The 124007-nt window shown below is 43.5% G+C and overlaps 8 protein-coding genes and 2 pseudogenes across 8 annotated transcripts; 6 read left to right on the forward strand and 4 right to left on the reverse strand.

Annotated features, from left to right (window-relative positions):
* Positions 1–20293: 20293 nt before the first annotated feature.
* On the reverse strand, positions 20294–21438 carry ACTL9 (actin like 9). Its single transcript, XM_087816013.1, has one exon. The coding sequence runs from the start codon at positions 21425–21427 to the stop codon at positions 20294–20296; it is 1134 nt and encodes a 377-aa protein (XP_087672139.1). The 5' UTR covers positions 21428–21438.
* A 10163-nt stretch (positions 21439–31601) lies between these two features.
* NFILZ (NFIL3 like basic leucine zipper) lies at positions 31602–64729 on the reverse strand. The gene is made up of 3 exons (XM_087816014.1): positions 64678–64729; positions 32781–32878; positions 31602–32485 (listed from the first exon to the last, which is right to left on the reverse strand). Exon 3 carries the CDS (start codon positions 32469–32471, stop codon positions 31602–31604), a length of 870 nt encoding a protein of 289 aa, XP_087672140.1. The 5' UTR covers positions 32472–32485; positions 32781–32878; positions 64678–64729.
* On the reverse strand, positions 52814–53758 carry OR1M1 (olfactory receptor family 1 subfamily M member 1). Its single transcript, XM_016197993.2, has one exon. It carries the CDS (start codon positions 53756–53758, stop codon positions 52814–52816), a length of 945 nt encoding a protein of 314 aa, XP_016053479.2.
* LOC148093332 (olfactory receptor 7G1-like) lies at positions 62912–70899 on the forward strand. The gene is made up of 2 exons (XM_087816161.1): positions 62912–62925; positions 69909–70899. The coding sequence occupies exons 1-2, from the start codon at positions 62912–62914 to the stop codon at positions 70897–70899; spliced, it is 1005 nt and encodes a 334-aa protein (XP_087672287.1).
* On the forward strand, positions 63597–64332 carry LOC107525723 (large ribosomal subunit protein uL18 pseudogene; annotated as a pseudogene).
* A 5751-nt stretch (positions 70900–76650) lies between the features above and the next one.
* LOC107525724 (olfactory receptor 7G1-like) lies at positions 76651–77652 on the forward strand. The gene has a single exon (XM_016197959.2). The coding sequence runs from the start codon at positions 76651–76653 to the stop codon at positions 77650–77652; it is 1002 nt and encodes a 333-aa protein (XP_016053445.2).
* Positions 77653–89289: 11637 nt separating this feature from the next.
* LOC107525725 (olfactory receptor 7G2-like) lies at positions 89290–90228 on the forward strand. The gene has a single exon (XM_016197960.2). It carries the CDS (start codon positions 89290–89292, stop codon positions 90226–90228), a length of 939 nt encoding a protein of 312 aa, XP_016053446.2.
* A 5345-nt stretch (positions 90229–95573) lies between these two features.
* LOC107525755 (olfactory receptor 7G3-like) lies at positions 95574–96566 on the reverse strand. The gene has a single exon (XM_016197994.2). The coding sequence runs from the start codon at positions 96561–96563 to the stop codon at positions 95625–95627; it is 939 nt and encodes a 312-aa protein (XP_016053480.2). The 5' UTR covers positions 96564–96566; the 3' UTR covers positions 95574–95624.
* A 5843-nt stretch (positions 96567–102409) lies between these two features.
* Positions 102410–107714, forward strand: LOC148093333 (small ribosomal subunit protein uS5-like; annotated as a pseudogene).
* A 3164-nt stretch (positions 107715–110878) lies between these two features.
* On the forward strand, positions 110879–111820 carry LOC107525727 (olfactory receptor 7G3-like). Its single transcript, XM_016197961.2, has one exon. It carries the CDS (start codon positions 110882–110884, stop codon positions 111818–111820), a length of 939 nt encoding a protein of 312 aa, XP_016053447.2. The 5' UTR covers positions 110879–110881.
* Positions 111821–124007: the final 12187 nt, after the last annotated feature.

The raw sequence follows: 124007 nt of genomic DNA on the forward strand, positions 1-124007 counted from the left end.
TGAACTTTTGTGAGGGGAGATCATGGATCCCTGTGAGAACTAGAAAAATGGTCTGTTTCCCTGACAAAATGTCATACACATGGTGTTACACACAATTCAGAGGACTTAAGTTTCCTTTCATATTTTTTCCACCCACAACCCTTTGCCATATGGTTTTTCCAACCACAGAAAGTTGTTTCTATTTTCTCAAGTGTCACGGGATTTCTTAGGCACGATGGGCCATACCTCCCTCAAAAGTTTTATATCACGGCCTCTTCATAACCTAAGGAAACTTTCACCACTCTCTCCTCACCTAGTCTCCTGAAATTGGGGCTGGTCTTGTTACCTCAGTGAGGGCAGTGATGAGAACAATTACAATGCCATTACCATCATCAACAGCAGTTTTAATGAGCACATACTATGTGACGGCCCCCGTTCTGATCACTTCTACACATAGTAACACAGTTAATCCTCAAAGAACCCCTCAAGATTTCTCTTAGTGAATGCTCAGGAGAAGAAACATTGTCAGCAACAGTTTCTCACCCACCAGTTGGTGGGTATTATCTTCCCAGGATAACAAACAGATTAAGCAGTTCCCTGGTGCAGCCAGGCCAGGAATGAGGCATTGAAGTGCAACCTTTAGCCAGCTGTATGGGCTCCTCTGAGCCTCAGTTTCCTTATTTGTAAAATGGAAATGACAGTGATAAAACCTCCGCAAAGGTTTTTATAAGGACTCCCTGACAAAGACTATGGGAGATGGTTCCAGCAAATAGCAGCTTTTTAGAGGCCTCCCTGAATGAGGCCCCAAGTCCTCTGGCTGTTGCTCAATGTCTGGCTGGCCCCCACTCACCCTTCTAGCTTTATTTTTCACCCCTCCCTTCTGCACCCCACCCTTCCACTCCAGCAAAACTGGCCAATGCATCACAGGTCACATACACCTGGCGATGTCTGCCCCCAAACCTTTCAAGACAGCTCATGGTAGAGTGGACAGGCATGGGCATCACCCTTTTTTCTTTAAGAGTGAGAAAGAGAGAGAAAAAAAAAAAAAAGAGTGAGAAAGAGAGAGGAAAGGAGAGGAAGCACTATGGGCCCACCTGTGGGAAGATCCTAGCTTTGGACATGTGCACATTGATGTCACTTGGCCTTTTCAACCTCTCTGTCAAGATAATGGGCTCCCAGGTCTTTAGCTATTGACACAGACATGCTTTGTACTATGTGGCCTATGTTGGAATGCAGGGGGTATCTTCCTCTAAGGTCAGTGATTGAATGGGCTGGCTATAAGAAAAGCATTTTTGGTATAACAAATGCAGAGGTATAACCTTGACTGCCACAAAGGAATACTTCTTCCTGTGTTCTTAGAAATATGATGCTCCCATTTCCCACTTGACTTGGAGATGCTAACTCTAGGTGAATATTTCATATTCCTCTAAACTTTATTTTAAGAAGAAACAGCAAAAATGAAGAGGAGGGGGAGGAGGGGAAACTGCAGCACAGCTGTGAAAAGGAGGGGAATTGGATACTCTGATTCAGCATCCAGGAGGCAATAGGGAGTGGTGGGGACTGTGGCAAATTGAATAACTTTTCTGGCTCCCTCCAATGGGACAGCTGCTGCTCTGTTTCTGCTGGGAGGTACACCTAAGAAATTGGAAACCTGGAAACTTTATGAACTACAAGTTTTAAATATTTACAAAAGATGCAAATATTTTAAGACACTGTGTAGCAAAACAAACACATCCTAGCCATTATTTGAAAACTTTTGATTTAAACCAATGGCTCTCAATCCTGGTTGTGCATTAAAATCTCCTGCAGAAGCTTTTTTTTTTTTTTTTAAAGAAAACAATCAGTTTCGGGTGGAACACGGGCATAGGATTGTTTTCAAAGCCAGCAGGGCATTCAGATATGCAGCCAGACTTGAGAGCCAAGGATGTAAATACCTTGGGCCCTCATCCAATTGTTGCTTGTTGACTGGACTAAGGGAAATTAAACTTTGAAAACCCGAGGGTGTAATTCCATGGGAATAAAGCATTCTGCTATATCACATCCTCCCGTGTGAGGCTCAGAAAATTCCTTTTCTTAAGATATCGCAAGAAAAGGACTCTACCCCCAGCAGCAACCGAGGGAGACAAGCCCCTCTCCTCTCCTGTAACATGTTCACGTGCCATATTTTGTGACAGGGACAAAGTGGGCACTTGATAAATGGGATAGAAATGCAGGCAGACCAGCACGTCACTTCACCCCCCCCTTCCTCTCCTTTCATCTCCCCACCCCTTTTCTCTTTCTCTCTCTGCCTCCTGTCTCCCCTCTTTCCCTCTCCCTCTTTCTGTCTCTTCTCTGTCTCTCTGTCTCCTTTCCCTCTGTCTGTCTCTCTCTCCTTTTAAATCTTTCACTCCTCACCCCTGCCACCCACAGAGTGGGGAGGCGAGAGAAGAAAAAACAAGCCGAGCGGTAATCTCCCCCCACCTCCTCTCTCCGTTTCGCTGAATCGGAGCCCGGGCGCCCAGGGCCGCGCGTGGGTGACTCAGGCGGGTGGCCCGTGAAGGCCCGGGCTGAGCAGCCGGGCACCCTGCAGCCCTAACACAGGACGGTCCGAGGCTCCCAGCCGTGACTCCCCGCTGCAGGGGCTCAAGGGCAGCCCCGAGGAAGCGAGACAGCTGCGGACAGGGGTGGGAGTGGGAAGGAGCTGCCCTGCAGAAAGCATTATTTTTTCCTTAAAAAATGAAGGGGAGCAAAAAAGGTGGGTTGGAACAAATAGACGTTTAAGATGGTCATTTACTGGCTTTGTGCCAAGGGCTGTGCTCTCCTGGGGCTGCTGGGAGCGGAGTCCGGGGCGGCGCCTTTAAAATGAAACTCGGTTTTCAAGATTCCGACTCCTCAAAGGCAGACAAGGCTGCATTTACTTACATCATTTCTCTCCTGTTTGTTTTATCTGACATCTGAATGGGGAGCCCGGAGGCTGAGAGTATAAACCGGGAAGCCCTGGGCAGAACAGTCCCCTGGCCCCTGGCTCCAGCCAGGCCCTCTGGTTTTGATACGAGCCATGTCCAGAGCTCAGAACCCTGTGATGAAATATACCTACCGTAAAACTGACCCTCTTAACCATTTTTTAAGCGTAGACAGCTCGGTGGCATTAAGTACACTCACGCTGTTGTGCAGCCAACACCACCACCCATTTCTAGAACTTTCTCACCCTCCCAGACTGAAACTCTGCCCCCATTAAACACTCACTCCCTTGCCCCCTCCCCAGCCCCCGGCTCTCACCATCTACTTTCTGTCTCTATGGCTCTGACTCCTCTAGGGACCTCCTGTGAGTAGAATCACAGAGTATTTGTCCTTCTGCATCTGGCTTTTTTCACTCAGTATAAGGTCCTCAAGGCTCGTCCATGTTGCAGCAGGTGCCATCGTTCCCTTTCACTTTAAGGCTGAATAATATTCCGTTCCATATATATGTACATTTTACATACACCTGTTTCTCTCATCTGCTGATGGATTTGGGGTGGTTTCACCTTTTGGCTGTTATGAATAGTGCCGCTGCGAACGAATATCTGCCCGGGACCCCGCTTTTCATTCTTTTTGGCATATACCCAGAAGTGGGGTTGCAGGATCCTAGGGTAACCTGTTATAAGTGCAGATTCCTGGGCCCCACTCCAGACTTACTGTCCCAGACACTGTTTTCGCAAGTCCTGCAGGGGATGCTAAAGTGCCCTCAAGTCTGAGAACCCCTGGAGCAAAGGTTCCCTTGTTCTCTCACCGCACATCCCTCTGCAAATGTGGTGGGAGAGCCAATGCCAACCTCACTCGGGTGTCCCTGGACTTACACACCCTCACCCCTGCCTCAAGCCCAGCCAGTGCGAGACCCTCTCTGACAGTAGGTCCTCCTTCAGGGCTCACCTGTGACCCCACCTTCTTGGAGAAGGTTGCTCTGACCCCATACCCCAATTGTCTTTACTTTCCCAACACCTCCATTATGAGCTGAATTGTCTCCCCACCCAACTTCATACGCTGAAGTCCTAACCCCCTCCCACAACTCGGAAAGCAACCTTATTTAGAAATAGAGTTGATGCAGATATAATTAGTGAAGTTAGGAGGTCTTACGGGAGTAGGTTGTGCCTCTAGTCCAATACGACGGGCTCTTATAAACAAGAGAAATTCGTACACAGACATGCACACGCATCACAATGTGGAGATGAGGCAGAGCCTGGAGTGAGGCTGCCAGAAGCCGGGGAACACCAAGGATGGCCAGCAAACCGCCAGAAGCTGGGCGAGGGGCCTGAGACAGATTCCACCAAGGCCTCAGAAGGAACCAGCCCTGCCCACACCTGGATCTTAGACTCCTGGCTTCCGGGACCGCAAGATGATGAATTTCTGTTGCTCAAGCCCCACAGTCTATGGTACTTGGTGATGCAGCCCAGGGAAACTCATGCAACGTCCAAAGCTTCCATCCCTCCCCCTGTGCTTCTGCTTCTCATCTGCACTCCCTGGAGCATCACAGGCTCGCTGTGTCCTCAAAGCCAGCGGGGTGCAAGGCAAGACTCAACAAAGAAATGCCCCAGAGACTGAGGGAGCCTCTCGGGGAGGTGGAAAGAGTGTAGGACTGAGTTAGAGAGAGGAGCCTTGGACCTGGCCGCATCTCTCTGGCCGTGTGGTCCTGGTAAACCCTGACCCTCCCTGAACCTCAGTTTGCTCCTCAGAAAAATGCAGCCACCAGATAAGCTGATACCTCTAAGCCCCCTGAGTTTTCATGAATTTACATGCTGCCTCCTTCTCAGCCTGCATGGAAACTGTGGTTTCTTGCAACCACCACACACAGAGAGAAGGCCCCATCCGTGCCCTCACCCCACAGTATGTGCCCTTTCCATTTCCTAAGAGCAGTGGTCACTGCTTACTGGCCCTTCATGCCAGGCATTATCTCCATGACGCCCTGCAACCTGAGTGCTGTTATTATCATCACGTCCATTTTGCAGATGGGAAAAACTGAGGCTTAGAAAGGCCAAGTCAAGCGGCCTCAGGAGTCATAGCCAGTGAGGGTTGACCAGGGGGATTAACCCCCAAATTTCAGCCTTCAGCTACTGTACTTCCTAACCCCAGCCAGATTAGACCAAGGTTACAAGGAAAAAATTTACAGAGGCCCTACTGTGTGCCAGGCATTGTTTCAGGCACTGGGGCCACATTAGCAAATGAAACAGTGTCGTTGCTTCATAAGGCTCACAGGCTAAGGGGGAGACAGACAAACAACTAAATAAATAACAGTAGAATGTAATGTGAGGTGGAGAGAAAGAGAGTAGGGGGAGAAGGGGAGGGAGGTGGTCTCTTTCCATGACATGTTTGGAAACATGGAAGAGGAGACCAAGCTAGAAAGAGAGACCCTGTGCAATTAACACCCTAGGTCATCCTAGAATGAGCCCTGGCCCTTGAGCACCTGCGTCCCCTCCTCCACAGTAAACCAGGACCAGCAGAAAGCCCTTACCTGTGGGCAGCAGGTATCTCAGTGCCAGCAGCACCAGGAGCCACTGGCGGCCTCCAGAGGTGCCCTGCCACAGGCCGGCCATTCAAGGCATCAGGGAGATGTGAGGGCCACTCCTTCTCCTCGGTGAAGTCCCCCAGCTGAGCCCACAGTCATGTCCAGCACCCTCTCCCCGGGGCCAGGCAGCCAGGTGGCTGAGATCTGGCTGATATCAAATGTGCCCAGGTGGCCTAATCCCTCTGAGGCCCGGGGGGGCGGGGAAGGGCCCCCTGCTTGTTCCCAGGCCCTGATTGGTTCCCTGGGCCTTGGTTCCCAGGAAGACAGGGACCCACGGGCATGGGCTATAACCCGCCAGGTTCAGCCACAGCTGTCAGGGGAAGCTCCGCCAGGCGGTATTGCCCCAGGGTGTTCCCAGAGCCAGGCCCGTGTCACCACCTTTGTGGGCCACGGGGACTGCACTGTCTAGCCCTAGAGAACAAGTCCGCTCTCCCAGCCTCTGAGCCCTGAGAAATGCTTCCTCAGAGGCAAAAATGAGGGTGAGACACCTTCCAGATAACCACGGCCTCCTGTTAGTGACTCAGGATGTACATGAAAAGCTGGAATTCCCTCTGACAGCCATCAGCTTGTCGTCAGTACCTATGAGTTTGTTTGTATTGTTTTGTTTTATGAGATTCCACATATAACTAAGATCATATGATATTTGTTTTTCTCTGTCTGACTTATCTCACTTAGCATAATGCCCTCCAGGTCCATCTAAGCTGTTGCAAATGGCAAGATTTCATTCTTTTTTATGGCTGAGTCATATTTCATTGTATATATGTACCACATCTTCTGGTGGATGGGTGAAAAGAGTAAAAAGAAATAAGAGGTACAGACCTCCACTTATTTTTTTTTAAAAAAAAAGTAAGTTATGTGGATGTAATGTACAGCATAGGGAAAATAGTCAATATAATGACAATACCTTTTTATGGTGACAGATGGGTTACTAGCCTAATTGTGGTGATCACATCATAATGAATATAAATTTCAAATCACTATGTTGTACACCTGAAACTAATGTACTATTGTATGTCAACTCTACTTTAATAAAAAAAAATCACAAATCAACGAACCTGTAAAATCCAGCACTTCCCAAACCTGTATGACGGAGGACCTGTTGTAAGAGCAGAGAGGTTAAGTAAGTTGCCAGAGTCACACAGCCAGTTTGAACGCAGGCCGGTTGGGTGCTGCGGGACATGCCCTTCATCACTGTCCTGCGCCACTACCTTCCCACAGGAACAGAAGGGAGTGGGGTCCTGTGTGATCCCAGGCAGCTCAAGCTTTTTAAACCTCAGTTTCCTCACCAAAAAAATGGAGATAATAATATTTACCTCCTAGAGCTGCAATGAGGCTCTTTCTAAAACTTTTAGAATAATTCATGCTTCTAATAGCAAGCACTGTGGAGAATTAGTTGTTAAACAATGAGATGAATAGTTCAGAAATATGTGTTGAGAAATGTGGTACAGTGGGCTCTTGAACAATGTGGGGTTTAGGGGTGCCAACCTCCTACAGTAAAAAAATTCATGTATAACTTTTGATTCTCCCAAACGTAACTACTAAGAGCTTACTGTGGACTGAAACTTACCAAAAACATGAACAGTCAATTAACACATCTTTTGTATGTTAAATGTATTATATAGTGCATTCTTACAGTCAAGTCAGCTAGAGAAAATAAAATGTTAATAAGAAAGTCATAAGGAAGAGAAAATACATTTACAGTACTGTACGTAGTCATTGAAAAAAACCCACGGACGAGTGGACCCACGCACTTCAAACCATGTTGCTCGGGGGTGGGCTGCAGGCCCATGTTATGAAAGAGGAAGGAGAAGCCCTGAGTGAGGTGCTACAGTAACAGGCGGCCCCATTTTACTGCACTTCACAGGCGTTGCTGTTTTTTTACAATCTGAAGGCAAGACCTGCACCAGCAAAAGGATCACAGCTTGCTTTATTGTGACACTCGCCTTATCTCGGTGGCCTGCAGTGCAGCCTGCAATGCCTCTGAGGCCTGCCTGCACTCCCTGAGTGCGGGCTGTGTGCCAGGCTCAAGGCGAAGTCCCTCATGCGATGCTCCTCCTTCCTCCCTGGCCAGGCCACGTGGTGTAGACCGGTGCTTCTCAAACTTTATGTGCTCAGGAGTCACCAAAACTCAGAATCTGCATTTTTTTAAAAAATATGTTTTTATTGATTTCAGAGAGAGGAAGGAAGAGGGAGAGAGAAATAGAAAGATCAATGATGAGAGAGTCATTGATGGGCTGCCTCCTGCAGGCCCCCCCACTGGGGATTGAGCCTGAAACCTGGGCATGTGCCTGACCTGGAATTGAACAGGGATCCCCTGGATCGTACGTCAATGCTCAACCTTCGAGCCACGCCAGCACAGCAGAATCTGCATTTCTGACGTGCTCCTGGCTGATGTTGCTGGTCCAGGACTACACTTGCAGTAGCCAGAAGTATCCCCATTTCTCAGAAGAGGCAAACTGAGGCCCATCTCACACAGCCAGTGAGGGTCAGGGCTGGAATGGGCCCCAGCGTCTGACTGCAGAGTTTTGGCAGTTGGGCTTTGTAGAATCCCACCTGGAGTCAGATCAGGAAGGGCCCTTTCACCAGGCAGAACTACATCTTGTTCTGAAGGCCCTGGACAGGCCCTGAGATGTTTTAAATGGAGCGGTAGCAGTGTGAGGTTGGGATGCTAAAGCTGCCTCTGGACTTGAGACTCCGTAAATGTTTATGGTAGTTGGTTTTTGAAATCATGATTGTAGCTTCTCCCCTCTCTCCTCTGTCCCCTGCCACCTCTGTCTCTCCTCATCTCTGAGACAACCACAGCCCTGTGGAACTTCCTCACCTGGACCCCAGATCCCCCAGGCCTGGTGGGGTGAAAATAAGGGGCAGAGATGCAGTGGGATGGATGGGAAATTTGGAGCACCCGAGGCCACGTGCCTAATATGCCCCAACTAGGGAAGCCCTTGGGGAGCTGTGGGTTTGTGACTCCTTTGTGGTGAAGGGGCTGAGGGGGGTGGGGTAAGGAACCAGGGTCCACAGAAGGGCCTGGCCGGTATAGAGAGGTTCCCCTAAACTTCCAAGCTTTTGTGGGAGGAGACACCCCGGCTGCGTGTTCCTGCTGCCCCCATGTGTCTCAATTCAGAACTGCGTGAGTTCAGCTCGCCCAGGCCAGCATCAGTGCCAGCTCTGAGGTCGCCTGGACCTCCCGTGACACCCGGGTCCCTCTGCCTGAAAAGGTGGCAGCTAAGAGGATGCTGGTGTGTCAGGCAGCCTCTAAGATTCCCCAAAGATTCCTGCCCGCCAGTATTCACTCCTGAGCATTGCTGTCTCCTCCAGTGTGTGACTTGTTTCCAACAAATGGAACACAACAAAAATGCTAAGAGTCATTCTGATGTTTGGTTATAAAGACTATGACTTGACCTTGTTTGCACCCGCCTCCATCTCATTTTCACTCGTCCCTTCTTCCTTCCTTCCTCTCTCTTTCGCTCCCTACTCTGTCTCTTTGTTTCTCCCTCTCCCCCACCCCATGGAGAAGCCCAGATGTCCAGGAACTGTTGTCTTCGATCAGCTCGGTGAGGTTGGAAACAGATCCCCTAGCCCCTGTCAAGTCTTGGGATGATCACAGTCCCTGCTGATGTCCTGATTTCAGCCCTGTGAGAGACCCTGAGCCAGTCACCCAGCTAAGCCACTCCCAGTTTCCTGACCTGCAGACACCGAGATAATGACTGCTGGTGGTTTTAAGCCAAGTTATATGTTGTGTTCATAACGCTCACAGAATTTCCATCCAAGATTGAGAAGAGACTAAATCCAAACATTAAAAAAAAAAAAAAATCACAAGCAACTCCTTAAAACCTGTTGGAATACTAAATTGTTCCTGACTTAGCCTGTGCAAGTCCCTTCCTGTGGCACACTGTTCCCACCTCCCTCACAGGCATGTACTTCCTTCTTGGCGTGAGTCAGGTCTCAGCTCAGAAGTCACCTTAACAGGGGCTGATTGCCCTCAGAAATCCCCAGATTAAAATCCCTCCCCTCTGTCTGTCACATCACCCTTCATTATGTCTTTGAAGTCCTTCTCACGGTTAGTAATTACCTGGCATCTGGCTGATTTATTTATTTCTTGTTTATTGTTGCTTTCCCTGCTGGACTGGGAATGGTTGCTTTGTTGTCTATTGTTTCATTTTACTGTTTAAACAAATATCAGTGAAATTAACCTTTATCCGGGTGTACGGCACCCTGGAACTTTATCCCAAGTAGAGGTTTGTGGAATGTGGGGAGGTAGAGCACTATTTACATCTTTAGCTCCTTCGAAGTCATCACTCTGATATCAGGATACAGGACAGTTCCACCTCCCAAACTCCCTCCTACCAAACCCTTGTAGTCACAGAGAACGACTCTTCTTCTCTTGCCTTTTTGCTCCACTGCCAGTGCTTAGAACAATGGCTGGCACAGAGTGGGCACTTGGTAAATATTTGTTGAAAGAAGGATGGATGGGTGGGTGGATGGGTGGATGGATGGACAGAAGGAAGGAAGATCCCAACAAATACTGGAGGTTGATAATGTAAAGGCTACCAGGACAGACCTCTTCTAGAGTCGTGGCCTTAACTTCTGAACACAAAACCAGACAGAGATCGTTTGGCTGGCAGAATCTTAAGAGATTTTTACTGGCACTAGGCATCTCTCATTGCACAGGGGAGGAAAGGAGCTAAGTGAGGGCTTCAGCTCAACCCAGATACAGAGAGAAGAGGCATCCACAGAATTCTGTGAGCCCCAAGTTCTAACACTCTTCCATGTCCCTGGCCATGCCAACCCTCTCCCGTCAGCACAGTAACCAGTTAGGCACATGGTGGGAGAGTAGGGAACTTACCAGGAGAGAGCTACGGTTCAGCTTTCACCTGATTTTTGCTTATTCCAGAAAAGCCATGACCACGGCAAAGTCCAAACTTTTTAACTTCTGGCTGTTATTTCACCAGAATGTTCATCAGAACTATCCACCAGAAAGCATAACCTACAACAGGGCCAGGTCTGAGGTCTGCTTATTCAACTGAGAAAACCTAATTTAATTCTCCTGGAGGGAAAGTAACATCAGCAAATCAGATGTATGATCGTTTCAAGTCTTTCTGCTTAATGTGATGCCTGCCACCTCCTTAGCACCATTTGAAAACTTCTGACCCTGTTTAAAGTCACCACACATTCCATTTTAGTTGTAACTCTCCTTATGAGTATGAGGACCGCTTCACCATAGACATAAATCTAATTTATTGCCTTCATGGGGACTTCAGAATGAGGAAATGACACTGCAAAGCGACGTAATATGGTTTGTGGCACAACATGTGCTCATAATGAATAGCTCTCATTTTGGTCATAAGCAGCGTTACTACTTAAATGCACCCACGGGCACATGTGGTGACGGAGACATGCCTCAGCTTCCTTCTGACTTGAGAGTCCTGACTCAGTTGATTGGTATCACCCTCGTATCCTTTGGCTGTGAAGATTTGTGCCATCACATGATGGTTCCTCCCTTCCCTAGAGCATGGTCTGAACCTCTTTCTCCCTGGGCCTTCCGCGACTTCTCCCTGGGCCACTCCATCTCACCTCCCCAGGGGACAGGACGGGGGGGGGGGGGGGGGGGGCGCATGTCATTCACACCCGCCCTGACTTTGGTCTCTGGAAGTCAAAGTAACAGGAAAGGCTAAAGCCTTGGGTTGATCCTAAAGCTCTTCTTGACCTAGCATTTCCCAAATCATTCATCACCACTGGATTTTCCCCTTCCCGAGTGCTTTCTCTCTCTGTCTCTGGCTCTCTCACATTCCACATACTGTTCCTTTGTCCGAGACACTCCTAGTGTTCTAATTGCCTTCGAAACACCAGCTTATCCTTTGGGGTAAGACCTCTACCTGCAGACTCTGCCAGGGATTCCTGCTATATCCTATCTTTTCCCTCATGTTCATATTTCATCTTATTTTAATTACATGCCCAGTGTCTTCTCCTGCACTCAACTACAGGGATCTTCCAAACTCTGGGTATCACATTTCCCCTGCTCGCCACACCATGGCCAGCACCTCACAAACCCAGAGGAGGGACTCACTACAGGCATACCTTGCTTTGTTGTGCTTGGCTTTATTGCACTTTGCAGATATTGTTTTAATTTGTTGTTGTTTTCAAATTGCAGGTTTGTGGCAACTACTAGCAAAAAGTTTATGATTTGCTGAAAGTTCAAATTATGATTAGCTTTTTTTGGCAATAAAGTGATTTTAATTAATGCATACTTTTTTTTTTTTAGACATAATGTTATTGCACACTTAATAGAACACAGGATAGTGTAAACATAACTTTTATATGCACTGAGGAACCAAAAATTTCACGTGGTTCTCTTTACTGTAATATTCGCTTTAGTGCAGTGGTCTTAAACTCAACCCACCCTGTCTCTGAGATGTGCCTGTAAATATTTGTTGAGTCCTAAGTGGATTCTGAACCAGGGTAAATCCAATCTGGTCGGACTAGACGGATCCTTCTGGGAATACAGCATGAGACATACCAAAAAGAACTCTTAGTGGTGCTAGTAATTGAGAAAATAGCGACAGGTTTTCTTTTTAAATTTCTGCCATTCAAATGTCAAAGTTGTTACTCTCTCAACCCATGAAATTCCAGATTTTTGCCCAATGTGACCCCAATAAATTTAATTTTTAAAAATTACAGCTAAGTTATAGAATGACCACCATTGAAAACCTCCTGAAGACTAGCTAAACAGAATTCCTATATCTAAGAATATAAAGCATGAACCACATCAAGACTGGTAGGTAGGGGGGGTTGATATGTGGAAAGGGCAAGTCCCACAACCACAGTGTAGCAATTAAGAATCAGGAGGATGTTTCAGCTTCAAAGATTCCCCCTGAGGAACGAGGGGTCCCAGTCCAGCACTTTCCAGCTCAGGACACTGGTGCAAGGAAGAGGAGTCCCCATAACATCTGGCTCAGAAAACCAGCAGGGATTGTGTCCAAATGAGACAAAGGGCTGCTGGAGACCAAGACCCTCCTCTTGAGGGGCTCCTCATGAACTCACCGCCCACACAGCCCAGCCAGCACAGGTGGGTGCCAATGGAAAGCTGTGCTCTCCATTAACCTGGTCAACACTGTTCACACTGCCTTGGGGTTTCCCTGAGACCCCACCTCATTCAACTCATGTGCCTGGCTGGGGCTTTTTCTAGTGGCCCCCCCACATGCTGCAGATTTTCCAAAAACCTCTGAAAGGTCCACGAACCCCAAACAAGCAAAGGCTGGCCTTGGCATGCACTGTACCTCTTGCTAAGTGGCCCCAAGCCTGGCACAAGTGGTGGTGAGTCTTGGCTTGGAACGTAACTTTAAGGGGCCACAAGTTTGGAACAAGTGGCATCTGGCCTCAGCTCATACTGTGACGCCCACCAAAGGGTCCTGAGCTTGGCACTAGCGGCAGAGGGCCTCGGTTTGAAACATAAACTGTCTCAAGTGCCTCTAAGCCCAGTACAACCATAGATCACTTTGTAGCTCCTACTAGGTGGCCTGAAGCTGCGCACAGTGACTGCTGAATTTAGCCTCCCCAGAGACCCTCCGAAGAGGCTCCAGAACCAACACACAGGCGGCCAGCTTCAGCCCACAGCAGAGCGCCACCCAGCCAGCTCCATGTGACACAACCAAAGGGCAGACGCAACCGGCACCAGAGCCCAGCGAAGGCGGTTGCCGCTCCTTGGGGTTAGCCTCCGCACAACAGCTTTCTGCTGTAGCTGCGGCCAACCCTCGGCCAACCCTCGGCCAACCCTCGCAGTCGGCCAGCCCGAGGGCCAGCCCACCACAGGCGCGCCAAAGGCAGCCAGGCGCAGCTACAACGCGAGGGCGCCGCAAGGGGCGGCCCAGAGCACCCAGCTCACAACGTTCCTTGAGACAAATGAAAATGAGTACACAGCACCCCAAATCTAGGAGAGACAGCAAAAGCCGTCCCAGCAGGGACATTTATAATGACAGAAGCCTACCTCGAGAAAGAAAAAAATCACAACTAGACCATCGAAACTCACCTAAAGGGACTACAAAAGGAAAACAAACAAGTCACAAAATGATAGAAGGGAAAAAATAATAAAAGATCAGATATGCCTAATGCATAGAAACAGACACAGAGAAGAAGCTGATATGGAAAGGAAAAGAAACGTCGCAAGTGAAACAAGAGAAATCTTGAGAAAAAGAGCTAAATGAAATGGAGGCAACGAACAAAAGAGGTTCTCACTGGCTAGGATGGTGCTGGAGCAGGGATATTGGCTTTTGAGGCCAGAATAGAGAGACGCCCGGAGCAGTGGTTCAGGTGGGAGGAAGTGACACCTTCATTCCTGGAGCAGGTTATGAGTCCAACTTTATTTCATATTGCCTACTTGCCTTTCCAGGAAGCAAGTTCCACCCCCACCTTCTAGGTACACAAGTGCCCAGCTCACCACATCCTTGCTAGCATTGGGTTTTATCATTTTTCAAATCTTTGCCAATTTCAGTAGGAAAAAAACAACTGGCACATAATTGTGTAAATAAAAACTAATGAATATTTTTCTGGTAAAGGATAGGGGTGAACAATTTTCTCAGATATGCATTGGGCACACAAATGCCACCTCTTGCCCCTAAATGTTAGTAAATATTTCATCTAATGGGGAGCTTGTGGTCATTTCTAGTTCCTCTCTTAGCATGAAACAAATGGAAACTCGTGGCTGCCCTCTGACCACACGGGTGGGGAATTTGTTGGGCACCATACCCACTCTCTCTCTTTCTTTCTTTCTTTCTTTCTTTCTTTCTTTCTTTCTTTCTTTCTTTCTTTCTTTCTTTCTTTCTTTCTTTCTTTCTTTCTTTCTTTCTTTTTCTTTCTCTCCCTTTCTCTCTCCCTCTCTCTCTCTCTCTCTCTCTTTCTCTCTCTCTCTCCCTCCCTCTCTCTCCCCCTCTCCCCATCACTTCAACAATCTGGTCCTGCCTCCAGCCCTTTACCCTTGCAGTTCCTCTGCCAGGAATGCTTTTCCTCACTTCTCAGGTCCTCCCTGATCACCTGTCTCATTGTCTTGTTTAATTTTTTTCAGGACACTTTTATCATCTGAAATTCTTATTTCTTTTTGTGATTATTGCCTGTTTCTTCCACTGGGCGGCAAGCTTGGAAATCACCAAGTAAGTGTTGATGAGGGCCTAGCACATGCTGATATCTCCCGGAACTCACAGTCAGCTTGGGGAGGCACGTGCAGGTATAATTTCTGATCTGGGTAAATGTTAGGCTGTACTGAAGCCTGGTGCCTGGTGGGCCTGACTGCCTGGGCAGTAACACGCATGACCAGAGGTGTGGTCTGAAGTGGGGCCAGCATTACAAGAGAAAGGGAGAAGGAAAGAAAGGGTTCCGGGTAAAGGGAATGTCTCATGCAAAGGCCCTGAGGTGAGAGGGAAAGTGCTGAGTTCCAGGGAAAGAACGAGGCATGTGGGAATGGTTCGCAGACTGCAATGGGAGCCATGAGGGTTAGCAGGCTTTGGGCCAGTGGTCAGTGGGGTTCTGAGAAAATCATTTAGCTCCAGGCATGGGGACCGTCAAAGGATATTGAGCAGGAGAAGGGCGTGATCAGATTTGCTTCTTGCAGTTGTCAGTAGGGTTCTGGGAAAATCAATTAGTCCCCTATTTTCAAACCTGTCACGGGGCCCAGCCCACCCTCCCTTTTCTTCCCCATATCCGGTAGCCACATCTGTCCCTGCAGAGTTTCGGGAGGCCCAGGTGACAGCTGGGGTGGGGGGATAGGGTGTTGTGTATGTGTGTGTGTGTGTGTGTGTGTGTGTGTGTGTACAATCCTGCTCAAACCAGAATTCCCTGTCTGTCAGAACTGCACTCGTCGCCCCCTGGGTTGGGTTGAATCTGCTGCGCTGGGGTGAGACGTTGGCCAGGTCCCTTTGCTCCTGGGGCAGAGGCCCGAGTGGGGTGAGTCTAGCAGCTGCAGTTGTCCCGCCCGGTTGGGGGCAGTGGTGTCAGTGATATCCTGGTTTCTGTGGGAAGCAGGCCCTCTGGCTTCGCCTCCTGAGGGGCCCCTGGACCATGGTCTCCAGGAGCCTAATCTCCAGGCCTCTCCCCTCTGGGCCAGCCTCCTGCAAACAGGCCCAGCTCCTCGAGCCTCCAGGTGTCTGTGTCCGTGGGGCCGGGATTCTGGCCGGGCAAGTGAGGCATTCCCCTGAGCAAGATGTAAGGGCATGCCCCCAATTCCAGTAATAAAAGTAAATAACATTTCCATTTTCTTCCTTTTTTAATTGAAATATATTTGAACTATAACCATGTTTAAATTTAAGGTGTACAATGTAATTTGCTACCTTTGTATGTTTTAATAGGATTGTCATATTAGGGATAATTAGCACCTCCAGCACATTCCATAGTTAGCTTTTCTTCTGAGTGACGGAAGTGAGTAAGCTCTAGTCTCTTAGCAACTTTGGTGACTGTAATGCAATACTATTGTTTTCATGCACCATACTGTGCATTAGATCTCAGGGCTTATAAAGTAAATAATATTTCAGCACGATGATTTGGATCAAGATTGACTCCATACCATTCAATTCTCCCTTTGAAAGTTTAGGATTCAGTGACAGGACATCAGCAAGGTTGTGCCACCATCAGCTCTGTCTAAATCAAGAAGAGCTTCATCGTCCCTGAAAGAAACCCAGTTCCCATCGGCTGTCTCTCCCATTCACCCCTCCCCAGCCCCTGGCATCAGTACAATATTTTAAAAATCAAAATTAATGCAAAAAATGTCACGATGAGCAAGCTCTCAAGTTTTAAAATGAAGGCAAGCTCTGACACTGCACTTCTGGGCCCGTGTCACTCAGCAAACCCTAATCCTCACCCGGTCTGTGATTGGCCAGTTGGAATGACTCGCCTATTCCAAATATTTCCTCTCCTGTGTCCCCCCAAGAACAGGTCTGGAGATGGGGGTGAAGTCAAGGTGGTGACTTGGTGGGTCCTCTCTCTGCTCAAAACCTTGGGAGAGGATCTCAGTGGCAGCAACTGGCTGGATGACTTGAGGTCCCTCTTTTGAAAGTTCTAGTTGAAACAGCAAACTTATCACCATTTATTTGGCACTTACTGTATACTGAGCACATTAAGTCTATTTTATTCATTACTCAAAATGGTTTTAAGAAATTATTTCTATGGAGGCACTCACATTGTGAAACATTCAAATAATACATTAATATACTGAGTAGATGTGAAATCCCTCCCTCCTCCCACCACAGTCCCAAAGCCAAGGGCAGTTTGAGATGTGTCCTCCCATGCTTCCTGGAGGGCCTGTGTGATCTTACTCAATCCTTATACAGCGCCCCCTAAAGTGAGCACTTACATCACCGCCACTTTACAAGTGTGTTAAGCAAGCTCAGAGAGGTCAGGTCACTCATCCAAGGTCACACAGCATGTGAAGGAGTGTGACTCAAATCCAGCCTTATCTGGCTCCAATGTCAAGAAGAAGAGAAGGAGAGGGGTCCCTATTGGGAGGATTCCTCTCAGCTCAGCCAATGTTGCGGCTCATTCATTCAGTCACTCAGCCAACATTTATTGGGCATGAGTGTGTGCCAGGTGAATGATACACATGGGGGCCCTGCCCTCCCAAACTCATGGTGGAGACAGGTGACACCACCCATTGACAAAGAATCAAACAGAAGTCAGGTGAGCACAGCTAGGGAGAGAAAAGAAAACAGAGCTGCCTGGCTGGGTGACAAAGGAACTTAAACATCTTTATTTTTAAAAATGCATTAACAAAATTCTAATAGCTCAAAGGGCAGGCAGTAAGAATCTCCTTCCCACCTCGATGACCAGGCCCCTGGTGACCCCTTAATAGCATCAGTCCTCAATGGAAGTGATACCACACACCCAAAGGGGTGAAAATTGGTTCTGGGGGTAGGCAAAAAAAAAGCCTGTTTTTATGTATAAAGTGCAGATATACATAGAACATATAAACAGGTATACAGTAGATCTGTGGTATTAAATGTTCATGGGGGCCGATTAATAGAAATGTCTAAAAATCATTACCCCTTAGGGTATCATAATGAAATCAGACTTGGGAAATTATTCTAGAAGCAACCAGTATTCAGGTTTCTTGTGAGCCCTTCCAGAGATATTCTAGGCATTTTCAAGAAAATATCTACATATGTATTTATTCCTATTTTTACATAAATGATAACACACTATCTGGAACTTCATTTTTTAACTTGAAATGTGTCTTGGAGATCACTCCATGTCAGGGAACACAGCTCGCTGTTGTTTTTTATGGCTGCGTAGTGTTCCTCGATGTCTGTATACAATTTACTTAACCCTTTCTCGTGGATCGGCGCAGAATGCTGGGAACGCAGAACGCTATTGTGTGCGCTGCAGTGCACACTGGAAAACGTCGCTTAGGGCACTTCGCATGGGAGTGACGGTATCTGAAGGAGAAATTCCTGGAGGTGTGATAGCTGGGTCCAAAGGTATGTGCATTTGTCACTTAAGTAGATATTGCAACTTGTCCTGCATAGGATTTCTACCAATTTCCTTCTTCATCATCAAGGTACGAGTGTGCCACGGCCTCACCAATGTGATATTATCAAACCTTTTGATTATATTTGCCTAATGAGGTTGAGAATCTTCTCCTGTGACTAAGAACCATTTGTTTTTCTCTGAGAGTTCAAGATTTGTATCCTTTGCTACCTTTTCCATGGACTGTTGTATTTTTCTTAGTTTCCAAGAGCTCTTTATATATTATGGACATTATGCCTTTATGTTATGAGTTATAGTTTACTCTGTCATTTGTCTTGACTTTGTTCAGGGTGACTTTTTTTTAACCTTGTAGATTTTCTTTTGATGTTTATATGAAGTGACCTGTTTTAGTCATTTCTTTTATGGCATCTGAGCTTTGTGTCATAGTGAGAAGATGGCTACCTTTGAAAAGATGGGAGGTGGGAAGGAGCATTCTGATAAGACAGAATATCAGGTGCAATGATCCTGAGGTCGGAGGGGAACTTGGCATGTATGTTACTCAGGGTTCTCCAGAGAAACAGAAACAATAAGATGCATATGTGAAGAAAGATTTACTTTTTTAAAAATTGGCCACATGATTGTGGAGGTTGACAAGTTCAAAATCTTCAGAATAGGCTGGCAGGCTGGAGGCCAGGAAGAATTGCTATTGGAGTCCAAAGGCCATCTGCTGGCAGAAGTCCTCCTTCCTTGAGTGAGGTCAGTCTTCGTTCTATTAGAGTCTTCAACTGATCAGATGAGGCTCACCCACAATGTGGGGGATAATTCATTTTACTCAAAGTCTACTGATTTAAATGTTAATCTCATCTAAAAAATACCTTCTCAGCAACATCTAGACTGGCATTTTATCAGACATATGAACACCTAGCCTAGCCAAGTAGACAAATAAAATTAACCATCACAAGTCCACCCTTTGTCAACTTGGCACACACACATCTCCTTAAATCATACTTTTACAGTACACGATATGGGGCCCATGCTTCTCTCACTGCTCCCACAGGACCCAGCAGGACAGAAAGGTGCATAGCAAGGCCAAGATGATGTCCTCCACAAATAAATTATTTATTTATTTAATAAATCACTTCACTACAATGCTGCTGTCACTTGTTGGAATTTTTTCTCATGAGACTGACGAGAACCAACGAGGGACAATACTGCCTATTGTTGTCTCAACTAATGGGATGGGGCCCAAGGGCTGGTCCTGGGGGTGGGTTCTAGTGAATTTGAAACCCCAGGATAGGATATACTGGATGTTTATCATGGGGCATCCCTGGGAGAGGGTCTCCAAGGGTCAGAACACAGGGGATGGCCTAGGGCATTAGTGGGGTCACCACAGGATGATCCTGGAAGCTGGAGCCTTCGGGGGGGCTGAGAAATTGAGTCAGGAGGTACACTGTGAGGTAGGCCATGCAAGTGTATTTCTGGAGCAGACTTAGGGCAAGGGGTGTGGCTGAGAGCAGTAGGGGCTAAACTGAGGCTTTGGGGGTCTCAGAACATGGTGTTCTTCAAGGTGCAGATGTAGAGAATGGGCTCTGGATGGAAGGAAGAATTCTGGGGAACAAATCAAGCTCGGGGGTAGGGTTTTGGGGGAGGGTGAAACTTTGGAAATGGGCTGTGGATACTGGAGGTCTTTCCGGGGGCCATTATAGGGAACACCCTTGAGGAGCAGAACATGAATCTTTGGGGTGGATGTGGGAGTTTGGTACTGTGAGGAGGAGGACTTTGGGGGTACTCAGAACATCAGGGTGTTGGATAACTGGGTAATCAGAAAGGAGAAACCAGCCAGGAGGTGGATTTGGGATGCTCACAACCAGGGATGTCTTGGGAAGTGGGTTCTGGAGGCTCGTATGTTTACAGGCATTAGAAACGGGATAGATTATGAGGGTAGACCTAGCGGCTGGAACACTCATGGAAAGGTTCTGGGAGAGGGTTGGAGGATTCTGGTGCAAGTTCCTTGGAGAGGTACAGGTTATGGAAGTGGATTTGGGGGTCCCTGATGAACATATCAATGGGGTGAATTGGGGGGCTTAAAGCCCAGGGGAATCTCAGAGGCTATATCAAAAGCAGCAGATCACAGGCTGAGGGATTAAGGAGTCCAAGTCTGGGAATATCTTGGAGGTGCATTTGGGTGGGTCCTAAACTGAGAGTGCGGGGGGGGGGGGGGCATCATGGGAGATGGGTTTGACGGGGTTAGTGGGCCTGTGTCTGGGTAGGTCCAGGAGTGGACCCTGGGGAAAGGCCGGGCAGAGCTGGCCGCGCAGCAGAGGCTTTTCTGCTCCCCTCAAGCCCGCGCCCCGCTCAGTAGCATTTGCGGTACACGATGTGCGGCCCTTGCTCCTCGTATTGCTCCCTCAGGACCCAGCAGGACTGGAAGGCGCGCAGGGAGGCGAGGATGGAGCCGCCGATCCACACGGAGAAGTCCCGGGTGGGCTGGGCCGCCACCACCACGGGCGCCTCGCGGGGCAGGCGGCGCCGCAGCTCCCCGCGGAAGCGGCGCTCCAGGCCCTGGAACAGCGAGGAGCCGCCGCACAGCAGCACGTTCCGGGCCACGTCGGGCCGCGCCTCCAGCGGCACCTTGTAAAGGCTCTGCTTGGCCATGGCGGGCACGCCCACGGGCGACAGCCCGGGCATCTCGGGCGGGCTGAAGAGCAGCTCGGGGCACTGGAACAGCTCCTTGCCCAGCGTGACGGTGCGGCCGTCGGGCAGCGTGAGGCGCCGGGGGCGCTCGGGCTCGGGGCGCGCCTGCGCCTCCTGGAAGTCGGGGGCCACGTAGCAGCAGCGGTGCTTGACGCGCTCCACCAGGTCCAGTTCCTGCGGCCCGAGCGGCGAGCCGGCGCCCAGCAGCGTGTCCGCCAGGAAGGAGGTCAGGTGGGTGCCGGCCAGGTCCAGGCGCTCGGTGGCGTGCGGCAGGTGGTAGCCCTGGAAGACGGGCACGGTGGAGGTGACGCCGTGGCCCATGTCCACCACCAGCCCGCTGACCCGCCCGTGCGCGTAGACGGACAGCACTGACTGCGAAGCCACGTACATGGCGGGCGAGCGTATGGACTCGAAGGCCACCTCCACCAGCTTCTCGCGGTTGGTGGACGGGCTGAAGGGCTGGTCGGAGAACAGCAGCGGGTGGTCCTGGGGCGCAACGCACAGGTCGTGCTCCAGCAGGTGGCGCCAGATGAACTCGGCCGCGAGCCAGTCCACCACGATGCCGCTCAGCACGGGCTTCACCAGCATCAGCTCCGGGCGCGCGCGCGCGGCCTGGCCGATGAAAGTCTCCAGCACCAGCTGCCTCTCGGTGGCCGGCTTCCTGGGCTGGCAGCCCACGATGGTGGCCACGGTGTAGGTGGGCCGGGCCTGCCCCGCGAAGCCCACCTTACAGGTGCCCGTGCCCATGTCGATGACCACCGCGCAGGCCTTTGGTGGCAGCCTGTCGCCCACCATGCTGGGGCGTCCTGCTGTGGGGCCTTGTTCACCAGGATTGAGTGGGGAGTCCTGCCGGGTCTGGGAGCCCCTGGGGCTCAGAGAGGTGGAGGTGATTTGCACCCATGGCTGCAGGGGCGTGGGTGGGCCAGTGGGCAAGGCTGGCCACTTTCCTCTGGGGTGAGGGCTGTGGGGAGAAAAGGTGGAGGTTGGGCCGGGGGCGGGCACAGGCGGAGACAGGGCGAGGGGGCTGGTCTATGACATCAGCCCGTCTGCTGTTCCCTTCGGAAGACCTCACAATGCAGGGCTAGGGGTGGGGTCCTTCCGTGGGGGAGGGGCCCCTCCCTGGCCCGGAAAGCTCCCTGGGCCTTGGTCCTTAAGTGGTAGAGGCTGATAGGTTTCCGAGGCTCTGGAAACATCAGTATGATGGTCAGGCGATCAGATCAGCCTAATGAGTTCAAATTAATGCGGCGTCACCTGTTCCCTGCCTAATTCAGCAGAGATTTAATAACAATGATATTCGTGTTCTATCATCTCCTTTTCATTTGTTGTAATTATTACAGTAATTATTCTGTACACAACTTGTATATTGTTACACAGTGAAGAAGAAGTGAGTTTTAACACAACCCTCCTTGAAAAGGTCTTCCTGATGTATTGAAGTAATAACGGAAGACATCAATGGGAAATTCACAGAAAAACCTTGACTTTTAGTTTTTTATTTTGGATCTTCCTAAAGATAATTGGTAAATTTTTTTAAAGATTTTATTTATTTATTTATTTGAGAGAGAGAGGAAGGGAGAGACACATCATCAATCCACTGCCTCCTGCATGCCCCCTACTGGGTCTGCAACCCCGGGCATGTACCTGACCGGGAATCAAACCAGCAACCTTTTGGTGCACAGGACAACGCCCAACCAACCAAGACACACTAGCCAAGGTGGTAAATTATCTTGACTTCTGACTTCTCTTTTGAGATTAGTTCATTGGGGACTATGTAGGTGTGCAACCTCATGGCATTTGAAAAGTAATGGTGGGACTCTGCGAAAATGTTTGTTTCATTTTACGTGTGTGTGTGTGTGAGAGAGAGAGAGAGAGAGAGAGAGAGAGTTTTCTGCATCTTGTGGTAGGAGTTTCAGGGTGGGCCCCTTAGGCTGGGAAAAATTTCCTGACCACTTTTTGTGGCCTTTATTTTCATTCATGACTTGACCAGAATGTCCAAGAGTAGCATTAAGCACTCCACTTCATAGATTAAAAAAAAAAAAAATTTGCCTGGCCGGTGTACCTCAGTTGGCTGAGCACAGTCCCATGCGCCAAGAGGTTGCCAGTTTAATTCCCGGGCAGGGCCCATGCCCCGGCTGTGGGCTCCATCCCCAGTAGGGGGCGTGTAGGAGGCACCCAGTCGATGATGTTTCTCTCTCTCTTCCTCTCCCTTCCTCTCTCTCTAAAATCAATAAAAACATATACTATTTATCTTTCATTTGGTTTATGTGGTGTATCATGTTAATCGATTTGTGAATATTGAACCAACCTTATATCCCAGGAATAAATCCCACCTGATCATGGTGTGTGATGTTTTTAATGTATTGCTGAATTCATTTTGCTGATATGTCGTCTGTGTTCATTAGGGATACTGGCCTATAATTTTCAGTTTTTGTAATGTCCTTGTCTGGTTTTGGCATCAGGATAATAATGCTGGTCTCATAAAATGAGCTTGGGAGCCTTCCTTCTTCTTCAGTTTTTAGGAATAGCTTGAGAAAGATCGGGGTCTATTCTTCTTGAATATCTGGTAAAGTTCACCTGTGAAGCCATCTAGTCCAAGACTTCTGTTTGTTGGGAGCTTATTATTATTATTATTATTATTATTATTACTGATTTTATTTCATTAGCAATTATGCTCTGTTCATATTTTCTGTTTTTTCTTCATTCAGGCTTGGAAAACTTTTGTTTTTTTTAATAATCCTTTGTATTTCTGTGGTGTTGATTGTCACATCTCCTCTTTTATTTCTGATTTTATTTGAGTCCTTTCTCTTTTTTCTTATTAAGTCCGATTAAAGGTTTATCTATTTTGTTTATTTTTTTTTAAAGAAGTAGCTCTTGGTTTCATTGATCTCTTGTATTTTTAGACTTTCTTTTGTTTATTTCCTCTCTGACCTTTGTTATTTCCTTCGTTCTACTCACTTTGGGCTTTGTTTTTATTATTCTAGTTACTTTAGATGTAAGATTAGATTGTTATTTGGTACTTATGGTTTGTTTCTTTTTGAGGTTGGCCTATATTGCTATGTGTCTCTCTCTTAGAACTGCTTTCCCTGTGTCTCATAAATTTGGGGTCATGTGTTTTCATTATCATTCATCCCAAGGTATCTGCTGACTTTTCTCTTGACCTCATTGCTAACCCATTCACCGTGCAGTAACGTATTATTTAGCCTCCATGTGTTTGTGTGTTTTTCGGTTTTCTTCTTGTAGATTATTAGTTTCATACCATTGCGATCAGAGAAGATGCTTGTATGACTTGAATTGCTTTAAATTTATTGAGACTTATCTTGTGATCTAACATGTGGTCCATGCTGAAAAATGCCCCATGTGCACCTGTGGAGAATGTATATTCTACTGCTTTGGGATGAAATGTTCTACCTCTGAGCCTGGAAGGAGCTTCTCAACTCAGCGCACCACTTAGCTAGACCTTCTCAATTGGATTTGACATTTGTCATGAATTCTGATTTCCAAGTACTTTCCCAAATACTAAAACAGTACTCGGAACAGTGGTGACAGTCTGCATGGAGATAAGGAGTTGCACTGCTCTAAGCCCTTCGGTTCACCCCCTTGATATGACCATGAAGGACCCCAAACCCATCCATAGCCTCTCTAAGGAACATGCACCAGGTTCTTCAACCCATCCCCCAGAATCTTTCTACACGTGTTCCAACCATTAGGTCCACTCTCATCATTTGCTCCCTATTTCTAATGCCCCAAAACATAACCACAAAATCCACTTGCCAAGACATCCCTGGTTCTGAACAAAAGTCCACCCCCTTGTTGGTTTCCCCCATCTGATTATCCAAAGTTCTCTGACACCCTGAAGTTCTTGAGCCCACCCTGAATCCCCCAATAAGAGCCGAAGCCTCACATCCACCACAAAGGTTCATGTTCTGCGCCGCAAGGGTCTCCCCTACAATGGCTCCCTAAAGGATCCTCCAGTGTCCATAGCCCATCCTCCAAGTCCTATCCTCCCGCAAAACTCTGTCCTTCTGGCATGATTTGTTTCCCAGGCTTCCTCTTTCCACCCAGGTCTCCCAGAACCCATCTCTGACCTGTACGCCCAACACCATGTTCTGAGACCCAAAACCTTCAGGGTAGTCCCCATTGCTCTCAGCCCTAGCCTAACGTCTGCTCCAGAAATACTTCTACATGGCCGGTCTTACCTCCTGACCCTGTTCCTCAGCCTCTCAAATCCTCCTGAAGGCTCTGACCTCCTGGACCCTACTAATGATGACCCTACTAATACCCTAGGCCACTCCCTGTGTTCTGACCCTCAAAGGTCCTCTCTCAGGGTCACCCATGACAAAGATCCAGGACAGCCCACCCCCAGTTTCAGACTCCCCAGAACCCACCCCCAGGACCCCATTCCAGTCCCTGGGCCCCATTCCATTAGCTGAGACACCAACAGGCAGTGACATTCTGGAGGGCTCACTGTGACCTGGGGCAGATACCCCAGGTAGGGCTCCACCTGAACACTGGCTCCCTCCCCAAACCCTCACACAGCTCTCCAGGGGCCAACTGTTCTGGGCTGTCCCTTCCTACCTCTCTCTGTTCCATTAGTTCATTCCAAGTTCACTCCATCTCCTCACGCCTCGCTCAGCCTGTTCCTGCAACACTAAAGTCCCTGCTTTAATGACACCCTACAAGGCCTCTCTTGCCCCACACTGTCCCTAGAGTGGGAGTCCAGTTTCTAAGGATGGGGCGGCTGGGCATTCTCCCCCAGTGCCCTGGGTCCCTGCTCCTTCCTGCACCCTTGTTCTCAGCCACACTGGGCCCCTGGAGGCAGAATGCTCTGCCGTTATGTCATCCAGCCACCTAATCTCAGGACCCCTGGCCAGCAGCCTGGACACATCCTCCCAGTTTCTCAAAAATAAGAACGAGCTGCCGGAGCTTATTTATATTCATGTTGGGTCCTCTCCTCACCAGTCCAAAGAATTATTCATTCCTTCATTCATTTAACCAGTCAATATTTATTGAGCACTTCTCACAGGCTCTCTTTTCTTCAGTTTTTCTCTCACTCACCTTCCAGCACTTTCTTGCACAGACATTTTCTGGAAGGCACCTCATTTATTGTGGAGCACTGAGGTCACCCCACCCATCCCCCACATCTGTGAGAAAATGTGGGTGGGTGAGGGCCCTAGTTATCCCCATGCACCGTGCCCTACTGTGTCCTGGGGACCCGACAGAGGCTCCAGTTCCGTTTCTTGCCCGCAGATAGTCCTCAGCTCTGGGGATGACCCCACAATCAGGCCCAAATCTGCAGATCACAAACATGCCAGGTTGGAACCCCCTCCCCCCAGCATCCTCAATCTGCAAAATCAGCAAGAACCCTCAGGAGGTTACAAGATAGTGAGGGGAACATCTCACTCCTTCCACAAGGGGGCAGCACGTCCAAGTCCAGACCCTTAGAACCACGATGCTGCCAAGGAGCGCATCCCAGACTTGAAGTAAGACCTACCCCACTCCACCGCGTCAGGGCCTGTGAGCCACACGCACGTAGAAGGGGTGTGGGACAGGCTCTTAAATGCTACAGGAAGTGAGGAGAACGCAGGACCCCCGCCACCTGTAGGCTGCCGGTTGGACTCTCATTTAGAACAGACTAAGGTTCCCCCAGCTCCAAACCTCACCTGGGGCAGAATTTCCTCTTTAACCTTCAGGACATAAGCCATCATATCTGCACATTCCCAGGGATGTGGAGCTCATTGCCTCAAGTATGTTGTTAGAAGTCACTCCTCCTCCGCACCCTCTGCCTGTCAAACCAGAGACCCTCATCTCCCTCCCTCGTGCTCACACACATCCCTCAAGCCTGCTGTCTTTGTGGGGTTATGGGGCCCAGCCTGGCCTCGCTGTGTGCCTTCCTGTCCTGCTGGGTCATGCAAGAGCAGTGGGAAAAGCATGGTCCCCATATTGTGTGTCCCAAAAGCATGGTTTAAGGGGATGTGTGTTTGTCAAGGTGATAAGAAGTAGACCTGTGATGGTTAATCTTATGTGTCTACTTGGCTAGGTGAGGTGCCCACATGTTAGATAAAATGCCAGTCTAGATGTTGCTGTGAAGGTTTTTTGGGGACTTTTAGCTGAATTAACATTTAAATCAGTAGACTTTGAGTAAAACAAATTGTCCCCCCCACCTTGTGGGTGAGCCTCATCTGATCAGTTGAAGGCCCTAATAGAACAAAGACTGACCTCACCCAAGGAAGGAGGGCTTCTGCCAGCAGATGGCCTTTGGACTCCAACTGCAGGAAGGGGGGAAAATAGCAGAATCAGGCCCTTCCTACCTGCCAGACGCCGCTCTAACTACCTGGCAGGAACTATTATCTCCATTCTACAGGAGGGGAAACTGAGGTCAAGAGACGTGATGCAAAGGCCTCACAGGCAGTGCAGAGCCCTCTGCCTGTGTCTGGGGACTCAGGCTGGGAGGGGGGTAGGTCTTAGCCTTTGTCCCCTTCACACCCCCCTCCCAGGACCCAAGACAGGAAGACAGTGGCCAGGAGAGCCCAGCCAGAGAGCGGAGGAGGGGCCAGGTCAAACCACAGATAGGATTTCTCAGAATTTACAGTATGATGGGGGAGGGGAGGCCGGGGCTGCCCCCAGCACCTGCACAGCAGCGGGGGGGGGGGGGGGGGCAGGCAATGAGGGACCCTGGCTCAGACCTTGGCCTTCACACCTGTAGGCTTATGAGAGAGGGCTCCCCTCTTTCCCATTCCCCAACTTCTTTGAGCCTACAGCCCCCAGGACAGGGCTTGGGGGGCCATATATGGGGAGATATGAGGGGGCCCCTTGCACACTCAGGCTCTATCATATGTGTGTGCTTTATGTTTCCATTCAGGCCCCAAGCACATGTGTACATGCATGTGTCATTTCACATGTGCACAGGTGTGTAGGAGTGTGTGTGTGTGTGGTCCCCACCCAGGCAGGCCCAGGCACTTCACCTCCAGTCACCCCCATCCCCTGAGGGTCCTGTGTTCAGGCTGGGACCTGACAGGGGCCCATCTCCTTCTGTATCCCCTCCGCACGCTGCGCCCAGTTCCCTGTCCTCTCTCTTCCTTTCTCTCTCTCAGGCAGCCATCTGTCCTCCGTGCATGGCAGGCACAGTGGCATATTTTTAAATCGGCATGACATTTACATAGCACAAAATTTACATTTTAAAGTGAACAGTTCAGTGGCATTTAGTTCTTTCACAAGGTTGTTCACCCACCCATAGCTGGTTCCAAAGCACTTCACCCCAGAAGGAAACCCGGGAGCATCCAGCAATCATGCCCCCCCCGGCCCCCACAACCACCAGGCCGCTTTCTGTCTCTATGGATTTGTCTTCTGAATATTTCAAAGAAGTGGAATCAGACGACACGTGGCCTTTTGATACTGGCTTCTTTTCACTCACGCTTTCCAGGTCTTGGCTCAAACGTCACCTCCTCTGAGGGACCTTCCCTGACCTCCCCTGTCCCTGAATGCCCCAGCCTCCTGCTCATAAGCTCGTGTCTCTCAGCAGCATGTGACGTAATCCTGACCTATTTGTCCCCTCGATGCTCATCCATCTCCTTCTCAAAGCATAGACTCAGAGGGCAAGGAATTGGTTTCATTTTCTCAGAAAGTTGTGAATAAAGGAAGGGATGAATGAGGGATGAATGAAGGACCCATGTGACACCCTCCCGTGTTCATCTTCCTCTGTCCCATCATGTGGCTCCCTGTCCTTTGTCGAACCTCAGATACAATTCGACAATATTTATCACACACCTACTGTGTGACAGGTCCTGTCCCAAACACCAGGACTCCTGCAGTGGATGGACAGGGTCCGTGTCCCTGTGACATCCCCACCCTCGAGGTAGGGACAGACTACCAATCCTGGGGACACAGGATTTAACTGCTGTCAAAGTTGTTACAAAGAAGATTAACTGTTCATATCCACTTATTTATTCATTCAACGAATATTCATTGAACAACAATCATGTGTAGGATCAGCATAAATAACCAGAAGTATTTTAGAGTGGAGGTTCAGGGAAAGCCTTTCCTTAGGAAGTGGCATTTGCTTTTTAAAAATTTATCTTTATGGAAAAGGAGAGTCATATAAAGGCTGAGGATGTTTGCCTGGTGACAGAGGGTTACCAGAATTAGTGGGGTGATCACACTGTAAGGTATGAAAGTGTCTCATCACTAACTGTACACCAGAAACTAATGTAACTTATAGGACATGGTATACCAACTATACTTAAATAAAAAATAAATTAAAAAATAAAATAAAATAAAAAATAAAGGCTGAGGGGAAAACATTGTAGTAGAGGGAAGAGCAAGCATGGAGACCTGAGGCAGGAAAGTCGTTCAAGGAAGAGAAAGTTGGCCATGATGCCAGGGCAGTGATGCGGGATGTGGCTCCTTTGCTGCTGGCTCTGTGATATTAGGCAAGGCATTGAACTGCTCAGAGCCTCAGCTTACCCATCGATTAATGAGGATAATTGTAACGAAGCCTTTTGCAGAGGGTGAAACAAAACCCAAGGCACAAGCACTGGCTCAGACCAGGTGGCTGGGAAATGAGCCCACTCGGTCTAGGTGACAGACCCTTGGTGATCACGGTCATTGTTTGGCAGGTGTAATTCTCTCACCAGGGCTGTCCTCCCCACTGTCACCAGCTGGAGTCACCTTATCTCCAGCTTATCTCCAGCTTAGCTGAGTGGACCCTCCCACTGTTTAGGCAGAAAAGAGAAACATCTGCCTTTCCCCCCATGATTCCGCTTCATGGAGCAGTTTCCCCTGCCCCTCCCTCATGTCTCAGACAGAGTCAGAAACAGGGCCTGGGTGAGCCTTTTGTTCAGAATGCAGGGGCAAGTGGGCCCCTGTGGGGAGGTGAATTATAACAACACTGTGGTCAGTCCCCCTTCCTCACATGATGAGCCAGCTGTCCTGTGCTTGTGGGGTGGGTTTACCTATTTTTCACTCAGTCCCACAGACCACAGGATGGAGTGGGGTGGGGGAGAGACAGTTACAGGAGAAATATGCTCAGAAACTCCCCAGCACCCCCATCTCACTCAGAGAGGAAGACAGAGTCCTCACCTCGACCCATAGGCCCTGCATAACCTGCCCCGATCACCTCCCTATCTTCATCTCCTCCCTCTCTCCCCAGCCAGAGGGGTCTCCTCCATTTCTCCAACCCTCCAGGCACTTTACATGGACTGTTCTCTCTGCCTAGGGATTCCTGTCCCCCCAGCACATACTTTGCTCCCTAAAATCTCTGCTCAAATGTCACCTTCTCAGCAAGGCCCTTCCTGATCTCTTTATTTCTTATAACCCACCCACCATTACCTCTCCCTTGTCCCCTACTTCTTTATTCTCCATGACACTCACCGCCACTGATCCTACTATACAGTTTTCTACCTGTCTCTCCCACCAGGCTGTAAGCACCATAGAGGCAGGAACCACATCTGTTTTGTTCACTGCTCTTTCCTCAGTGCCTGGGACACAATAGATGATCAATAAATATTTGCTAAGTGAACAAAGAAATGTTTAGAATAAATGAATAAATCGTTATTATGGTTGACCCAGAAATTTAGCCCTGAGCCCCCTGGTGGCAGAAGCAAAAAGGGAAATAGGATTAGTTACATTCTCCATGAGGATAAAGCAACCCAGTTCGAAGGGAAAGGCCTTGTGCCAAGCCACTTATGTCCTTCTTCTCATTTAACCTTCAGAAGAAACTTCTCAAGGGAGACTGTGATGTGTGCAAGACCACCTAGCCAGGTGGGATGCTGGTCCTGCTCAGCACCTAGACCATCTGCTAACCACCAAGCCAACTTTTCCCAAACTGGCCTGATTATGAAAATCTCCTGGTTGCTGGTAAAAAGTGCATATTCCAAACCCCGTCTCCTAGAAAGTCTGAATTCAGGAGATCTATAGTTAAACAAGGATCTCTAGGTGATTATTTTGATCAAGGAAGTTTAAACAATGGCACTTCATGCAATAGAATAAAAGAGAGACAGAAAGAGGATGGGCTAAATACCTAAATATGAAAAGCAAAATTTGAAAACATTTATAGAAACATTTAGGAGGTTATCTTTATGACTTTGAGACATGGAAGGATTCTTGAACAAGACAAAAATATACAAATCATAAAAGATTGATAAATTTAGCTATATCTGATTTTCCAACTTTTGTACAACAAAACACAACAGGAAGGAATAAAATGAAAAGACAAGAAAGAAAAAATGATGTCCATCTGTGACAAAGGATGTATATATAGAATATATAAAGAGCTCTGAGAAATCAATAAGAAAAAGGTAAATATCCCAGTAGAACAGGCAATTATAGATGAGGAAATCCAAGTGGCCAACAGATTTTGGCAAAGATGTTCAACAGAGGAATTCAGGTTTAAATCATTTTATATACTGGGTTGTCAAAAATAAAAAAGTCCATCAAAACCAACTGTTGGCAGAACATAAACTTCCTTTACATGCAAGGAACTATAAACTGGAAATACCACGGTGCCGGGACACTTTGGCAATATCAAGGTTGAAAACAGGCATCCCTTAGGATCTGCAATTCTGCTCCTGTGTACACACCATCATCTGACTTTGGCCCACAGGCCAAATCTGGCCCCATCTGTTTTGGGAAATACAATTTTATTGAAAGACAGCTCTGCCCACTGGTTTCCATATTGTCTATGGCTTTCAAGCTACAATGACAGAGTGAAGTAGATGCAACAGTGGACACCCAAAGCACATGTCTTAAGCAGGGCAGGAGCCATGCTATGATCCAAGATGGAACCCATACCCTCCTTCTGGAGGCCTGGCCACTGAGAAGTAGTCTCCCCCAGTCAGCCCCCGTACCCCCTGCTGCTTCTCACAGGCCTTGCCCAGGACTGGGAGCTGGGTCAAGGCCAAGCCACTCATGCTCCCAGATAAACCCATGCTCAGCCCCAACCACCCCTTGCAGTCCTAGCCCTGCCCAGGGAAAGCCCTCAGAGGGATCCCTGTCCACCCTTGAGGCCTCCCATTGCTCTGCCGGAGGCCCCAGTTTTGATGCGCAGTTTATGGGGCAGGGAGGGCTGAGCCAGGCCCTCGGGGTGCTTCCCTGGGACAGGGCAGGCCACCCTGGGAGGCAACACCATGGGATCAACAGTGGATGGCAGTAACACATCTGAGGGCCCTGAGGCTTGGCAGCCAGTGGACACAGGAGACCAGAGCCCCCAGCAGGGCCTGAGCTCAGGTCTGGGCCTCCCATGCCCACCCAGGATGTGACAGCTGAAGAAGGTGGCTGGGAGGGCAGCTTGCAAGGCCACATCCATTCTCTTGGGGTCAGTGGGGACAGGGTCCTGGGGGAACCTGGAAGAAGTGGTCAGGCCGGTCCATCCATGAGCCACTTGGCAGGCCTGGCATCCTGGAACCCCTGCTCCCAGGCAACACGGCCCCAAGACGCAGCCATGGGAGCCAGGCAGAGATGGGAGCGGTCCAGGCCCAGGGAGGGGGTCTTCAGTCCAGGGGGATGTCCACAGCAGAGCCTGCAAGGGCAGACTCCGGGTGCTCCCAGCAGGGGACAGGAGGCCAAAGTGACCCTTGAGCGCCCTCAGCTCAGCCCTGAGCAGCGCGTTCTCCTGGAGCGCCGCGGCCAGCCTGCCCTCCAGGGCCTGGTCGTTGAGACGCCGCTTCTCCCGGGACCTCTTGGCTGCTTCGTTGTTCTTCCTCCGCTTCTCCCAGTAAACCGTGTCCTTCTTCTCTTCTGGCAGGAACTCCCGCTGCCGACGCAAGGCCGGGCCCCTGCCGCGCGCTCCCTTCAGGATCTTGCTGTGACCCTGGAGCTCGCCTGGCAGGCCCAAGAGACCCAGATCCATGGCTGCTGGGGGACCTGAGGGACAGGAAGAAGGTCTTGGACTGGCAGCAGGGGGCTGGCCGGGCTGACCCCTCCCTCCACCTTCCCCGATGGGGGACGGGTGCAGATGGAGTGGAAATTTGGCTGGAGACCAGGGTGGGGACAGAGAGGGGTGCATTTGAGAGAATGGGGAGCTCCTGGGATGGTTTGATGCCTGATGGAGGTCGCCAGAGAGAAGCCGCGTGGCTGGGAAAGGCAACCAGCCATCACGGGGCGGGCGGTTGGGCGCTGTGTCCCGCAGAGGGTGCAGGATCGCCCCCAGCATTCTTACCGCTGAGAAGGCCAGCAGACAAGACACAGGCTCAGTTCAGTCTGAGCTCCAGGGTGAGATTCTTGGAGGCTCGGAAGGGAATACAAGAAAGCCTGAACCTGGGAAGAGAGAATATGTGTCCGCAGAGGTCATCTGAGTCAAGTTGGGGGCAGAAGATAATTCACAACTCATCTGAACGTTGCCCACGTTGTACACCAAAATCTCCGTCTGTGACCAGTGTTCCAGCTGCCCCTCCATTCAGAAGGTCACCTATTTACTCATCCACTCACTCAACTGTACATTTGTCTATCCCTCTACCAACCTCCCCAACTCACTCCCAACCCATCCATTTATCCATTTATGCATCGTCTTATTTATCTGTCTATACACTCACTCAAACACTCGTCTTTCCCCGTCCAATTGTACAATCATTTATTCATTACCACCCACCCAGCCAGCCAGCCATCCATCCAGCCATCTAACTTGCCATTCATTCATTGATAGATTCATTTTTATAAAGAAATAATATTGTGCCTACAGGTAACAAGAAAAATAGACAAATTCAACATCATAAAAAATTTTTAATTTTGTACATCAAAGGTTCTATTCACAAAGTAAAAAAGCAGCCCACCAAATAGGAGAAAATATTTGCAAATCACATATCTGATGAGGGATTAACATCCAGAATAGACTTTAAAAACTCCTAAAATTCAAAAACAACAACAAAAATCCAATTCAAAAGTGGGCATAGGACTTGATGAGACATTTCACCAAGGAAGATAAACACATGGCCGGTAAGCACAATGCAAAATGTTCAACACCACTAATCGTTAGGGAAATGCAATTTGAAACTACGAGATACCACCTCACACCAAATGTGATGGTTACTATCAAAAAAATCAGAAGACAGCAACTGTTGGCCAAGATGTGGAGAAATGAGAACACTTGTGAACTGTCGGTCGGAATGAAACATGGTGTTGCCATGTGGGAGACAGTACCCATGCCTGGACCCCCCGAAAACTCCTAGTCATGGGAGGGAGCCCAGTGCCCATGGCCAGGACACTCCTCCCCGCCCACACACACATACCTCGACCCAAGAATTCGGGCATATGCTTATAAAAGTGTGAATATCTTAGATTCCTAAAAGGAGTGCTCCGTTCACACCCATCTTCCCCCAGGGGATGGAAGTAAACAATTGAGGAAGACACTACATGAATATTTTTTTGGACAAACCAGTGAGTGATGCATGAATGTTTTTTGAATGAACCAATGAATGCATGAGTATCTGAATAAAAATGTCGCCCCAATAAATTTTTTATCCCAATAAATTTAATTAAAAAAAGAATGAGTGAAATATGAGTGAATGAACAAATGAGCAGGTGAAGTAATGCTCAAGGGGCAGGGCCCTGACAGTGGGCACAATAAGCCTGAATGGGCCTCTCTCCCTTAGAGGACTGGGCCCAGGTCTTCCACCACCCAGGCAGCTCATCTGAGCCCCAGCCAAGGTAAAGCCCCAGACCAGTTCTCACTCAGGGTCCCTTGTCCCAGTAGCCACAGCATCCTCTTGCCACCCACCTGGCCATATCCTGGGGGCCCTCAGACAGGGTACTGACCACCGTTCCAACTTCAAGGATGCCGACCAGAGCCCAGGAGCTGATGTGCACCAGCGTGGAGGTCAAAGACACATGCCAGGGCCATGGGGTCAATGTACCGAAGGCACCAGCCTGGCTCTGGGAGACATAGTGGGGGTGGCAGGCAAGCCCAGAGATGACTGGACCAGGGGCCAGCTAGGATGGAAAGGGAAGAAGACACAGAACAGGATCCTGTAAGGCCAATTCAAAACAAGCAGTTGCCCGAGGAAGAAGTCCGTGCATGGGCTGACAGTCAGATAGAAGAGGGACAGGCTCAATCTGTCTGCCCGAGTCCCTCCTCTCTGCGGCTTGGCCTGAGGTCCTCCTAACCACCGCCTCCCACACCTCCAGGGAGATGGTGAAGTAGATAGCTCAGCTGCCCGAGTTTATTTCGAGAAGATGCAGTGAGGGCTGGGCTGGGCCTTCCTGTGGTCACAGAGGAAGTGCTCGTGGGGGCGGTGAGACAGGGAACGCTCCTTGCGAAACAGCGGGTGGGGGATGAGGGAACAGATAGAGCTCTCCCCAGAGATGGCAGAGTCAGACTCAGCCCAATCAGCCTCTGCAGCCTCCCGGCCAGCGGCAATCAAAGCTCCACTTGGTTCCTTTGCATGGCAGGAAGCTCATTCATTCTAAAGTCAGTCCCTGCGAGGCTGGGTGAGCTGTCAAGGTCAAGGAAGCCTTCCTGGAAGGGCGCTAATATCCACCTTCACAGAACCTTTCTGTGTTGGAATTCATTCTCTCTTTGTGTCCATGAGAAACTTCTCCTCCCTCTGGCCCTGAAAACACTTTTGGGGTTTGATGCATCAACGCTCATGTTCCCCCATCACTACTCTAGTCTACTTTCTGTCAAGGAACGCTTACGGAGCACCTACTATGTATCAGGCACAAGCAATGTCACCCTTTGCACTCGCCACAAACTGAGGCTCTGAGAGGTCAAGTGACTTGAGAGAGAGAGAGAGAGAGAGAGAGAGGGAGAGAAACATCAATCGACTACCTCCTGTACCCGCAACCTAGGTATGTGCCCTGATCGGGAATGGAACCCTCAAGACTTTTCATGTCTTAAACGATGCTCCAACCAACTGAACCACCTGGCTGGGGCTGGTGATACAGTTTTGAGTTTGTTTAGAGCCTCTGAGGGGTAGAGGTCAGTATCCACAGAGGAAAAGAGGGTCCAGAAACTACACTGCTAACAATAGATCAGGGCTGAGATGGGCACCCAAGCTGCTGGGACGATGCAACGGGTGAACAGAGGTAAGAGCTTAATCCTGCTTCAAATGGGTTCAAATTCTCCTTCCTAGCTGAGTGTGCTTGGGCAAGTCAGGTCACCTCTATGAGCTTCCAGTGTCTCATCTGTAAGACAAGGATAATAGTAGCACGTACTCCATTGGTTATATAAAGAATAAGTAAGATCGGATGTGGTACATAATAATAATAAATGGCCCACACAGCTATTTTTATATTTGGTGGTGGTATTAGAACCTTCTCTCACTAGACATCTGTGACCAGACCCCTGTGGTTATCTGTGTTGAGAATATCAGTGAGAACCCTCAGAGAGACCACCCAACACAATAGTGTCAGATGATAAAACTGGATTTCCTTTGAAGGTGGTGGACCAAGTACACATTGAAACTGCCCCCTCCTCTCCAAGTACTTAGAAAAGACAGGAAAATGATAAATTGAACCAGAAACCAAAGCAGAGGTGCCCAGTGGCAAGGGTGCCCCACTCAAGGAAGCACAGTGCCACCTAATATGTGAGGTCAAGAGCACACACTATCAGAAGACTCTCAAAGAGATGAAAAATTCACAACTACTTCATGAAGCTCCCACAAACTCCCCAGCCTGAAGAATTTATATCAGAGGAAAAAGAGAATATCATATAATATTAAAATCTAGTACAAAAATAGATCAAGTTACTCAAATATATAAAGGATGGACTAATAGCCATAAAACAAGAATAGGAGGTTATAAAACAAAGACAAGTAGATATAAATAAGAACCAGTTAGAACTAAGATATGAAAAATATAGTTGCTACAAAACTCAAGAGGTAGGTTGACTAGTAGAAGGGGAAACCAAGATCCAAATCTGCAAAAGGACTTACCAAGGCCACATGGAATTTTAGTGGCAGAGATGGACCCAGAACCTGGAGCCCAGGTTATAAAAGCCAAGAACTGATTTCTAACTCAGGAGATTAGGCTGGAGGCCATTTGTGGCTCTCCAACTGTGTTCTGTGGTTTCCACTTCTCTCTTTCCTGTTTTTCTTTTCTTTCCTTGTGTTACAAGGTTGCTGCTGAGCTGGACTTCAGAGATCTTCCCTAATGAGGAACAGAGTTTCCATTTCCTGAGTAGCCAGGTTGGAACAATGGATGTGGGAAAATGGTCAGCCTTTAAATTCCCAAATTAGAATTTAATTAAACAGAATATTAATATCAGAAGAGCTGATTGAGTGAAATGGCCAATATTGGCCATGGGATGCTGAATGGGTGACAACATCCCTAAGTATCAGATTTCTCATCTGTAAAATAGGCTCAAATTTCCCCATGACATGCAGATGTTTTGAGATTTAAATATTAAGTTGTGTGTACAAGAAACCAGGCATATCCAGGTGGTTTCAAATGCAACACTTTGCTGGAGCCCAGCAAACCCTCTTCTTTGAGCCCAAAGAATCCCAGGTGAGAACAAAACTACAGTCAGTTGGCAACGAAGCCACAAATGGAGGAGAGAGAAAAAATCAAAAACTTTTTAAGGACAGAAAAAATGGTGAGAAAAAAATAAATCAAAAAAGTGTGGGTAAAACAATATGAACCCAAAGAGGCCCACACCAAGACACATAGTAATTAAAATGCCAAAGGTTAAAGACAAAGAGATAATCTTTTTTCTTTTTCTTTTTTTAATTAATCTTCACCTGGAGATATTTTTTCCATTGATTTTTAGAAAGAGTGGAAGGGATGGAGCAAGGAGGGGAGAGAAAGAGAGAGAGAGAGAGAAATCGATGTGAGAGAGACACATCAATTGGTTGCCTCCCACATGTGCCCCGACCAGGGCCAGATATCAAACCTGCAACCCAGTTACATGCCCCTGACCAGGAATCAAGTCCACCACCCTTCGATGCACAGGCCAATGCTCTAACCACTGAGCAGCACTGGCCAGGGCAAAGAGAGAATCTTAAAAGCAGCAAGAGAAAGGCAGTTAGTTACCTAGAAGGGAAATGCCATAAGACTATCAACTGATTTCTCAACGGAAACTTTGCAGGCCAGAAAGGATTGGCACAAAATATTCAAAGTGATGAAAAGCAAGGCCCCACAACCAAGTCTACTCTACCCATAAAGTCTATCATTTAAAATTGAAGGAGAAATAGTTTCCCAGACACTAAAAAGCTAAAGGATTTCATCACCACCAAACCAATATTATAAGAAATGTTAAAGGAACTTCTTTGAAAAGAAAAAGGGGGAGAAATAACAAATACAAATGATAAAATGGCACTGACTACGTACTTATCAATAATCACTTTAAATATAAATGAATTAAATGCTCCAATAGAAAGACATAGATGCCCTGGCTGGAGTGGCTCAGTTGGTTGGGCGTCATCCCATGCACTGAAACGTTGCTGGCGCGGCTCCTGGTCAGGGCACATGCCCAGGTTGCGGGCTCAGTCTCTGGTAGGGCGCCTACAGGAGGCAGCCAATAGATGTTTCACTCTCACATAGATGTTTCCCCCTCTCCCTCTCCCTCTCCCTCTCCCTCTCCCTCTCCCTCTCCCTCTCCCTCTCCCTCTCCCTCTCCCTCTCCCTCTCCCTCTCCCTCTCCCTCTCCCTCTCCCTCTCCCTCTCCCTCTCCCTCTCCCTCTCCCTCTCCCTCTCCCTCTCCCTCTCCCTCTCCCTCTCCCTTTCCCTCTCCCTCTCTTTCTGTCTAAAAATCAATAAAAATATTTTAAAAAAGAGACATAAGGTGGCTGAATGAATATAAAAAACAACACCCATATATATGCTGTCTACAACAGACTCACTTCATATCAAAAGACACACAGACAAAAAGTAAAGGGATGAAAAAAGATATTTCATACTAATGAAAATGGCAATATTTAGATTTAAAAACAAAGGCTATAAAATGGGACAAAGAAAGACATTTCATAATGATAAAGGAATCAGTCCAACAAGACGATATAACTCTTGTAAACATTTATGCACCCAACGTAAGAATACCTAAATATGTAAACCAAATACTGATGGACATAAAGTGAGGGAGCAATAGTAATACAGTCATAGTAGGGGACTTTAACACCCCGTTGACATCAATGGATAGAACTTCCAGACAGAAAATCAACAAGAATATAGCAGCCTTAAATGTCACATCAGACCAGATGCATTTGATTGGTATTTTAAAAGCATTTCACCCCCAAGCAGTAGAATATACATTCTTTTCAAGTGCATATGGAACATTTTACAGAACAGATCACATCTTTGGCCACAAAAAAGTTTCAATAAATTTAAGAAGATTGAAATCATATCAAGCATTTTCTCCAACCGCATAGTATGAAACTAGAAATCAACGAGAAGGAAAAGAACGGGAAAAACACACAAGCACATGGAGGCTAAATAACATGCTACTAAACAACGAGTGGGTTAACAATGAGATCAAGGAAGAAATCAAAAGATACCTTGAGACAAATGAAAATGAAAACACAATGACCTACATAAAACACAGAGAAAGCAGTCATAAGAGGGTAAACCATAGCAATACAGGCTCCCTCAAAAAACAAAACAAAACAATCTCAAATAAACATACAATCTTACAACGGAAGGAACTAAAAAAAGAACAACAAACAAATCCCACAATGAGTAGAAGGAAGGAAACAATAAAGATAAGAGTGGAAATAAGCAAAATAGAGTCTAAAATAATACAAAGGATCAATGAAACCAAGAGCTGATTCTTTGAAAAGATAAAAAAGATTGATAAAGCCTTAGGCAGACTCATCAAAGAAAAAAGAGAGAGGACCCAAATAAATAAAATATGAAATGAAAGAGGAGAACAACTAACAGCAGAGAAATACAAAGGATCGTAAGAAAATATTACAAGCAATCATATGCCAACAAATTGAACAATCTGGAAAAAAAAACAACAGAGAAATACACAATCTTCCAAAACTGAATCAAGAAGAAACAGAAAATCTGAACCGACTGATTACACCCAACAAAGTCAAAGCAGTAATTTAAAAAAACTTCTAATAAACCAAAGTCCTGGACTGAATGTCTTTCTTCACAGGTGAATTTTACCATGCATTCAAAGGAGAACTAATAACCACCCTTTTCAAACTATTCCAAAAATTTCAAGAGGAGGGAAGACTCCCCAGGCTTATGTTATGAGGCCAGTATTATGCTAATTCCAAAACCAGATAAAAACACTACAAAGAAAGAAAATTATAGGCCAATATCTCTGATGAACATAGATGCAAAAATCCTCAACAAAATATCAGCAAAGCAAATTCAGCAATACATTAAAATTATTATACACCATGATCAAGTGTGATTTATTCCTGGGATACATGGTTGGTTCAATAGCCACAAATCAAGTAACATAATACACCACATAAAGAAAAATCATATGATCATATCAATAGATGCAGAAAAAGCTTTTGACAAAATCCAACATCAATTTATGATTAAAAAAAACACTCAGAAAATTGGAATACAGAGAACATACCTGAACATAATAAAGGCCATATGTGACAAATGCACAGCTAACATCATACTCAACAGGGAAAAGCTAAAAGCGTTTTCCTTAAGATCAGGAGCAGTATAAGAATATCCATTTTCACCACTTTCATTGAACATAGTATTGGAAGTTCTAGTCACAGCAATCAGACAACAAAAAGAAATAAAAGGCATTTAAATTACAAAGGAAAAAGTATAACTGTCATTATTTGTGGATGACATAATTCTATGTAGAGAGATCCCTAAAGATTATACACACACACACACACACACACAACCATTAGAACTGATCAATGAATTCAGTAAAGCAGCAGGGTACAAAATTGATATTCAGAATTAGGCTGCGTTTTTATACACCAATAACAAACTGTCAAAAAAGAAAGTAAGAAAACAATCCTGGATGGCCAATAGACATATGACAAGATGCTCAATGTCACTAATCATCAGAAAAATCGTAGGAAAAATGCAAATTAAAACCACAATGAGATGTTACCTCACTCCTATCAGAATGGCTACCATCAACAAACCAACAAACAAGAGATGTTGGTGAACGTGTGGAGAAGAGGGAACCCTCAGCACTGTTGGTGGGATTGCAAATTGGTGTAGCCACTATGGAGAACAGTACAGAGTTTCCACAGAAAATTAGAAATAGAATTACCCTATGACCCAACAATTCCACTTCTGGGTATTTATCTGAAGAAACTCAAAACACTGATTAGAAAAGACGTAAGTGTCCTTATGTCCCTGGCAGCATTATTTACAATAGCTCAGATACAGCAGAAACCTAAATGTACACCAATAGATGACTGAATGAAGAAGATGTGGTCCATATATACAATAGACTACTCGGCCATAAAAAAAGAATGAAACCTCACCACTTGTGACAACGTGGATGGACCTAGAAGGTATTACACTAAGTAAAATAAGTCAGAGACAGAAAGACAAACATCATGTAATTTCACTTATATGTGGAATCTAAAAAACAAAATAAACAAAACAGAAACAAACTCATAGATACACAGAAAAAACTGACAGTTACCAGGTGGGAGCGGGGATGAGGGACTGGATGAAAAAGGTGAAGGGATTAAGAAATACAAATTATAGTTACAAAATAGTCATGGGGATGTAAAGTAAAGTATAGGGAATATAGTCAATAATATTATAGTAACTATTCATGGCAGCCAGGTGGGACTAGACTTATTGAGGGGATCACTTCGTAAGTTACATAAATGTCTAACCACTATATTGGACCCCTGAAATTAATATAATATTGAATGTCAACTGTAATAAAATTAAATTAAATTAAATTAAATTAAATTAAAAAAAAGAGACAGTGGGTAGGCTGCCTGACAAATTCCCCACCCACATGGCCAAAGGGCAGCTTACAAGTTTCCATTTGTTTCATGCTAAGAGGGGAACTAAAATGACCACAAACCCTCCACTGGGTGTAAGACTTGTTAACATTCATTGTGTGCCCAATGAACATCTAAAAAAATTGTTCCCCCCATCCCTTATCAGAGAAAGATTCATTTGTTTTCATAAGATACCAGTTTTCTTCCAGCTGAAACTGGCAAAGATTTAAAAAATTATAAAACTCAACTCTAACAAGGATGTGGTGAGCTGGGCACTTGTGTACCTAGAAGGTGGGGGTGTAAATTGCTTCCTGGAAAGGCAAGTAGGCAATATGAAATAAAGTTGGACTCATAACCTGCTCCAGGAATGAAGGTGTCTCTTCCCTCCCACCGGAATCACTGTATTCTGGCCTCAAATGCCAATATCTCTCACCCAACATACCACTCTAGCCAGTTAGAACCTCTTTTGTTTGTTAAAAAGATGTTTTCTCACCCGCACATGCTGTTCCTTTGGCCTCAAACATTCTTCTCTTTCCTCATCTCTTTCCTGGCTGAGTCTTTCCCATCCTTCAGGACTTAGCATAGATGTTACCTCCTACAGGAAGCTCACCAGAATGACTCCTCTCAGCTAGGCCAGGAGCCTCTTCTGGCCTCCCAGTGCTCTGTGCGTTTTCACCTGCACCACAGTGATCACTCTACGTTTGAGTCCCCATGTCCACGCATTTCCAGAACAGGCACTTGATAACTACAGGAGGAATGAAATATTAGGAGAAGGCGCTGTGGTCTGTGTGGTTCCAGAAGGCTGAGCCAGGACCACGGAAAAGGGGATGGAGATGCAGTGTGGGGTCAGATCTGTAAGAATTTTCTAAGAATTCCAGCTTACAACCCAGCAAGGCAGCCTTGAGAGGTAATGAGCTGCCCATCATAGGGGTTGTGCAAGGGGGGTCAGAAACTACTTCCTTAGATCCCTCTCTGACTTCCCCACCCCTCCCTGCCCAGACTCAAGGGGTCCAGGATGAAGAAGGTGCCCTTCTCCCCAAGCTGTTCCAAGTGGCTCTTAGTTGTTCCTAGTGAGGACAGAGACCTGCAGGGTCTGTTCCCAGGGCCCTAGGCAGCCCTTCCTTGGAAATGCCGCAGAGTCTCAAGAGGCTGCACTCTCACGGGGTTCAGGGAGCCCGATGCAGCCTCAGGGCCCTGCACTCTCATTCTGAGTAAAAGCCCCCGCTTCATAAAAGCACAGGTGAAACCAGTCTCTAAAACTGAGAGCCCTCTGAGAGTACTCAGGTTTCAAGGGGAAAATGCAAGATGCTCTGGGACTGCGGTGGCCCTTTCTCTCCCTCACTTCCTCCTGGGGCCCATGGAGAGGCCGGAAGCCACTGGTACCTCTGAGCCCAGACCACAAGGCCAGCTGTAGTCCCAGGAACAGGCTGATATTGTTGGGGGGGGCGGGGCGGAGAGGGCTAGACACAGAGTTTTTGGAGCCAGCAATCCCTGCTGTTTCATTGACATACTCTGTGACCTTTGACAAATGCCTCAGTCTTTTCAACTGTCAAATGGGTACAAGGTTGGTGCCCGTTAGTAAGTAACCCAGGTACATTCTTAGTCCCAACGCATAGTAAGTGGTCTGTTCTGAACTGCATGACTTGAGGGACGTCCCCGGGGCTCACAGGGTCTGATCTGATAGAGTGTCGGCTAAATGGAAATCCACCTCCTGACCCTTCATGTGGAACAAAATTAATCTTGGGGACCTTAAGCCGTTGGCCCCTGGAAAGAGGTGTTCCTAGGGTTCTACCTCTCCCTTTCTCTAGCCCAAACCAGAACAATGCCCCCGCTATAAGAGGAGCCTCAGATCCTGGGTGGTCAGGCAGGTTGGGGTCCAGCTGCCTGGCAGAAACTCGAGGCCCCCTACCCCGCCCAGAGGTGGTGTCACTAGGAAGGGATTTGGGCACCTGGCCCCAGTCACTTACAGATTTAGGGAAGGAAGCTCAGAGGTCCCCTGTGTCCAGAAAAGGCCAGGATCCCACCAGTTTGTGCTGCTGCTCAGGCCCTGACTCAAGGGACTCTCCTCCAGGCACCTAAGTCCCCAAACACACCTACAGGTAGCCAGACTAACCCACTGGCCCTACATGCACATCTAAGTCCTATATCCAGCCTCATGGCTGCCTCCTCTCACTCACTCTGTTCCAGCCACATGGGCCTCCTCGCTGTTTCTGCAACAAACCAGGCAGTGCTGCCTCAGGACCTTTGCATGGGCTATTTCCTCTGGCGGGAATACTGTTCCTCCAGATATTCACATGACCCAGCCTCTTTTCAGGCCTCAGGTCCTCAGCAAGCCCTGCACTGACCCCTAGGCTAATCACCCCACCGCCCCATTCATTCTCTGTCATTTCCTGTTTTGTGTTCATTTCAGGCGCTTATCGCTCCCTTACCTTTTAGTTACTGACTGACTAAGCTTAGGTCTGTCTCTGCCACTACAACACCAGCCCCTGAGGGAAGGGATGGTGTCCATCCGCGTTCCTACTGCCTAGAACAGCACCTGGCACACAGTAGGTGCTTAATACCTATTTGTTGAGTGAACGAATGAATGTGAAGGATGTTGTTTAATTCTCACATTCTCCTGAGAGACAGATTCTCCCCCTTTTGCCACAGAGCCTCAGAGAGGTACAGTGTCTGGCCCAGGGTCACACAGCTGGTCATGGGTGGGCATGCAACCTGGGCAGTGGAACCCAGAGCCCATCCTCTCAAGCCCTGAGATATGGCTAGAAATGTGACAGGTCTGAAAGGCACCTTGAGGCCAGGATGCAGCTGCTGGCTCAGGAGTTGGTGCCACGGAGCCCCAGGGCCTTAGTCTCCCTTCTATGAAATGGAACCAGGAGTGCGCTGAGAGAAGCAGCTTCTGGCCCTGGGAGCCCTGCCCCCCCGCCCAATGGCTGTCCTCCCCCTTCTCCAAAACTGCACTCAAAGCAGGTACATCCCACTCTCCCAGCCCCACCTCAAGCTCCAGCTGTACCATGGTTCCCGGAGATACCATGAAGCAGAAACTGGACCCTATGAGTTATCTGGGTCCCTGAAACACTCACTGTGTCATAAGAGCTATTTCTGGGTACCCAGCCCTGCCTATGCTAAGCTCTTTATCTACACTATCTGCCAAGGGGATCTTTTCACCACAGATAATAAACTTTCCAGCTTAAAACCTTCAACAGATGAAGACCATGCTCCCTTGCCCCACCCATGAGGCCCTGCAGCCTAGGTGGAGCTGGTCCCCTCCATGCCCAACCGCTCCGCTGCCTGCGCCGCTCTTCCTCGCTTCCCCGGCTTCCCTCATTCTCACCCTTTGATTGCAGTTTCTCCAACAGGCCCTCCCTGCCTCCCAGGAGAGACCAGGTGCCCTACTCTGCACTGGCTGAGCTCCAGGTGTTTTGCTTCTCAGCATTTATGATCCCTGTAATTTTACATTCAGTCCTGCATGAGCTGACTAACGTCTCTCTCCTATGAGGCCAGGCCTATGTTTCTTCTCCCCAGTATATCCCCACCCCAGAGCCTGACACATAGGAAGCACTTGTTAAATTTTGTAGAATGAATGAATGAGGGCACAGGCCTGTCATCACCTCCAGGTCCCCATTCTACAGGTGAGAAGACGGAGGCTTGCTCACCTGAGGCAGCATCCAGGCTCCTGGATCCCCCTCTGCAGAGCCTGACCCCCAAAACCTCCAGATTTAGGGCAGTGGTTCTATCATCTGTCAATACCTGAAGGCATATTTGGTTGTCATGATGAGGGCAGGCCAGGGATGCTGCTCAACATTCTCTGCTGCGCTGTACAAAGGAGAATCCAGCCCCAAATGCCAACAGCGTGTGGCGGAGGCACCTGCTTTAGGGGAAGTGCCCACATCCCAGGGGATTTATAAAGGCCTGCCCCTCAGTGGGTCAGGTCCTGGTAGCCACTTGAACAGAAATGGTGGCGGGTGTTAACTCTGATTCCCCAGCATAGATCTCACCTTGACCCAGCTGCCACTGTTTCAGCTGTAAAAAGGGTGGGCCATCAAAAGACACTATCCACAGAGCGAAAAGGCAACCCACAGAATGGGAGAAAATATATGTAAATCTTATATCTGATAAAGAATTAACATCCAGAATGTATATAGAACTAAAACTCAACAACAAAAATAAACAATGTGATTTAAAAATGGGCAAAGGCCAGGCCAGTGTGGCTCAGTGGTTGAGCTTTGGCCCATGAATCTGGAGATCATGGTCAAATCCCGGTTAGGGCACAAACCCAGATTCTGGGCTTGGTCCCCGGTAAGGGGTGTGTGGGAGGAGGCCAATTAATGATTCTCTCTCATCATTGATGTTTCTCTCTCCCCCTCTCTCTTCCTTTCTCTGAAATCAATAAAAACATATTAAATAAAAATAGAAATGAGCAAAGAATTTGAAATGTCTATTTGTGCAAAGAGGATATATGAATGGCCAGTAATGACATGTAGAGACGCTCAACATCACTAATCATTAGGGAAATGCAAATCTAAAATATAGAGAAATACCATCTTACACTCATGAGATTGACTACTATTAAAAAAAAAAACCAAAAAACAAACAAACAAACAAAAAACCTAGAAAATAACCAGTGCTCCTGAGGATGTGGAGAAATCAGAACCCTCAAGAATTGCTGGTGGGCATGTAAAATGGTGCGGTCACTGTAGAAAACAGTTTGGAGTATCCCCAAAATTAAAAATACAGCTACCATATGATCCCACTTCTGGGTATACACCCAAAAGAAATGAAAGCAGGGTTTTATACACCTATTTGTACACCTGTGTTCACAGGAGCATGATTCATAGTAGCTAAAATGCAGATGCAACACAAGTGTGTATTGACAAGTGATGGATAAACGCAATGTGGTCCATCCCTGCAGTGGAATATTATTCAGCCTTAAAAAGGGAGAAACCCTGACACCTGCTGCGACATGGCTGACCCTTGAGGGCATTATGCTGAATGAAATAAGACAGACACAAAGGGACAAATACTGTGCGATTCCACTCACAGGAGGTCCCTGGAGAAAGCAGATTCATAGAAATAGAAAGTCGAATGGTGAGAGCCAGGGGCCGGGCAATGGGGATGGGGAGTGAGTGTTTAATGGGGACAGCATTTCAGCTGGAGAAGATAAAAGCAGTTCTGGAGATGGAAGGTGGTGATGGCTGCACCATGGGATGTGCTGAATGCCACTGAGTTGTGCACTTAAACATGGTCATGATGGCAAATTTTACCACAATTTAAAAATTAAATAAAAAGAAGAGGGGGCATGGTGCTGGTAGCCACATCTGGGTCATGGGCTGGCTTGTCTAGCAAGCCTCACAAATGTCCAGCCCCAGTGGCCACCTCCCTCAAGGTAAAAGCCCAAGTGCTCCCTGAGGTCCACCTGCCTCATCTGCTCCCTGCCCCCACCTCCTGCCTCTCTTTCCTTCACTTACTCAGCTCAGCCATATAAGCCTCTTTGATGTTTTCCCGACACATCAGGCCCAATTGTGCCCCAGGACCTTTGCACAGGCTGTTCTCTCTGCCTAATATGTGCTCCCATTTCAATATCTGCGTGGCTGGTCCCCTCTCTCGACGCCCTTAACCCTCTCTGCTCCTGGAGGAGAGGGTCCATGCAGCTACCCAAGCTCCTCAGCCTCACGTCTGACTTGTACTTTGGGGAACAAGGCCTTCCCAGGTTGGGGGTTGGTCTCTGAGGCACGAACATTCAGCCTGTTTGCTTCACATAAACCAGTGATTCCCGACCTTGGGGCCCACCTTAGGTGGGGCTGTCCTATCTCCTCTTCCCGTCTGAGCAGGGCCCAGAGCCCCCAGGTACCTGCTGCAGCCAGATGGTGGGCACAAAGTAATTGCTCAGGTAACATGGGATGAAAGTGCAATAGGGAAGCACAAAGAGAGGTAGAGATGGGGGGAGACAGAGAGGAGAGCAGATGGACAGAGGAAAAACAGAGAAAGCAGGAGGAGCAAAGAGGGAAGGAGAGAGGGAGGAGGAAAGAGAGAGAGAGAGGGAGGCGATGGCCACTAACCCAGGAACTACAACCCTACACACGACAGGCTCCAGCAACAGCAGTGGGGTTTGTCACACTAATTTTCTGCAACACCCACTCACTCTTATCACCATGGCCACCTAAACCTCGCAGCAGTTATGCTGGACCCCAAACACCCCCAAATCTTCACAAGAACTGGATCCCCACAATAGTCAGACCCCCTCACAACGGATGGACCTCAGGTCTGCACAGCAGCTGGACCCACCTCCCCACAAAGTCCCAGAGCGCAGCTGGGCTCCTCAGTGACAAACCTGAGAGCCAGACCTAGAAGATCACACAATAGCCAGACCCTCCCTGGTCCCTAAGCACCATCTTCTGAGACCACGACCCCCGTCACAGTACCTACCCCCTCCACACACCCACTATCAGGTGTAGTCACCCATAAGGACCGACGTAATTAGGTCTTTTTCCGAATTCATAAAGCCCTGGGTTTTCATGCCATTAATGTTGCCAAGGCACAGCTGGCTGGCACCGTGTGACGAACAGGGCCCCTGTGTGGGGACAACACCACAGAAGATGCAGGGACATGAGAGGGGGTTGAGGGGAGGCCTGGTGGGGGGGCAAGGAGAGACGAGAAAAGGTGGGCCGCTGGGGAAGGTGAACTGTGAGAAGGGGGGGAGAGGAGGTGGATGCCGGGGCCCCCACCGTGGGAGTCAGCACTGGGGCCTGAAACCTGCTGCCCCACAGGTGAGTCCATGGAGCCCTCACCCAGGCCCTCTCCTCCCCTCCAGCCCTCCCGCCCCTTCCCCAGGGCAGCAGCCTCCTCTTCTCCCTCTCTGGGCAAAGGGCTCAGAGGAGGCAGAACCTAAGGGGACAGAGGACATGGGGGAGGGAATCAAGGGGAGAAGCCTGTACCCCACCCCAATGCCCAGAGAGTGGAGGTTGGATGGGACAACAGGGACAGAGGCAGACAGAGACAGAGAGACACATAGGAAAGGAGACACACAGAGAGAAACCCAAAGAGAGCCAGAGACCCTCAGAGCCAAAGACCCTGAGAGGGAAAGAGCTAAAACAGGGAGAGAGACCTAGAGACACAGGGACAGGGTGGGAAGCTTTGAGACTGGAAAAGACTCAGGACAGCATGGGAGAGGAAAGGGACGTTGTCCAGAAAAACAGAGAGAGGGGCTGAGACGGGCAGGGGAGGTTGTCTGGGTGCGGGGTTCCCGAGGGTCCCCCAGCCCACTGAACCTTGGCCAGCTCAGCTGGGCCTCTACCTGCATACGGGGCTCCCCTCCCAATGCTGTTTCCCCAGCGAGCCCCGTGGGAGCCACATCAGCCTCTGGGTCGGTCTCCAACTCCTCTGTGGCAGAGGGAGGTACCACACTTTCATAAAGGTGACACACTGGCCCCCAGTTGGTTGCTCGTGGCTTTTCCTGCCAGGCTGTCCTCTCGCACTGGCGTCTGCCCAGGGAGCAGGTGCTGTGGGTTGGCCCATCTCAGGGGGGCTCACCAGGGAGTGGTCGAGCCACTGGGAGCCCAAGGAGGGGGTCCGTGCTGGCCAAAGCTATAGCTTCTCATTCAAACCCCTTATGACCTTTCTAGAAAGATTGGGTTGGGGGAGGGGGGTAAAGAATTGGTTCCTTTCTCTGCGTACACATGAGGACACTCTACTGCTCACCACCCTCTGGCTCAGCACTGCCTCTCAGGCTTTCTCATGCCTTGCCCTGGCTCACCCCCTCTGTCCAGCCTGCCCATCAGAGGAATCTGGGGCACAGAGGAATTAAGTAACATGCCCCCAGGGGAAGAAAACTCAACTACAGTATGAGTTTTCTGAGTGGACATCAGTAAACAGAGAGGAAAGACATTCTACGCAGAGGGAATAGCACATGCAAAGGCCCGAGGTAAGGATCAGCGTGGGTATGTTGGGAAAACCCTGGAAGGAGGTGGAGGGACGTTTTCAGAGCTTGTAGGAAAGATCCTGCACACAGTGCCGGGGTGAAGAGGCAGCAGGGTTAGGATAGGGTCTGGAGGTGGGGAAGAGCCTGAGCCATGCCGCACGCCCTGGGGAGGGGGGGGCGGGGGCAGGCCTGCCCTATTTGAGGGAGTCACCTGCAGCGGAGTTGTGCCCTTGGTTTGAGGACAGCGGCCTCTAGTGGCCCCTTTTAGACCTGCACCCCTTTTCATGTTTTTTTCCCCAAAAGATATTGCCATCCCATCTACCTTCCCAGTGAATTAAAGTATTTTTAAAATTTTATATTCATCTCCAGGAACAATTATAAAATAAAACAAATAATATTAATGACCATATAAGAAATTAAGATGGTGAAATTTTAATTAATGTCTGATATAATAATTTTTTATGCAAATAATTGTTCAGTAGCTACATGAATTTTAATAAAACTGAAATCTCTATAAATAGTACAATTGGGGAAACCACTAAGTCATACCACTGATGGGACATCTTATTTTTTTTATTCATTCTTTAATGGTAAAACAAGGGATAATTTTAAAAGAATAAGTTTTGCATACTTTAAATATCTTACAATTTTATTTCTCAATTATAGATCAATAAAGCCACTAGTACTTACTCCTGTGTATTGCTGTCTCCTCTAATGTGTGCTGGACATGTGACCTGTTTCCAACAAATAGAACACAACAAAAATGATAAGAAGTCACTCTGATGTTTGGTTATAAAGATTGTGACTTCTATCTTGTGGCACCCTCCTCCTCATCTTCCCCACCCCTCTCTCCCTCCCTGCCCTCCCCTCTTTCCCTTCCTACCTGCTTCTCTCTCCCTCTCTGTCTCTCTCCCCACCCACCCACCCCCATGGAGAGGCTCATATCCAGGAACTGCTGTCTTTGATCCGCAGACAGCTGAGATCTGCTCAGAGTGAGGTTGGAAACAGATCCCCTAGGCCCTGTCAAGATGGGATGATCACAGTCCCTGCTGATGTCCTGATTTCAACCCTATGAGAGACCCTGAGCCAGTCACCCAGCTAAGCCACTCCCAGTTTCCTGACCTACAGACACTATGTGATAATGACTTCTGGGGTTTTAAAATTATATCTATTGGGGAACATTGTTTAATAACATTATGTAAGTTTCAGGTGCACATTTTCATAATACATCACTTGTATATGGCACTGGGTGCTCATTACCCAAAGCCCAGTCTCCTCTGTCACAATATATTTGACCCCTTTACACTTTCATCCTTCCCACGTGCCTTTCCCCTCTGGTGACCACTGTGTCTGTGGTGTGAGCTTATTTATACTCATGTCTGTTTTGTTTGTTCATTTGTTGCTTCCTGTTTTATATCCCCCACAGGAGCAAAATCATAAGGTTCTTGTCCTTTCCTGCCTGACTTATTTTGCTTAACAAGATACTCCCAAGATCCACCCCTATTGTCGCAAATGGCAACATTTCATCATCTTTTATGGCTGATTAGTACTCCAGTGCATATATGTGCCATATCATCTTTATTCAGCCACCTGTCGAAGGAAACTTAGACTGTACCCATGTCTCGGCCCTTGTGAACATAGGGATACATATATTTTTACAAATAAATGTTATCAATTTTTTTTTTGGTAGGTATGCAGAAGGATTACTAGTAATATAATATAGCTCTATTTTTTTCTTCAATTACAGTTTACATTCAATATTATCGTATATTAGTTTCAGGTGTACAGCATTGTGGTTAGACAATCATATACTTTATAAAGTGATCCCCCTGATATTTCGTACTCACCTGGCCCCATACATAGTTATTAGAATATTATTGACTCTATTCCCTATGTTGTAATTCACGTCTCCATGGCTATTCTGTAACTGCCAATTTGTACTTCTTAATCCCTCACCTTTTCCACCCAGCCCCAAGCCCCCTCCTCTCTGTCAACTGTCAGTCTGTTGTCTGTATCTATGAGTCTGTTTCTGTTTTGTTTATTTTGTCCTTTAGTATTTGTTTTTCTCTGTCTGACTTATTTCACTTAGCATAATACCCTCTAGGTTCATCCATGTTGTCACAAAAGGTAAGATTTCATTCTTTTTTATGTCTGAGGGGTATTTCATTTTACATATGTACCACAGCCTTTTTATCTACTTGTCTATTGTATGATTATTCAAAGTCTTTCTGCTTAATGTGATGCCTGCCACCTCCTTAGCACCATTTGAAAACTTCTGACCCCGTTTAAAGTCACTGCACATTCCATTTTAGTTGTAATTCTCCTTATGAGTATGAGGACCGCTTCACCATAGACATAAATCTAATTTATTGCCTTCATGGGGACTTCAGAATGAGGAAATGACACTGCAAAGCGACGTAATATGGTTTGTGGCACAACATGTGCTCATAATGAATAGCTCTCATTTTGGTCATAAGCAGCGTTACTACTTAAATGCACCCACGGGCACATGTGGTGACGGAGACATGCCTCAGCTTCCTTCTGACTTGAGAGTCCTGACTCAGTTGATTGGTATCACCCTCGTATCCTTTGGCTGTGAAGATTTGTGCCATCACATGATGGTTCCTCGCTTCCCTAGAGCATGGTCTGAACCTCTTTCTCCCTGGGCCACTCCATCTCACCTCCCCAGGGGACAGGACAGGAGGGGGGGGCATGTCATTCATGCCTGCCCTGACTTTGGTCTCTGGAACTCAAAGTAACAGGAAAGGCTAAAGCCTCGGGTTGATCCTAAAGCTCTTCTTGACCTAGAATTTCCCAAATCATTCATCACCACTGGATTTTCCCCTTCCCGAGTGCTTTCTCTCTCTGTCTCTGGCTCTCTCACATTCCACATACTGTTTCTTTGTCTGAGACACTCTTTCTCTTATTTGTCTCAACCACACCAGCTTCCCCTTTGGGGTAAGACTTTACCCTCCAAATTCTGACAAGTGTTCCTGCTGTATTCCATCTTTCCCCTCATGTGCATATTCAATTGTATTACAATGACACGTCTAGTGTCTTCTTCCACACTCAATCATAGGGATCTTCCAAGCGGTAGGTATTGTGTCTGTCCTGCTCACCACGCTGTGGCCAGCACCTACATCAAGCTCGTAACAGGTACTCAACAGAATTTGCTGAGCGCTAAGTGGATTCTGAACCGTGGTAAATCCAATCTGGTAGAACTAGACTGATTCTTCTAGGAATACGGCATAAGACATACACGAAAGGATTCTTAGTGGTCCCAGTAATTAGGAAAACAGTGGCAGGGTCATCTCCAGGTTTCCTTTTACACTTCTACAATTAAAAATTCAAAGTTGTTACTGTTCCAGCACATGCATTTCCAGATTTTTGACCAAGAACCCAGACGTTTGCATCTTATACCCCGGAAATTCCCAGATGTCCTGGTGGTTAGGAAGATGAGGTGATTTTTCTATTGATGAGCTTCCTCAGGGCCCCATTTATGTCTCTGTTTCTCAGGCTGTAGATAAAGGGGTTCAGCATGGGGGTGACTGTAGTGTACATTACAGCAGAGGCTTTCTCCTTCACAGCTGTGTGGACTGATGAAGGACACAGATAGACCCCAATGGTGGTCCCATAAAAGAGGGCAACCACAGAGAGGTGGGAGCTGCAGGTGGAAAAGGCTTTCTTCCTACCACCGGCAGAGGGGACCTGCAGGATGGCCGCAATGATGCGAGCATAGGAAGCCAGGATGCAGATGAAAGGTGTGGCTATCACCATCGCGGCCACAACGAGCACAAAGGTCTTGTTCACAGAAGTGTCAGTGCAAGAAATTCTGAGAAGGGGATTAAGGTCACAGAAGTAGTGAGGAATCTTGTTCCCACAGAAAACCAGGCGCACCATCAAGAGGATGTGTGTGAGGGAGATAAAGTAGGAAAACACCCATGGGCCACCAGCCAGCAGGCCACAACGGCTTGGGTTCATGATGGTGGTATAGTGTAATGGGTGACAAATAGCCACAAATCTGTCATAAGCCATCACGGCAATTAAGACACTGTCCACAATGCCAAAAAAATGGAAAAAGTACATTTGGGTCAGGCAGCAAGGATAGGAGATAAGCCTGCTCTTAGTTTGAATATTCACCAGCATCTTGGGGACAGTGTTGGTGGCCAGACCAAAGTCAACCAAGGACAGGTTGGCTAAGAAGAAGTACATGGGCGTGTGAAGGCGGGAGTCTGAGCTGATGGCCAGGATGATCAACAGGTTCCCCACTACCGTGACCACGTACATGCAGAGGAACAGAGCAAAGAGGAGGGTCTCCATTTCCGTTTTTTCTGAAAGCCCTAGAAGAATGAATTCAGATATACTGGTTTGGTTCCTTGGTTCCATGGGCATAATTCCTCTGGAAGTATTGAAAGGAGGAAGTTACGTAAATGTTATGAGATGATTTCAGAAGACTAGATGAGATCACACCCAATTGTCCATCTGGACTAATTATGATACCAACTTATATATTTGTTGCATCTTGGACTATTGATGAAGTGTTTAAAGCAATTCATATGTCAAATATTGGTTCCAAGATGCTTCCCTGGATAGTCCTGTTTCAGGCAAAGATTGAGTTTATGCATGAACCCTTGCTGAAAAAAAACTACTAAAGATTTACTTCAGGATAAAACCAATTAAATCCAGAAAGAAGTAATATCCAAGAAGCAATGGTCAGTCAGGAAACTGGTACATATGTAAAAAAATATAAGCAAAACACTGAGTTTCAAAATTGTTAATAATTGTACTGAGAATGTGCATGTAAACACAATGGATAAAATATAAGGCAGGAATTATACTAAGACAAAAAGGGGAATTAGAATAAAAGTTGTAAGTTTCTTGTATTGAGTTGCAAAAGAATAGAAATATTGAGTATTTTGCACTTTCTACATAAAACATATATGACTAAAGTTTAGGTGTAACCACTAAAAATAGTGAGTATAATGCATATAACTTCTAAATTGTAGTAGGGGCAAAACAGAAATAAAGAGATTTTAATCAAACCACTTTCAGGAAAGGAGGTATAAAGAAGCAAAGAAAAATCACAAACTATAGGAGTAGCTACAACAATTGTCTAAATGTCTTAAGTCATTAAAAACAGAGGCTCTCAGATTGGACAAAGAAACAAAAAAATCCTAATATCTCACATGTACAAGAGATACAACTAAACTATAATGCATAAAAAGGTTGAACATAAAAGAATAGTAAAGATATACCAAGAAACACTAACCAAAGGGAAGGTGGAAAGCTTATTAATGTCAGTTAAAACATACTTAAGGCAACAGACATTACAAAGGAAAAGGAAAGTCATTATGTAATAACAAAGGACAAAATTCATTCAAAAGGGGGAAAAAGAGCTGCTGGTGTGCATTTTACATAGGCTTACGCTATAAAAAGAAAAACAAACTGACAGAAGTACAGGTAAAAATTATAAACCACATCACAGGAGGAGATTTTATCATATCTTTTTTAGTAATTGATAGATCAAGAAGACAGAATTTTTGTAAGGATATTGAAAATTTGATTAATATAATTACCAGCTCGATTTGAGCACTACAACTGAATTATTAGTGAATTCACACTTTTTTTCAAGGACATATAGAATTCCTGTAAATTTTAGGCCACAAAGCAAATCTTAATACTAAAAAATACATATCAAACCAAGCATATTCTCAGATAAAAATGTAATAAAATTAGAAATCAATAATAAAAAAGATAATTAGCCTATTCCTACATGTTTGGTAACATTAAAAGTACACTTAAAAGTCAGGCATGTGAAAGTGACAGTGGCACGGTGGTGTGAGAAGACCTCCAGGCCTCTCCCCTTGACGTTACAAGATGGGCAGCTATAATTCAACAAAGGATTCCCGAATCAACACACAAACACATCTGAGACACTGTGCCTTGAGACATCTGAAGGTAGGCATATCTGAGCAAACACCAGAGATGAGACTGGGAGGGGGAAGAAGAGAGACAGAAGCTGGGGCAGGCCCACACTCCATGGCCTCAGTGGCAGTGACGGCGGTAAAGGGTTGGGGTGCAATCTTCACTGTCAAACTGGAGAGGCAGAGACAGAAATCAGATCTGGGCACACACTGAATGTGGGTCCAGGGGCAGGGGCAGAGAAGCAATGCAAAAAAAAAAAAAAAAAATCCCAGCACTCCACAGCCCTCTAGAATTAGACAAAGGATTCCACAGATGTAGAAACTTACCTACCCCATCCCCCTATGTCCCACACAGCAGTAAACTCTTCACTCAGCAGAAGGGTTGCAAAGGGTTGAAAAAAACTTTCAAGTGTAAGTGATCTGTACCCATTGTTACTAAATCCACGAGGAAGAGCAGAACTGTGGATGCACGAACCCACTTTCCCTCCTCTTGCACATTCCTCCCTTACCCATCGCAGTGCAGCCTGACAGACAGCTGGGTCAACCCAGACAGAGGAGCTATGCTGGTGGCTATGGAAAGGGGACACCGGGAACACACTGGAGACACATAGCCCACCACTTCCAATTCATGGGAGTGGTGCTCCTATACGGATGTGACTGGGTCATAAAGGGGACATCATTTCCTCAGGGAATATGAAGCATTTTCCACAGCTGGGGCAACACTGCCCCCACAGAGTTCCCGGAAGCCCCAGCAGTGCAGCTAAGAGAAAATAAAAACTTGAGCACCATCTACTGGGGGGAAAAAAGATAGACCTCTACTTATTAACCTGCTAAACAGTGACGTGTCAGATACTTTCAAAAAAGCGTATTTCATTCCCAGAAATGCCCAGGCAGAGAAGTAATCCATCAAGCACAATGAATAACCAAACTAAACAGGGAATTCAGAAAGAAAATGAAAAATCTCCAGAAAATAAACTTAAAGACATGGAGGAATGTAATCTAAATAACAGAGAATTCAAAAGTACCGTTCTGAAAAAACTCAAGAGATACAAGAAAACTCAGAAAAGCAATTCAATGAAATCAGAAATAAAATCAGTGAACAAAAAGAGTACTTCACCAAAGAAACTGAAATTACAAAAAACAACACAGAAATTCTGGAGCTGACGAACTTAATAAATGAGATGAAGAATGAGCTAGCAAGCTTAGGATACAGAGAGATCAGGTGGAGAAAAAAATTAGTAACATAGAAGATAGAAATAGAGGGAGATTCTAAGATGGTGGTGGATTGAGTGGAAGCTACACTGACACTCTCCCAGGACCACACTGGAATTACAACTAAAATATAGAAAAATCATCCTGAATAACCAACTGAAGACTAGCTGGAGAGAACCCTTACAACCAAGAACGTAAAGTGGAAACCACATAGAAACTGGTAGGAAGTGCGGAGGCATGAGAGGGCCGGCCAGGCTCTCACAGGCAGCAGCTGAAGTTCTGGGGGGATGTCTCAGCTGTGGAGGGTTCCCACTGAGAACTCGGGTCTAAACCCAAACTGGGCTCCCCAGCACAGAGCACCTGAACTGAGAAAGCTACCTACGTAACAACTGGCTGTCTGCCAGGGAGAGACTGCTGGAAATACAGACACCCTCTTAAGGAGCCAACACACAAAATTTCATGTGCAGCCACTCGCCTTGGGCTCCGGCGGAGGGAGGGCAGAGTGGTCTAGAGCTCTGTGTGAGGAAAATCTAGGGATGCTGGCTCTGAGGATAGAGCTCTGAGGGCAGCCATCTGGATCCCTGTGCTGAGTCATTCCCCTATACAGCAGAGGATATATCTCTCAAGCAGACCTTTAGCATGCAGGCTGCTTTTGCCTGGGGAGAAAGCAATTGCCCCACCCTGTTGGAAAACCTCTGGCCCCGCCCCGTGGAGTTTACACCTTGCTGTGGTCTACAACCTGAGGCTCATTAAGAGACTGAGAAGAACAATCAGGCTGCAGGCAGAGGTGGACCTCTGGGTGCTTTGAGTCTTTGCCTGATCTTCTTCTGGACCCGGGCCTAGGAAAAGCAGACCTTGGTGTGAATCTTGATCCTTTCCAAATGCACCCAGCCCCAGCAGAGGGAACCACAAGCCGTGGATAGCTGATAATTCCAAACATGGTACCCAAGGCCAGTCACAAACAGCGTCTGACATTGGCCTGCACCAGAGACCCTCCAAAAAGACTGGGAGTCTTAGCAAATCTACCTAATACATAGAAACAAACCCAAACAGGCAGCCAAAATGGGGAGACAAAAAACAAACCCCAAATGAAAGAGCAAGAGAATTCCCCAGGAGAAGAGCTAAATGAAATGGAGATAAGCAATCTATCAGATATAGAGTTCAGAATAATGATTGTAAGGATGCTCAACAGCATGAGAAAAGATATGGAAACTATGAAGGAAGGTAAGAATGACATAGCAGAAATAAATTTTTAAAACATATTTTTTAAAAAATTAAGAATAGAGCTTCCATATGACCCAGCAATCGCTCTTCTGGTTATCTACCCAAAACCTTTGAAAACATTTACTCGTAAAGATATATATATATATAGAGAGAGAGAGAGAGAGAGAGAGAGAGAGAGAGAGAGAGAGAGAGAGATTATGGTCTCAACCAACATTTGGCTACGTCACCTCGGATTTTAAGGAAGGGCTATGAAAAAAAACACCTGGGTATGATTCATGGGCTCACCACTTACTAGCAAAGTGATATTGAGCAAGTGGCCTAACCACTAAAATCTCACCTTTTTGGTCAAAAAGGAATGATAATGGTGTATAACTTATAGCAGTGATTTTCAACCTTTTTCTTCTCATGGCACACATAAACTAGTTAAAATTCTGTGGCTCACCAAAAAATATATTTTTTGCCAATCTGACAAAAAAAATGATATAATTTTGATTCATTCATACTGGATGGCTATTGTTGTCTTAGCTATTGTAATATTTTAATTTGACAATCTAAGGGAAAAGAGGTCAGCATCCCTGACTAAATAGCCAGGTATTGCATGTTTTAAAAATTCCTGCTGCACACCAGTGTGCTGCGGCACCCTAGTTGAAAATCACTGACTTATAGGATTGTTTTGAGGCTTACATAAAATGGTTATGTAAAATTGTCTACACAATGTCTGACATGGAATAATATAATTAAAAGTCATGATTTCCCATTCCCTTCCTGGTTGGTAAATTCACGATGTAAAATAAAAAAATAAGGTCTGTTTTCTTCTAGAGCCCCTATTTCTGCAAATGAGATCACCATCCCTCCAGATACCTCTGATTAAAACTTTGGCTCCCTCCCTCATTTCTTCCACTGCCAAAGCCAATCCGTCAATAAGTTGCTACTTCTTCCACAAGTTGAAAATTACATTTTATACTCATTTTTCCATCTACCCCCACCCTGAACCAAGGCTCTCACTAGTTCTAGATTGCCAAGTACTAGTTCTTAATTAGTACCCCTGCATCCATTCTCTCTCCTTGAAACCACCCTGAAATCACTGCCTGATTAATCTTCATGAAGTATAGCTCTGGCCAGATCACTTATATTCACTTATCTATTCATTTAGATGAACCAATTGTTTATTCCATAAACAATTATTAATGGTTGCCATATACCAGGATTTGGCTGAGTGATGGAAAGAAAAACTTGAAAAGACAATGATCCAGTCCTCCAGACACTTGTGTCTTTGTTCATTTTTATCACCACCATCTTGTCCAGGATGTAAAAGGGCATAAACACAATTGTTTAATATACACATGAATAAATAATGATTCTTTTTAATTGCTAGCCTCCTGGTTCCACATATAAGAAAACGGAGACACAAGGAGATTAATAACATCAAACAGGGTTTCACAGAACTAAATCGAGCAGTCTGAATCTAGAGCTTGTACTCGACATCTCAATAATTTCAGGAATCATGAGTGAATTAATGAATTTGCAGTTGAGACTCAAGAGGCATTAATCAAATTTGAGGGAAATGGACATGAGAAATATCCCCTGAGAATTGTACAAGTACTCAGGAAACGTAGATGAACCAAGCAGTAATTCTTGAAAAATCTGGTATCTAAACATACTTTATGAATCATTGTTGGTCACTGAACAAAATCCAAGTGCTTACCTTCAAATTTTAAAAATCTTCTAATTCTATTTACTACTGCCCTCCTAAATTTGTTTTATACCAGCTTTTGGGGGCAATATGCCAATCCATCTCACAACCCATCCTTTCCTGCTATTTCTCGTCTCCATGTTTCTTCACATTTCTTACTACTTAATAAATACCTACTATGCTCCTAGAACTACAATAGGCATGTTACATATATGACATATCCTCCTAACCACAAACTATGAGGTACAGGTTATAATCCTCCTTTTACAGATGAGATGACTAAGGCTCAGAGAGGGTGTGTTGCTCCCACACCTATTAAGTGGTGAGCTTGGTTCCAAATGCATGTCTGCCTGAGTCCAAAGCTCACAGCTTTTCCACTGAGTGACTCTGGCCCTCTGTGTTCTCTCTTCCTGGAGTTCCTTGGCCTTCTTACCATCGTCCACAAAACCCCACCTCTACAGAGCCCCCATGTCAAAGGAGGCTTCTTACTCTGTGTCCTGAAATCAGATTGGAGGTTATGCCACTCTGTGGCACTGACAACATTCTATCTTGTGGTTTCAAAATTTTAGTGATTCAGAGATTTTTTTTTTTTAATCCCAATAGGGGCTAGTGAATACCCAATTGATTAAATTACTGAATCAATGAGCTCATCTCACATGCTTCTGTTCTGCACATCTAAGTTATCACTCACTCACTCTGTCACCCCTCATCCTTCCACAGCTCTTGGGAAAAGTTCACGTTTCAGGAACCGGGAGACTCATATGTTGACTTTATCTTGATGACGCTTTACTCAGTGAAGCACAACTCCTCTCCCGCATAAAACCCTAGAAGTTGGTGTCTGTGGTATCTCAGACTCTCCAAGGAATCTCCAAGGATTCAGAGATTCAATGATAGAAATAACTCAAACTTATGCCTAAAGAAATTTGGTGGGAAAATCTCTTTATTGTGGACTTGGAAAAGCAGATTTAGCTACTAAGAACTGAGCTATAAATCACAGGTTTTGGAAAATGTTAGCTAATACTGTAGGTGGACTACACTGAGCTAGGTAGATAAGTGTAATTATTGGACTTAGGGCTGGGAACTGGGTGCTGAATTGAGCCAGCTAGAATCTCCCAATTCTCTGAGAACACAGAGGTTCCTCTCTGTCCCTTTCTGTCACCTGCATTTTCTCCAAGTGCTCTCAATCCCTCCCTCCCTCTCTCTCTCTCTCTCTCTCTCTCTCTCTCTCTCTCTCTCGTTTGCTCGCTTTCCCTCCCTTCCTCCCTCCTTCCTCCATCCATCTTTGTCCTCCAAGTCCACTTACTGGGCTATTTTTTCTCTTCTTGACATCATCACTGAGACTTGAGTCAAACTTGTCTCAGTTCACTCCCTGGTGATGAAGTTGGAGACATAAGGATGCCTCATACAGGCAGAGGTAGATATCCTCCTGGCCCAAAGAAGAAAAGCTGGGTTGAAAGATAAACTGTAGGAACTGAGGGAATATTTATAATTTCTGGGCCAATAAGAAGTCAATTCCCAAGGTTCCTTGTTAGACAAGTTGTCCAATTTAACCTCTATTCCCTGAATAGTTAAGTTTCCTATGGGACCTGGGACATGACAGTAAGAAGCCTATATTGATTATTTTGGATTCTTCAGGAGGCAGCTTGGGGCAAGCTGCATGTTTCCCAACTTCCTCTGCACACTCATCTCATAAAGCTCTCCTAGTCTCCTAAACATTGTCTTCCCAAGGTCCAGAGCTTCTCACAAAGTTACCATTCCTCTATGAAACAGTGTTACACATCACTTTAAGAACCAAGAAACAATTCCCTACCTTTACCCGGTGATACCACACCAAGAAGCAAAGCTGTTTCCAACCCACTTAACCTCAAGCGGACAACCCTTGTAAGGCGTCACGGCTTCCTTCCAGTTCTGCTAATGGAGCAAGTAGAATCTGACCTGATGGGCAAACACAGAGAGAGAAGCTGGCTGAATGGGTCTCAGCCAGATCCTCACTCTGAGTATTGGTCCTAGGTTGGCAGCAGTGATAGTCTCTGCCTTTGCATTTTTAAGAATTCAGTTTTGTGAGATCACTGCCAGATTATAGGTCATGTGTTCACTCAATAAACACCCATAAAACTGATCAACACATTAAATTCCAGTCTTTAAAAATGTACAGTTATGGAAATACCCAACCATAGACAAAAGTAGAGAAAATAGTACTAGACTGTGTTATATGAAATTATCAATGTTTCACCATTTTGGGCCCATTTTTCATCTCCTCCCTTCCCAGCAGTCTCAACATGGCTTCTTCTTTATATCCTTAGTTACAGGACTTCAGGTAGTTTTCAGGTGGTTCTCTAGGTTGATTGTTTTATAGTTTAGTTGTAATTTTGATGTGTTTATGGGAGCAGGTGAGCACAGCATTTACCTACTCACCATCTTGATGGTAACTCTAGCTAAAAAAGGGTTTTTTAAGAAAAAAATAGAAAAAACTGTCTTAACTAGAAAAAAATGTATTTAAGGAATAATCTACAGTAAATAAAACATCAAAGGTCAAATACTCAAAACATACTCTTTAAAATCAAGAACAGTTATAACAGCTGCTGAGTAACACCACTTCCATTCAGACTACATAGTGTAGGTTTGAGCCATTAACAAGAAATAAACGTGTCACAATTAATAGATAAAATTAGCATCTATGTAGGGAATGTCAAAGAATCATAGTTAACTTATTAGAGAGAACAATAAAATGTAGCACTGTTGCTGGAATCAAAATCACTATCCAGATATCAACTGCATGTCTTTATAAAGAAAATTCTATTTGAAAAGTGTGATTCCTAAAATATGCCTTTGACAAGATCATCAGAAAAAGGTTCTAAGCAAAGATGTGAAAGCACTTTATGCTAAAATCTATGACATTTTACTGAAGGACACAAAATATGACCTCAAGAAATGGAAAGAATATTCTAATTCTGGGGTAGATATACACAATATCATAAAGATGTCAATTTTCCTCCAATAGCTTTGTAGATTTAATGCTGATTTTGAAAATTATATGAAAAAGCAATGAAAAAAAGAATGTATGACTTGATGGCAAATACAAACAAAGTAGAGCACTTGCCTTACAAGGTTAATTATGGAGCAATAGTAGCTAAAATGGATTGTTTCAGATAGAGAAATGATACCAATAAAACCCTCATCTGTATGAAAGTTTTTAGGACAGGAGGCTTAGGCACTTTCTTTATGACCATGTGGCACTGCAGAGAAAAGATGGTACTATTCAGTAAATGGTGCTGAAGTTATTGTATCCATATTAGAAAAAAATAAATGTGATTCTATATTACAGGATACTAAAAAAATCATTAAAAATACTAAAGCCTTAGATGTGAAAGACAAAATGAGTAAATATATAGAAAACAATGCAGGAAAATATCCATATGACCTTGGAGAGTTATATGGATTAGTATTCCCAAAATATAATGAAATACAACTCAACAGCAAAACACAAAAATCATGATTAAAAATGGGCAAAAGACTTGCATAGACTTCTTCACAGAAGCTATACAAATGGCCAACAAGCATGAAAAGATGCTCACCCTCAATAATCATTAAGAAAATATAAATCAAAACCATGAGATATACATGGGTGGGCAAAAGTAGGTTTACAGTTGTTCATATAGAAAAATATGTAATACAAAAATAAATAATAATGCAAGAATAAGCTCTGTGTTTTGCATACCCACAACTGTAACCCTACTTTTGGCTGCGCCTGTGCATGAAAATGCTACTATGAGAAAGAAAAGAGTAAGTGTTGGCAGCGACGTGGAGAAGCAGGAACCCTGTGCACTGCGGGTGGGAGTGTAAAATAGCGCAGCCGCTACCAAAACCAGTATGACGTCTACTCAAAATACTAAAAATAGAATTATCATATGACCTAGTAATTCCACTTGTGGGTAAGTTTCTAAAATAAGTGAAAGTAGACACTCAAACAGATATTTTTACACCCATGTTCATAGCAGCATTATTCAGAATAGCCGAAAGGTAGAGGCGACCCAGTGTCCATTGACTGAACAATGAGTAAATAAAAGATGATATAGCTTCTCTCCCCCTCCTCCTTCCCCCTCCCCCTCCCCCTCCCGAACTGTGCTGGGCCTGCAGGCCTGTGTGGAGCCCTGGATGCGAGTCTCTCTTCTGCAGGATGGGGTTTGTCAAAGTTGTCCAAATAAGGCCTATTTCAAGAGATACCAAGTGAAATGTAGAAAATGAGGAGAGGGTAAAACTGCTTACTTTGCCCGGAAATCTTGGTAATCTCAGATAAAAAATAGGTACAGTGTACCCAAATACAGGATGATAGACAGTTCGTGTAACCAACAGAGATATCATTTGTCAGATTGCTTATGCCTGTGTAAAAGGAGATATGATAGTTTCTGCAGCTTATGCTCACAGAGTGCAGGTTGGCCTGACAAATTACGCTGAGCACATTGCATGGGCCTGCTGCTGCCCCAGGCTTCTCAGTGGGTTTGGCCTGGACGGGACCTAGGAAAGCCGATCGGAGGTGACTGGAGGTGAATACAACGTGAGAAATACTGATCCCAACCTGCTATTCGGATGCAGGGCTTGCCAGAACTACTACTGGAAAGGAAGTTTCGGGGGCCCTGAAGGAGGCTGTGGGCGGACGCTTGTCTGTCCCTCACAGTGCCAAACGATTCCCTGGCCTGATTCAGAAAGCAAGGAACGCAACGCAGAAATTCATCCGAACGCATCACGGGTCAGAGCGCGGCAGATTATATGGGTTATCTAATGAAGTCGATGAAGAGCCTTACAAGCAACAATCCTCTCAGTTCATAAAGAACGTAACTCCAGACCCGGTGGAGGAGAGGTATGAGAAAGCTCATCCGCTCTACGAGAGAATCCAGTCTGCGAGAAAGAAATGAAACCGAAGAGCTGAAACAGCCTCTTGCCCAGAAGAAAGGTCAGGCAGCTCAAAGGAAGGCGAGTTCCTCAGGGCTCAGGAACGAACTGCTGAGAGCCAATACACCGAGCCACAATTTTCTAGGAAGATTTTTCAGTTAAAGACAACAATAAACTTACTGACCAAGCAGCAAATAAATAAACAAACAAATAAATAAGTAATGGTGTATACATACAATGGGACATCATTCAGCCTTAAAAAGAAAGAAAATTTTGACCCATGTTACAACATGGACAGGCCTTGAAGGCATTATGACAGGTGAAGTAAGCCAGACACAAAAGGACAAATAATGTTTGATTCTACTTACATGAGGTTCCTGGAGGAGTCCAATTCATAGTCACAGAAATTAAAACGAGGTGCCAAAGTCTGGGGGCAAGAAGGGATAGGGGATTATTTTTTAACAGGTACAGGCTTTAGTTTTGTGAGATGAAGAGTTTTGTATATGGATGGTGGTGATGGCTGCAGAGCAGCGTGAATGTACTTAATGTCACTGAACTGGACACTTAAAAGGGTTCAAATGATAAATTATATATATCTTTTGTATTTTACCACATTAAAAAAAAAATCTATAAATCAATAAGCTACCAAAACAAGTGACATGAGAATTAAAATTCTGAAATTTTCTCCTAGTACAACAAGTACAGCAGGGTAAATCAACTTCCAGTGAAAGGCTTTCACGTATGGCCTAGACGACCCATTCATATGACCTTGATTTTATTGCTCAGTGAAGACATAAAACAAAGCTACAACAACTTCTATTAAGGACACCAGTCATTTAGATTCAGCGCCCATTCTAATCTACATATCTCTCTTTTTTTTAACAACACAAACGTGTTCCCTTAGAGTCGTGGAGGTCAGAAGTCTGAAATCAATTCCCCTGAGCACAGAGTCGGCAGGGCTGGCTCCCCCTCGAGGCCCCTGGGAGAGACTCTCTTCCTTTGCCTTTTTCAGCTGCTACGGGCTCACCTGTATTTCTGGCCTGCGGTCTTTCCTCCATATTCAAAGCGCATCACAGTAATCTCTGCTTTTATCATCATATCATCTTCTGTCCTGTAGTCATATTGCTGCGTGAAACTAGTAAGACCAAAGAGAACACATACGTCTTAATTCAATTTTCAAATCTACAAAACCCTGCTAATTTTTATTTTTATTTTTCCTTTTTAGGCAGAGTATAAAAACTATCAAGAAAATCCGGGAATTGCTGACTTGAAAAATCAGAATACTGGATTCTTTTGGGGGGAGAAGCAGAACATTATTGGAATAAAGTATTTCAGATACTGTAGGGTGTTAGTAATCCTTTTTTTTTTTTCATCTTAATTGAGATGTAATTGATGTATAACATTGTTTAAATTTAAGGTATAAAATGTGATTATTTTATTCAGGTAAGAAACTTTCAATTACAAAATACAATATTGTTAACTACAGTAACCATGCTGTACAGATATCCCCAGAACTTAATGATCTTATAACTGAAAGTTTGAACTTTTGGACCAATATCAGTCCATTTCCCCCATTGCTCAGCCTCTGGTAACCACCATTCTACTCCCTGTTTTTATGAGTTAGGCTGTTTTTACATCCCACATGTAGCTGAGATTGTGCAGTATTTGGCTTTCTCTGACTTAAGGAAAAAATTGCACAACACTGCCTTCAAGTGACATTGCATTTTATCAAAATATAATTTAAAGTAAAGAACCACAATTCAGTCAAAAGGCCCCCAAAGTGAAGCAAAGTATGCATTGAATCTATTGTGTGGAAATTGGAAACGGAAATGTTCATTTACTCTAAAGATAAAATACCCCTAAATGTTTCATTTTATAATATCTTAATTATATTTATAAATATAATATTTATGCCCAATACACATCTATGTTTTCACACTTCAAATTGGAATCAGACTTCCTGATATCATTAATTAGAGAAAGATGTCTTTGTAACTTTTTAAAAAGTGTAGAATTTATTAGCTAAGGACTGTGTGTACATGTGCCCAAGATATGTGACATGGAGGTGAGCACGAATAGGTGGAGAGAACAGGGTGGTGAGCACCTCGCCCAACAGAGTAAAGGATGAGCCATCATGAATTTCTCTTTTACTGTACTGGTCCTGAAGGATTCGCAAGGCTCAGAGGTCAGAATATTTGTCTAACAAAGACTAAAAATATTTGTCTAATGAAGACCTTTGGATATTGATCCCCAGGGATACAGAGACTAGAAAGTCAGCCACAGCCTCACTCCACCACCATCGCCTAGTCAGTTAGCAGCACACCTGAGCCTCCTTCAGACATGATCCTTCTTAACCGGGAGCCCATTGCTCCCTGTGGACAAAGCTCCCATCTTAAATATCCAGGGGGCATGTTGAGCATCGATCTGCAAAGAAGCCATTCAGGTAACTTAAAATCCCATAGTTAATGTTTTGGAAATGAGGGCAGATGACTTACTACAATTTCACCCAGGGAAAGCATTGAGGAGAGTATATGCTTAATACAATCAGAGCCAAGTGTCCCAGGGACTCTGCCTGTTTCCTGCTGGCAATGTCCCATGCATGTTTGTCCCAATACTCATCCAGTTCTCAATCTGCTCTTCCCCCAACTGCCTCAAATGACAGAACTGGCTTTTCTCCTGAGCAGATCTGCCCCTCCCCAAACACGATGACTGCTGCACAACTTTCTGACACTTATACCTGAATTCTGTGGCGGTTGTGGGGAATGGGTTTGTTCAGCTTGTCCTTTGATTTCCATTCCTAGTTTAGGATACACCCATACAGAAGAGTGTTTGTATTATCTGTAGCTGGGCTGTGGAAACCCAGGGGGGCAAGTGGAAGCACAGAGACATTCAGTCAGCTGCCTTCCTGCTACACCTCTCTCTCTTTATAAAATACCAAGTATTTTATATAAGAACAGCACACATAGTATAATAAATTAAAAAATGCATGACCATTGCTTAACTGATTCCAGAATTAACAAATGTTGACATTCTGCTATATCAGCTTCAGATTTTGTTATAAAGTAAAAACATAATATGCATACAGCAGGCATCCCTTTATGTCCCTTCTTTTCTGTTCTTTCCTTCCATCCACAGGCCCTCTTGAAGGTGATGTTCCCCTATGTGTGTTATGTCAAATGGTCTCCATAAACATACAAGGAATAAAGGGCATGGACCTTAATGCTATCAGCGAGGGAATAGAGAAAGAGACTGAAGTAACAGTATAGTCTGGTACTACCTGCAAATTAAAATTAATAAAGTGGGACAAATACATCAACATTAGTCAATAAAAAATTACATAAGCATGCCCATTGTAAAGGATGTGTATTGCATATCTCCGTTTATTTAATCTTCTTAAATGTAAAAGAATGCAATTATTTATGGAACAATAATACTAATTATAGTAAAACTTGCAGGGGAATAATGTATATGAAGTGAGAGTGGTGGCTCCCCGGGGAAGGGAAAGAGGCAAGGCTGTGCAAATTCATGACGTGGGGGTTGCACGAACGCCTGTGTTATTTATTGCAATAAACCCATCTGCAATGAAGATCATGATGTGTGTGAATTTTATGCTGTTGAATGGTGTGTACATAGGATTTTGTTGTTCATAAATAAGCTATAATTTTAAAAATGGGTGTAGAGTTCTTTTTATCATAGGTTATCACCTGAGAATGTTCAATGGATATTTCCAATATGCGCAGCTGTACACTTTGAGTCATACACAATCTTTTCCCATGTAGGTTTTCGTTATTTAATTGATTCAATATCCATCCATTTTATTCTTTAACTCATTTCTATTAATACATATTTCATCATATGTTTATGCCAAATGACTATCGCTATCCCTAACGTTTACTTCACTCCTCCTCTACACAATAAAGATTACAGGCTGGAGTTTCCTCTCAGAAACGCAGACTGAAAGTTGCAGTTTTCACACTAAGGGTGTTCTCCGTTTCTATTGTCTTTCCTCAGTTATCCACCCATTGCTGCCTTCTGAGGAATAAAATATGCCAGGTGCTGTGGTTCATGGACAGAAAGACCACACACACAAAACAGGAGGTGTCAGCACCAGGGCCCCAGGGACTGTGCTGTGCTGGCTGCTCCCCCCCGCCTGTCCCTCATCATTGCAGCAGCCCCGGGGGGCCATGAGACCTCCCCTTAGACAAATGAGGGCCCAAGGCTGCCCACACAGCCCAACGACTTTCTCCATCCACAAAGCAAGCACTGGTTTGCTTTAAATTTGACGTGTTTGAGTCTAAAGAGTACACAAAATAATAAGGGCTGTCATGGGCACTTCTGTCTTCCCCAGGAGAGGGAAGACCACTGCTTTAGAGACAAACCTGTTCGAATGCCTGATTATTTTATGTTTCTTAAAAATCTGCATTATCTTGTAAGTCTCTATCTTCAAGAACCAAAATAATTGTTGGTATCTTTGTCTGTTTTATGAAGAGCCTATGCATTTCACTCTTTGTCCTATTTGGCTGTTTTTATTTTTCTAAATGGTATGCCACTTGTCAGCTTAGGGGAAGAAGGCCCTTTGGATGAGATAGGCAATGTCATCAGCACGGTTGTGCAGCTTCTCTTGGAATATATTGATACTGCAGATGAGTAGCGTATCCATGGGGGACTCATTAACTTTAGGCTTATAGGCAACATTTAAGAATCTAACCTCAGGTGCAGAACATGTGCTTGGATGGATGCCACTACCTGATGCACACTATATGGCTAGAAGTGGGCATGCCATTTGGGGGGACTGAGGCATTCCTCAAAATGAACATCTTAACATTTCAAAGGGAAATTATGAAATCCATTGGTTCAGGAATTCTAATCCTCTGTTATCAAGAGGCATCACCAATGCTTCCTCAGTCAACTCAGCATCAGGCAACATGTACTCAGCGTTGTCATTTCCACCCACTGTATACTGCGTGTCCATGACAGAACCTCACCTTTACTAAGTGTCCCTGTGGATAACAGAGTGACAGTGAGATCTAACTCATCAGTAATTGGACAAGCCCTTCAGGTGATTCTGAGCCTGTCAAAGTTTGGGAACCACACTCTGCAAAAGAGATTGAATAACTCCATTCTCACCTTTCGGCTTGTTGGAAGGCAAAGGAATATTTCAGAAGGAAATGCTATGTCTTTGTTTCACTCTGAGCACCTGACCCAAGGTTAGAAATAGAGCTGGTGATCAATAAATATTTGGGCCACTAAAGGGCATGAAGGGAAGAGGAAGAGTGAGAGATGATGGTGGCAGGAGAAATCAGCAGATGGAAAGAACTGAATAACCCTTGGGTTCACCATATAAACAGAGGTTTTATTCTTTTTGGTTAAGCGCTGGTTCTCAAACTTTAGCACAAATGAAATGTATCTGGAGGGCTTCATAAAATATAGGTTGCTGGTCACTCCCAGAGTTTATCGCAGTAAGTCTAGAGTGGTACCAAGAATTTCCATTTCTACCAAGTTCCCATTAGGTGCTGCTGTTACATGCCTGGGGACCATTCATTTTATTTTATTTTTACCCCTTCTGTTCCTTCAGGTTCATCAACAACATGTTACCTAGAAACCAAACAGATGTTTCAGAATTCCTGCTGCTGGGATTGACAGATGACCCAGAGCTGCAGTCCCTCCTCTTCTACCTGTTCCTGTCCATCTACCTGGTCACAGTTCTGGGAAACCTGCTCATCACACTGGCCGTCATCTCTGACTCTCACCTGCACACCCCCATGTACTTCTTCCTCTCCAACCTGTCCTTTACTGACATCTGTATGAGCACAGTCACCATCCCAAAGATGCTGGTGAACATCCAAACACAGAATCAGAGCATCCCTTTTATAGGCTGCCTCGCCCAGATTGGCTTGGTCTTGGTCCTGTGTGCATTTGAGAATTTTCTCCTGGCAGCAATGGCCTATGACCGCTATGTGGCCATTTGTCACCCCTTGAGGTACACAGTTATCATGAATGTCCATCTCTGTGTTCTGCTCACTGTACTCTCACTGTTCCTTAGTACAATGACTGCCCTGCTCCACAGCCTGATGGTGTTGCGGCTGTCCTTCTGCAAGGATCTGGAAATCCCTCACTTCTTCTGTGAGCTTGCTCAGGTCCTCAAGCTTGCATGTTCTGATACCCTCATCATTAACATCCTAATATATACTTTTTTGAGCCTATTTGGTGGTATTCCTCTGTGTGGAATCATTTTCTCTTATAGTCAAATTGTCTCCTCTGTTTTGAGAATGCCATCTGCAGGGGGGAAGCTTAAAGCCTTTTCTACTTGTGGGTCTCACCTCTCAGTAGTCTCCTTGTTCTATGGAACCGGTTTTGGTGTGTACATTAGTTTTGCGATCTCTGACTCATCCAGGAAGACTGCAGTGGCTTCAATGATGTACGCTGTGTTTCCTCAAATGATGAACCCCTTTATCTACAGCCTGAGGAACAGGGACATGAAACGAGCTTTGATGAAACTCACTGGCAGGATACGTTCTTTTCTGATTTTGTGCCATTTACTTAAGGCTAGGCTTTCTAGAAGGAGGGAAAGTGCTAGAAATCCTGGTTGAGCCCCAATGCTTCATTCTTCCATGACCAAATTCTTTAAAATGGCTGGACAACATAATGACCAAGTTAATTTTAGCTTGGGGTTGAAACCCAGCTTACTCTTTGTCTAGCTCTGTGACATTTGACACAATTTTAATTCTCTAAACTCAGTTTCATTGCTCAAGGTCTGTAGAAGCAGAGCCTGAGGCAAGAGTTCTAGTTTTAGAGACTTTGGGGGGGAATCACTCTCACAAGGTAGAAATCAAAGATAGCAGACAGGACAGGGAAAATATTGGTAGAAGACTGTGGTCGTATCTAGAGAATAGCTTCCACTTGATCCCATGGGAGCTATTAGGTTGTCATGTTAGGTTGTTCCCATACGTTGGCGGTGGTGAATAACACTGTAATTAACATGAAGCTCACATATCTTTTTAATATATTGTATTCATTTCCCTTGGATATATACCTGGGGTGGAATTGCTGGATAATACGGTAGTTCTATTTTTAATTTTGTGAGAAAATGCTCTCCTGTTTTCCATAGTAGTTGTACAAGTTTACATTCCCACCACCGTGGTTAAGGGTTGCCTTTTCTCCACATCTTCACCAGCACTGCTGTCCCAGTTTTTGTCAATTATCACCCCAACAGATATGAGGTGGTATCTCATTGTGGTGTTGATTTGCATTTTCCTGATAATGAGTGACTCTGAGAACTTTTGTGGTAACTGTTGGCCACTTTTTGTCTTCATTTAAAAACTGTCTCTCCAACTCCTTTGACCTCTTAATCAGATTATTTGTATTTCGCTAAAGAGTTGTTTGAGTTTCTTATATAGTATGCACATTAAGCCTTTATTAAATAAGTACTTTGCCAAAATGTTCTCATATTCCAGAAATTGCCTTTATATTTTGTTGACTACTTCCTTTCAAGAGCACAGGTTTCTTAGTTTGCTATAGTCCCACCTGTTCCTTTTTGCTTTGTTGTCTTTCCTTTGGTGTCAAATCCAAGAAACCATTGCCAAAACCAATATCAAGGAGTTTACCTACCCCGTATGTGTTCTTCTAGAGGTTCACAGTTTTAGTTCTTACATTAAGTCTTCAAACCATTCTGAGTTGACTTTTGTGAATGTTATAAGTCTGGGGTTTACCTTCTTTCTTCAGTTCTCATTACCTGAAAGAGTAATTTTCCACTTGCTATTGACACAAATCAATTAAGCCACCGGGCTCCAGCTTACCTATCATGTAATGTTTCAGTTCTATTTATGCTACATGGAAAACTTTATGTCTTTGAGCCAACTATGTCTTTATATATTTGCCCAGCATTTATATGTTTGAAGTTTATTGGACTTAAGATGTTGAAAAGTGATATTAAAATTCCATTGTGTCATGTCATGTCATGTCATAAGTTTATTTTCAAATAATATATTTTAGAATATAGCCTAAGAAAGCTCATGTCAAAGATTTGAAATATAGACTAGATTGCTGAACACATGAAAATACTGAAATCCTTAAAGAAAAGAAGTAAATAATAACATGGAGCATTATCCACATTTATTAAATTATGGATGACACATAATGAAATCTACGGTTACGAACAAAATTGCATACTATTGCCATTTCCTGCCATTGTGTTTTATCACAACACAATTGAAAATGAAGAACCAAGAAGACTTGAATTGGGGTGGTGAACACACAATACACTGTACAGATGATAAGTTGTGGATCTGTGCACCTGAAACCTGTATAATTTTGTTAACCAGTGTCACCCCAATAAATTCAATAAAATGGAAAAAACAAGAAAGACCATCCAATAAATAAGAATACAAGGAGCCATAATTCAATCCAAAGTCCATCAAAGTGAAGAAAAATGTACACTGAATCTATTGTGTGAAAACTGCAAACTATGTTTATGAAAGCTCAAAAGGAAGTATGAAATCTGTCTGTATTGATCAGTCACAATTGGTCACAGAACCTACATCAGATTCTGCTGTGTAAAATATACACAAAAGCAATTGAGGAACAGGAAACAGTCAATGATTTTAAAGATAAAATACCCCTAAATGTTTCCTTTTACGATAACTATATTTATAAATATATTAGTATGCCCAATACACAATCTATGTTTTCACACTTCAAATTGGAATCAGACTTCCTGATATCATTAATTAGAGAAAGATGTCTTTGTAACTTTTTAAAAAGTGTAGAATTTATTAGCTAAGGACTGTGTGTACATGTGCCCAAGATATGTGACATGGAGGTGAGCACGAATAGGTGGAGAGAACAGGGTGGTGAGCACCTCGCCCAACAGAGTAAAGGATGAGACATCATGAATTTCTCTTTTACTGTACTGGTCCTGAAGGATTCGCAAGGCTCAGAGGTCAGAATATTTGTCTAACAAAGACTAAAAATATTTGTCTAATGAAGACCTTTGGATATTGATCCCCAGGGATACAGAGACTAGAAAGTCAGCCACAGCCTCACTCCACCACCATCGCCTAGTCAGTTAGCAGCACACCTGAGCCTCCTTCAGACATGATCCTTCTTAACCGGGAGCCCATTGCTCCCTGTGGACAAAGCTCCCATCTTAAATATCCAGGGGGCATGTTGAGCATCGATCTGCAATGAAGCCATTCAGGTAACTTAAAATCCCATAGTTAATGTTTTGGAAATGAGGGCAGATGACTTACTACAATTTCACCCAGGGAAAGCATTGAGGAGAGTATATGCTTAATACAATCAGAGCCAAGTGTCCCAGGGACTCTGCCTGTTTCCTGCTGGCAATGTCCCATGCATGTTTGTCCCAATACTCATCCAGTTCTCAATCTGCTCTTCCCCCAACTGCCTCAAATGACAGAACTGGCTTTTCTCCTGAGCAGATCTGCCCCTCCCCAAACACGATGACTGCTGCACAACTTTCTGACACTTATACCTGAATTCTGTGGCGGTTGTGGGGAATGGGTTTGTTCAGCTTGTCCTTTGATTTCCATTCCTAGTTTAGGATACACCCATACAGAAGAGTGTTTGTATTATCTGTAGCTGGGCTGTGGAAACCCAGGGGGGCAAGTGGAAGCACAGAGACATTCAGTCAGCTGCCTTCCTGCTACACCTCTCTCTCTTTATAAAATACCAAGTATTTTATATAAGAACAGCACACATAGTATAATAAATTAAAAAATGCATGACCATTGCTTAACTGATTCCAGAATTAACAAATGTTGACATTCTGCTATATCAGCTTCAGATTTTGTTATAAAGTAAAAACATAATATGCATACAGCAGGCATCCCTTTATGTCCCTTCTTTTCTGTTCTTTCCTTCCATCCACAGGCCCTCTTGAAGGTGATGTTCCCCTATGTGTGTTATGTCAAATGGTCTCCATAAACATACAAGGGATAAAGGGCATGGACCTTAATGCTATCAGCGAGGGAATAGAGAAAGAGACTGAAGTAACAGTATAGTCTGGTACTACCTGCAAATTAAAATTAATAAAGTGGGACAAATACATCAACATTAGTCAATAAAAAATTACATAAGCATGCCCATTGTAAAGGATGTGTATTGCATATCTCCGTTTATTTAATCTTCTTAAATGTAAAAGAATGCAATTATTTATGGAACAATAATACTAATTATAGTAAAACTTGCAGGGGAATAATGTATATGAAGTGAGAGTGGTGGCTCCCCAGGGAAGGGAAAGAGGCAAGGCTGTGCAAATTCATGACGTGGGGGTTGCACGTACGCCTGTGTTATTTATTGCAATAAACCCATCTGCAATGAAGATCATGATGTGTGTGAATTTTATGCTGTTGAATGGTGTGTACATAGGATTTTGTTGTTCATAAATAAGCTATAATTTTAAAAATGGGTGTAGAGTTCTTTTTATCATAGGTTATCACCTGAGAATGTTCAATGGATATTTCCAATATGCGCAGCTGTACACTTTGAGTCATACACAATCTTTTCCCATGTAGGTTTTCGTTATTTAATTGATTCAATATCCATCCATTTTATTCTTTAACTCATTTCTATTAATACATATTTCATCATATGTTTATGCCAAATGACTATCGCTATCCCTAACGTTTACTTCACTCCTCCTCTACACAATAAAGATTATAGGCTGGAGTTTCCTCTCAGAAACGCAGACTGAAAGTTGCAGTTTTCACACTAAGGGTGTTCTCCGTTTCTATTGTCTTTCCTCAGTTATCCACCCATTGCTGCCTTCTGAGGAATAAAATATGCCAGGTGCTATGGTTCATGGACAGAAAGACCACACACACAAAACAGGAGGTGTCAGCACCAGGGCCCCAGGGACTGTGCTGTGCTGGCTGCTCCCCCCCGCCTGTCCCTCATCATTGCAGCAGCCCCGGGGGGCCATGAGACCTCCCCTTAGACAAATGAGGGCCCAAGGCTGCCCACACAGCCCAACGACTTTCTCCATCCACAAAGCAAGCACTGGTTTGCTTTAAATTTGACGTGTTTGAGTCTAAAGAGTACACGAAATAATAAGGGCTGTCATGGGCACTTCTGTCTTCCCCAGGAGAGGGAAGACCACTGCTTTAGAGACAAACCTGTTCGAATGCCTGATTATTTTATGTTTCTTAAAAATCTGCATTATCTTGTAAGTCTCTATCTTCAAGAACCAAAATAATTGTTGGTATCTTTGTCTGTTTTATGAAGAGCCTATGCATTTCACTCTTTGTCCTATTTGGCTGTTTTTATTTTTCTAAATGGTATGCCACTTGTCAGCTTAGGGGAAGAAGGCCCTCTGGATGAGATAGGCAATGTCATCAGCACGGTTGTGCAGCTTCTCTTGGAATATATTGATACTGTAGATGAGTAGCGTATCCATGGGGGACTCATTAACTTTAGGCTTATAGGCAACATTTAAGAATCTAACCTCAGGTGCAGAACATGTGCTTGGATGGATGCCACTACCTGATGCACACTACATGGCTAGAAGTGGGCATACCACTTGGGGGGACTGAGGCATTCCTCAAAATGAACATCTTAACATTTCAAAGGGAAATTATGAAATCCATTGGTTCAGGAATTCTAATCCTCTGTTATCAAGAGGCATCACCAATGCTTCCTCAGTCAACTCAGCATCAGGCAACATGTACTCAGCGTTGTCATTTCCACCCACTGTATACTGCGTGTCCATGACAGAACCTCACCTTTACTAAGTGTCCCTGTGGATAACAGAGTGACAGTGAGATCTAACTCATCAGTAATTGGACAAGCCCTTCAGGTGATTCTGAGCCTGTCAAAGTTTGGGAACCACACTCTGCAAAAGAGATTGAATAACTCCATTCTCACCTTTCGGCTTGTTGGAAGGCAAAGGAATATTTCAGAAGGAAATGCTATGTCTTTGTTTCACTCTGAGCACCTGACCCAAGGTTAGAAATAGAGCTGGTGATCAATAAATATTTGGGCCACTAAAGGGCATGAAGGGAAGAGGAAGAGTGAGAGATGATGGTGGCAGGAGAAATCAGCAGATGGAAAGAACTGAATAACCCTTGGGTTCACCATATAAACAGAGGTTTTATTCTTTTTGGTTAAGCGCTGGTTCTCAAACTTTAGCACAAATGAAATGTATCTGGAGGGCTTCATAAAATATAGGTTGCTGGTCACTCCCAGAGTTTATCGCAGTAAGTCTAGAGTGGTACCAAGAATTTCCATTTCTACCAAGTTCCCATTAGGTGCTGCTGTTACATGCCTGGGGACCATTCATTTTATTTTATTTTTACCCCTTCTGTTCCTTCAGGTTCATCAACAACATGTTACCTAGAAACCAAACAGATGTTTCAGAATTCCTGCTGCTGGGATTGACAGATGACCCAGAGCTGCAGTCCCTCCTCTTCTACCTGTTCCTGTCCATCTACCTGGTCACAGTTCTGGGAAACCTGCTCATCACACTGGCCGTCATCTCTGACTCTCACCTGCACACCCCCATGTACTTCTTCCTCTCCAACCTGTCCTTTACTGACATCTGTATGAGCACAGTCACCATCCCAAAGATGCTGGTGAACATCCAAACACAGAATCAGAGCATCCCTTTTATAGGCTGCCTCGCCCAGATTGGCTTGGTCTTGGTCTGGGGCATATTTGAGAATTTTCTCCTGGCAGCAATGGCCTATGACCGCTATGTGGCCATTTGTCACCCCTTGAGGTACACAGTTATCATGAATGTCCATCTCTGTGTTCTGCTCACTGTACTCTCACTGTTCCTTAGTACAATGGCTGCCCTGCTCCACAGCCTGATGGTGTTGCGGCTGTCCTTCTGCAAGGATCTGGAAATCCCTCACTTCTTCTGTGAGCTTGCTCAGGTCCTCAAGCTTGCATGTTCTGATACCCTCATCAATAACCTTCTCATATATTTTGTTATAAGCCTATTTGTTGGTATTCCCCTGTGTGGAGTCATTTTCTCTTATAGTCAAATTGTCTCCTGTGTTTTGAGAATACCATCTGCAGGGGGGAAGCTTAAAGTTTTTTCTACTTGTGGGTCTCACCTCTCAGTAGTCTCCTTGTTCTACGGAACTGGTTTGGGTGTGTACATTAGTTTTGCGATCTCTGACTCATCCAGGAAGACTGCAGTGGCTTCAATGATGTACGCTGTGTTTCCTCAAATGATGAACCCCTTTATCTACAGCCTGAGGAACAGGGACATGAAACGAGCTTTGATGAAACTCACTGGCAGGATACGTTCTTTTCTGATTTTGTGCCATTTACTTATGGCTAGGGTTTCTAGAATGAGGGAAAGTGCTAGAAATCCTGGTTGAGCCCCAATGCTTCATTCTTCAGTGACCAAATCTTTAAAATCTCTAGACAATATAATGACCAAGTTAACTTTAACTTGGGGTTGAAACCTTACTTTAGTCTTTGTCTAACTCTATTATGTTTGACACAATCTCAATTCTCTAAACTCAGTATCTTTGCTCAAGGTCTATAGATGCTGAGCATGAGGCAAGGGTTCTAGTTTTAGAGATTTTGGGGGGATTACTTTCACAAGGTGAGAATTTGCAGATAGTGGATGGCCAGGGAAAATATTGGAGCAATGAAATTTGCATAATTAAATTATGTGAGGGTTTGAGAAGATTGTAAGGTATCTGAACTTAAGTGAGGAAGACATCAGTTCTAATAATAAAAGAATCTTTCACTCTATAGTGCCCAAACAATAAAGAGAGTTAGCCTTCATGAGAAGGATTTTACAGATCAGAAATGCATAGGAACATGGTTGTAGGGACTCATTCAATCCCCCAGGTGTTGTCTTGTCCTGGACTGGTTCTCCTCAGAATCACCAGGTGGTGGTGCCAGATGGAGACATCGTAAGTGGACGTGATTGCCTGGGAAAGAACACTTGACTGTTCTTCTTGGAGTCAGATAATTACAGATTTTCCATGAAGTCAACCAGAAGATATCTCTGTATTGGGTGAAATAGTGGCCCTCAAAAATATTCCCACTTTCTACTTTTCCTTATTCATTAAAATTACATGATATATGGGTAAATGTTACTTAGAGCATAGGTATTTGGAGAGGATGACTTTCTCCCAAATTATAAGTGTAGGCCCTTACTATAATTACATGTCTGCTTATAAGATAGACTGAACAAAAATGACAGAGAAAAAGAGAAGGTAATGTAACCATGGCAACGGAAATTGAACTGATGCAGCCAGTATTTTATTTCCAATACTTGATCGATTTTTCCTGGGTTTTTTGAGATATAGTTGTGTATAACATACAAGATTCGGTATATAATGTGTTGATTTTATACATTTATATATTGTGAAATGAGTATCACCACAGCATTAGCTAAAACCTCCATCCTGTCACCTAATTACCATTTCTTTTTGTGATGAGAACATTTAAGATCTACTCTCTTAGGAATATTCAAATATATAATACAGCCTTATTAGTTATAATCATCATGCTGTGCATTACATCCTCAGAACTTAATCTTATAACTGGAAGTCGTACCCTTTGACTAACATCTGCCCATTTCTCCTCCCTTCCATACCCTGGTAACCACCATTCTAGTCTATGTCTATGATTTGCATTTTTAGATTCCACATATAAATGATATTATACAGTCTGGCTTATTTCAGCTAGCATAATGCCTTCAAGTTTCATCCAAGTTGTGGCAAACAGCGGGGTTCCTTTTATCTTATAGCTGAATAATATTAAATTGCATATATATATATATATATCTCAAATCATTTTTATCCATTCATATGTTGATGGACATGGACACTTAAAGTTGTTTCTGTAACTTGGCTATTGTGACTAATGCTGCGATGAACATGGGTGATCTCTATGAGATCCCAGTTTCAATCCTCTTGGATATATACACATCAGTAGGATTGCTGGACCACATGGCACATTACCACAATGCCTCTCTGTCCTCAATTAAATTTTCATATAGATGAGGTTTTACTTGGTACTATTTTTATATCTGTCCCAGACCAAAGCATTTTAGTCACTATAGCTCCATATTATCTTAATACTTCATAAGGCAAATGCCTCACTTTGTTATTTGCCATCAAGTCGAATAATCTTTCTCTATTGCTCTTTTATATAAAGTTCAAAACCAGCTCCTCAAATACAATAAAATTCCAGGATTTGTCTTAAATCTAAAAATCTATTGGGGGGAAATTGACATCTCTATGATATTGTGTATATTTATTCAAAATTAAAATATTCTTTCCATTTTTTAGGTCTTCTTTTGTGTTTTTCAGTAAAATGTTATCAATTTTTCCACAATGTGCTTTCACATCTTTTCTTAGACCCCTTTCCAGGTATTTGTCTAACATTTTATTAAAAGTGTCCTTTAGAAATTACACTTTCTAAATAAATTTTGCTTTGTAAGGCCATGCAATTAGTATCTGTATAGTACCTTGATTCCAGCAACCACATTCTCTTGTTCTTTCTAATAAGTTCTCTCTAGTTTCTTTGCATTCTCAACCTACATGCTAATGTTATCTGTTAATGGCTGCATGTTTATTTCTTCTCAGCGACTCAAACTTGAACTATGTTGTTTGTATCGAAGCAGTGATAACATCTGTTATATATTGTTATTGATTTTTAAAAGAATATTTTGAGTGTTTGACCATTAACTGTTTCATTTACTTTAGGTTATTTCTGAAATACCCTTTTTGGAGTTTCGGTGGTTTCTTTTATTCTTACATCACTATTTTTATCATCATGGAAGGATGTTGCATTGTTTTTTCCACCTATTGAAAATAATCCTATGTTTAGATCTTTACTCTGTAAATGTGTCAAATCATATTCAAGATTCTAATGCCCACATTTATTCATTCATTCAACAAATATTGAGGGCACACTGTTGCCAAGCCCTGTGCTAGATGCTGATGATAAAACTGTGCCAAAAAGAGAAACCCCAGGACTCAGAGAGTGTGCATTTCTGAGAGGAGAAACAGGTGACAAATGAGAGAGATAAGTGTGAGACACTGTGATGTGACAGCCCTCACCTCTTTCATGAAAAAGCAGTTATCACCCCAGCTTCTAGGTGTGCTGCTGACAGACAGCCCATCATGGTCAGCCCCCTTTGTGTAAACCTCTCAGAAGAGACCCATTGCACCTGAGGTCACTCCCCCTTGCCAGGGCTGCATATAATGATTGATCAGTGCAGGTTTCTTGCATTTCTTTCTTTTTTTTTTTTTTTAATATGTCTTTATTGATTTCAGAGAGAGGAAAGGAGAAGAAGAGAGAGAGAAACATCAATGATGAGAGAGGGTCATTGATCAGCTGCCTGCTGCAAGCCCCCTACCAGGAAAGGAGCCTACAACCTGGGCATGTGCCCTGCCTGGGAATTGAACTGTGACCTCCTGGTTCAGGGGTCGATGTTCAACCACTGAACCACACCAGCTGGGCAAGATCTGAACTTTTTGCCCCAATTTAGAACAACTTTGCAGCAACAGTCTAGCTATAGAACTTCCTGCAGAGTCAGGGAAGTCTGACACTGGAGCTCCCTTACATTTCACTCTCTCTCTGCTCAGTCCTACAATCTTCCCTTTTTTTCCACAGGGACTATTCTGAGGAGAGCTCCCCAGTATAACCCTGCGTGCTTATCTCTGTCTACATGTCTACCTCCCAGTGGACTAACCATACCATACAAAAAATATCGGTTGAGAGGTGGTGATAGGGGCTATGGAGAATACACCTCTCCATGAGGGCAAGTATATGTAAAGGCGTTTCAGTTTTACAGGGGAGGGCAAGGAGAATCATTGAGAAATCAACATTTTAATTCAGGCTTTAAACAGGTGCGGGAATAAACAATGTGGTTACATGGAACAAAAATCAGCCTTGCATTTCTGAAGCAAAACTGAATTTGACGAATGCAGTATCCATTTAAATTCTTGGTTAGATTCGATTTTGTGAGACTTTGTTAACAATTTCGTAAGAGTAAGAGTACCTGTGGTTTTCCTTTCCTCTGCTAAACCTCTATACTGTAGGCGCCCAGGCTGTGCAGACCTGAGAACATGAGACGGAGGGTATTTCTTCCCTTATATTTTCTAAAATCAACCTTTAATCTTGAAGTTAACAATTCTTGAATGCTTGGAAGAACTTTTCTGTGAGTCTGTTCAGTTCGGGCTGTGTTTCCTAGAAAGTTATGCTATTAAGAAATTTAAGTAGCATGATGTTTCCCACGACCAGTTTCCTATCTGTTTTTAGGAGAAATACGTTCTGTTGCATTTGCACCTAATCAAAGCCAACACTTCCACTTCTGTTAGAACCAAAATACTTGCCTACTTTAGAATGTAGCTCTAGTAATTCTCTCAACTCTCCCTGTATCATAATTTCCCCTTTTCATTAATTCACTTTCAATAGCATTCAATACACTTCCATTGCCCAATCTTAAACAAATCAAATCCCTCTGGACCCTGCATCCTGCTCTGGCAACAGCCTCATTCATTTTTCTGCTCCTTCAATAGCTCTTGAAAAGTCACTAAGGTTCTCTCCCTAAAGTTCAAGGTTTAATGTTTCATCCTTCTGTTACTTAAATTGTCAGCCACTTTGGCTGGGTTTACCACTCAACTGAAACACTTTCTTCCTTGTCTTTCAGCATCATGTATTATCCTGGTTCACTCTGCTTCACCAGCTACTATTTCCATCTCCTTTGCCGCATCTTCCTCATGTCTCCAACCTCCAAACGCAGGAGGACCTCTAGCTCGGTCCCCAGTCCTCATCTCTGTCCTAGCAGCCTTCACCCCTGCACAATCGCATCAAAATTCATGGCTCTACCAGCCTCTACTTATAACCCCCACCCACAGCCCCTGGCAACCACTATTAATTGTATTTCCTATTAATACTATCAGTATAATACCTATTAATGTCCATATATTGTATTTTTGCTTTTGTGTATATAGGATAGTTTCCTAAGATTAGTATTATTGATTCAAAGGGTAATGACTATAAAATTATGTTAAATATTGCCAAAATCCTGTCCATTTTGTTGTACGATTTTGCCCTCCCACAACAAAATGTGACGTCTGTTTCCCCATGACCTCACTAACAGAGTTCATTGTCCAACTTTTAAAATATTTTGTCATTTTGTTGTGTAAGAAATTATGTCTCTGTGCAATTTTATTTTGCCCTGCTTTCCACCTTAATGGCCGCTGCATCCCGTTATCTGAGATTTGTCGCGTCCTGCCTCTCATCAGTCTTTCTGTTAGGTCATGGGACTTTTTATTCTCTGTTCTTAGTTCATCCATTAGATTGTGATGTAAGTTGAAAACATATTTGCCAGTTTTTAATTTTCCTTTTGCTTATGATGTTTTTCTTCATGTGTTTTATTTTCTATAGTCAAATTTATTAAAGTATTTTCTAATACATCTTGGAAAAAAGTCACTGTATTCTAAGCTGACGTTTGTGCGAGGAGTGAGAGAGGGGCCAGTTTCAGTCTTTAACCCTCATTACCCGGAAGGGTAAACCTCTGCTCACCCCTGAACATCAATCAGCACAGCCATCTGGCTCCAGCCATCTGCCGCTGTGCTTCAGTTCTTTTTGGAGAACATGGAAAGCTACTGTTCTTTTCAGCCCAGCTGTGTCTCCGTATCTTTTACCCGTGGGTTTGAAGGTTATGAGTGTCCAGATGAGGAATATTACAGGACGAAACAAGATGGCGGCGCCGGTGACAGCCGCACCGCCGCCTCCCGCAGCCCCGGCAAAACCACAACTAAAGTGCAGAACCACCGTCACTCAGCCTCCTGAAACCTGGCTGCACAGAAGCCCCACAACCAAGGAGCTGAAGGAGCATCGAGACCGGGAGGAGGGGCGGAGGCGAGGGCGGATCGGGGCTGAATCGCAGAGACGCGGCCACAACCCCCCCCCCATGCTGCGGTTTAAACCCAGGAGGGAGTCTCGGCGGTGGGGGTTTCCCAGAGGAGCGAGGGGTCCCAGCCCCATATCAGGCACCCAGCCCAGGGCTCCAGGGCCTGGAAGAGACGTCCCCACAACCTCAGGCTGTGAAACCATCAGGGACAGTCCCTGAGGGTCGCGGAGGCTGCGGGAGCCCCAGCAGCTCCTCTAAAGGGCCCGGCACGGACTCACTCGGACGCTCCCTCTGAGCCCAGCGCCGGGCAGCAGCTGAAAGGACCTGGGACACTCGGGGGGAACTAACCTGCCTGAGATCCGGGCGAGAGGCGGAGGGCGGCTTCCTCCCAGGCAGAGGGGCTGGCGGAGGCCATGGCTCCTGTGGCGAGTCCTCCCCGCACACAGCCGGCAGGCAGGCGCCATGTTTGAATCGCCAGCACCTGACTCTCACCTTTGGCCCCGCCCTGTGGTTCCCGGAGGCCCCGCCCCTCCCCACCTGCAGCTCATCCAGGCCATTTCCAGGGGCTTTTCTGTGCAAGTGGCCTCTCGAGCCTCATGCTTAGGACTTTCCTAAAATCTCTCAAACAAGCAGCAGCGGGCCCCATACGGCTTGATAAGCGGCCCCAGGCCTGGCACTAGCGGCAGCCTGCATTGGCTCATAGCTTGGCCTCTCCTGGACAACAACAAGCCCAGCACAAGTAGCAGCCACCTACGGTTTGCTGTGTAGCTCATGCTCGGTGGCCCTGAGCAAGGCACTGGCACAGGCTGACTTTGCACCTCCCGGGAGGCCCCAGAGACAGTGCACCTGGTGGTCAGACTCGACCATGCTGGATTACAACCCTACCACATCCACGAGTGACACATTCAAGGGGCACACTTGGTGAACATCAAAGCTCCACTGAAGTAAATCCTGCTCCATAGGGGTGTCTCCACCACAGCAGCTCTCTGGCTGTAGTTGCAGCTGGTCCTCACAGCTGATTGGTCTGGGGGTCAATTCCTCCCAGTGACTCCAACAGCATGTCACAGCTACAACAGGACAGTGCACACAGCCCACACAGGGGGGCACCTAGAAGGCCCAGCTCAAGTGACTGGGGAGGCTGAGCCACTGGACCCTACAGGTCACCTACTACACAAAGCCACTCTACAAATTCCAGGAGACATAGCAGCTCTACCTAATACATAGAAACAAACACCAGGAAGCAGTCAAAACGCGGAGGCAAAGAAACATGTCACAAAGGAAAGAAACATGTCACAAAGGAAAGAACAGAAGAAATCTCTAGAAGAGCAACTAAATGAAATAGATCCAAGAAAGCTAACAGATACAGAGTTCAGAATTTTGGTTATAAGGATGCTCAACCATATTAGTAAGAGTTTTACGAAAATGACTGAGAAAATCGATGACATAGTAAAGTACCAATTTGAAATGAAAGCTACACGAACTGAAATGAAGAATAATTTACAGGGAATCAACAGTAGAGTAGAGGACACTGAGAATCAAATCAGCAATTTGGAACATGAGGAAACAAAAAACACCCAACCAGAAGAGCAAAAAGAAAAAAGAATCCAGAAATATGGAGATAGCATAAGCAGCCTCTGGGACAACTTCAAGAGGCCCAACATTTGTATTATTCGGGTGCCAAAAGGAGAGGAAAGAGAGCAAGAAATTGAAAACCTATTTGAAAAAATAATTACAGAAAACTTCCCCTACCTGGGGAAAGAAATAGACTTACAAGTCCAGGAAGCACAGAGGGTCCCAAACAAGAGGAACCCACAGAGGCCCACAGCAAGGCACATCATCATTAAAATGCCAAAGGTTAAAGACAAAGAGAGAATCTTAAAAGCAGCAAGAGAAAAGCAATTAGTTACCTACAAGGGAGCACCCATACAACTGTCAGCTGATTTCTCAACAGAAACTTTGCAGGCCAGAAGGGAGTGGCAAGAAATATTCAAAGTGATGGAAAAGATGGAACTACACCAAGACTGCTCTACCCAGCAAAGCTATCATTTAGAACTGAAGGTCAGATAAAGAGCTTCTAAGACAAGGAAAAGCTAAAGGAGTTCATCACCACCAGACCAGCACTACATGAAAAGCTGAAGGGTCTTCTTTAAGAAGAAGCTAATGAACAAAAGAATCTGATGAACTAAATAGATCCAGAGACATTGACACATGCAACAGACGATCATATTTCAGAGGAAAGAGGGAAGGAGGGTGAAGGGTGGGAAGAGATTAATCAAAGAAGTTATATGCATATATGCATAACCCATGGACACAGACAGTAACAGGGTGAAGTCCTAGAGAGGGGGAGGGAGCAAGGTAGAGGGAGTTATATGGGGGGGGAAATGGAAGACCTGTAATACTTTCAACAATAAAGATAAATAAAATAAAAATAAAATAAAAGAATGATATTACAATGCCCTCTTGTCATAAATTTATTTTCAAGTACTATATCTTGGAAAAATAACCAATAAATTTATTTTTTAAAAAAAAAGAAAGAAAAATGCAGATTAAGAAGTTCATATTGAAAAGGTTAAAATGTAAATTGAGAAACACTTAAAAGTACTGAAGTCCTTAAAAAAGTGTTTTAAAATATTAACATGGGTCAAAAATTAGCCATCATTAATTTCTCTCTTCTATTGTCTTGGTCTTTAAGAATTCCCACTGCCCAAGGATCAGAATGACACTAAAAATGTTTGACTAATGAGGAGCTTTGGATATCAATCCCCAGAGATATAGAAACTTGAAAGGGCCAGCCTGTGACAACCTCATTCAAGACCTTTTACCTCATCTGGAAGCAGCACGCCTGAGTCTCCTCCCAGACATGATCCTTCTTCATCAGGAGCCCATTGTCACCCTTGGTCACTGCCCTTCCTGCGGACAGAGCTTCCATCTTAAATATCCAGGTGTCACGTCAAACATCATTCCACACTGATGGCAACCAGGTAATTAAAGCCCCTTAGTTAATGTCTTGCAATAAAAGCAAATGTTTTGTTACAATATCATCCAGAGAAGCAATGAGCAGAGGACATACATAAAATAATCAGAACTAAGTGTACCAGGGATTCCTCCCTGTCTTCTTGTGGACAAGGACCAGTTCTTGTGTATAATTGTACCTGCACTCCTCTAGTTTTCATTCTGCTTGTCTCCTAATTCTCCAAAAAAAAAAAAGCAGACTTCATTTTCTCCTGAGCAGAAATATGCCCCACCCCTAATACAGTGACTTCTGCGAAACTTTCTGACCTTTACCTGAATGCTTGTGGTGGTCATGGGGAATGGTGTGGGTGGATTTTTATTTTGTTTCCATTCCTGGCTTACGATACACCATGTACAGAAGAGCGTTTGTAATATCTCTGTAGCTGGGCTGTGAAAATGCAGGGGAGAAAGTGGGAACACAGAGATTCAGCCAGCCGCCTTCCTAGTATACTTTATCTCTTTAGAAAAGTAACAAATATTTTATATAAGAACAGCAGAAATAGTATAATAAAAATATACGACCACCTTCAACTCATTCCAGAATTGACAAATGTTGATATTTTGCTATTAAAGCTTTAGGTCTTTTTATAAAGCTTTAGGTTTTTATATATATAATGTCTCATGAGAAGCTTTGGATATTGATCCTCATATATGTAAAGTATGCAGAGGCTCCTCTTGTCATCACTCCTCTCCTGTTCTTCCCTTCCAAGGGACGACACTGTCTGGAATGTGACATATCCCCCAGGCAGCACTTTATATTCTGTCTTCATAAACACATATAGGATAAAAGGCATTAACCATAATACCTACCAATTAGGGAAGAGAGTAATACATTGTGATGTAATAATATAGTATAATACTCTCTGGTGAATAAAATTCATGTAGCAGGACTAAATATATCAACATAATAAAAAATAGATTACATAAGAACGCAGATTGTAAATGGCATGTACTGTCTGGCATCTTTTATACAAACCTTTAAAAATGCAATAGTGTGTAAAATGATAATACAGTGAAAGGAGCAGGGGAGTGACGTATATAAAGTTTATGTAGTGGGTCCCCTGGGAAAGGAAAGAAGCCAAGGTTGTGCAAATACATGATTTCGGGGCCTCACATGTACCTGTGTTATTTACTGCAATAAAAACACCTAGAATGAGGACAGTGAAGTATGGGAATTTGTTAATGTTGACCAGTGCGAAACCTAGCCCTTCGCTGTTACCTCTCCCTATTTTTTCATTTGAACAATCCAGAATATTACCAGAGAGTCTCCATACATATTTTACATTTTCTCATGCTATAATGTAGGCTTTGCCATCCAAAATTTTAATAGCTTTTTATTATTTGTGTTGATTTTTATAACTGATTCATTTTATTATTTAATTCATTTTAACTGCTATGCATTTCAGCATATGTCCATTCCAAATAAATATTAATATTATTAATGCTCCCTCTCACTCTTTTCCACATGATAAATGTTCCCAGCTAGAGGTTCAGCTCATAAATTCACTCCTAAAATGTGCAGTTATCATGCAAAGGATGAACTCTCTTTCCATTGTCTTTCCTCAACTTTCCCACCCCAATGCTTCCTTCCGAGGAAGAAAATTTTCCAGGTGCCATTGTCCGTGGACAAAAAGACCACACACACAATAAGAAATGTCAGTACATGAGTCCCTCATGCTGAGTGCAGTGCTGGCTGCCTTTCTTTCATTCATTACTCATCATTGCAATGTCTCTGTGTGGTTATTGTACAAATATGGGCACCAAGGTTTCTCATTCAGTTGAGCAATGTTTCCCACTTACAAAGCAAGTGCTGGTTTGGATGAAATTCAGAGTGTTTGAGGCTAAGTAATACAACAAATGGTAAAGGCCGTCATGGGCACTTCTGTCTTCCCCAGGAGAGGAAGGACCCCTGCTGTACAGAGGCAATCCTGTTAGGACACCTGATTACCTTATAAGTCACTTATAAATCTGCATTATCTTGTAAATCTCTGTCTTCGAGAACCAAAACTTGTTGCTATTTTTATGTTTTCATATGAGCGTATGGATTTCATTCCCACTCTGATTTAGCTGTTTGGGTTTTTTTGTTTTGTTTTTAAATGCTATGACACTTACTACCTAGGAGAAAAAGTCCTCTTAGGACGAGACAGAGAATGTCATCTCTATAGTTGTCCAGTTGCTCTGAGAATGCATCTCTAATGCAGACAAATAGTGTTTCCATGGAGGAAACTTATGAGCTTCATGTTTATATACAACATTTTTAAATACAAGCTCAGGTGCCAAGTGTATGCCTGAATGGATGCCACAACCTGTTACACATTACTTTATGGATGGAGGTGGATATACCTTGTAGATAAGTGAGAAGATTTGGGGCATTGTTTAAGATGAAAATATTAAAATTTTTAAAAGAAATGATGAAACCTGAGTGATGGTTTAGGAATGCTAATTTTCTGTTATCCAGAGGCATTAACAACGATGGTGCAGTCAACCCAACAGTCAGAAAATATGTATGTACTCAGACCTTGTCTCTTCCATCCAATTTATACTTTGTGTTCATAACTAAATTTCACTTACCTAAGTATCCTCACCAGTAACTGGGTCATAAAATACACTAACTCATCAGTGATTTGACAAGCCCTTCTGAGCATGTCAAAGTTTGGGGAACCATACTCTACAGAAGAGATTAAATAACTTCATTTTCATCTTTCTGATTGTCTGAAGGCAAAGGAATATTTCAGGAAGAGATGCTATGGATTGTTCTTTGTTTCAGTCCCAGTATTTGGCACAATATGTAAAACAGAGGTGGTGAGCAATAAAAATGTGGGTCAAAGTGTGAGTGAAAGGAAGAGGAGATGTAGGAGATGATAATGGAGAGAAAATTAGCAGAGGGAAAGAGTTTATATTCACATGGATCCACAATACACAAATTTTTTCCCTTTTTTTTAAGGACTGCTTTCTCATAGGTTGCTGGTCCTTACTGAAAAGCTTGTCAGCAGTAAGTGGGAGTGGTACCAAGAACTTGCATTTCTAACAATTTCCTAGGTGATGCTCCTGCTGCTCACCTAAGGACCACTTATTTTATTTTCACTCCATCTTTTCCATCAGATTCACCAACAGCATGGAGCCCAGAAATAAAACCAATATTTCAGAATTCTTTCTCTTGGGATTGACCAATGACCCAGAGCTGCAGTCCCTCCTCTTCTACTTGTTCCTGTCCATCTACCTGGCCACCATTCTGGGAAACCTGCTCATCATCCTGGCTGTCATCTCTGACCCCCACCTGCACACCCCTATGTACTTCTTTCTCTCCAATCTGTCTTTTAATGATATCTGTTTAAGCACAACCACAATCCCAAAGATGCTGGTGAACATCCAAGCACAGAATCAGAGCATCAGTTATCTAGGCTGCCTCACCCAGATCTGCTTCGTCATGGTGTTTGTTGGTTTGGAAAATTTCATCCTTGCAGCAATGGCCTATGACCGCTATGTGGCCATTTGTCACCCACTGAGATACACAGTTATCATGAATACCCATCTCTGTATTCTGGTGATTGTGCTCTCGCTGCTCATTAGCATTGGGAATGCCCTGCTCCACAGCCTGATGGTGTTGCGGCTGTCCTTTGGTAAGGATTTGGAAATCCCCCACTTTTTTTGTGAGCTTGCTCAGGTCATCAAGCTTGCATGTTCTGATACCCTCATCAATAACATCTTCATATATTCTATGGCTAGCCTCCTTGGTGGTATTCCTTTGTGTGGAATCATTTTCTCTTATACTCAAATTGTCTCCTCTGTTTTAAGAATACCATCTGCGGGGGGAAAGTATAAAGGTTTTCTGACCTGTGGGTCTCACCTCTCAGTGGTTTTGTTGTTCTACGTGACAGTTGTTGGGGTGTATATTACTTCCGAAATTACCGGCTCTTCTAGAAAGACTTCAGTGGCATCAGTGATGTACATTGTGATTCCTCAAATGTTGAACCCTTTTATCTACAGCCTGAGGAACAAGGACATGAAGGGAGCCTTGAAGAGTCTCATTGGTAGGATATCTTCTTTTTTATGACTGTGTCATCTACTTGGACCTTGGATTTTTAGGATGAATAATAGTGATAGAAATTGTGGGAGATCCAGAATGCCTGATTCTTCTGTCACCAAATTTTTCATAAATGATTAGATAATATAATGACCAAATACATTTTAACTTGGTGTTGAAACCTGACTTTTCAGTATTTCTATGTTGTTTGACAAATGATGTTAATTCTCAACTCAATCTTTTTTCTCAGGATCCATATAATCAAAACTTGAGGCAGTGGTTAAAGTTTTAGTAATATTTTTATAAATAAATCTCAGAAGAGGGAAAGGTGTAGAAGATGGAGAGTACAGAAAACGAATGGAAGCACAGCTGTGGCCACTTCTACAGACTGGTTTCCGCCTTTTCCCAAGGTAGGGCCGTGTCTATTGAAACCTAAAGTTAGGCCCACAGTGAAGCAAGGGAGCTCACCTTTCATACCCCAATCTAGCAATTATTGAGACCAGTCACTGGTAAACCATATCCCTTTGAGGCAACATCAGCATCCACTACACTCAGTTTCATTATCTATAAAGTTGGCATAATTATATCATCTCAGTAGTGTGAGATGATTGTGAGGTATTTGAACTTTATTGGTGAGAAAGACTTTGGTTCTAATAAGAAAAGAAATTCCTAAAAAATCTGTTATATGGTCAAACAATTAAGAGAGTTGTCTGTCAATTCAAGGACCTCAGAGGTAAGGACTTCAAGAACAGGAGAGTAGAAATCATCCATTCCTCCATTTGGTGACTTCATTCTAAGAATGGTTCTTCTCAGGTTCACAAGAGGGTGGCAGCAAATATAAGTGTCATACTTGGACATGATGCCCAGAGACAGAAAACTGTCCTTACCTGGGTCAAATGATAATAGATCTTTTGATGGAGTCAACAAAAGGACACCTGTAGTGGGTTATGTGTCAACCTTCAGCACAGTATGTCCATATCCCAACCCCCCGAATGTGTGATTATTCCCTTATTTGATAAGAGGATGAATGTTACTTATTTGGGGGAAAGGGTTCTTGCAGAGGATGCACTTATGCTGGCTTATCTGGGTGGCCCTAAGTATAATGTCATGTATTTTTATAAAACAGAAGTGGAGGAAACACAGGGAAAGGAGAAAGCAATGTGACCAGGGAGACATAATAGATAAATAGTATTTCATTTCCAGTATTTGATCATTTTTGCCTTACAAATCCATCATTTTCACTGGACTCTAATGTATCATTTAATCACTCCTTTATATTTCCCAATAACATATATTAAATAAATTTGCCCTAATACTGACCTTGTTAAAAGTTTAAATTTAATTAATGACTTCTCACTGATGTCAGCGATATGGCAGAATAGAGAGTTTGTGACCTCCCTACTCCCAGGAACACACTGAATATACAAGTACACACAAAACAATTCCTTTTGAGAGAAATCCAGAAGCTGGTTGAGTGACTTCTACACATTAGGGCACTGCAAAAATACCCACAATGAAATAGATATAAAAAGCTGAGACATATACCATAAAACCCATCCCTGGTATAACGCCTTACAACAGGAAGGAATCCCTAACTCAGTTTATCCATAAAACTAAAGTGTTTGAATCACACAGTTAGTGCTCTGGCTTTTATGGAAAACCTGAGAGACTGAGTCCCAAATCACTTAGCTCTGAGAGCCAACATGGCTTGGCATTTGTGAGTCCTCCATCACCATAAGCATTACAGGCCTACCTCAAAAAAACAAGAAAAATCTCAAATAAACAATCTAACTTTACACTTAAATAAACTTGCAAAAGAACAACATAGCCCAAAGTGACTAGAAAAAATAAAGATCAGAACAGAAATAAACGAAGCAGTATTTTAAAACAACAACAACAAAAAAACAACAAAAGATCAATGAAACCAAAAGTTGGTTCCTTGAAAAGATACACAAGATTGACAAATCTTTAACCAGACTCATCATGAAAAAAAGAAAGAGGACCCAAATATTGAAATCAGAAATAAAAAAGGAAAAGTAACAACTGGCACCACAGAAATGCAAAAGATTGTAAAAAATATTATGAACAACTATATGCAATCAAATTGGACAATATGGATAAAATGGATAAATTCCCAGAAACACACAATTTCCTAAAACTAAGTCATAAAGAATTAGAGAATATGAATAGACAGATTACAGCCAGTGAAATTGAATCAGTAATCAATAAACTCTGAACAAACAAAAGTCCTGGACTAGACAGCTTCACAGGTGAATTTTACCAAACATTCAAAGAATTATCACCTATTCTTTTCAAATTATTCTTAAAAAATTCAAGAGGAGAAAAGACATTCAAGCTTATTTTATGAGGCCAGCATTATCCTAATTCCAAAACCAGATAAAGACACTACAAAAAAGGAAATTATAACCTATATCACTGATGAACATAGATGCTAAAATCCTCAACAAAATATTAGCAAATGGATCCAGCAATACATTAAGAAGATCATACACCATGGTCAAGTGGGATTTATTCCAGGAATGCAAGGTTGGTACAATATCTGCAAATCAATAAACATGATACACCACATAAAGCATTAATCATAAAAACCATTAATCATATTAATACGTACAGAAAAAGCATTTGATGAAAACCAGTGCCCATTTAATAAAACCTCCCAGCAAAGTGAGAATAGAGGGAACATACCTCAATGTAATAAATGCCATATATGATAAACCCACAGTCAACATCATACTCATTGGGCAAAAGCTAAAAAAGTTTCCCTTAAAATTGGCAACAAGACAGGGATGCCCACTTTCACCACTCTTATTCAACATAGTACTGGAAGTCCTAGCCACAGCAATCAGACAAGAAGAAGAAATAAAAGGCATCCAAATTGGAAAGGAGGAAGTGAAACTGTCATTATTTCCAGATGACATGATACTGTATATATACCGTATATATACCGTAAAGATTCCACCAAAATACTACTAGACGTGACAAAAAAATTCAGTAAAGTCACAGGACACAAAATAAATGTCCAGAACTTAGTTACATCTTTACATGGCTATAATGAACTATCAGAAAGGGAAACTAAAAAAACAACCCCATTCACAATTGTTTCAAAAACAATCAAATACTTAGGAATAAATTTAACCAAGGATGTAAAAAACCTGTACTTGGAAAATTATAAGACACTGAAGAAAGAAACTGAAGAAGGTACAAATAAGTGGAAGCATATACCATGTTCATAGATAGGAAGATTTTAACATCATTAAAATCCCCATACTACCCAAAGCAATCTATAGATTCAACTAAATTCCTATCAAGATACCAATGCCATATTTCATGGAACTAGAACAAATATTCCAAAAATGTGTATGGACTCACAACACACCCTGAATAGCCACAGCACTCTTGAGAAAGAAGAACAAAGTTGGAGGAATCACACTACTTGATATCAAGCTATCCTATAAGGCCATAGTAATCAAAAGAGTGTAGAACTGGCATAAAAATGGACAAATAGATCAATGGAACAGAACAGAAAGCCAAGAAATAAACCCATGCCTTTATAGTCAATTAATATTTGATAAAGGAAATAAGAACATACAATGGGGTAAAGACAGTCTCTCTCTCTCAAATCAGTTTTAAAAATGAGCAAAGGACCTGAATAGATACTTTTCCAAAGAGGACATACAGATCACTAATAGACATATGAAAAGATCCTTTAATCATTAGAGAAATGCAAATAAAAGCTACGATAAGATACCACCTCACACCTGTCAGAATGGCTGCCATCAATAAATCAACAAACAAGTGTTGGCAAGGATGTGAAGAAAAGAATGAAATTCTGACACATGCTACACATGGATAAATCTTGAAAACATCATGCTTGATGAAATAAGCCAGGCACAAAAGGACAAATATTGTATGATTCCATTTATATGAGGAACCTGCAAATAGGCAAACTTACAGTGACAGAAAGTAGAATGGTGGATACCAGGGGAGGGAGGAAGGATTATTGTTTTTACTGCACTGGAATGTACTAACAGTTTTTATGTCTGTACTGAATAATAAAATCACATTGATATGTATGGGGTTGACAATGTGACATTTGGAAATATTTCATTGGAAGTTTATTTGCCTTCTTTTCTGTTTTTATAGTAAAAGGAATTGGGAATTTTCATGCTTGAGTCACTTGTTTTAGTGTTGTATTTTTAAAGTGCTTGAATTTCTCAGTCCTTACCTTTGGGACTGTGCTGATTCTCTTAAGAAATGCTTACTCCTCCAAGGTCATAAAAATATTTTTATATATTATTTTCTGAAATATTTAGTCACTTATACTTTGGTTTTTAAGGTATTGGAATGATTTTTGTTTTGGTCTAGAAAGATATCCATTTCAATTCCTTTTCTTGAGAGTTTTTTATTGTGACAAAATATATGTAACATAAAATTTACCATTTCAGCCATTTTCAGCTTACAGTTCCGTAGCACTGACAACAGTGACATTGCCGCGTGACCATCACCACCACGCACTTGCAGAACTTCTTTATTGTCCCAAACAGAAACTCTGACCCCACGAAACAATAACTCCAGCATTTTTATTCTCTCTTCAGAACTTTCAGAAGGAACTCAATTTCTTTTTTTACTTTAGCCCAACGGAGCTGATTTGAGACTTCTGGCCTGCAGGACTGCAAGAGCATATATTTTGTTGTCTTAAGCTACTAAGCTATGGTAATGTGCTACAATGACAAAAGGAAACCAACACAGAGCACATGTCCCAATTCAGGCTGATGATAAAAAAAAAAAAAAAAAAAGATGTCTTCCGGACATGTCCTTGGAAAGATTATGTCTGCATGGCAAAGAGACCAAAGGAGAGGCAGTTAATTTTCTGTTTCTGGTTATCGTGTCTGAAATGTCCCTGCACTGTTGCAGGCACTGGTGACCTTTAGGGGAACAGCCTTAGGAAGAAGCCAAAACTGGGCAGAGTGAAATGCAGCCCTGTGGTTTTGGGCCTGAACCTACCTGATCTCTGAAATTCTTATTGGGGAAGACACTTGTTTTTATCATTTGACCCTATTGGAGTTGAGACTTTTGCCTTATTACAGCTGAAGGCATGGATCCTCACTGATAGAAATGAAGTATCTCAAATCTTCCCAACACGAGGGGGAAACTACTGTGATTACACCAATTTTATAGATGAGGAGATTGAGCTTAGAGAGTCAAAATAAACTGTCAAAGACCACAGAGCTATGGTTTAACAGAGGAAGGATTCAAACTCAGAGAGTCTGACTCTAAAATTCTCACCCTTAACCAGTTGATCTCTGGTGTGGGGTATCCAAAGAGGTTGGTTAGGTTTTCTGGATCTCTCAAAATTCATTTCACTCCATCATATTCCAGCGGTGTAACCCAAAGCAGCTGACATATCAATGAAAAGATGATATTCTAGAGATGAGCTTACTCAAAGCCCCTATCATGTCCTTGTTCCTCAGACTGTAGATAAATGGGTTCATCATAGGTGTGACCACTGTATATATCACTGACACTATTGCACTCTTCCTGGAAGAGTGTGTAGCTGCAGAACTAAGGTATACCCCAAAACCTGTCCCATAGAACAAGGAAACAACTATTAAGTGTGACCCACAAGTGGAAAATGCCTTATACTTTCCACCAGCTGTTGGGATTTTCAGGATGGAGGAGACAATTCGAGTATAAGAGAAAATTATCCCAGAGAGAGGAACAACACCCAAGAGGCTGGTCACTAAGTACACAAGGACGTTATTGATGAAGATATTAGAACAGGCGAGCTTCAGAATATGAGCTAATTCACAGAAAAAGTGCAGGATTCTCAGGTCCGTGCAGAAGGACAGCCGCAGTGCCATCAGAGTGTGGAGCAGGGCATCCAGAACACTAATAAGGAAGGCCAGCAGGACCAGCAGCCCACAGAGTCTGGGGTTCATGATGACGTTGTATCTCAGTGGGTGGCAGATGGCCACAAATCGATCATAGGCCATCATTATCAGAATTCCATTTTCCAATCCAGCAAAAGTCAGGACAAAGCAGACTTGGGTGAGGCAGCCTGTGTAACTGATGGCTCTGCTCTGCGTCTGGATGTTGAGCAGCATCTTCGGGATCGTGGTGGTGGTGAAGCAGATGTCCACCAAGGACAGGTTGGACAGGAAGAAGTACATGGGCGTGTGGAGGCGGGAGTCAGAGATAATGGCCACAATGATGAGCAGGTTGCCAAGCACAGTGACCAGGTACAGGGACAGGAACAGGCAGAACAGGAGGGGCTGCAGCTCTGGATCATCCGACAGTCCCAGGAGGAGGAATTCTGCAGCATCAGAGAGGTTTCCTGATTTCATGTTGCTGATGGTCCTGATAGAAAAGATGGACGTGACAAGAAAACACAACTTAAGAGAAACTTTCTTAAACTTGTCTATATTTTGAAACCAAATCAATTACAGATCTTTTCTCCTGCTTTTTTCTCTCCTTTCTTCCTCTTTCCACACCAGCCTCTGTACCAAGGTTTTATTTTCCATCTATTCTTTGTCAAGTAGGGGTACTCGGTGAGAAGAAAATAGGAATGAAACATTGAGCTCCCCCTTCAAGCAAATAATAATTCTAGAATAATATTTTGGAGGCTGTAGTCTAGAATACAGTTTGGGCAAAATCCTGCCCACTGCTCATTTTTGCAAATAAGAGTTTACTGGAACACAGCCTTTTGTTTATGCATTGCCCATAGCAGCTTACCTGCTGCAACACGAGTTGAATACTTGTGGCAGAAGCCATATAGCCCAAAAAATATATATATATTTTACTACCTGTTTCTTTACTGAAAAAGTCTGCCTGCCTCCATCTAGTCCAGAAGCTTGATTAGATTTAGGTTCAATTTTTGGCAAAATCCTTAAGTATTTTCATGAGGAAGCACATACTGTCTGCTTGTCTTGTTTCTTGTAGTAATTATTGCCTGGATCCATTAATTCATCAGGTGTTACAAAATACTGATATCCTAATTTTTTGTTCATTTATTGGCTGAAATACTTCCATTAAAGAGGAACTTTCTCTGTTCAAATAGGTGGTCATCCTGAGATAGAGCTCCTATTTTTTTACAAAAGCAGAGTATACCTTAATTCATCACGTTTTAAAATAATAAATTGGTTTTCAGCATTATCCAGAGGTGAATATTGTAACATCATGAACTCCTGGATTCTAAGTGCATTTGATATATTTTCATTCATTGCAATTATTATTCATATTGATTCTCGAATTATCCCATTGCTGGTCAGTGAAAGCCTCCTCAACTTGCCTCCTGAGTCCTTCTGAAATGAACCTAGCAGTCTCATATCTGCCTTAAATTTGGCATGAAAAATGTTCTGTGCCCACCTTATGCATTTTCAGTCCCAGGCCAAGAACCAGCCATTTTTCCAGGGAGCACTGATTCTTTCAGGTAATAAACGGGATCTAGAGATCACAATCTGGGTGCTGAGGGGTTCTCAGTGCCACTGGATTGACCATTGTTTTTAGTCCATTTTAGTAGGCAGAGTCAGAAAATAAGTATTTTTAAACATTAGTTCATTTAATTCTTTCATAAAATCTAAAGATTATGTATCACTCTCATCCATTTATATTTGAGGAAACTGGGCAAGAGGATGTTTAGATACAGCTAGTGGGTGTATACAAAGATATAGCTAATGGGTGGCAGAGTTAAGAATTGACTTCAGGAAGGTCCTCCAGAGCTGGCATACTTAACCATGATGTGGTACTGCCCTGAACAATTCCATAAGTCAACCTCTTATGAAATCACTCTGGTTCTATCATTTCCCTTTTAAAAACTTGGATAACATCCTAGCAAATAAAATCCCAATCATTCCTTGGTTTTCAGTCTCCCACTCTCCCCTGATCGCACATAGTTAGTGTGTATTGACCGACACCACCAAAACAGGGCACATCTGTGACACCTGAGGTCAAGATTAGAAAATGCTGCCTGTTCAAATGGAAGCTTGTACGGATCTGTCCTGCATCAGATGTATGTGCATATGTAATTGATTTTAACAGACACTGGGCACAGGGCTCTGCTCCACAGAGTCTCGCAGGCACCCAAGCTGATAGGGGTTCCACAGTCCAGTCGTTGTATCATTTGAAACATGAGACCTTTTTAGTCATGACAATGGAGGATATAATGTGCCCACAAATTCTTTGATATTTTCCATTAAAGAGGGGAGGGGGGAAGAGAGAGAGACAGAGAGAGAGAAGGAAGAAGGGAGAGAAATATGCTACGAAAGCAGATTTCTCTTCATTATTTGAAGGCTAAAATGTCCCTCTCTGAAGCTAGGGTAAAGCTGTTTTCCATAACAGAGCAGTGAGAGAGAGAATGATATATAAGGAGTCCTCAGCAAATTAAAATAAAATAAAATAAAATAAAATAAAATAAAATAAAATAAAATAAAATAAAATAAAATAAAATAAAAAATAAAATAAAATAAAATAAAATAGTCATTGTGTCACCCTCAGAGTCCTAGAGAGAAAGAATCTCTTAATTAGTTAACTCTGATATCCAGGCCGCTTATCAGGTCCCCAGAAAGGCTGGTGAAGAGATAAAAGAGAAACACCAAATACAGCTGAATAATTTCACTTTCAGGGTAATGGTGGGGTTTACAATAATAGTGTTTGGCATAGTATATTCAAGTAGTAAAACTTTAGTACTTTGTGCCTATCTTTATGTCTGAGAGAAAAAATAAGAACTTGGTTTTGGAAATTCCTTACCTCTTCCTCACTGGTAATTTCTAAAATAAACACACATGAGCTTTTCTGCTTAATAGTCTTTGAACACATAACTATAAGGGAAAGAAAGGAGGAAGGAAGGGAGGGAGGGAGGAAGAAAGGATTTAAAGCTTTATGGGAATTATTACAATTAATCTCTGTGCATAGCTTAATAGCCTAGATAGATTCATTTGCCCTTTTCTTTACTCCCTTCATAGAAATCTTATCATCAGTGTCTTTCCCATCAGTTTCCCTTTCTCACTGCAGTTTGTGAAATGGAAGTTAATCTTTTTTTTATCCAGGAGCATAGGTCACTCCCTCTTTTTTCATCTTAACCCACGTCTGTCATTTGTATTATAGACAATATAAGAAAGAAAACATTATCTTAATAGTTCTCATAACAGGGGGAAAATTGTAATTATGTGTAGCAATGGATGTTAACTAAACTTATTCCATTTCACAATATAAAACTTTCCCTTTTTTGTAGAACCCCTTGGAGTGCGCCCTTCTGGTTGTTAAACAGAATGCTGCCCAATTAATGAACTGCTTAATAAAGCCAATCAGATCTTCAAATTTACTCAGCTGAATTTCGTGTTTTAACACTCAGAGAGAAGCAATGAAAGATTGGCACGTGCTGGCAGTGTAACCACATCTACCTATGTTCTCATGGACTGAGTTAAAGAAATTGCTGTAATGGTATCTCGGCCAAATATATTATAAATATATTACAGAAGCACAGCATGTGTAGAGTTGAATGGTGTGGTGAGCCACTTAGTCCAAGCTCTTTGTTTCACAAATCAAAGCCCTGAGCAGAGCTGACTTTTCCTGGAGAAAGACAAGTGACCACAAGGACATGAACCTTTAGGGGTAGGACTTGAACTCAGACACTCCTCAGTTCAATCATGAATCATGGACCTGTGACACGGGAAGGTCTCTGAGCCTATCTGAGCAGATTCAGTCTTCTCATTTCTATGATGAGAACCACTATAAGAAATGTACAGGGGCATTGCAGGGATGGGAAATGAATAAACGGAAAGCACCGAGCACAGTAGTCAGCATATGGGGCCCTGGCCTGATCCTATCATTTTTGGCGTTAGCTGTGGACAAGTCCTGATGCCTAGAAGAGAAGCTGAGGGTAAGACGGGGTGAACAGAGAAGGAGGGTAAAGGGAGGACACCCCTAGAATAATGTCTCTGCTGAGAAAGGAGGAATGTGCTCAGTTCCCACTGGAAGCCCTCATAGTGTAATAGAGCAGAGAGAGAAAACAACCTATATAAACATGAGTGTGAGAATAGATACACAAGTTATGGCATGTTATTTTAATACCATTTCATACTACTTTAACACTATTTCATCATACTTAATGTTTAAATTGCTCATCATATTAATTTTTTAAATATTCAAAATAAAAATATTTGTATTCATTCTAGATATATAAAATTAAACTGAAGAAATTATTGAAAGAGAAAAGCAATTTATACAATAATAGCTATAGAATATTGAAGTTTATGTAAATATAAATATCTTGTAAAATACTTAACTATTGTTTATTTTCATAAAGTTTTATAATGTTGTATTTCAATCATCCTGAAAAGTACAGAGTCACAGTGAAGGGCTTAAGCCCACCAGCCAACATGATCAAATACAAATTCAAATATATGTCATACTTGCTTCAGTTTCTTTAAAACAATGTAGATTCCCTTGAAGCCCCAGCATGTCCCTGCACAATCTCAATATTAACCTTTGCTCCCCAGGACACTGGAAGTCATGTATTATTCCCCTGAAGGGTTTAGTGAGTAATGATGTGTCCATAAACATCCTGTTCATGGGACATTATAGATTATGTGTTAATATTTGTTACTCCTGGTATCATAGTCCATATTTAATTCTGCAACTTTGTTTTTGGCTTAACACTGTGGTTCCTTTATTTATCAAGATTGATACAAGCAGGTCTGGTTCATTAATTTTAACATACATTCTCACATCAATGGGCATTTGGGTTTGTTATAATTTTTTTCCATAGTAGAGAAGTATTTATAGAGACACAAATCACATGGAATAATAGTGTTAGAGTAAGCATGACAAATACCACCCAATTCCACACAGTGGGAGGGAAGGAGGGGAGTAAACAATAATAAAGAGGACTTTTCCATACAGTTAACCCTGTATGAAGGCAAAGAAAAGCTTTTAGTCTACACAGAAAGGCAAAGAAAGGTCTTTCTGTGTAGATGTTGGATGTCTAAAACCCAGTTCAAAAATAATAAAAGAAAATAAAGAAGACTTGATATGTATGTGTAACACTTTATTATTTTAAAAAGGTGCCTAAAGTTAACATGACAAAATTTCTGTATTGATTCTGGAAAGTGGTTGCATGGCTGTTTATTTTACTATTCACTTGTGCTGTTCTGATAGTTTAAAATATTTATTTAAAATATTTAAACTAGCATTTCGTTTAGGGAGCCTTCAAAGAAAGACTGGAAATGTAGACAAGTGAATCTCAATCTGCAATCCCAGAGTCCACACAGTAAAGAGGCAGGGGTGAGATTTGAGTTCTCTAAGAATGAAATCTGAAGCAGATATGGAAAAAGTGAGAAGCCAAACTCACCCCACCCCTGCTCCACTCAAGACCAAATAAACAAGGGAAACCAGAGAATTTTAGGATATCTACTTGGCTTCTGAAGGGGCTAAATCATGCTTGGGTGGGGAAAGAGTCCCTGGAATTTAGAAGACAGCATAGGAGCCAGAAAGGATGAAAGCTGACTGAAAATTAGATGACAGAGAGGAAGTAAATATATGAAGAAGAGGGTCAAAAATTAGTTTCAAATTTCACTTATAACGTTTTTTAAAAGTAAGCTCATTTATGTATTTATTTTTTAAGTGTATCTTTATCGATTTCAGAGAAAGGAGGGGAGAGGGAGAGAGAAACATCAATGGTGAGAGAGTCATTGATCGCTGCCTCCTGCACGCCCCCGACTGGGGATCGAGCCCGCAACCCGGGCATGTGCCCTGACCGGGAATCGAACCCCGACCTCCTGGATCCTCGGTCAACGCTCAACCGCTGAGCCACGCCCGGCCGGGCAAATTTCACTTATAACTTAATCCTACTGCACTTTCTCTTACCTCTTGGATGTCCTCCTGATAGGCTGGTTGAAAACAGCTGTCCAGTCCCTCCCAGTGTCTCACTGGGCACCTCAGATTACCTTGGAGCCAGCAACGAGTAATTCTCCTTTCCTGCGGACACTCAGGTGTGGAGATGGGAAATCTGTCCGCAGGAAGGGCAGGTGGACCAACTAAGGTAACTGGGCTTCTGAGAAAGAAGGATCACCTCAGGAGACTCGGGTGTGCCGGTTTTTGATCTGAAATAGGCTCCTGAGTAGAGCGGTCACAGGTAGATGATTCGCAGTCTCTGCGGCCTTGGGGGCTCAACTCCCAAAGCTCCTCGTTAGCCATGTGTGCTGCCATTTCTCCCCCAAGGCGGTCCATATCCTTCAGGAGCAAGCTCAGAGGCGAGAACTCCTGGGTGCCTGACTTCCTGACCCTGAGAAGACAGGTATATATCCACTCTCTCCCCACATGTTTCCTCTTACCTCCAGGAACCTCACGCTTGAATTCTTGGGCCTGACCTTCAGGGAACCGGTGGGCCTCTCCTTAGACCAGTTCCCAGCTTCCTCTGGGATTATCATGAAAGGATTAGAGAACCAGGGTGTGTGTCCCCACCGGCAGAGAGTCTCGGAGGTGCCCAGAGCGTATCGTGGGATCATCTCCACAGAGTCACTCGAAGAAAATGTTCTCTTTTCTTAATTCAAGTCCCTTCATGAACGCGGCTGGTACCAGTGTAGGAAAGGGGTGGCAAAGAAACCAGCTTGCCAGTTATTTGGCCGGGCTTTCAGAGGTTGCCTGGAAAATAGACACCAACACTCTTAAGGGATCACCAGAAAGCACTCTGCACAGGAATCCATTGGCCAGTGGGCTGCGTTAACATTGGGAAACTGAGGAATATACAGGAACTCTGGGTATCATTATTTCAATTCTTCTGTAAGTGTAAGAGTAGTTCAATAAAAGTTTTTAAAAATCAAACAATTCAAAATCAAAAGTGGTACCGCATGTTTCTTTTCCGAGGAGACACTAATCGGCGGAGGGCGCCTGTGCCCTGGGACCGGAGGCCCTGGGACCGGAGGCCCTGGGACCGGAGGCCCAGGGACTGGAGGCCCTGGGATCGGAGGCCGCAGTGGCTTCCACCGAGGGGTTGGCAGCCGCATCCCGGGCCAGGGCCGAGGATCTTGAGGACACAAGGCTGAGGACATGGAGTGGATCCCTGTCCCCAGGCTGGGCCGCCTGGCCAGGACATGAAGATCAAGGCCCTGGAGGAGACCTCTCTCTCCTCCTTGCCCACCGGGGAATCTGAGACCCGTGACTTTTTCCCGGGGGCAGCCCTCGAGGACGAGGTTTTGAAGATTATGCCCGAGCAAAAGCAGACACGCGCTGGACAGAGGGCCCGGTTCAAGGCATTTGTGGCCACCGGGGACTGCAGTTGGACCTGCTGGCCTGGGTGTTGGGTGCTCGAAGGAGGTAGCCACTGCCATCCGTGGCGCCAGCCTCCCGGCCATCTCTGTTGTCCCTGTGCTGCGAGGCTACTGGGGGGATGCGCTTGGCAAGCCCCACACCGTGCCTTGCAAGGTGACTGGCCGCTGTGGCTCTGTGCTGGTGGCCTCATCCCGGTCCCCAGGGGCACTGGCATCGTCTCAGCTCCTGTGCCCAAGAAGCTGCTGCTGATGGCCAGTATGGATGACCGCTAGACCTCGGCCAGCGGCTGCACTGCCACCCTGGGCAACTTCGCCAAGGCCACCTTTGATCCATCCCTGAGACGCACAACTGTCTCACCCAGATCTCTGGAAAGAGGCTGTTGGCACCAAGGCTCCCCGTCAGATTTCACTGACCATCTTGTAGAGACGGCAGCCAATCGATGTGTCTGTCACACTGATGTCTCTCTCTCCCTTCCACTCTCTCTGAAAAGCAACGGGAAAAAACATCCTTGGGTGAGAATTAAAAATAAGTAAATAAAAATAAATAAACAAACAATGAACCTTATTTGTGAGTTTTTAACTAAGGTGAATTCTATTTAGGTAAATGACGCTTTGAATTCTGTAAGAGAATACTCTTTTGTAACCAAATCCCCTGGATGTAAAACCAAAGTGGAGCCCTGGCCTGTGCGGCTCATTGGTCGATGTCGCCCGGTGCACCGAGACTTGCCAGCTTGGTTCCCAGTCAGGGCACATGCCCGGGTTGCGGGCTCAGTCCCCAAGAGGGGATGTGCAGGTGGCAACTGATTGATGTTTCGCTCCCTCCCCCTCTCCCTTCCTCTCTCTCTAAAAACATCACTAAAAAACATATTTTAAAACTATATGTATTATAAAGCCAAAGTGGATACCTAATTTGCCCCCATTATGTTTTATCTGGTTTAGGAGGAAGTAAATATTTATTTCATTAACACAACACTAGGTCAAAACTCATTTCATAGGGTCAATTTAACTTTAATTTGGGGTAACATTTAAATGAAGTTTACATCACTTTTTTAAAGAATCTCTTGACATTCAAGCATGGGGGTTGTAATTTTAGGGGAGCTCACTTGAAAAGAACAAAGCTGACCTTGATAGAAGTCATGATTAAAAGGTAATAAATTGCCCATCCTGATACCCCATGAACAAAACTTGCCCAACATGAATAACTGAAAATTTTTATTTCGCAAGATACTTCAAAGCCCAACCTGATGCTGTGGGAGAAAATGGGCCACATGCTAACAGGACAAGCTCAGGGAAGGTCTGCATGGTGGCCTTACAAACTCAAGAGACCTAAAATAACCACAAAGGCTGATCTGAAATTAAAACTTTTTAACTAAAAGCAGTTTATGGTGGATAGTCATGTCCTAGGCTAGACTATTCCCTGAAAAAGGTCAATTTTCACATTAATTGAGCCTACCTATTGTTTTTTGCATCTACAATAACATACCTTTGGAATGTAATTTCCTTTTTCTGGACCCCTCAAAGCACAAGTATCACACCAGAGCGGAGACCACAAACCCCCTCATTGTTATTGAGTTAATCGTTGACTGTTAACTATCCTGTACCCACCTATGGAAAAGAAGTATGTGTCTATCATTTTACTTTTCATCCAGTCCCAGAGGTTTCCCTGCTTTGCTCTCTCCTGCCTCCCTAATCTATCACCAATGGAGTTCATATAACCCATTTATGTCTTCTCTTTTGATTATAATATATAAAATAAAATTCAAAACAGTCATTCTCTAGAACATTTTCTCAGTCCATTAAGATTTTGCTTCCCAGCAATTGTCAATATTTTGCCTCAAATAAACTCATAAAAATTCTTTATAGCTTTAAATGTTTCTTGTATTGACAATGCCCACAGTCAAGAGCAAATTTTCTGCAGGTTAAAAACTCTTTTACAAAGCGAAGGACATTGGGAAACCTGCCACAACTTCTATTCATTACTCACCAAAGGCACAGAAATCCATAGTTCAGAGAGGTAAGTGTTGGCTGGGTTGATGTTTACACACTTCTGAGCTACAGGGTGCTTTTTGTCTGGGGAAATGTGCAAGGTCACTGACTTTTATCTAGTGACATAAGGAAAGAACTAAAGATTAAAAGACAAACCCTATTTCCTTGATTAGATTTATGCAGTGAACTTTATACAGGATTATTGACAAACTAAAGAATATGCCCTGTTAATCCAAATTCTACTTATTTGATATTTCCTAAATATCCAGAAAGATACAGGTATTTAGAAATTTCAATAGAGTCATTCACTGCCTATGAAAGTCTAAACGTTACATCTTTTTGCAGGGTAATTATTTTTCATTCATTGAATAAATAAATATTTATTGAGTACCTACTGTATACCATGCACTATTCTAAATACCTTGCTGGTGTGGCTCAGCTGGTTGGGCATTGTACCTCACACTGAAAGTTCTCCAGTTCAATCCCAGGTCAGAGTAGGTAAGGGAGGCAGCTGATCGATGTTTCTCTCTCCCTCTCCCTCTCCTTTCCTCTCTCTCTAAAATCAATAAAAACATATTTTAAAGAAAGACATGTAAAAGAAAAAATATATTATATAGAACATTCAAATAAGTAAGAAAGCTTGAACAGATGGCAAATGCTGGAAGAAAAGTAAATGGCGATGGCATAATGAATGATTGGGGGCAGTCAAACCCTGTCATTCTTTCAGTTCTCATTCCAGCTGAGAACTGGATAAGGCTGATGAAATTTAGTGCTTAAAGGAACTCAGGCTGGTTGACTAAGACAGCAAGGCCCTGAATTCTATGTGATCTTCCAGCACCGTAACCTGTTTGCTCAGGCCCAGATCTCCCCCCCCCCCCCCCCATGTGCCTCAGAACAAATGTTTCTGGCTTTATCTTTCCTGTTATTGCAATATTTAGCACAGTTTGTTAAGTTTCAATGCACACAACCGCCAATGTAACAGTTTTTAGCACTCCACTTCCTCTTTCTCCAGCCATCTGCCTCTGAATATTTAAGCTTTGCCCTTCCCTGTTCTGGCCTACGCTTCGCACATCTTCCCATTGCAACAGTCCCCCTTAGTAAAGTCTTTCTTTACTAGTGTCTGAAGTGGTGGTTTTTTTTGTTTTGTTAAATTTGATGACCTGAATTACTTCCCGTAGAGCCAACTATGGGAAGATTAGGGAGAAGCTTCAAGAGAGAAATGCTGGTACAAAGGCCTTAAGGCATGGCTCAGCTTGGGGAGTTTGAAGAATACAGAATTCCTTTAGGTGGTAAACTGAAGTCTGTTCTGCAGAGCTGATCTTGCAACCTCTCCCCAACTCTGCCTTCAGTGACTGCCCATTGGTAGCTTGAAATGGACTGTGTGAAAGAATTTACACCACAGAAAGAGGTCAGTGCTACAAATCATAACTTTTACTGACTTCCCACTAAACCATTGCCTCTAGTCATTGGTTTCTTCATCTCCATCATGGGTATAATAATAGCACCTAACTCAGAGGTTGAAACAATTTATTGATTCATACTAGTAATATTTAATCAGCTCCTATTTGGGTTTGACACTGTGTTAAGCCATGGTGAGCAAAAACTAAGTCCTTGCTCTCTTGGAGTTGTAGTTTAGAGGGTGAAGTGCCCTTTCATCAGATAATTGCCAAAGTCCTGGACCTCAGTATAGCCGTAGGGGAGGGCCATCAGTGACTAGAGCACCCATGAGAAAGCCCCAAACCAAGAACCCTCCCCTAGGGTGAGTGTCAGAGGAGGCTACCTGGCAGGTGCACCTGAAGCAAAAATCTAGAAGCCGTAGCAATGCAGTCATTAGTATTTTCAAAATGGGATGCAGAGAGTATTTTAAATACTCCATATTTTAATGTGTATTTAAAAATAGAGTTGACCCTTGAACAACATAGATTTGAATTGTGCGGTTCCACTTATACCCAATTTTTAAAAATAAATACATAAATATATGTAATTGTGTTTTCCTTATGGCTTCCTTTTTTTCCTTTTTATTGAATGTATTGGGGTGACACTGCTTAACAAAATTATACAGGTTTCAGATATACAATTTTACAACACATCATCTGTACACTGTATTGTGTGTTCACCACCGCAAGTCAAGTCTCTGCCCATCATCATTTATCCCCCTACACCTTCCTCCACTCCCCCCCCCCCCCCCGGCACCTTATGATTTTCTTAATAACATTTTCTTTTCTATAGCTTACTTCATCGTAAGAATACAATTTATAATACATGTAGCATACAAAATATGTGTTAATAAACTTGTATGTTACTGGTAAGGCTTCCAGTCAACAGTAGTTAAGTTTTGGGGGAGTCAAAAGTTATATGTGGATTTTTCCACTGTGTAGAGGATCAGGGACCCTAACCCCCGTGTTGTTCAAGGGTCAACTGGATATCAACAACGCGCACACACACACACACACACACACACAAACTTTGCTCAGGATTGGACTGAATTAAAATGTAAACCAACAGAGTCAACTTTCAAGTCAATGAGAGTATTGGCAACAACCATGAAGACAGTCAGGGATGACCGACGTCTGGGAAACTGCCTCTGGAAAAGGGAGTGGTACTTGGTGAAGGGCACTGTCTTTGCCGTTGGGCATCCTGGTCAGCCCCAGGCTGTGAGCTTTAACTCTAGAGCAGAACAGAGGCGGGAGAGAGCAAAGGGCACCTGCTTCTCCTCTCGCAGGTGATTGGCAAGCCAGCAGTTCCCTTCCTTCTGCTGCAGGATTGGCATGAAGAGAGAGCAATTTGGCTAATGAGGAGCTTTGGAGATAAGGCCCCTAGGGTGAGAACAAAACTATAAAAGAACACCTGTCCCCTATTAACACAATCACCCCTGCCAGGCATGAAGAAAGATACCTTGTCTCTTTTTAAAGAATGTGTCTTGTCTCCCTGAGATTCTTGAAGGCCAATTTGTCCTCAACATTCATGTGAATTCTTGGAAGAAACTCCACCTCAGTGATATTCTGTTGGGTCATCTGGAGATCCAGAAATCCCTTGTAAGTTCTGGAGGGCCGGGGGCAACTTACTTATTATAATTATTATCCCCACTTGGAGGTAGTCCCAGGGTAATTAAGTAGGAAATCTGAATCTATGGTACTCAGAACACTGTCCCCAGGCCAGCAACCAGAGTTGGATTCATGGGCTTGCCACCAGAGCCCTTGCAGAGGACCCTGCACTTGGTTTAAGCTCTGTTGTCACTGTCTTGAAATTTTTGAACAAGGGGCCCCCCCATTTTTATTTTGCACTGGAGCCTGAAAATTATGCAGCCTGCCCAGCCAGCAGTAATCAGCATTACCTGAGAAGTTCTTGGAAATGCAATTTCTATACGTGCTGAAACTGGGGATGGGCCCAGCAATCTGTGTTTTTTGCCCCAAGTTTAAAAAAAAAAAAAAAATGGATTGATGGATTGATTGATTTTAGAGAGGGAGGAAGGGGGGAGAGAGAGAAACATTGATTAGTTGTTCCACTTACTTACACATTCATTGGTTGCTTGCTGTATGTGCCCTGACTAGGGATCGAATCCAAAACCCTGGCACGTGTGGATGACGCTCCAACCTTGAGCTCTCAGGCCAGGGCAGAATTTCCTTTCTTTTTAAGGCTGCATAACATTTAATATTCCATCGTATGTATATTTCACATTGTGCTTGCACATTCATCTTCAGTATGCCCTTGGGTTGCTCCCATCTCTCAGCCATCACGAATAACTGCTGGGAACGTGTGTGTATAAAGATCTCTGAGACCCTGCTCTCCCTTCTTTTGGACAGATACCCAGGCGTGGACTTATTGGAAATGGTAATTCAATTTTAATTTTTTGAGAAACTCTTTAGCATTCTAACACAGAAAAATTTTAAAGTCTCTTTCTTGGTGTTTAAAATTTTCCAAATGTATAACCTCCATTCGTGTTTCCAGAGCAGTGTCTGTTGAAACAGATAACAGCCTGTGTATAGGGAAAGTGAAGGGGAAAGAAAGACCCTAAACCAAGCTCAGCATTTCGATACAGCCTACTGCAGCAACTATTAATAAAAATAATAACCATGGCAACAATTATAGCTGACATTTCTTAAGTGCCCACTATGTCCCTTGCAGTGAGACCTTTTCTTGTTTAATGCACAAGGCATCTTATTTATTTGAGGGACAGAGAGGCCCTATGAACTTTGCTCAACTTCTTTTCTCTCTCTCAGCAATAGGCTATGTTTTTCCTCCCTCATAAACTATTGTGTGAGCTGTGATCCTGTAAAGTGACCTGAATGTTAGCTCTGGCTAATTCAGCAGCTCTCTCGCTCTCCATCCAGTATGAGGGGAGAGGCAAAAAAGCTCACTCATCTCCTTTCCTGCCTCAGGACCCCATGCATACCATCCTCCCTTCACTTCTGTGAAGAATATGTGCCCCCCCCCAAAAAAAAAATAATAAAGAAATAAAAATAATAAAAGAATATGTGTCCTTCTGAAGCACACATCCTGAAATGAATAGTTCAGTTTTGATTAGAGCAGAAAATGACACCTTTTCATCCATAATGTTCCATGCAGGCATTTGCACACCAGCTCTTGGAATTATTCACTCTTGAAAATTTCTTGACTCAGCCATGAGGTGGAGCGTTAGTTTTATGGGGTGGTGATTGCTGGAAGTACATCACCTCCTGTGCAGTTATTACAGGGGTCAGGTAATGGAGGAACTTGAATGCCAGAGTGAGGACTTGGGCGTTTATTGGGTAGAGTGCCACTGAAGTGATCCACAGGGATGTGCTGGACCTTCACTGGCACCTTTGAGAAGATTTCTCTGCAAAGATGCCAGGGTTTGAATGTACTCAAGAGTGTTTGGAGGGGCTCTGGCCAGGTAGCTCAGTTGGTTAGAGCATCATCTCGATATGCCAAGGTTGTGGGTTCCATCCCCAGTCAGGGCACATACAAGAATCAACCAATCAATGCAGAAATAAGTGGAACAACAAGTCAGGGCTTCTCTCATTTCCTCTCTCTCTCTCTAAAATCAGGTGTTTTGTTTTTTTAAATGTATGCTTGGAGTGTGTGGTAAGGCTCTCTGAGACAATGAAGTCATCTAACCAGGTTTGATGCCATATGAAGGAACTAGAATTTAATCCCAGATTTTAAAATGGCATGTGGCCATGATAGCTCCTTAATAAAATAAAACAGCACTCGTTTTCATTTTTAATTATAGCATTAGAAAAATATATGATGCATACAAGTCACTCAAAAATGTCTTGGTGAAGGAAGGAAGGAGTAGAGAAACCTGAAGGGAAGAATTGTTTAAATTCTAGTACTAGAATTTAAGGCACAGCTAAAAGACTTGTGTCAAACAAGTGGTGTCTGTTTCATTCTAACTCACCTCTCTATTTTCCAGCAGACTCGTCAACAACATGGAATCAGAAAACCAAACAGGCGTAGCAGAATTCCTGCTCCTGGGTCTCTCAGAGGACCCAGAACAGCAGCCCCTCCTCTGTGGAGTGTTCCTGTCCCTGTACCTGGTCACCGTGCTTGGCAACCTCCTCATCATTGTGGCCGTCGGCTCTGACTCCCGCCTCCACGCCCCCATGTACTTCTTCCTGTCCAACCTGTCCTTGGTGGACATCTGCTTCACCTCCACTATAGTCCCCAAGATGCTGGTCAACATCCAGACAGAAAACAAAGCCATCACCTACGCAGGCTGCCTCACTCAGATATATTTTTTCATGTTTTTTATGTGTATGGACAATTTACTCCTGACCGCGATGGCTTACGACCGCTATGTGGCCATCTGCCAGCCTCTGACCTACGCGGCCGTCATGAGCCCAGGCCTCTGCGGCCTGCTGGTCCTTGTCTCCCTGGTCATTAGCCTTATGAACGCCCTGCTCCACAGCCTGATGGTGCTGCATCTGTCCTTCTGCGCAGATTTGAAAATCCCGCACTTTTTCTGTGATCTCGCTCAGATCCTCAAACTTGCCTGTTCTGATACCCTCATCAACAACATCCTGATGTATTTAGTGACTATCCTTTTGGGTATTGGTCCCCTTTCTGGGATAATTTTCTCTTACACTCGAATTGTCTCCTCCATCCTGAGAATCCCATCAGCTGGTGGAAAGTATAAAGCTTTTTCCACCTGTGGGTCTCACCTGTCTGTTGTTCTCTTGTTCTATGGGACTTGTGTTGGAGTCTACCTTAGTTCTGCAGCCTCTCTCTCCCCCAGGAGGAGGGCAGTGGCCTCGGTGATGTACACAGTGGTCACTCCCATGATGAACCCCTTCATCTATAGCCTGAGGAATAGAGACATACAGGGAGCTTTAAGGAAATTCATCCCTAGAACAGGTTCCTTTTCATGATTCTGTCATCTGCCTTGGGTGTGTGCTTCTAGACGAGTCAAAGGGAATAAAATACCGGGTATGCCAGAAATCATGACTCTTCCATAATTCAGTTCTCCTAGCAAAGTGGTTAACCGTGGACTTCCTAGTCAAATAGTTTTGTATTAAATCCTGCTGTTCTGTGTTTTACTACTTGTCATTTATCAACTAATTAACTCTGAGTTCAGTTCAACATCTTCAAAATGGGCAGAGTAATATTAATTACACACTTAATAGTGATATTGGGAATATTTCTCATATATTGGGATATATGAGATAATTTAATGTATATGTTTATTAAGCACTAGTAAAATTTAATGAATAATTAGCGGGTGCACAATCCATGTGTTAGTAAACTTGTAGTAAATGTTCATTTGCCTCCGTATTAATATATTGATTAAATCAAGTCTCATTTCACCCTCCCCTTTGAGTCACCTCCATCTTTTTCTTTATTTTTTCTCCTTTCTGCTAGAATCTTTACAGAGAAATAGATTTGAATAAAGTCAATTGAGATTTTTTTAATTTAATCCATGAGTTATATAAAAGTGCATTTCTTAATGTCCAGGTATATATAGGATCTCTTCATGCTTTTGTTATTGATTTCTAATATATTGCATTGTGAATACCCTGTATAATTTTAATTCTTTGAAATTTATTGAGACTTGCCTTTGTAGCACTTGTGGTCAAACTTAGTACATAGTCTGTGATGGAAGATAAATGTGTATTTTAATAAATGTGTAATTCTGTAAATTGAGTGCATTTTCTGTATATGTCCAATAGGTCAAGTTTTAAAATCACATTTAAATCTTATTTTTTAACTGATTTTTTTTGTCTCCATGTTGTATCAATCGTGGAGTGAAATATGTTAAAATCATCCAGAGTGGAAGTGAATTTGTCTATTTCTGCTTGTAGTTCAATCAATGGGCTGTTGAGTACAAATATTCAACATTGTTATGTCTTCCTGGTGCCCTGAATATCTTATGTTTATGAAGTTACCTTTGTTATCTCTGGATATGTTTTTGCATTAAAGTCTACTTTGTCTCATAGTAATGTACTGTAGGTACATGAGCTTTTTCTGGTCCTTCCAGTGATGGGAAACCCAGCTGCAGTCCAGACACTCCTTGGCTTGCTTCCAGTTCTCCTCTGTTTCTAAGAGACATTCCTCTGGGGAGTCAACCCAAAGAGGGGAGTCCCTGACCCTCACTCTTCATTCCGGAGTCTGCAGACAGCTAAAGCTCATATTAGTCACTCAGCTGCCTCTTCTAGACCATCTCAAGGGAAAAGCCAGCCGGAGTGTCTGGCTCTCCTCTCTGGAGCCCCATCCTCTCCTAGTCTCCATGAAGTGATTTTCCCCCCTCTTTAGCTTTCCCAGTCCCCCCCCCCCACTTTACTGAGATATGACTGACATACAACATTGTGTAAATTTAAAGTGTATTGCAAAATTATTACCACCATGGCATTAGCTAACACTTCCACATGTCTCATAATTACTTTATGTGGGGGGTGAGACACATAAAATGTACTCTTTCAGCAACTTTCAAGTACACAGTACAGTATTGTTAACTATAGTAACCATGATGTACATTATATCCCCAGAACTTACTCATCTTTAAACTGGAAGTTTGTGCCTTTGACAAGTGTCTCCCCATTTCCCCTGCCACCTGTCTCTGTTTCTATGGGTTCAACTTTTTTCCCCCCCTTTTTATTCACTTGAGGGGGGGGATTTGTTGTTCCACCCATCCATGCACTCACTGTTGATTCCTGCACGTGCCCTGACCAGGGATTGAACCAGAAACCTTGGCACCTCAGGACAACGCCCAACCAGCAAAGCTATGCAGCCAGGGCTCAACTTTTGTAGATTCCACTGCAGTGATTTCTTACCAGCACTGAGATCTTTGGTGCTTGAAGATACGCTTTTTAATGTGCATTCCACGCAGACTTCTTATTGTCTTCGGCTGGAGGGTTGGTCCACATTTGCCAGCCTGCAATCACTGGCAGCAGAAGTTCTGAATAAGATCATTCAGTCAGTGCCTCCTTGGGCTTGAAGCTGTTTCTGTCCTAACTAAAAGTCAGTCTCAGGAACAGTCTTTCTAAGCAGAAGTACCAATTTTCTGAGGTGTGTTCTGTGTAATCTCTGAGAGTGTAGTGGGGAGAAAGCTTGTACGAATGAGGGGTTGATTTTTGTCTCTATGGTACAATAAAAAATGTTTGGTCTTTGTCCCCAGTTCCTGGGATAGAACTCCTAACATACTTGGAATTTCCTCAGTGATAAGAGTGTTTTTAATATACCAATGAGATAACCAGTGGCGGTTTCCATAAGGACCAACCTATGATTGGTGGGTTGGAAAGTTGCTAAGAGAATAGATCTTAAGTGTTCTCACCACCAAAAAAAAAAAAAGGGTGGGGGTAATTATGAGACGTGTGGTGATGTTAGCTAATGCCATAATGGTAATCATTTTGCAATATGTAAATATATCAAACCAACACGTTGTACACTTTAAACTTACGCAATGTTATATGTCAGTTATATCTCACCTGGTGGGGGGAGGTGTTGGAGGTTGAACCAATCTCCAGCGAGCCATGATTAAATCGACCCTGCCTATGTAACGAGGCCTCCACAAAATCCTAGAAGAATGAATTCAGAGAGCTTCCAGGTTGGCGAACAAGAACGCCTCCCTGTGCTGGGAGGGTGACAGACCCCGAACTCAACGAAACAGAAGCTCCTGTGCTCAGGACCCTCCTGGACCCACCTCTATGTATTTCTTCATCCGGCTGTACCCCTTAATATCCTTTGTAATAAGGAACTAATCTAGTAAGTAACCTGTTTTCCTGAATTCGGTGAGCTGCTCCGGCAAAATCGAACCAAGGAAGGGGTCGAGAGAACCTCCAGTTTATAGCTGTGAGAAACACAGGTGACCCCTTGGACTTGCCATTGGCATTTGAAGTAGGGGAGTAGGAGGTGGGGAGGTGTCTTGTGGAACTAAGCCCATAACCTGTCGGAGATGCTGTCTCCGGGTAGGTAGTGTCAGACTGAGTTAAACTGTAGAACACCCAGCTGGTATCCAGAAAAGCTGATAATTGTTTAGTGGGGGGGAAAACCCCCTCCACACACACACATCTGTGGCCAGAAACGTCAGACATGAAGTACTGGCCCTGGCTGGGTTGCTCAGTTGGTTAGTGTCATCCCAATACACCAAGGTTGTGGGTTTGACCCCAGGTCAGGGTGCATACAAGAATCAACCAATGAATGCATAAATAAGTGGAACAACAAATTGATGCTTCTCTCCTCTCTCCTCTCTCCTCTCTCCCTCTCCCTTTCCCTAAAATCAATTTTAAAGAAAAGAAGTGAGGTATTAAGTGTAGTATGAAATGAAAGGAGACACAGTGAGAAGTGAGTTTTTCTTTAGTCTTGCACAGCCTAAAATGTTTACTATATGGCCCATTATGGAAAAAGTTTGCTCCCTGCCTTATTCTGTTTCTCAGCTCACATCTGAGGATTTTTCCTTCCCTGATTTTTTTATAGCTAAAATTAGACAAACTTCATATAAAAATCCTACAAGTTGAGCTGCAGTGTTTCAAATAATAGGTAACAATCAAATGAGTAATGATCAGCAATTCCAAGGGGAAAATCAAATTTTATTTACAAATCCTTTAAGCCTACTTTTTTTCTGCACCTCAGAACAAACTTAGGTTTTAGGACATTTTACCCAGCCCCTGAAGCCTTTGTTCTGTCCCAAAGGGGAAGTGGGCAACGATTTGACCATCCCCTTCCTCCCCCACATTTGGAGCCGGTTAATTGGGTTTTTTAAATTGTTGAAACTATTACATTATGTCCCCATTTTCACCCAATTTGCCTGCTTCCGCCTCGCCCCTGCCTCCCTGCCCCCCCCTCTGGCCCTCAGCACGCTGTCGTCTGTGTCCATGGGCTGTGCATACATGTGCTTTGGCTAATCCCTCCACCTTCTTTCATGCAGTTCCTCCTCCCTCCTCCCTCTGACAGCTGTCAGTCTGTTCCATGCATCCAGGCCTCTGCTTCTATTTTGTTCATCAGTTTGTTTTGTTCGTTAGATTGCACATATAAGTGAGATCATATGGTATTTATCTTTCTCTGACTGGCTTATCTAACTTAGCATAATAATCTCCAGGTCAGTCCATCCTGTCGCAAAAAGTGAGACTTCCTCCTTTTTTACCGCCGCATAACATTCCATTTTATAAATGTCCCAGAGCTTTTCTATCTACTCCTCTACTAATGGACACTTGGGCTGTTTCCAGATCTTGGCTATAGGGGTGTATATATTCTGTCAGATTGGTGTTTTGCAATTCTTAGGATACATTCCCAAAAGTGAGATCTCTGGTCAAAAGGCAGTTGCATTGTTAATTTTTTGAGGACACTCCATATTGTTTTCCACGGTGGCTGCATTTCCACCAACAGTACAAAAGGGTTCCCCTTTCTCCACACTCTCACCAGCACTTGGTGTTTGTTGATTTGTTGATGGTGCCATTCCGGCAGGTGTGAGGTGACACCTCATTGTGGTTTTAATTTGAATCTGATGATTAGTGATGCTGAGCACTTTTTCATATGTCTGTTGGCCATCTGTATGTCCTCTCGCAGAAGTGTCTGTTCAGGTCCTTTGCCCATTTTTTAATTGGATTGTTTGTCTTCCTGGTGTTGTGTTGTATAAGTTCTTTATATATTTTGAAAATTTAACCCCTTATCAGATGTATCATTGGCAAATATGTTGTTTCATATAGTGGGTTCCCTTTTTATTTTGTTGACGGTTTCTTTTGCTGCGCAGAAGCTTTTTAGTTTAATTCTATTTAGTTTCGTTCCATTTGTGCCTTTGTTTCCCCTTTATTTCCCTTGACCTAGGAGATATATCAGCAAAAAAACTGCTATAAGAGATGTCTGAGATTTCACTGCCTATGTTTTCTATGTTTTATGGTCTCACAACTTACATTTAAGTCTTTTATCTATTTTGATTTTATTCTTGTGTATGGTGTAAGTTGGTCTAGTTTCATTTTTTTGCATGTACCTGTCCAAATTTCCCAAAACCATTTATTGAAGAGACTGTCTTTTCCCCATTGTATGTTCTTGCCTCTTTTCTCAAATATTAATTGACCATAAAGGCATGGGTTGATTTCTGGGCTCTGTGTTCTGTTTCATTGATCTATATGCCTGTTTTTATGACAGTACCATGCAGTTTTGATTGCAATGGCCTTGTAGTATCAAATAGTTTGATATCAAGTATTGTGATACCTCCAACTTTGTTTTTCTTACTCAAGATTGCTGAAGCTATTTGGGTTGTTTTTTTTTTTTTTTTGGTTTCATATAAATTTTTGGAATATTTATTTTAGATCTATGAAATATGCTATTGATATTTTAATAGGAATTGCATTGAATCTACAGATTGTTTTGGGTAGTATTGACATTTTAATGATGGTAATTCTTCCAACCCATGAACATGGTGTATGCTTCCACTTCTTTGGTTCTTCAATTTCTTTCTTCAATGTCCTGTAGTTTTTCAAGTACGGCTCTTTCACCTCCATTGTTAAATTTATTCCTAGGTGCCTTTTGTTGTTGTTGTTGCAATAGTAAATGGGAGTTTTCTTCATTTCTCTTTCTGATAGTTCATTATTGGTGTATAGAAATGCCACTGATATTATCTGGATATTAATTTTGTATTCTGCAACTTTACGGAATTCATTTATTAGATCTAGTAGCTTTCTGGTGGAGTGTTTAGAGCTTTCTATCTATAATATCATGTCATCCGTGAATGGTGACAGTTTTACTTCCTCCTTTCCAATTTGGATGCCTCTTATTTCTTCTTCTTGTCTGATCACTGTGGCTAGAACTTCCAGTACTATGTTGAATATGCATGGTTAAAGCAGACATCCCTGTCTTGTTCCTGATCTTAAGAGAAACACTTTTAGTTTTTGCCCATTGAATATGATGTTGGCTGTGGGTTTGTCATCTTTGGTGTTTACTATGTTGAGATATGTTCCCTTTATTCCCACTTTGCTAAGAGTTTTTATCATAAAAGGATGCTGAATTTTATCAAATGCTTTTTCTGCATCTATTGATATGATCATGTGGTTTTTATCCTTCATTTTATTTATGTGGTGTGTCACATTTATTGATTTGCAGATATTGTATCAACCTTGCACCCCTGTAATAAATCCCACTTGATCATGATGTATTATCTTTTTAATGTATTGCTGGATCCAATTTGCTAATATTTTGTTGAGGATTTTAGCATGTATGTTCATCAGGAATATTGGCCTATAATTTTCTTTCTTTGTAGTGTCTTTACCTGGTTTTGAAACTAGGATAATGCTGGCCTCCTAAAATCAGCTTGGGAATTTTTCCTCCTCTTGAATTTTTTGGACTAGTTTGAGAAGGATAGGTGTTAGTTCATCTTTGAATGTTTGGTAAAATTGACCTGTGAAGCAATCCAGTCCAGGACTTTTATTTGTTGGGAATTTTTTTTATTACTGCTTCAATTTCACTAGTTGTAATCTGTCTGTTCAGATTCTCTGATTCTTCCTGATTCAATTTTGGAAGATTGTATGTTTCTGGGAGTTTATCTGTTTCTTCCAGATTTTCCAATTTGTTGGCTTATAGTTGTTCATAATATTTTCTTACAATCCTTTGTACTTCTTTGGTGTTAGTTGTTACTTCTCAGATTTTTTTCTGATCATATTTTTTTGGTTTTCTCTCTTTTTTTCTTGATGAGTCTGATTAAAGGCTTGTCAATCCTGTTTATCTTTTCCAAGAATCAGCTCTTGGTTTCATTGATCTTTTGTATTGCTTTTTAGACTCTATTTTGTTTATTTCCACTCTGATCTTTATTATTTCCTTTCTTCTACTCACTTTGGGCTTTCTTTTGTTGTTTTCCAGTTAGATTGTTTATTTGAGTTTTTCTTGTTTCCTGAGATAGGACTTTAATGCTATGAATTTCCCTCTTAGGACTGCTTTTGCTGTATCCCATAGATTTTGGGTTGTTGTTTTCTCATTTTCATTTGATTCAGGTACCTTTTGATTTCTTCCTTTATCTCACTGTTAGCCCATTCATTGTTTAGTAACATTTTATTTAGCCTCCATAATTTTGTGTGTTTTTCAAGGTGTTTTTGTTTTGTTTTGTGTTTGTTTTTTTTGTAGTTGACTTCTAGTTTCATAGCATTATGGTCAGAGAAAATATTTGATATGATTTCAGTCTTCTTAAATTTATTGAGACTTGTTTTGTGTCCTAATATATGGTCTATCCTAGAAAATGTTCCATGTAGCCCAGCTGGCATGGCTCAGTGGTTGAGCATTGGCCTATGATCCAGGAGATCGCAGTTCAATTCCCTGTCAGGGTACATGCCCGTTTGTTGGCTTGATCCCCAGTGGGGCGAATGCTGGAGGCAGCCGATCAAAGACTCTCTCTCATCATTGATGTTTTTATCTCTCCCTGTCCCTTCCTCTCTCTGAAATCAATAAAAAAATATATTTTTAAAATGTACAACAAATACCATTAAATGGTCCATTTAATTTTAAAAAAAGAAAATGTTCCATGTGCACTAGAAAAGAATGCCTAATCTGCTGCTTTGCTATAAAATACTCTGAAAATATAAACTGAATTTATTTGGTTTAGTGTGTTATTTAAGGCCACTGTTTCCTTGTTAGTTTTCTGTCTGGAAGATCTACCCACTGATGTCAATAGAGTGTTAAAATCCCCTGCTGTATTACTGTTGATCTCTCCCTTTGTGTCTATCAATATTCGCTTTTACATATTTAGGTTCTCCTATGTTAGGTGCACAAATGTTTACTAGAGTTATAGCCTCTAGCTGGATTGCTCTTTTTATCACTATATAGGGTCCTTCTTTGCCTTTGTTTTAAAGTCTATTTTGTCAGATATAGGTATTGCTACTCCAGCTTTTTTTTTCTATTTGCATGAAATATCTTTCTCCATCCATTTACTTTTAGTCTGTGTCTATCTTGTGTTCTGAAGTGGGCCTCTTGTGGACAGCATATATATGGGTCTTGCATTCTTATCTATTCAGTTACCTTATGTCTTTTGATTGAAGCATTTAAGCCATTTACATTTAGAGTTATTATTGATAAGTATGCATTTATGGCCATTTTATTCTGTGGAAGGCTCTCCTGTGCATTTGAGATGTTTAGCTGCATTTCTGGATTCTACCATTAGATGACAGTAGCACCCCACCAAAACCCAGTTGTGACACTCAAAATTATCTTCTGGCACTGCAAAATGTTCCCCATTGAGAACCACTGCTCAAAAAATTAAATAAAATGTTTTAATAAAGTAGGCATTTATATCTGTGGTGGTTCAAATAAAACAGAGTAACAATATTGAACTTTACTTGTGCCTTTGGAAAACCATGTTCCAGAAATGACTTACTACTACGAAGAACCTCCTTTCCCCACATGACATGGATACAACTTACTGATGACCAGCTTGTTTACCTATAACAAGGCCAGACACACACCCTCTAAATTCCCATTCTTTTGTCTCATAAATGGGTAGGTGAACTCTTTGTCCCTTTTCCTACAAACCATCTAGACACACAGATAAACATTTCTTGTTCAGCTAACAGACTCCCCTAGTTACAGTAATAATCCCAAGTGTGCAATCCCTCCACCTATAACTTACCTAATTTTCCCTATAAAAGTCTAAAATAAAACCACCCTGAGGAGACATTGATTTTCAGATATGGGCTGGTTTCCCTATTGCAATAGCCTGAATAAAATCAATCTCTTTACTTGCTCAGTTTTTTTGTTTGCCTTTGACAAAAAATAGCACAGAAATGAGGTGGAAAAGTGGATGAGCCCAACTGAAAAAAAGTACAAACTTACAGGTATCAGATTAACCACTTTGGGGATGTAATGTATAGCAATGTGATTATAGCTAATAATGCTGCATCTTATATTTTAATGTTGTTGAAAGAATAGATCTCAAGTGTTCTCACCACAAAAATTATAAATGGTAACTATGTGGCTACATAACAGGCTGGGAGTGATAGCAAATACTATGGTGGTGTTAAAGAAATACACAGGCCTAAAATGGAATCACTTGTGCTAAGGCTCATGATACCAAACCTAGATTTAATACCTGCTCTAATTGCTGCTTCAATCTCTCCCAGATGTTTAGTCAACCAGTCTGGAATTTTCTGGTCAACACCATGAGGTCATCTGTTGCCCCCATAGAAAGAGCAGGGAATCTACATGATGAAAATGGTTGTCATTTCCTTCCCTCCAAAAGTAGATATCCTGGTCTAAAAATAATTCTTTCTTTTCTTTTGTTAATAGCTCCCTTGCCCCACTATTCTTCCTATAAAAACCTTCCATTTTGTACAACCCCTTGGAGCACACTTTAGTTGCTAGATGGAATGCTGCCTGATTTGTGAATCACTTATTAAAGCCAATTAGATCTTCAAGTTTACTGGGTTGAATTTTGTTTTTTAACAGCTACTATACTCAGAAGAAGTCATTGCAGTTGTTCTTTTCTTTTATTAGAGGTGAGATTCACAGCTTTTAATTTCTTCCTTTACCTGTGTGTCTCTCTCTTTAGGGATGTCTAAGAAGCGAGGGATTCTACAAATGTTAGAATCACTATTATTGTCACAGCAATGAAGTGGATGTCACACCATTTAATTTCCCAATACTTTCACCTGCACCTCATACAATACTAGCATTGATGATAACTTGAGTAATTGTGATGCCACTTTCTGCCATGTGTTATTCATGCCCCATTTCGCCCTCACAAAGAAGTTATCCCTGAGTTTTTCAAATTATAACCAACCCAGTACTAGACCTTATTTTGAGACTTTATTTTCTGATGCCAGTCCTAGTACCCTTTACTATATCCATCAAGTCCTGATAGGATTCAGATGACACATTGAATTTAGAATAACTTGAGAAGAGTTTAATAAGGCAATATTTACAAAAGTATGGTCAGAGTTTAGGGAAATCACAAAGAGATGTGCAGTAACTTGTGGCTATTAAGAGAAAGTTGCATTACAGTAGCAAAGACTTTGGTCTGAGCGATGCAGCCAGCCCCCAGTGACCTGCAGGGAGGGACACAGGGAATAAATACCCAAATCTCACTCGTTTTCCCTCTTGCTAGTCTTCCCCCATTGACACAACCCAACGGGAAGCCAGAGGGAAACGAAATCTCTCTATGTAGACTACAAGATTAGCCTTCCTGGGCAACAGGGCAGGGTAGAATATGGGCTAGGAGCAAATGGAAAATATCCAACATCAGTGAGAGAGCTTAGCCATTGGAGAGAGCTTAGGTGGTCCAGCTTTCGCTCTCTAGAAATGTTACAGGAAAGAAATGAGCCTAGGTGGGGCTGCTTTGGCTCCCTGGAAAGTCAGAGAAAAGGGGCCTTGGAGACAGGTTCAGGGAGTTAGCCCAGGACGAGAGGCTGCTGCCCATTGCTCCCCTGGTTGCAAGTCTCATGGGGACCCTTAGAGTTTAGAAGATGCACACTTGAGAGGGAAGAAAGGTGTGGGCATGCTCCCAGAAGGGAGAGTGTGCGAAGAATGACTTCTTTTTAATTTGAACTGATAGCAGTTGCCATTTTCTGAGATGGGAAACTGTAGAGTTTAGTATATGGGGGTAGAATTAATTTTTTTCTTGAACTGTAATATACATTCAGAAGAGGACACATATAAGTTGATGAGTTTTTACAAACTAATCACACTTTTGTTATCAGCTTCTATCCAGATCAAGAAGCACGACTCTCTCAGCACCCAGGAAGCCCTCTCAGTTTCCCTTGCAGTCAACATCTCCCTGTGCCCCTAGATAACAACCAGCCTATCTAACACTACAGATTATTTGGCCTGTTTTGTACTTTTTGTATCAATGAAATCATACACTGTGTCTGGTTTTTTTACTCAACTCATTATGTTTGCAACGTTCACCCAGAATTTACATATAGTGTCAGTTTGTTCCTTCTCAGTGTGGGAACATACTACAATTTATTTATCCATGCTTTTGTTAATGGGCACTTGGATAGTTTCCATGTTTTGGCTATTAATAATAGTGCTGCTGTGAAGATATTTGTCTTTTGTTGAGGAGTGGAATTACTGGGTTATAGGATATACATATGTGCAGCAATAGTAGATTCTGCCATTTTTCCAATGTGACTAACAAATTACCAGCAACCTGAGAGTTCTGCTTCCCTCACATCCTCACTAACACTTGGCATTCTCAGCCGTTTTTCATTACAGCCTTTCTTTTGGGTAAACAGTGGTCTCTCTATTTAAATGAGCACTTCATTCGAATTTCCCCCCCTTAAAATTGAGAACCTTTTCATGTTTATTGGTCGTTTGGATATCATGTTTTATGATGTGTCCAAATTGTTTTTTTGTCTATTTTTAAGCGGAGTTGTTCTTGTTCTTATTAACTTGTAAAACTTCTTCACATATTCTGAATATAAATTATTTTTTAGATATATGTGTTTTTCTTCAACTTCATGGTTGCTTTTTCACTATCAATGATATCTTTTGATGAGCAGTTCTTCATTTTAATATATTCCAGGTTATCAAATTGTGCTTCCCTTTTACCTCTTGTTAAAGGAGTCTCTCCCTACCCCAAAACCATGAAGCCATGTTTGTGTCTCTAATTTTTATGTTTTACCTTTCACATTTAGTTCTGCCATTATTCTGGAATGATTTTTGTATGTGTTATGAGAGTGGGATTGCTTTTATTTTTTTCCACGTGAATGTGCAATGCACCCAGCTTTACTGAAAAGACGGTTTGTTTTGGATTTGGGGTGGCGGGTACGCCCCACTGAAATCATTGCCGTCACACTCAACGTGACAATGTGCGTTGGTCTGTTCTCTTGCATCAGTCAGTTTTCTACTCTCGCAAGAAAAAGAGTTTGACTCTATTTAAAGTTCAAAAAACACGTAAAACTCTTCTATGATGTGGGGGGGGGGGAGTCTCTCCTTCTATATAACCCTTCTTGGCTAGGGCTCTATAACAAAAGACAGATTAACAAGAGAAAAGCAAAGTGACATTCGAGTTTCATAGGAAATGAAGACACAAAGGAGTGATTAAACCTGACCACTTTTATGCTAGTTTATTGCAGGTAGTCATGACCTAAGATAAAATTTTCCCTGACAAAGGTCAATCTTTACCTTAACTAAACCTGTCTATTG

This window comes from Miniopterus natalensis, chromosome 4 (genome assembly GCF_054644295.1).
Source record: "Miniopterus natalensis isolate mMinNat1 chromosome 4, mMinNat1.hap1, whole genome shotgun sequence".
Lineage (NCBI taxonomy): Eukaryota > Metazoa > Chordata > Mammalia > Chiroptera > Miniopteridae > Miniopterus > Miniopterus natalensis.

What these genes read in the sequence shown, in the direction of transcription:
- ACTL9 (XM_087816013.1), bottom strand. Translation starts at nt 21,427, where the DNA reads ATGGTGGGCGACAGGCTGCCACCAAAGGCCTGCGCGGTGGTCATCGAC.
- NFILZ (XM_087816014.1), bottom strand. Translation starts at nt 32,471, where the DNA reads ATGGATCTGGGTCTCTTGGGCCTGCCAGGCGAGCTCCAGGGTCACAGC.
- OR1M1 (XM_016197993.2), bottom strand. Translation starts at nt 53,758, where the DNA reads ATGCCCATGGAACCAAGGAACCAAACCAGTATATCTGAATTCATTCTT.
- LOC107525724 (XM_016197959.2), top strand. Translation starts at nt 76,651, where the DNA reads ATGTTACCTAGAAACCAAACAGATGTTTCAGAATTCCTGCTGCTGGGA.
- LOC107525725 (XM_016197960.2), top strand. Translation starts at nt 89,290, where the DNA reads ATGGAGCCCAGAAATAAAACCAATATTTCAGAATTCTTTCTCTTGGGA.
- LOC107525755 (XM_016197994.2), bottom strand. Translation starts at nt 96,563, where the DNA reads ATGAAATCAGGAAACCTCTCTGATGCTGCAGAATTCCTCCTCCTGGGA.
- LOC107525727 (XM_016197961.2), top strand. Translation starts at nt 110,882, where the DNA reads ATGGAATCAGAAAACCAAACAGGCGTAGCAGAATTCCTGCTCCTGGGT.